A 144,179-nucleotide genomic window follows, 5' to 3' on the forward strand; every position below is an offset into this window, starting at 1 on the left:
CGTGACTATCGCCCTGAAGGGCATAGCCTCCTTGTCTGTTTCAACCAGGGTTGGGCAGAAATACTCAAAAATGTATTTGGAAATACAAATACTGGGATACATTAAAATAGTAGCTAAAATACTGATACAGAAAGATACATCTGTAAAAATGTATCGCGATACGTATCGGAAATACATTTTAAAAAGAGGCAAAAAGTATTTGGAAATACAAATACAGGGATACATTTTAGGTAGGGCAGAAGTACAAATACAGAAATACTGATAGTGCAATACATTTTCCAAATTTTTTGAGACGCCAACTGAGATGAAGCTTGAAGTTTGAAGTGCATGTTTTCGATCCCGAAATTACTTTCCTGTAGGCTTGGCACTTTGCCCTGAAGGTAGTGGTTTCGGACGGCAAGGAGTCTTCAATGGGCTCCAAAAAACGTTCCATGAAGGGCTGACCGCGGTCCCTTCCATGACATCTGCAAGGTCTGGGGAGGGAATCCTGTCAACCTTGATCAAATGATGTCACTGCGGAATGAACTAGTATTCTTTAACTGTAGGTGTGGTCTTGAACATGAAACTTTACCACGCTGCTGTATGAAAGGACAATACGTACTTTCGTTGTATGTTACCTAGTTGAAGAACGTGAATGCAGTGTCATTTGGAATTTTTGAGAATAGTGGACCACCTGAAGCATCTTGGAATACATGTCTTATCTTGTGTTACGGTTGAAAAAACGATACGGTAGCATCCCTGTTCTGAAGGTCCTTACTACCGACCCTCCGCCACCGACGCACGGATTGCAGTCCTCAAGGTTTGCCTAGCATTATCCAAACAGAGACCTCGTGGATTGCGAGCTAATATTGCCGGCACAGGTGCGAGCTGTCCGAGAAACGGCGGTCTCGAGACGAGTCGCGGGAACGTAGTCTGGGATAGCACAGCGAGGTCACTTCTGGCCTCCTTCTGGGTTTCGGATCACCAGAGCAGCGGATCACGTTCACGTCGGCTGATGACGTACCCTTGAGCCGTACAATGTTACGGGCGCAGCCCCAGATGCATTCGAATATGTGTTGAACTTCACAGCGTGAGTCTTCCTGCTATTTCAAGTCAACCACCGCCAGGCTCGTGCTGCAACGGAATGTGACTCAGCTTTGCCGGCTGAAAGTACTCTGTACGCTAAGGCGAGAGAGACGGTTAGCAGCGGGCATTGGATGCCAGCAAACAATGACTCAAGAAATCCCTACCTAAGGACCTGCGGCACAAGATGCTCTGACTCCACTCCTGGCACGCCACCTGGTTCGAGTTTCCGATTACGCAACACTTCTCAGAAGAGAGAAGAGGACACATAAAAAAATAGTTTGTAGAATCAAAAGGAACCTTGATCAGCATAGTAACAATGCCCCAGCATTTCCTTGACTTTGGTGTCCTCAGAAGTAAAAAAAAAAAAAGGCGTTTGCACTTTTTTTTTTTTCGGGGGGGGGGGGGGGGGGGAGTATTTTTCAAGAAATGTAACGAAATACATTTCATCCTGATTGTATCGCGATACAAAGAAACATTCCAAATGTATTTCGATACCGGAATACAGATACTGGTGCAAAAAATGTATCGCGATACAGAAATACAGATGCGAAATGTATTTCTGAAATACTATCGCGATACATTTGTATCGCGATACTGCCCAACCCTGGTTTCAACTGAGTTTTAACTGTTTTAACCACGTATGTGGACTGTAGCGAGGGCGTGGTTTACAAGATTCATTTATTATCTGGGCCAATCGGGACGTTGTATAAATGATAGGCTCAGGGAGCATGCACTGTCAGTTCGACCGTCGCCCTCGGGAAATCTGGATGTGCACTGTGACAGATGTAGGTGTGTCCCGAAGTTTGACAACACCATTATCTTGGCCCGAAACAGAAAGAAAATGGCAAGAGAGATATCCGAAGTTTTTTTTTCATATCTGAGTGCGTTGAAGGAACGTGTGTCAGCGCTCCATCTATAGCCCTGTTTGGCTCTGAGGCGGCATTTTTAAAATATTTCGTAAAGTAGGTAGCGGACAGACGAAGACTGATTGGGTGATGGCGCATTTCTGTAGTACATGTCGCGATTTCACGGTGTATATATATGTGTGTGTTTTCTGAGTATAAACTTCAGTTGCAAGTAGCGCTCTGTGTTCGTTTCTTTTACTCGTCCGTTGTTTGTAGCGCTTTTACCCTCACTAACATGCAGTGGCGTAGCCAGAAAATATTTTCGGGGTGTGTTTCAAGGTGCTGGTGCAATCACACACACAATAAATAAATAAATAAATAAATATATATATATATATATATATATATATATATATATATATATATGATAGCTAACAATAGACGAAACTTACACGCGCAAATTAAAGTGCTGTCTCAAAAAAAAACATAAAGGCGCCTTTATATATATATATATAATAAAGTAAGATTTCGGGGGGTGGTCTGACACCCGAACACCCCCCCTGGCTACGCGCCTGCTAACATGGATCACCAACTAGCCCAAGTGCATACCCTTCTACTGCACCTACATACAGTAGTGAACGAAAAGATATGATATTTCGTTTCTTTTACAGAAGCATTGCTCGACGTCTAGTTGATTGATTCATATTTAAGTAAGCATCAGTTTCTATTCTATAAATACGTTAATGTAGTGTTCCATTACAATATTCATATCTAGATATCACAGTTCGAAGAAAAGTTACCCACTTAAAACTGAAATATCATATCGTTTTGTTCGCTACTGTATATCATGGTTCTCTACATAAAGGGGAGGAAACTCAGTAATGCTCCGCGAAGAGCCAAACTTTTTTTACTGCGGTTCTTAATGTGAAAACGATTATAAGTTGTTGTCGCATGAAAATGCGGCTGCGGAGATTTCAGCGCGCCCCTGCGCATTGCTTCGTTCGCGAAGCGAAAACGCCACCAGGGTCACCGCTTCATGACGGTGCCAGTATACAGAGCAGACCACGATCGCGTGTTCATTTTCATATGAATCGCGACATACTACAGTAAGGCTTGCATACAAACGCGAGCGGGCAGCTTTGGTAGGCGTGCCTGCTGTGCCTCTGTCCGTGCGGCCGCGGCGGTTGCTAAAAGAACGAAGATTTTTTTCCACATGAAGGCAGGAACAGGGTGGAAAAAATCGCCCGACCTCCTATAAAGCCACGCAAGGCGTCTGAACAATTTATGGAACTGTTACAAACATGCTGTCGGACAAAACATGCGAGCACGACGCACCTGTTTAACGGAATTTTTATAAATTTTCTAAATTATTGAAAGCCCAGTAGATTGTGCCGGGAAGTTTTGTATTTATACGAGTATTTTTGTTAGGTTGAGTCATCACCGCACATGGGAAGTGGCAATCAGTGCCACTGCGCCAAAATAAGTCTATCATTTCACCACACAGTACTCAGGGACCGAGTAAAGAATGGATAATTTCCTGCACAAGCCATCTATACAAGCCTTCACAAGCCTCTCTATACTTGGGCGCCATCTATGCCCGTGCGAGCGAAGCGCGCTCAGTGCGCCGAACATAATGTGGTCGCCGCGTCGGACAGAGAGTCATCACCTAAATGTGTTTCTTTCACCGTGGTGTAGGCCAATCAGCATGAATAAATCTTAGGGAATGTTTGTTTCTATGGGGTCGTGTAGAAAACGAATACTATATATTGGTAACCTCTATATCCTTCCTAAGAGTTTGTTGAAGGGCCTCCCAGAAGAAAATGGCATCTGTGCAGCGGATGAACAGTGGCCTATAATTTCTGGTCAGTGACATAGGTGACAGTCAATCGACCACGGAAAAAAAAAAACAGGCTCTTGGAGCTACCATTTTACTGGGAGCGTTGGTGTGTACAATTTAAAGAAAAATGTTTCAGTACTTAAAGATACTCACATTCGCTTTACTCGTTTTGAAACATCGTGTCCTCCACAGTCGCTAAACCGTGTTCTGAAATGGGAAAGAAACTTTCAATTGGGGCTTGTGGTAGTCTTCTACTTGGTACCTCTAAAAGTTATTCTAGCGAGAAGCGGACTTTTAGAAACATAAAGGTATCGACTATCTTTTTCCAAAAGCCCTAGAGATTGCCTGGGGTTCAATTCGTTGTCGAAAGGATCATGAAGGGCACGAAGAAGCAGAAAAGGATAGGATAAATTCCTAAAAAAAACAAAGTCGCGAAACGAGCTGACGGCCGAATAAATGTGCCATTCCTGAATCTCCAGTTTCCAACGGAAGGAATAACTTATCGCGCTTCAATCATTCCCAAGATGAGCCCCAGATAAAGGTCGCAAAAATTTTGTGGAAGGGTTGTACTTCTGAACGGCTACAATGTAATACTTGTAAGGCATACATTAGTTTTGATATTTAAAAAAAACGTTACGCGCTGCTGCTTTTGCGAAGATTGAAAGGGCTCGTGCGCTCCATGCTAATGATTTTCGTTTTATCTCAGTTACAGCATAATTCCAAGATATGTTACTGTATCTTGTTTGACCAAGAGAAACACCAAGATATTCGAGTGAATAACAATTCCAGGACAACCTAGCAAAACGCCCTGGCACAGTTGTCTACTTACTTATACAGAAGCTATTAGATTTTTCGATATTGAACCTTGCTCCAGTTAGTTCGCAATACTTTTCTGTTACATGACGGGCTTTTCCCACACTTTTCTTATTTTACCAGAACAGGGCCACGTCATCGGCGTATGCCAATAACTTTACTCTTGTGAAGCCCGGGATTTTATCATTCCTAATAATGCCAAGGCCTCGAAGCTCAAGGTACAAATAAAAAAAAAAGACGGTAATAGTTGGCAACCCTCTCTAAGTCAAGTTACAAAATTGCAGAGGGGAAGCAAATTGGCTTAGAAGGGCGAAAAGAGGAGTCATACTTTTGGTTATTAGTGGTGCATGCTACCGCCCGATATAAAGACTACAGCCGTTAGCGTCCATCCATCCATGATAAGAATGGCATCAGAAAGGGAGTTGTTTAGAATTAGCCTCGTGCTGCTATATTTGTGACAGAGCCGAATGCCCTTTAGGAGCATGGTCCCTACGTTTGCGTGAGAAAGTAGTTTGGATAAAAATGAATGGATTACTCTCTCGAACGCTTGAGCGTGAGCTCCATTTCTTTTGATTCCGGGTCAACGACGAGGCATTTTCGGCCTTTCACGTTTAGCTCTTCACAGAAGACGATCTTGGCTATCGCGAGGGAAGTCGCACATACGACCATCCAGACATGCGACATTTGGTATTGTCCCATGGCGATGATGTCCTTTCGGTCAAAGACACCACTGAGAGCATCACGAAGACCGGAGCTCGGTAGGGTCTAGCGGCGAGATCTCCATGCGGGAACACTGAACGAAGAACGAGGTTACCTGTAGACAGTGGTGGCCTCAGCACACGGTAACCGAATTTTGCGGTAGTAGACGTAATACCTCGGCCGGAAGCCGATTTGTTTTTTGTTTGTTTTTTGTTTTGTTTTTATGTGTGTGGTGTGTGTTTTTTTTCTTTTTTTTTCTTTTTGGGAAGGGGGGGGGGGGGGGGGGCGGAGGACATGAAAACGTAGCCGTTCGAGACGGCGTCTTCTTCTTTTTCCTCTCGGCCACCAATCCCTCCTTAGCATCTCGTTTTCTTCTTACCCTGCAGGGGTGTGAGGAGGCGCTGCTTCCCGCATACTACGTCATCGCAGAAAGAAGCAAGGAGGAGCAACATTAGGAGTTCAGCTTCCGAGGGAAAGACGCATAGGTTTTATGGGCTCTCCTCTTTCACACGCGAAACAAAACAACAGAAAAGTTTTCCAATACTATTTTGTTTTATCTTTCGCCCCCGAAATGTATGATACAATAATAAAAAAAATTGATGTCGGTGTTGTCAGTGGCCCTTTAAGTGAAGCTTATGATAATTTGCATTTAAAATGTATAAAAAGACGTGAAATTGCTGTACAGGAGGGGCAAACAGAAGTTTGTTATGTTGTGTGTGCCCAAGTACCTGCAGCCGTCCAGAAGCTGCAGAAGCACCCAAGTCCTGCTAATCGGCCATGAAACGATTTTATTGGCTTTTCCGGATACGGTCCATAATTAATCATAAACGGTCACAACCTGCGAAAAACTCATTACTCTTTCTCTCCACACACTAGAAATCGCGGAGGATATTGAAGAAAATGCGTGCAGCATCCGCCCCCTCAACTCACTGCCAGAAAAAGTGGCCACGTTATGTATTTTCCGCCATTGTTCATCACAGCCGCGCGTTTGGGCTGGCAATACACAGGGCACGTGCTGTGCTCAGGACCTCGGATAGAGTTCGGCTATTTTCGTCACCGCGGCGATGAGACACGAGAGCGAAGCCGAACGTCCGTCAGGGCATTGATCGTAACCGAACCCGAAACCAGTGCACTGCTCCTCTATCTTTTTTCCCCTTCTCCTCTATCCTTTTTCTATGAGCCGAACTGGACAATTATCAACCTGGGATTATCTCTGCAACGTGCGTGTAAACGTCTAGGTCTCAACGCAACGCCAGCAACGCTTTGCGTAGGAAGACTGAAATAAATAATCCGCTTCTAACTATAAACGAAATCTTTCGCAAAAACAAAAGAGATGAGGGGGTTGGGGGGGGGGGGGGGGGGGGGGGAGGAGGAGGGAGGGGGGCTGTTGGTTTTGCAGCGTTTCGTGCGAGTATAAAAGCTTGTTCACGCACAAAGCGCAGCGCTAACGCAGCCCAACCGTGCAAGTCCGTCCGCTCATCGCGCCCCTCGTGCGTTCGTTTACCCGTTAAATGCACCCACGTGCTCTTGTTATCCTTTGACCTCCACCGCGGCAGCCAAGATGCCTTGGCAGCCGCGATGCCGCGGCAGCCAAGCGTGCGCTTGGCTGCCACGGCATCGCGCGTTCCTTTTGGGCTTTCTATATCTAAATGAGTATTTTTATAGATATTTGGTACTGCTCTCAAATGTTGCCCTTTGATTGGTGTGTGCCTTCTTGCGTTCCGATGCGCCAAATTCGTATTTTGGAACGCCCTCTCGTTGTAGAGACGAAATGCCCATTTCGCTCAGCATATATCAGTGCAGAATTAGAGCTCTGCTGCGTTTGACCTGGCCTTTTCCATTTTACACACACAGTGCAGCCCCGACTCAGCTCTGAACCACTGCTGACACTAGCGCTGATGCAGCTCTGACTTTTCGCTATATCAGCGCTATGCTGCACGTATGAAACCGCGGCCTTAAAACCGGGGTCACGCTGCTCGTATACATATCATACAAAAGACTCCCTGCAGACACGAGTCACAGCAATATCCGTGGCTCGAACGCCGCGTGCCAAGTTTTCTCCTTGAAGTCATTGCCATGCGGCATTCGAACCACGGATCCTGGGGTGACTCGCATTCGAAATATGTATGCGGACTGTCTCTTGTAGGATGTATATGCTGCGTGACAAACACCGTCTTACGTGCGTCATACTTGTGTAATTATGCTTCTGTAAAGTGCGTAACATACAAACCCAATATCCTCGCCTGACGTTGAGTGCAGTGAACGCAGCGTAGCGCAAAACGTGCGCATTTCATTGGCCGCTAAGCAGGAACTCGATATCTGCGACCAAGTATCCGTGTGCGCTGCACTACGCCGCGTTTGATACGCTCGACGTCGGAGTATACAGAGCCTTTAGTTCATCCGGACTGTTAGGTCGGCTTGTATATGCGTATACATATATATATATTTATATATATATATAGATATGTTGTCTGTTTGTGGGGTGTCCACGCGTGTGTGGTTATTAATAGCCTTTTTTCTACCTCTTAGCCTTTTTCCTGCTATCTCCTTTCTTATTTCCTTGCCCTGCCCTTTATTTTTTCTTTCTTTTATTTTGCAAGCATTTTCGTTCTCCGCGTGACAAACACCGTCTTCCCAACTTTCTCTTAAACACCTCCTTCACCATCTCCAGAATGAAAACAAAAAAAAAAAAACCGTCAAAGACGAGAAGGCACACGTACTGTTCCAGCCCTACTTAGGCGCGCTCACGATGTACTAGGCCGTTTTTCCGACAGAACGTCATTTGCATTTTCGTGAATGTCATTTGCATCAGAAAATAAAGCTGCGCTACAGTAAAGACTAGGGTGTATTACGTTTTGACTTTTGAGTGGCCGGGCTCTAGACGTCGACGATCGTGTCTAAGAGGCGTTCTCGAACGTTTGTAACGTGCTGCTTTTTTAAACTTATCGACGCTTTTAAGGCGTCGTTTCCTGGTCTGGCAAGGAATACGCACCTCCTATACTCGGCGTCAACTTATTTTGTGCTACGTTGACAAGGCGATAGTAGCTTCCACAAATCCACAGTTCTGCACTGCTGCGAAAGCAAGTGACATCCTCTTGTGTATCATTCGCACGCGCTCTTGTGCGAAGGAGACGCCAGCACTGTGGGAGCTTCGCTAGCATTGACTAGAGTCACCACATAAGCAACGCTTGAGTAATGACACTCCAGCCATCTTGGTGCTTAAAATGAGGTGGCAGTTTTCTGAAGCTTTATCTGAAATTCCAGGAAACGCTTTTCCGTTTTCCAGGCATGTTAAAACAGAACTCGACATAGCAAAACGATATCACCTGAGCTTCCTAACACTGTATCTAGAGCTGCGAAAGTCACATTTTTTAATTGTGACGACTGATAGTTCCGTCTGCTCTGCACTAAACGCCAACATGGCGGCGCAAACTAGCAAATCGGGGAACGGAGTGCCTAACCCTAAGCGTATCTCATTTAGTGGCTCTAGTCTTGACAGCATTGCACAGAATAGTTGACGCCAAGTGCAGGTCTAGCTTCTTTTAGAACTGGATATTAGGAATAAGTGGGTTCACAGCTTCATAAGACGTACCACAAAACGATTTGGAACCCATGTATTTGAAACTGCACCTACAATTCTAATTCCAGTGTTCTAGCAGTCACACGGTGATGTCACACGGTGATGAAATTTTTCGTTTCGTAAGTGAATGATGGAAGTGTAACACAAATATTGCGCGAGCCCGTGAAGACACGTCAGAAGTTTACCAAAGCGATACGATTGACTTCCTTCTGCAAGCCCACGAAACGTGAAGCGGGTTCCCCGACGTTTCTGTAACAATGGTGTGACAGAGGCACTTCAGTTCTTGTTTCTGCCGGTTTGTAACAGAACCCTAGGATAAATCAAATACTGCTGATGTAAATAGCGTCAAGGCCATGTTTGAGTCGGTTCTTAGACACTGCATGTGTGCCGAATCCTGGGTTCCATTATGTATCTTCGCAGTTTTTGTCTCACGACGCATAAAAGGCGCAGAAAGAAAACCCGATATCCTTTCCTTCCCTTTCTTTCATTCTTGCTATTATTACCAAGATGTCTAAGCCGAAGGCTCTTCTACAAACATAGTGCAATCGTATATGTGCAAACACAAATAAAGTTGACTAGCTGTCGCCCGAGTGAAGAGTTTTAGTTCTGTACTACAGAAAAACAAGTTTACAACAAAACAAATTAATCGTTTTAATGACCGAACAACAGAAAATAACGTTGTTTTGTCAAATATCGGCTTTATATTTGTCACAGTGTGCGTAATAAACCCCTTTCGAAACCCCATCAAGCAAGATTGGCAATCGCCGTTTCTTCGGAACGAAGTGTGTGTTTGGATCCGAATTTTCGCGCCGAGCACCAACGAAACCCTCATGTCCAATACATGCTCAGAGCACCTGCCCAAACAAAGGCAGACTCGGATAATTGGTACAGCTGCCACAAGTTGGCAAACACATTCGAAAAGGGTGCATTGATAAACGAAGGGCGCGCTCGACAGGAGGCTGATATTGAAACACCGGAGGAATCCTATAGTCAAAACTGCGGTCGGTGCCTCGTCATGCAGATTTAGATCGGAATCTAACATCTAATTAATTACATTTACAAATTACTTTTTTTCATAAAGCAATAGATTACTTCAATCGTTACGTTGTGCATTCACTTCATTTTGCCTTTTCCGGATGCTTCTTTTAGAAATAAATGGACACAGTATCGACGTTTTCGAGGCTTCAGTGGCCCTGTGTGCTAGGTTAATGCACCGCAGCTCGAAAAATGTGGAACCGTGTGGTCGTGCATCACTTCTGCGTGGTGCACGTTGAAGTACCCGGGATAGCAGCGACGCTGAACTGACTGAATGCATCACTTATATGACGGAGACACCAGACGCGTTCACTGGGACTGACAAAACCTCCCGCCGTCTATACAAACAATTCAAATGCCTTACGCTAATCCATGCCCCTCCCCGAACTGAGCACATTATCCCAGGTATGAAAAACAAACGGGCAAAACAAGTCCTCATAAGTAAACCAAGTCTCGATATTCAACTCATGCGCAGAATCCTGGACATCGGGTAGTTCTACAGTGCGACACTTCGTCGTTGCCGGGATTGTTTGTGCAGAGAAAGCAGCCGGGGTCACTCGCGAGGGGCATGTCATTGTCCTTATTCTATTTACAAAAACAGCTGCCAACTTCACTGCACGCCAAATCGGCAATGAGATATAGCATCATTATTATGAGCGGACCGGCATAATTATTAGATAACTAAAACAAATTGATCCGAAGTTTGAATTCTCTGTGCCACGACGACTGTCAAGAATTATTGAAACGACACGTCAGCGGCGGTGTCTCAAGGTCTACGTTTCTACGTAAGCGTCTCAACGCTTACGTAGAAAAACTCCCATATGATTAGCAAAGCAGACACCCATGTGCTTTTTTTGTGTGTGTGGTTCAATTGTATGACTGCAAATCCGACGGTTCTCAAAGAAATATAAAGTAAGTACAGCTGGGCCTAAGAACAAGCAACACAATTTAACTGCACCACCAGCTTGGGCATCGGCTCTGGAAATGACCACGAAGTCCCGAGATCAGAGCCGTATATGGGGAGAGTTTGGTCAGTCTATGATCTCGCCGCCGTAACGCTCTCCTTCCGAGTGAGCTAATCAGCACGCGGCGTAGAGCGAGAGGCATGACCGCATGCGCGTGAACTCCCGGCTGCTCCCACCTGAGTCTGCCTGAGTGGGGAGGGCCGCCATCTTCGATCATTCTCCCGGCGGAATGCGTGGGATCGGCATCTAAATCTCGATTATTGCCTTTTATATCGCTGGCTCTGGCAAGAAAATGACATTCTGTTATTCCTCGGTGGGTTAAAAAGCTAATAAATGAAGATTTTTCGGCGTATGGCCACAAACTTTTATTCAGGCGAAAAAGAAGTCGGCCCGTAGCAGACGACGCGTAGCCTCAGCACTGCTCTTCTCCGACCAGTCTCCGACAGCGTTGCTAAAAAATGGCGGTCGTCTCCTCTGTGCTTCCTTCTTTCTCTCTCGCTCCTTCGGCGCTCTCCTCCCTTTCATTTACTTTTCTCCTCTCCGGCACCTTCGTCGCTACACCCATTGGTCAAACTCTCCCAATATACGGCTCTGCCCGAGATGCTTCGGTGACGCCCTCTTATGTACCCCAGGCACGTAGCCAGAGAGGGGGGGGAGGGGGGAGGGGGGAGAGGAGGTCCCAGCAAAATCTGCCAATCTGCTGGGACATCCTCTCCCCCTCCCCCTCATAGAGCATTTTGTCATGGGCGGGCGCCTCCCCGAACCAAAATTCTGGCTACGTACCTGATGTACCCCCTATGGGGCATCACTACCAGGATTCACCTCACCGTGACATCACAAGTTCTGATCCTTCTACTTATTAGGGACTCTTAGCAAACCGTGACCGCACTACCGTTACATTAGTACCGTTACCGTGGGTACGACTACGCATGCGCGACTCGCCGGCGTCACGTGCCTGAAGCGTGTTACCGTGGTCGCCTTACCGTGATACAGCGCGGCTCTGTGTCCATCATGCCGATGTTCACGTTCCGCCACGGCAAACGTTGACGACACACTGTTTCAGAATGCTGGAAGAGCCATCTAGAAACACTCGTAGCCGCAAATATTGCTGGAGGAGCCATGTTTAGAGGTAAAAGCGTTTTTTTATAACGATCCCGCCACGTCGCAGAACGGCGTTGGTTTTTCCGCTGGTTTTTCTTTTCTTCCCACAATATATAAAAAAAATACCTCTGATGGCATTGCGGCTTCCTTGGCGGCTCTGTGACTTCATTACGTGCTTGTTGTCTTCTGCCGCGCTTTGGTAGCGCGTAGCTGCGTGAGCACTCTTGCGCTTTGAAGACGAGAAAGCTCGCGCTGGGGTGAGTATTCATTGGCGGCCATAGCTTTGTGCGTGAATGCAGAGCGTGTGCTGAGGGCGAGCTTTAGTCCTTTTGCAACGTGCATTCCGCACCATCAAGATTGCCGGCCTTAACAGCCGTGAGCTCGTTCTGAGTTCCTGATTAGTTTCGTCCGCTCATCGGGGATCGCTTGTTACATCTAGCCTCCTCCCCCTACCCTTCCCCCGTCACGATTAAATGACTTTATCAAGAAATCGTGATGTATCCCATTCCTTTAATAAATACGTTTTCTCACTCACTCACTCATGCGCTCTAAACATCAACCTCAATTATGGCCGGCATCGAGTGAATACCCCCTATAACGCACGCGTAACCAGAACAGTTATTAAAAGCCTGTAAACAAGACAAAATGCTTTTTTATTGACTCTGTTTCAATACTTAGAGTAATGGCATAAGACAACACTTGTCTTTATTTTGATAACAAGGATCAAGATACTCGCATTGGGTAGAGTTGGGTTTAACCGCGGTTAGTGGCCGCAAACAACAAGGAGCTTAACTGAGGTCAAGGCTGCCCGTGTAAAGGGCATTGCGCTTGTGCAGAAAGCCAAGATGATTTCATATTTCATTCCATTTCAGTGGCCAGCACTGCATGCACAATACCGGTGCAACTCCACTCAGGGGCAGCTTTTCATGGCATATCAGAAGAAACAAGGAGGACTCGCGCATTCGATTTGATGGGTGCCCAGGGTGCGCGAGATTAAGTATACGCCCATAGCTTTGACTGCGTTGCCAAGAAACGCTGTTTCTAATTATCAGGAACCGATTAATACCGATCTTAAGGTTTATCATTATTCCACTTGATTGCGCACCCATTGTTGTAACTTATTTATTGCCGTCAACTTTTGTTATCAGGGTAAACTCCAGTCGAGCTTCGCTACCACGGTACGAGTCCCCGGTATGCAAAAATCAAATTTTGCAAGATTTTAACTGTACGTGATCACACATGCTCAGTCGGACCCACGGTAACGGTAGTACGGTACCGGTAGTACGGTAACGGAAGTACGGTAACGGTTTGCTACAAGTCTCTAATATCATTTGCAAGCGACAAGTTCGATGGCGTGTGCAAAAAGCACAGTAAAAACTTGGAATCACCGTCAACGTTCACAGTCTGAGATTACCCATAATTCTGAAGACGAAAGCAAAATTAATCTCTTTTAAGTCGTCATAGGTATTACGTATTTCGGGCAAGGACTCAAGCTCAAGCTGGGTAGCGTCCAGATGTCGCCTCGAATCCTGAACCCGTGCACCTGTCCCGTTCCCCAGCCCCGTGCTCTGGAAAGCGCGGGCGCCAGGTCGCGCTATCGGCTGAGCACCAGCCGAGACATATCAGTAAAGACTGTTTGGACAATCGTGGAAAGCCGACTACAGCGAGGCTTTTGGTAGCGCACCTCACCAGTACATGGCTTGCGCGTGACGTCATCGCGCCATGTTGGTGGCCATTCTTGCTGTCTTTTGCGGACAAAACCAAATTGGACGGTGAGGAAAGTATACGCAATAGAAGGTACGCGCTCAGAAGCAAGGTCACCACAATGGCCGCTGATGTGACGTCAGTGAAAGCCATGTGTGCAAGGTTATCCGAGTGCTCTTCAGCGTAAAAGAAAATCCTATAAATAAGCTAACTAACTGAGTGCAATTAAACTTCTTGCAAAGGTCTCTTTAGGTGGTAGCATTTATGGCTGAACTCCATAGAACGAAATATGTGACGAATAACTGGCGAACGCCGCTCGACGGCACGCTCACTTTGCGCGCGATGTAGCAGCCACTGATTCTACGCGCAGAGCAAACACCGCCGGGCAAAATTCGTTGGTTATTCGCAGAATATTCGTCCCATGGGGGTCAGCCTATATCATACTCAAAGATCGTGGGTCTAAGTTTCTGTCAGAAACGCAAGAAAAGAAAAAAAAATATTTTCTTACGCGTGGGAAGAGAACATCAGCGAACCTCTGATTGGTTCTGCTACTTTCTCGATACATAGAAAATTCCAAATGTTTGTTTTCTTGTAATTTTGTTGCCAAAAACCTACACTAAAAAAATATGAGTATGATAAATGAACTACCTAAAGACATCTTTGTCAAAAGTAGCATTGCGCTCCGTTCATTGACTTACTTATACCTCTTTTTCTTTTCTTTTTTTTTTTTTTTTTTGTTACGTTAGAATGGCTTTTGAATACAACTTGTAGAAAGCCCTACTTAACTGTCGGATCTCGTCTATTCAAAGTGTTCAGAGTCTCGTAGACGAGGTATACGACTTATAGTATTTCACATTCCGATTTTCTCTCTCCTAACTCATGTTCCTTTTGTACTCTCTAGTACATCGACGTTGACTTCTTCGTGTTTGTTGATAAACTATTAGTATTATGTCACAAATTATACAGTGTTGCAACTTTACGACTCACACGACCGTACGCTGCCCAAAAGTGTCGTATAGAGGGGGTAAAAATAGAGTTCATACATCATGTGCTAACCTTGCAGCTTTGTATGCGAGACAAGCCCTGGCTGTGCAGTAACCCCAAATGGTAACACAGGCCAATACATTGCAGATATTTGTAGTGACGACGCTACGTGGCACGTGTAATCAAGTAATGAGAGTTTTGACCTTCTTTCTTCAAGATAAAAAAATAAATGTAAACTCGCAGCATTAAACAAAACAAAAAACGGACCAAAGTGAAAACGGTTTGATATACCGGACTCCAATTAAATGCGAACGGCGGAGCGCGTGGCTTTCGATAGGCTAACTGGGGGACAATGGGAACTCAGAAATATACGCAGGAAAGCCCACTGCGCATTTTTATTAGTTCTAAGTGGCACAGCATAAATAGAAAGCCACGTGCTATTTATTAGGGCCCGGTTGTAATACTTCTGTGATCTTGAGAGGCTTTTGTGCCGTTCACTTTATCACGAAGCTTTAATTACCATATATTTTATATTTATAAAGGGAACGAGTAATTCGAGAAATTTGCTATAAATTAAATATTGAATAATCAAATTTTATTGCATATTACTGCCGCGAAAATGTGACTTGTTCTTTATACAAATGGGCCAAAAAGATTTTAACCATAAAAAAATATTCACTTTCAGATGCTCCGACAGTCATTTATCCCGAAAGTGTGGCTAGGTGGTGTATTTGTTTGGTGAAAATATAAAAGTAAAAAAAACTTACCTCAACTGAAATCAACAAATGAAAACCAAGCTTTTTTTATGAATCCGTATGAAGACGTTTTTTTAGATTAAAAGTGAAAAGGCATTTTTGTAGGTTGATCGGTTCATTTTATTGTGCGAAACGGAACGAGAGCAACTTCAAAATTCACTCACTATTTTGTTTTCGTTAAATCACACGTCCTGTGTGTGTGTTAGTGTGTGTGTGTGCGCGCGTGTGTGTGTGAGTGTGTGTGTGCGCGTGCGCGCGTGCGTGCGCGCGCGCGTGTGTGCGCGTGTGCGTGTGCGTGTGTCTGTGTGTGCATATCCTTGTGTCTTTTCGTTATAAAAACAAATGACAACACTTCAATTCAGACTGTGACTACTGTGATGAAGAAATTTACGAGGTTATCTACCATTTCAAAATGGGTTCCACGGTTGATATTTCTTTTATAACCCCGTGGAACCTTTTTTTCCTACTCGTGACTTGGAATCATTCTTTGCGGACACATTTTTTTCTGATACCTTTTTTTTTTTTTCTTTTTTTTTTCAGGGCCGTTTATTCCGGTGCCATTTGTTTTCCGGGCTATTTCTTTTTCCTACACCCTATTAAAGGGACGTAGTTGCATCTCTTCCCTCTATTGAGGGTGACAAGCGTCCATACGTGAAACACAGCTGTGAACTATGTCGGTTTTCCTTTTCTCTAATACACGCTTCACGTATTCCGTCTTGATTAGAAATCAAAAACAACAGGGCGGTTCACAGAACGGCAGTATAGTGGCGTAATAGGGGACCTTGGGCAGGCGACTTTTGATACTCGGGAAAGTTAACACGGGGATTTTAAAGGACGAGGCACAGGGGAAACAACCCCTGGAATAAAGCCGCGATCGCACTGTTAATAATACATCGTACGAATGACAGTGTGGAGACACGTTCTGAGGCGTGTTTCTTCCTTCAGTCCTGTCACATAGAAGCTCTCTGCAGACAAGTTCGAAGCATTTATGAAGCAAACAGGCTTCGAACATGCTCGAGACGTGTCCACAGATACCGTGCCACACGGGAAACTCGAATGCCATTTACAACGAATGACATTTGATCGGACGGCCAATCAGCGCGCGACCTAACCTAACCTAACCTAACCTAACCACGCGCTACAGATTGCGAGCTGATTCGCCGATCACACAAATGCCATTCGTTGTAAATGGCATTCGAGTTGCCCGTTGGGTATAATTATCTCATCATGTCTGCGGAGAACTCCGTGCCTTTCGTATGATGTGTGTATCAGCAGTCCGATCGAGACTATCCGAAGGACAAGTCGTCTGTTTTTTGCACAGGAGTTGCGGTGACATCAGAACGACACCGAGCTTTGATTGGTTTTCATTGAAAGTATAGTGAGTTTTCCTCAATGCTAGATGCCTCGAGTTCTACCCAATATTTTTTTTTTCGAACAGCCAATAAGAGCTCGGCATTCTGACAATATCACAACCCCTGCAAAAGAAGCAGACGAACTTGCGCTCCGTATACATGGACGGTGAAACTGGCAGCGGGGGAAAACGGGTTGCAAAAAAAAAAAAACGGTCTCAAAAAAAAAAAAAATGGACCCGGACAAATATGATTTTGGTTAAAATGGTCCCGGATAAAATGGTACCGGTCCAAATGATCCCGGGACAAGATGGTCCCAAATGTGAACCCGGACGAAATGGTCCCGAGGGATCTTTCGACACTCTGGGCGCTCTTTGATAGTTTTGGTAAACTGCTACTTTGAAGCTTTATTGAAGAGTAGTGTATATATTTTTGGCTATTCGAGCCTTTAGATATCTATTCCGTGAAGCGACTAAAGAAACCCAAAAGTTAATTAAATTTCTATTATCGCTCGTCTCGGCTATGGGGCTCCCATTCGCATAGGTCGGGGCATTGTTCCTTAAAGTCGCTACACAAATACATAGGCGTATAGAGTAAAAGCACAAGGTCGTGACGCACACTCTGCGCTTGGTTGAACTAGCCGGTGATAATATGATAATAATATTAATAATAATAAACGTTATTTATCAAATAAGTACGGTGGGAGCTGAGGAAAAACCTGTTAAAGCAGCTTGACAGGTCCTAGCCTCCTGACAGACACACAGCAGTTGCAAAGATTACATATACAAGAAATTATATAATACTGATAATAACACAACATACGTGCAAAATTTCAAGAGCGGTAGTCAGTGGCGTAGTAACGGGGGGGGGGGGGGGGGGGGGGGGGGGGGGGGTCCGGGGGGCCGTGGGCTTCGGGTACCAGGAGTCTCAGTCACGAGGGGGGGTGCCACTTTCGGCGGAAATCCCCCCCGGCTTGACTGGTTCGTAAGTGGCAAAGAATGTGTAGACGCATGAGGTCACCACTCTTCCATTACGAACGTGTCTGGTGCAGAGTCGCAAAACTGGCTTGGCTCGCGCAAAGTCATCGCGCACCGGCGGAAAAAACAAGCGCGGAAAGTGCGGGAGCACTCGAGAAAGAGCTGTGCCCGGGCACGCCGAGCCAACGCCACCTAGTCTACGCCAAACCCAGCGCAACACGACGCTGGCTTGCGCCGACCACGGCCGGGCTGCGCCGAGACAGCAAGAGAAGGCGCCAGACGAAGAAGAAAGAAATCACAGGAAGGTCTTACACAAAAACTTGGAATGCAAAGCAGTTTCTAGAATTTATTGCCAAATGGAGCTTTTTCGAGACCCTTCCAAACCTGACTGTTATATTTCGCTTGTTCCTCACCATTTGTGTTTCAGTTGCCTCATGCGAAAGGAACTTCTCCAAGCTAAAGCTAATCAAAACGTCTCTGCGCTCCACCATGAGCGATGAAAGGCTCTTAAACCTGTCGATACTGTCCATAAAAGAAGAACGTTAAAAAAACATAAATTTTACAACAGTAATCAATAACTTTGCAGAAGCCAAGTGTCGGAGAAAGAACTTATGAAGTAATTGAATGTTCAGCTTTCGTTACACAAATGCTCAATATAAAAAAAAACTTCATGTGTCCTCATTATGTGTACATAGTTGAATAAACAAAGCACTCTTTGCTGGCTAACCCTGTATTTATTATTTCATTGTCGCTGCGTGACCTCGCGTTGCGGTTATGGCTTTTAGCTTTGCGGTCTCGGGGAGCGGGGGGGGGGGGGGGGGGGGGGGGGGGGGGGGGGGGGGGGACGTGACAAAAGATTTAAGGGCCCCGGGTGCCAGATGGCCTAGCTACGCCACTGGCGGTAGTACAAGTTAAAGAGCAATAATTAAGTAATACAGTGATACATTTACAGAACAGAAAACAAAGTTTTGACTGTTTATTTTAAACAATATAATTCCGAAGTTTACGAGTGCTACATAATCTTAGATCTACGTATACGCAAACTTCACGACCTATAGGGTGCGCACTGGCTCCTATCAAAATGGCTGCCATTTGAATGATCGTCGTAGAACAGTAGCACGAAGGGGTTGTGTGTGTGTTTATACAGTCTAGAACTTGGTCTGCCTCACAGGGGCGACGAGTCTCCTGCAGCTGTAGATGAGAAATTTAGCCAGTGCGGGACAGCCGCTAGCCTGGGGTCTTTAACGTGCATCACGCAGTAGTGATACACGACCGCACGCCGGTACGATGCTCATCCAGATCGAGACGGGCAGGGGTGGGGCTCGAACCCAGGATCCCTGGGTTCTGCAGCGCGAGCTTTCGCTCCACGTGCTCCGAGCTGGTGTGCGCTAGACCACTCGGCCACCGATCTGGGTCTGCGATGCGTAAGTCATTCCAGTTTTGCTGTATACGCGCAGTATTGGAGCCTTACTTCATATTTTCACGACAGGAAGGTGTAGGCAAGCACTTTTATTATGAATTCAATCATCCAGGAGCCAGGGAGCGCAATTCTCACACCGCGGTACCACCATCGCTGAAGTAACCATGGACGGCGTAACCGCGCCCGTGAGAAAGAGCATCGTCGATGTGTAGGCGCCGTCGGTCTCCCACTGGGTGTTAGGATGAAACGCATTCGACGTCGAGATCACGCTATGCGCGCACGTAAGGCAGCACGTAGAAAATAACGTTACTGAACGAAGAATGGACACGCTGGTGGTGCGACCAAGCATTTTGTGCAGCGCGACCGCGGTAATGTGTTTAGTTCCAGCGCTGTTCTGTGTGTGATCGTGTGACGCCCGAGTCCCACTATACAAAGACAAACAGAAACAATCGACGCCGACAAGACTCAGGTACGCCCAATATGCACGCGATGGTACTACCTTTGGCAGACTTGCAGTCTCTCGGTGCTCGTGAATGCAAGCGCAAGTGATCGCAAGCCTGCCAAAGATACCGCGTGCATGATGCACGTATTTGAGGCCTGTCGGTGTGTGTTGTTTCTGTTTGTCTCTGTATAGTCCGTTCAACCTGAGACTGCATCCTGTGTATACAAGCGCGAGAACACGACGTTGAGGCTTTGAAACGTTCTTCCGCAGAAGGAGCACTCGCGCTAGAATGTATACGTCTCAAAGCCAGGAGCGCACGTTCTAAATCCCAGTTCAGCCAGCGCTCGCTCGCCAGCCAGAAAGTGTCAGTGCATGACGCACGAACAAAGCAATGAACGCACCCTCCCACGAGTTTATGTAAAAGTTTATAGGGAGTATTCTCTGGCGGCCATAGCTGTGTGCACGAACGTTGAGCACGTGCTGATGTTGACCTTCCAGAGTTCTTGCGCAATGTGCATTCCGCATCATCAAGATTGGTGGTCTTTGCAGCCTATTGATGTGAGCTCTTTCTGAGCATGCGGTCTAAAAAGCGTCCCCAAATATGACGGCCAGTGAATACCCCCTATAGTGGGACTCGGGCATTATGGTTTATGCGAGACAGCGCGTCGCATTACCACCAGATTTTTAAGTCAACCACAACGAAATATCACCGAAACGTCGCACCAGTCCATTCGCGTCATGTCGCATGATCGTCCACGCTATTTTTTTTTGTCTCTCATGCTGAATATGCCCAATATTATAGGAACATTATTTGATATATACTTGTATATTGGCGGAAAGTGTTATTAAATTGAATATACACAATTGAAAACGGTTAGCCTTTCATAACTTAGGTATTCAATAAAACATTTTCTTTTCTTTATGCTCAATTTGCATAAAATACAAACAATCGACTGACTTCCGGAGAGCAAGTAACTATGCCACAAAATTTACGTGATACCATTTATCCGGGTTTGCGCCTGGAACCATTTCGTCCGGGGACGTTTTGACCGGGACCATTTTGTCCGGCAACATTTCCTTGACACCTTCCTATAAATTTAGTGTCGGAGCATGCAAAATTTATTTCCGACATATATTTCAAGTGCGTTTACTTTCCGAGTATGGAATGGAGCGTGCGGAAGCACGGTTTAGCAGTATCGCGGTACAATTGTACCGGGATAGTATTTCGGAAATATATATCGTATTTGTTTCTGTAGTGCAGTACAATTGTTCGAGCGTATTTTGTATTTTTGTTTCCAAATACATTTCCGGGTGTATTCCTGGTACCGGATCTGAGGGTGATATATCTCGTTACGATTTTTTGAGGGGTCGTTGCACTCCAAACAGCTGAAGCGGAACATTTCTTTTTCTTTTTGCTTGAGTGAGGTGGAGAGTGCTTTGAGGGGGATTCTCAGGCTTTGTTACCGTGCTGACCAAGGTTTGTTCGGGACGTTTCGTCTCTGACCATACCCAACCCTTGTTTCTACTCTGCAAGGTGGTCGGCTATAATTCCAAAAGCTAAAGAAGTTGCCGGCACGAGCTTTAGAAGTTCAAGTTTCGTTGTTCAAGTCCAATCAATGGATGTAAGGACACCGGTTCATTACACCGTGACATCGTCAGAATATTGCTAAAAATCATACCCGGATGGGAGAAAAGTATAGGGACGCCTCGACTTGATTTGGAAAAATTCCTTGCAGGGCCCCTTTAAAGGGGCTTTGCAAGGACTTTTTTACAAGTTATTAATTTGTACCGAACCTGAGCACACTGAACGTAGTAACTTAATGAAACTTTTCTTTTCTCGAATTTCGCTTTATTTTAAAAGTTATAGGCAAACTAAAATTACAAAACAAGCAAAAAAAAAAAAAAAAACACCTTCATGACGTCCTTGGTCGCTTGAGTGGCCGTGATCTAGAGGAGGGGTAATAAGCCCAGCGAGCGCTCACTGCATGCTGCAGCACTCCGTGTCGACGGCTTGAGAGGGCGCCACTAAAGCATGTTCTGGATAGGCTGTATGAAGCGGGCAGCCAGGGCGGCTCGCAGTGCATTTGCTGCGCGATTACACACTAATTCGGCATGACACTTCATTGGCCACAAGCGACAGCAAGCACGGGGTAAACGTCAGTTCAGAACGGGAGCCACTTCGCGCTGCCATACCGCCAAACGGTCAAACCGCAAGCCAAACCTACTCGCCGAAGGCTTTCGGAACGCTCGGAACCGGTCAGATCGTCAAACCCGTATACGACCGCAGCGCTGCCGGGTACCTTTCTACGCCCGCCGCTCGTCGGTGCTTTATTCCACTACGCCTTTCTAGTATGCGCCGCCTTTTACATCGCTTGGTGGCGGGTATGTCGACGGGTCATTTCTTCTTTCCGAACTTTATAAACTGCATTTGTTTCTTTTTTTATCTAAAATATTGAACAAAAAGTACTTTCATAAATAATTGAAACGGTTCGCGCCACTTATATCTTGTATTTCGACTAAAAAGAAGCTTTCAGCGCCTGTGATCAATAGTAAGCCCAGGACCAAAGACTTCACATATCGTGCGCTTTCGGCACCGCGGGTCGCCCCCGTTCATGTTATTGAATTTTCTTCGAAACAAAATCCTGGCTACGCCACTGCGTCATGTGCTGTAGTTTTGGCACCGGGCATTTCGGTACATGCTTGGTTGGTATGGTAAGCTATCAAGTAAGAAATGTTCGTTCCAGGAACTTGTTTATATATAAGGAGATTTTTGGTATTTAAACTTTTTGGTGGGAAGCAGACATCAGATTACGTTCTAATTAAAAAGTTACCGGGAAATATATGCCAATATATTACTATTTTTATAAACGGAAGGGTAGCATGTTTTGGCAATCTTAACATTTGACGAAAAAAAAATTCCTAAGTTTTGTTTTTATAAAGTTGACGAGTCCTTATATTTTGAGCTTTATATTTTCTTCACTAGAATTCTAATCAAAATAAATGTTTCCAACCAAATGAAAAGTTTGGCCCTTTTGGTGTGTGTGTGTGTTTTTTTTAATAAGTTTACAAACAAAAACGTTTTTAATTATTTGCATAATAGACTACCAAAGTAAATTTCTTGCTTCGTTTAGGCGCGGCAAGTCTTTTCAATTTTATGGATACTTTGCAGCGTAAACGCCAATGCAAGAACGTTCTAGGAAGCTTAGCCACAAAGAGTAGATATTCCGAAAGAATCAAATATATAATGAGCAACAACGCTTAATCATAGCTACAAAAGAAATGTGGAAAGTAATATATTAAAATTCGGGGCCTTTACTCCCCAATCCTTATGTAACCCAATCCCACAAACACTTTGATCGCAGTTTTACCGCTGCCTGACGTCCCTCCTGTCACCTTTTGCTTTCACCTCCACGGGAGCGCAGCTCGCGCTGAACCACGAGCAGAACATAGAGAGCCTAGATTGAAGAGAGGGTCCATCTCAAACTTCGGGGAGCGTTTGCAATTTAATGGCGGACACCTCCTGCGGCGATCGTGCGCATGCGCTGCGTTTCGCGTGGTAAGGAGGGAGAGCAGAAGGTAAGCCGGAGATGTTTTCAGATGATCAACGTTTTCGTCACCTCGTCGCAGCTTGTATCGCAAACCCGGCCCATAAACCACGTGACCCCGATAGAGCAGTTGGAGACTCTCTGTAGTACAGGCTCTCTAGCAGATGATGATGATGATCCGCCTTTTTCCTTTGTAGCGGGCGAGCTCAGAACTTCGGGACAACTTTTCTTGGCAATGCAGTGGAAGGTACATGCCCGCGTCCCCTCTCTTATTTTGAGTGTGCGCGGGCTTGCGGGGAGAGGAGGAGAGCCCGCGCACACTCAAAATGGGAGAGGGGACGCGGGCCTGTACCTTCCACTGCATTGCCAAGAAAAGTTGTCGCGGAATATAACGAAATCTAAAAAAAAAAAAAAAGAAAAGCCTAAGATATATTTTTTTTTTTTTCTTACTGCTGCTTGGATGGATGGATGGATGGATCTGGCTAAACCCTGTGAATCGGGCGGTGGCTTGCGCCACCTAGCCAACATTATAAATCTAATTATATGTTTTGAATTCCAAGATTAAATCTCACCCCTGCCTCGATTTTAGCCACCAGTCTGATAACCTCCGCTTGGTTATTTCTTACTGCTGAGATGCACTGCCACCTCTCGGCAGGAATGCAAACCAGTACGAAATCCAGGCGTGCGATTGTACTCGCGGGTGACGTTTTACTGAAAGAGGGCAAGAGAGAAAAGGGGAAAGGGCTACCGGCGCCTAGCCCCTCGCTGGGTCGGTAGAAAGAGTGAAAATCCCGGATGAGAGGCTTCGCCGGTGTTGGGTGTCTGCAGCAGTGTCCGAACTTCGTTCGCGCTTTCTTCACTGTTTTAAACTCGCAAACTTAATAGAACCACGGGCTTGGACGGCGACAATCCCCCGGTCATCGGGACACCATTGCTCGGTCATAGGGTGCACAAATAACGACAGAAAACGTCGAATACTGTCCGAGGACCTATGCAGCTTGCACGGAATCCGGCAAGGCGAGAGCGGCTGTCGCTTTCCACATGACTCCGATCCCCGGCGGCAGTGGGTTTCGTCCGTAAAGCGAAAAAAAAACTTTTCCCCAAAGTCATTCTCTCGACCAGGGATGAGCAGTATTTCAAATACAAGTATTTGAAATACGTACTTTAAATACTTTGTGTATTTTGCATTTGTATTTAATTACAAATTGGGTAATGTATTTGACGTGTGTATTTAAATACTAAATCGTGGGTATTTCAAATACAATTGTAATTAAATACAATTTTGTGGGCGAAAATACATCCCTCAAATTTATTGTCACTGTCCAGAGCAGGAAGAAAACTACGTTCAGCACCGAATGCAGTGTCTCTCAACCAAGCACAAGCGTTTAGTGACTTTGTGATTACGGTGCTAGTCCAGGGCAAGAATAGTGACAAAATCGACGTTCACCGGCAGACTGGCTAAATAAGTGCCTGTGACAACTTGTGATGCTTTCCAGCCCGATTTCCATTCATATATATGGGGGAAGGCGGAAGGATTCATCGGCGTCCAGTCGACGACCAGACTGGTGCGGCTAAGCCTAAAGGAGGGCGTCACTTTAGAACGCATTCCGCACCAGTTGAGGATTGCTGGTGGCAACGTTCTGGTCGTGATTCCGGGACGTGATCCCTTATGTCTACGCTGCAAAGGTACGGGACACATTCGACGAGAGTGTCGCGTACCGCGATGCGACGAATGCCATCGCTTTGGACATGAACGAGACAACTGCGTCCGTACCTACGCTACAGTGACGCAGGAAGTGGTGGCGGATGGAGATGGTGTCCTCAACATGGACGAGGAAGAGGCAGAGGAGGCCGCAAGGGACGTCGAAACTGAGGTTTCCGCCACAGTCGGTGCGAAAGAGGCCCCGGTCGATGAACTGAAAGAAGTGCACCCTCCACAGTTGCAGCCCGAGGGGGACGCCATGAAATTCGACCATGCGCAAGCGTCGAGCAGCAGCCCTGTCATATCGAGCGACGTCCAAATGTCTATATCAAAAGACGTAGAGGCCATCCAAGCTCTGGAATCAAAAGACACGAACCAGGTCAGTTTGAGCGACGACAACTCCGACCTTAGCGACGCCAGTGAAACGTGCATCATGCGGCCAGGGGAAGCATCAGCACGCTCTGAGTTCAAGTGGCACAAGAACACCACACGGAAGGAGCGCTTTAACCCGAAGCCGCGCATCCCGACGGAAGAGCGACGTCGGCCGGCCCTTCCGTAGGTCACTTCTTTTTTGTTTTTCTCTCTGCTCACTACTCATCTCTGGAAAGTGTCCTCGTCGCATGACTTTACCAGCACCCCCTTTTCCACAATATGCGAGCCCTTAAGTTTGCAACCCTCAATTGTGTAAGTCTTCTGGCGAGAAGAAGAAAGCAATGGGTGCTGGATACGATTCTGCGCGAGCGGGTTGATGTCGCTTTCTTGCAAGAGACCAAGATTGCCACAGACGGTCAAGTGGAGGAGTTGACGCGCTTTTTTGATCGTCACTTCGTCATCTTCCTGTCGAGGGCATTTGGACAGAGCGGAGGAACGGCGATAATGATTCGCAAGAAGAAAAACATCGCAATCTGCCCCGATTGGGAGGGAGACAGAAACGGACGGGTGTGCGCTGTAGAAATGCTGCACTGCGGACAGCTTCACAGGCTTGTATCTGCGTATGCACCTAATGACGCGACTGAGCGACGGGACTTTTTCAAAAATCTTCGCCAGTATCTCGACACACCTTGTCGAACGATCCTCGCTGGTGATTTTAATTGTGTGCTGGCCGAGAGGGATTGCTCAAAGCGGCTGAGAGCGGACGTCAGCCGGCTGGAACTGCGAAAACTGCTCCGCGACTTCGACCTGGTGGATGCTAAGGACAACGAGAAAACAGCCGACCCAACGTACACGCATTGGCAAGGAAATTGCCATGCTCGACTGGATCGTATTTACCTCTCGGGAGAATTTTCAGCAATGACGCCTGTGCTAGAAGTCCTACCCTTGGCGTTCTCGGACCACGCTCTGGTCACGGTAACGCTGGGCAGACCCGTGCCGCGAACCCGGAAGTCCTCTTGGTGGAGTAGCTGGAAGCTAAACGAAAGCCTCATCGAAGACGAACAACTGCGCACGCAGATAAAGGAGCTTCTCGAGGGCAAAACGGGACCTGTGCCCATGAACGCGGTAACCTGGGAGGAGCTGAAAGAGGACGTCAAGCTCAAAGCGTTCCGGCACAGCCAGGAAAAAGCGGCGCGCGAAAGGGCGGAAAAGCGCCGCTTGATGAAGACCCTGGAAATCCTCATCGCAGAGGAAAATCGTTCCCCGGGACTCTTCAGTCAAGATATCCGCGATTGCAAAGGCAATATTCTGGAGCTTCTCGAGAAGGAGTACCGCGGTGCCATGGTCCGAAGCAGAACGCTGTTCCTCGAGAGAGATGAAGAGCCGAGCAAAATATTCAAGACGAAGGAACGCCAGCACGCTTCACGCAACAAGATCGGGAAGCTCCAAGTAGGCGACGTCAAGGTTACCCGGCAAGAGGAAATCGAAGACGCGTTTTTGCAGGCCTACACCGACCTGTTCACGAGAGTGGAGGACGACGGCGTTCTCCAGACTACTGGAGTGGCGCTGCCCAAGATATCCCCAAAGGTCCGAAAACAAATGAACCGGAAAATAACGGCATCAGAGGTCGAGGAAGCCATCAAGGAATTAGCTCCGCGCAAATCGCCAGGAGTGGACGGACTCGGTAGCCAGTTCTACAAGACGTTCTCAGCCCAGCTGTGTCCTATCCTACGAGACGTGTACGCCGACGTACTGAAGCGAGGACTGCTGCCACCATCCATGCGACAGGCGGTAACGGTGCTCATCCAGAAGAAAAACTCAAAGGGTACCCCGAAGGTCGACCATTTCCGGCCCATCAGTCTGCTAACAAGCGACTATAAAATCCTAGCCAAGATTCTGGCAAAGCGGCTGGAGTGGGGTCTACGGGACGTCGTCGGAGAGCATCAGGCCTACGGCATCAAGAGACGGACCATCAGCACCAACCTGCACGCGATGCGAATCGTGTGCGAGGCAGCGCAGGTGTTGAAGGTTCCAGTGGCAGTGCTTCAGGTAGATCTGAGCAAAGCCTTCGACCGGGTTCGCCATTCGTTCCTCTTCCGGCTCATGGAGGAGTGTGGGATCGGGGTGCGACTGCTACGATATGTGCAGCTGTGCTACCGTGACATCACGACGCGGCTCCTGGTCAACGGCAACAGGACGGCTCCCATTGCAGTTACCCGATCCGTGCGACAAGGCTGCCCGATGTCGCCAATTCTGTTCGCATTGTACCTGGAACCGTTGTGCAGGGCCATTATCGGTGACGCGAGCATTCGTGGGCTGTCCCTAGCGTCGGGTACGCTTAAAGTGCTCGCCTACGCAGATGACGTCACGGTGTTGTGCTCGTCAAGGATGCAAGTGCGCGCTGTAACCCAACACATCGCAGACTTCTGCAGTGTCTCGGGTGCGGCGATGAACACAGACAAATCTGTCAGAGCCTGGCTTGGAGACTGGGACTTGAAACCGGAGCAGTTCCTCGGTGTCACCTGGACGACGAGCGTTTCGAATTACCTAGGGCTCAGTTTGACCGCAGAGAAACTGAGTGGCCGATGCGGTGGTTTGGACATTAATCGCCTCAGAAGTAAGGTGCTTGACTGGCATGCTAGGGAACTCTCTTTGTTCAATCGCGCATTTATTTGTAACTCTGTTTTTTTCCCGACCGTTTGGTACGCGGCACAAGTGTTGCCGTGCTCCCAAAGTGACGTGGCGAAGGTGCATCGATTTTTCGCAACGTTCATCTGGGACTCGGGTTTTGAACGTATGAGGCGTGACAACCTATTTGTAAGCCAGAAGAAAGGAGGGTTGGGCCTTGTCAACGTAGAACTAAAGCTGAAAGTACAGCGTTTCCTATTTTTCCGCGATCAAGGCAATCCTCTCGTGATTTCTGCGTTTAAGGAGCTGGGAGGAAGCGTTTTGGGGCCGCGGCTCAAGGGGGACACTGGAGACTTCCGAGCACGTGCTCTGAAGTTTTACCAGGAAACAGCAGCGGCGAAGGAATTTTTCCGAGCCCGCTTTTCCGACGAGTACCTGCAGAAAGTTAAAAAGAAATCTCTATACTGGGACACAGTTGATTTGCTCATACCGCCCCCACTCTATCGCAGCTTTCCGGGAAGTGTGGATAAATCGGATGTATATCGTCGCTTACGTAGATACCCTGTCAGAACGGCAGTCAAGAATTTTTTCCTACGCTTCCATTTCGAAGTACTGCCGGTCAAGACGTGGCTGGTTAAAAAAGGTTTCTTTGAACCGTGGTCAACAAATTGTGCGTTGTGTCCGTTTCCCGAAACACTTGAACATGTGTTTTTGTACTGTACGAATGCGGAGCTTTTTTGGGCAGAGCTTCGAGCAGTGCTGCAGATAGATCTTTACGTAGAGTGGAAGAGCGCGAAATTTCTGCTTTTCGGCGACAGTGCACAGAGTAGGGCATGGGAGCTGCTGGCACTCCTCGGTCTATATGCGCTGTGGCGGTCGAGGACGGATCACTTGGAGGTCCGAGAGGGATCCAAGCCCGCCTGGCAACACTTCTGCGACGGCTTTCTGTACGTGAGCAGCCTTCTTGAGGCGACGGAACAACAAGGGCTTGAATGTTGGTCGCTATTTGGAACGCGTATGCATAACCGCGCTCTAAAGGCTCAGTGGTAAACAAGGATTCCCGGGCCGCTGCGCGAGTGGCTGCTTGGGGTGCATGTGACGCTACAGAGAAATGATTGAGCGACATACATTTTGAATTTGTGTGTGAATCGCGGTCCTCGCCTGACAGACAGTGCTCACTGACATGATAAGTGTATGGCAACCAATGTGATCATTTTAAAACTTTGTAAATAAACATACTTCTAATTTAAAAAAAAAAAAAAAAAAAAAAAAAGGGGATCGGTGGTTGAGTGGGCTGAAGCGCACACCCAGCTCGACGCGCGTGGAGCGAAAGCTCGCGCTGCAGAACCCAGGGATCCTGGGTTCGAGCCCCACCCCTGCCCGTTTCGATCTGGATGAGCATCGACCGGCGTGCGGTCGTGTATCACTACTGCGTGGTGCACGTTAAAGACCCCAGGCTAGCGGTTGTACTGCACTGGCTAAATTGCTCATCTACAGTGTAAACCAGTGTCGCCCCTACTGGCAGGCCAACCTTACGCTGTATAAATCACTCAAACGTCCAATTTGACTTTTTTTTTTCCATTCATATTTTTGCCTGGAACATTCTAAATGCGCGGGTAGTCCAGATTTTCGTAACTGGTCCGAGTTGCAACAATAAAAAATTCTCTAGCTAGTGCTGCGCGTCTTGGTTGTCTCGGTTCTTTGTTGGTCTATATAAAATGTTCTCGACAAAAAAAGCTGCTTGAAGCTCTGTACTTTTTTTCACCTATTACGTCCAAGCAGATTACATTTTTTTGTGATTATATTTCTATTACGTTACTAGAATCTCGCACACTAACTCCCGAGTGTGCGGTGAAACATTAAAATGAGATACCCAGAAACCCGTTGCAGGTGCCCTGAAGTCGCTGACGCAAATTTTGAGGAATGTATTTGGAAAAATATTTGGAGGAAAACCAAGTACATTTCGTTGTATTTGTATCTTGTACTTAAATGCTCTTTTGGAAATGTAATTAGGTTTGTAATTAAATACATTTTTGACGAAGTATTTTGTATTTGTATTTCGATACATATTTGCATGTATTTTCCCCAAAGCCATTCTCTCGACTGTGCTCGGGACATTTTGGCAATGCACTGAGGTCCTGTCTGTAGATTCTTTCTGGAATCGCAGTGATGTCTGCCCCCGTGTCTATCTTGAAAGATATTGGAGCTGTCTGGACTGTCAGTACAATCCTCCATCCGCCTTCCTCGGCTGATTCTATGACTCCAAGAAAGGCGGGCTCTTCGGCTTTGACTTCTCTAACTGTCATGAAGCTGCGGCAAACTTGTCCACAATGTCCTTTTCTTTTTTTTTTTTTTTTTTTTTTGCACTTGTCTTAGGTAGCTTGTTTAACGGGACATTTATTTCGTGAATGAGGACTTCGGTAGGGTGACCATATTCCTCAAGGTAGAAAACCGGACATCCCAACCGGGGGGGGGGGGGGGGGGGGGGGGGGGGGTCATTGTTTTAGAGATTAAGATTAGAAGAAACAATTTAATGAAATAACTGTCTTTATTTCAAAACGTCATCATATCGCACTAAACTTTACTCTCTGGGTAAATATCTCCCGCCTGCGTGTACGCCGCTTCTCGACGATAGTATGCGGCTGCACATTAAAAAAACTATCAACCCACCTGGCCCCACCGTACAACCAGCAAGCCAAGCTAACCCAAGCCGCCGGAAAGGGAGTCGCATTCTATTTAGTTGAGCAATGTTTCGTCGACAAGATTAGTTTTTTTTTTTTTTTTCTTCTTCTTCAGTGTTCATTGTAAAAAATAAATGTAAATATTGCCAAATGCACAACAAAAATGTTCGAAAAAAATATAAAGTTAGCACAGTCTCTGGATTGAACCTGGGTCCGCTGCGAATGAAGCAGGCACCTTACCACTAATCTACGCTACCTTTTCCCTTTTTTTTATTGCAAATTGAAGCTTTTGGTAACCATTCGTTTTATACCAGACCCACCAAGTTTAGCGTCGTGCGTATAGCCATTGTAAGATATACTTGTAACGAGTAGGCATAGTTTCGGTTTGGTGCCAATTTCGAAACTATGCAGTCCTGCGAAAACGGGACATGATTCCTTATTGGGATAAAAAGACGGGACGGCAGAAGGGGACTTCAAAAACGGGACTGTCCCGGCCAAAACGGGACGTCTGGTCACCCTAGACTTCGGCCACACAACGGACACGTTTCTTTAGTAGCCTCTTTGGAAGATCTTCTCGCATTCACCTTGCGCGTCGGTGGTGACGCCGCGGACACTCGATTGAGACTGGACTCCGATGACTCTTGCACTCGCGAATCAAACTTGGTCCTCTCGTAAGTTACGTTCCTTCGAACGATGAAATGCTCTTCGAACGCATTTCGTACTGCGTCTTACTGCTGCATTTGTGACTCTGTCAGCTTCAGCGAGAGAAGAATGGCTTCGGCTCTTGTCTCCCATGCTGTAGACCAAGGCGCTGACCTGTTCGGAACCGCATTTTGCTTGGAGTCCACCCACCACTCGAAAGCGCACGAACCTCCGAATCCACTGGGGCCAGTCCCCTGACTTGGAAAAGTTGAACTCTTCCGATGGATGGCATGCGAAGAGTGGAGCCGGTTCACGCGGAAAGAACAAAAACACAGAAAATATACGAGGGACAGCCGCCATGGCGATCTGAACATCAGGTTCTTGAGAACTGCCGTCTTCTGTTGCCATCGGTTCGCAGGCGTCGTCCTGGTACACTTCTTACTGAAGTCCTCTCAGGGCGAACGTCCATAACCAGTCGCTGCAACCATGTTGTGTTAGCATGGGGGCAAGAACGCAACCCTTCCCTCTCAAGCCCAGAAAAAGTGTTCTTTACGTCGTCGTCCTCAAGCAGCCACCCCACTCTCGGCACGCGATAACACGCGTAGCCTGGCTTACTGAACAACAACGATGTCGGGGAACGGAGTGCCGACACTCTAACCGCAGCTTATTTTAGTGGCTCTAAGCGCCACGATACGCTCGCCTTTATTTGCCTATCATCATCGATGGCAGCACGAGCATTGCTACATGCAATGGCGTTCTAAAAGGAGCAGACCGAGGACCCTGGAAGACTGGTGACACGCAGACCGTGAGTGCCACCTCGAACCACTTTTGAATGCCTCACTTTGACATGAATAACGATTTAAACGTGTCACTGCAGGGAAGGGTTGCTTACGATACGTGGCGCCTTTATGAAAGGATGATATCTGAACCGCATATGTCAGTCTGTTTGGATCATGTAGTACGGTAGGGCATTCGAACGAGTCATAACATCACTCGAGATATACATAAGCAGTTCACCACTAATTTCAGCCTCCGCGCGATTAAAAATTTTATCTCCATGTCGCCAAAATCAAGTTTGAGCAGAACACCGTTCTCTCTAGCTCGGGTACGTTGCAAACCTGTTTTCTCTTGTCCGTTATCTTCACCAGATTAAACACTGCAGTACTGCATTGTGTTTTTTTTTTTTTTTTTTTTTTTTTTTTTTTTTTAGCAAGGTTACGGTTGGCATCGGCTTTTTTAGTCGAACTTGATCGTGCGACTGTATAAATATTTCAGGTGAATTAAGTAAATCACGCATATCCTCCCATCCAACCACGACTGCAGGAAAATCACGCACTGAATCAACGACGTAGGTAGGCGAGAAATCAGAGGAACGCGCACAAATTTGCCGCTTATTTCGCGCAAGTCGAAGTAGGTGAGTAGGTTGCGGGCCTTGAAAGCTCCCTCACTCCTGAATGTGGCGCGAACAAAAAAGAGTGACGCGGCTATTACTGTCACTAATAATTTATGAAACTTATATTAAATAAATTAACACGCCATTTACTCACTCAAACTCATATGTTAGCATTGTGGCCAAAACGGAGCGAATTTAGCAGTTTTATGCCTTTGCAGTTTGGCGTATGAACACAAGCAACCGCTGTAATCAGTTCGGCTCATTCAGTGGTCGGTCTGGCGTGTGTCGTCGGTGTCGTGTTCTCTCTTGGCGTTTTTCTGCTGTCACATGGCAGTAGGCGCGGCGTCTTTGTGTTGTCGAGTCAAGAAAGACGCATTCTGTGTTTCAAAATGACGCAAGCATTGTGAAAACAGTGAGGTCTCCCAACTAAAGGAACTGTCACTACCTGGCGCCAGGTTGATTGAACCAAATTAATCACAAACTTAGGTAAGCACGTGCATTCTGTGTGTGTAGCAGGGTAGGTTGCAAAACAGCTTTGTTCCTTTCGACGTTTCTTTTTGGTCTGCGTATTAGCACGACTGACTTTGCGAGAGTTGTGAACCAAATGTTTTTGTGAAGAGATTCCCGAACGCTTTGAGAATAGCGTTCCGTACTAACTGTGTTGTTTTCAAAACACCCAAATCACTTGACGAAGGGCTGGCAAGTATTTAAGCGTTTCGATGCTCCTACGTGAGAATGTGTCAGCTCACTTCCGGTTTTTTAGCGCTCGAAACGTCAGGCACACAATACCTATTTGTTCTGTGCAACAGCGCACACTTTATGTGAGATGTTTTCTCAGACGTTTCTTCTATCTATTCCTCATTGTGACTGGGCTACTCGTAGGTCTAACTTGTCGAATAAGCCAATTCGTCATGGGAAACTCGCCGAAGGGCAATTTTTATTTAGCTTCTGTACCCCATATGAATGCATTATATGATCGATTCGTGTGGACTGCATTCTGTCTGCTTTCTGTACAAAGGGAGCCAAAGAAATATAAGGTCTAAAGACTAAAGGAAACAAGGAACAGCTACAGTGAAATGGCCTTCACCTGGAATGCCCAATTCGACAAACTGCCCTTTGGTAGGTTTCCCCTTTTGATGAGTTGTCCTTTTTATCAGTGGACCTATGATGAGTTGTCCTATCTAACGAGTTGGCCTTTGACCAATTGGCGCTTGACGAGTTGGCCTTTGACCAATTGGCGCTTGACGAGTTGACCGGACCCCTCGCAGGTACGATATAATATTTCATATCATATCATACCTCCGTGAACGCGGCAGGAGAAGTCCTGAAGCCCGATTTTGCTCGCAATTTTCATTTGCGACATCACTCATGTTGCAAAAGAAGCGTGGATGAAAGCTGCAGTGTCCAACATTGAAACTCTAAATTGCAAGCTGAATTGCATCATGAATACCCGGCAAAACGAGTAGATGATTGCCACCGATCACAGCAGTCAGCAGCACCTTGTATATAGTTTACACCGAGCTTGTTTACAAGTCTTGGTAGGCCTACATTTACATCGCATCACAGTTACCATGTCTATGTTGCGTAGAATGTCGGTTGACATGGTCTACTATTGGTTGTTGACATTCGAATGTAAACACAGTGGGAACATAGTAGTCTGAGTGGTCCACACCTCTTGACGGTGCTCCTGTGTTCGTGTTGGAACATTACTAATAAATTGTGCATACAAGCTTCCAAAAATTTACCTGTTGCAGAGGGCATTCCGCGTAGGTGACTGTGCTCCGATGGCATTTATTAGTTCATTCTTGCATATCCACGTTCTCGGACGAATCGGATTGCAAGAAACACACGAGAACTGACTGACACCCTTCCCAGCTCTTTCGGTGCAGCTCCGGTCTACAGAACGCTATGGCACTTGGACGAAGAGGCAGGTTTCTATTGTTTGCTGCCAAAACATCATAGCGATGTCTGGCACGACTAGCATTTTTTGCCCACAGCCCAGACTGAAATTGTGCTCAAAATACCACTGCCACGGCATGACATAAAAAGTTAAGTTGGTATAAATAAATTATCGTCTGCTGCCAGAATCAACATGGTCAACATCAGTCATCGGAAAACTAGATTTTCTTGTTTCCCCAGTTCAAGAGGATGTCCTAGAGCTTTGGGAACATTTTGTAGCTAGGCGACTGTCAAAACCTTGGGGCGCATGGAAATTTGAGAAAAGCACTTTCCAAAGGCCAGGATCAGGCTTGTGGGAACCGCTATTTCTAAATTTCCACCTGTCATGTGGCTCTGGGGCCGTTGGATAGCAGCACCTCTAAAGCTGTTGCTACTTTAGTATAGGGAGTATTCACTGGCAGCAATAGCTGAGCCCCTCTCTGCTGAGTGTGTGCTGCCAGTGAGCTTCCTCTGTGCTTGCACACACCATCGAGGTTGCCGGTGTTGGCAGCCTATAAGTGTGAGCTCGTTCCGTGCACACCCAGTAGTCAGCGCCATACATTGGCAAACCTCACTCATGGGGGCCCTCACTCACCCTCACTTACCCTCATCTTCACAGGTGAGGTGAGGGTGAGTGAGTTTCTGAACCAGGAAATTTCATGAGTGTGAGGATGAGTGAGGGCCGTTAGGGGTTTGAGGGCCATGAGGGCGGTGAGTGGCGTGAGGGCCATGAGTACATGAGGGCCGAGAGGGCGATGAGTGCATGAGTGGTGTGAGGGCCATGAGTGCGTGAGGGCGGTGAGTGCTTGAGGCCCCATTCAGATGGTGCAACTTTCTCAGCAATTTTGGTGTTGATGGCGGGTTGTTCTCTAGCTTTTCCTAGATCGACACAAATTGCTGAGATTGGGTTCGGCTCAAAATAAGCGAGCAACTCGGAGCAATTCGAAGACATTTGAAGCGGCTGCATCCAATCAGGGACGCAATATTTTCACGTGATACCTCCCGCTGGTGATGATGACAACGAAAGACTTGGTTCTGGTTTGAAATTGATCGTTTTTGGAAATAAACTGTTTCAGAAAGGTGCATTAGTATTCTTAACGAGATTCAGATGCATAAAAACACGTTTATAGCGTGTAATTATGTGTCTAAATAGTGCAAGAAAAATAAAATTTCATGATGATGATGGCAAATTGCAGCAATTGGTTGCTGCATGTGAACGCGAGTGGCCCGTGTTGCTGGTGTTGCGACGTCAAGTTTCTGGGCGAAAGTGCCCCATCCGAAGCTGGCCTGAGAGGCATGAGGGCCATGCGTGTGAGGGGCGTAAGGGGTGTGAGGGCCATGAGTGCGTGAGGGCAATGAGTGTGTGGGGCAGTGAGGGGCGCGAGGCCATGAGGGAGTGAGTGGCGTGAGGGTGGTGAATGGCATGAGGACCATGAGTGCGTGAGGGCCGTAAGGTTCAGTAAGGGTGAGTGAAGGGCTGAAGGTGAGCGAAACTGTGAGGATGAGGGGCTGAAGGTGAGTAGCTGTGAGGGTGAGTGTAGCTGTGAAGGTGAGGGTGAGTGAGGGGGATCTAAAATGCTGACCTCTGGTCAGCGCACTCAAATATGGCGTTCAGTGGATACGGACGAAAAGGCCAATTGAGATTGCACATTTGCATAGATGTATCTTTTTGGGAGAGACAACTGAACATTTTTTGGATTGACTAAGCTGTCACGGTTTCCACGCGGGCTGCTGTTTCCCAGTCTTCTTTGGTTGAGATCTGAGGATGGTCAGCTCTTTCTGTTCTCACTCCAGACTTTTAACATGAATTGCTTGTTTGGCAAGGGTAACTTGTGAAAACTTAAAGGGGCCCTGCAATCATATTTAAGCGTCTACCTTTTTTGCGGTTTCCACGTCTTTTGGGGTTCGGGCAAGCCAGCGGGCACGGAGAGAGTAACTAAATATCAGTGCGTTATATTTTAACCGGACGACGCAGAAACCTCCTCCACTGACGAGGGCGACCTGCGGTACCGAAAGCACGCAAATTGTGACGTCTTTGGTCCTGGGCTTACTACTGGTCAGAGACGCTAAAAGCCTCTTTTTAGTCGAAATACAAAATATAAGTGGTGCGAACCGTTTCAGTTATTCATAAAAGTAGTTTTTGTTCAGTATTTTAGATCAGAAAAGAAACAAATGCAGTTTATAAAGTACGTAAACAAGAAATGACCCGTCGACACACCCGCCACCAAGCCGTGGAAAAGGTTGCGCATACTAGAAAGGAATAGTGGGATCAGGCGCCGACACGGAGAGGACCCGGATGTACGCGGCGGCGCTGCGGTCGTATGGACAGAAGGATCCGACCGGCTCCGAGCGTTCCGAAGGCCTTCGGCGATAAGCTTTGTCTTGCGGTTTGGACGTCTCGCGGTATGGCAGCGCGAAGAGGCTCCCATTCTGAACTGATCTTTACCCCGTGTTTGCTGTCGTTTGTGGCCAATGAAGTGGCATGCCGAATTACTGTTTAATCGCACAGCAAATGCAATGAGAACCGCTCTGGCCGCCCGTTGCATACGGCCTATCCAGAACATGCTTTAGTAGCGCCGTCGACACGGAGTGCGGCAGCTCTGAGTGCTCGCGATGAGCCCACTAAGCCTCCTCTAGTTCGCGGCCACTCAAGCAACCAAGGACGTCATGAGGGAGGTTATTTTTTGCGCTTTTTTGTAATTTTAATTTGCCTATAACTTTTAAAATAAAGCGAATTTCGAGAAAAGAAACGTTTCATTAAGTTACTACGTTCAGTGCGCTCAGGTTCGTTGCAAATTACAAACCAGTAAAAAATCCTTGCAGGGCCCCTTTAAGACCCAAAAGCAAAATACAGAAGTGTTACGACATATAGAATATGGTGTCACCACCGCAGCAGAACTCCCTCATCAATGGCGCCTCGACCTGGATGAGCATTTTGCCAGTATATGGTCGTTTAGTGCTACTGCAGAATGAAGACCCCAGGCTAGTAGTTGTACTGCACTGGCTAAATTTCTAACCTGTAGCGTAAGCCAGTGTCGCCATACTTCAAAGGCACTGGTTTAAAGGCACCTTACTTAAACTAAACGAAAACATTTTTTTTTTTTTAAAGGGGCACTGACACCCCAAAGGTCGTATTTATTTTTATTGTCTAAAACGATGCAAGTTGCAGCCATAGACACGCAAAAAAAAACGCATCGCGAAAAAAAAATTTCCCGCGCGCACGCGCGCCTTTTTATTTTTGGCGTTTGATTTTCCCGCCTCTCGCCTCCTCGCTTCTTTTGATCGGTGACGTCAAAAATCAGGAAATTTAGAAGCTTTGTAGGCGGCATCTTTATAAAATTTAATGACGGCAATCCTAAAACATGTTTTTTAACGCAATTGCAAACGCACTACGGCCCTTCTTTTTGAAATACCAAAAATCGGGAGTTCGTTGTGGTGCCGTCTCCTGGATTTGTATCCTCCAACGGAAAACAGGCGACACCGCTCAAAACCGGTCCGCCGCAACGCCGGCGCTAGCCGGCGCTCGCTCCTTTCCTCCTCGCTTTGGGTCGCCATGGCAACAGCAGGGAGTGGTGACAGGAAAGGAGACTCTCAGGTCTCCGCAATTTTTGACGTCAAGGCACCGGCGCCGATCGCGCGGGAACTTCGAATTCGGCATTTGGAAATTGTTTTTTTACTTCACGAATACTGAATTCCCAAATTTCAAATTTTGAGGGTAATGTCCCGGCATCGTTTTCGACCGTTTCGGATAATAAAAAAATATGATTTTGATGTGTCAGTGCCCCTTTAAGGTGACGTTTTTTTTTTTTTTGTTGGCTGGCATAAGCAATTATGTGACGGTAGCGACAGCCAATTTCACTCTCTTGTAAACTTGCGGTATGAGTCTCGGTACAAAAACGATGGTGCCAAGATTTACTGACTGAAAAACATTCTGTGTTTTACTGTTTTGTCAAGTGTGACCATCATACTTTGTTTCAGGATGGCGAACCTCCGGGCTTTTGACAAAGGCCAAGAGGAATTGCAAGACCGGCTCAAGAAGCTTCACGAGGAAAAACATCTCATTGTGAACCTGTTGGAACGTCTCCTCAGCCGGGTAAGTCTCAATGCAGGGGACTTAACCCTTTGCGGTCAGGTAGCCTGACCAACTTGACGATGGTTGCGGTCAGATATTATTTTGCTTGCATTAGCTAGGAGAAAGAAAAAATACTGCAGCGTACAGAGGTAACAAGAAATATTTATTTTCACAGTGCTTCTGCATTCCCGTGCTCTGTTTCTCTCCTGCCTCCTTGCATCTTTCGATCGCTGCACACTGCGCAGTCTTTGCTGGTACGTTCTTGGAGCTTGTATATGAAGTGCTGCCTTCCATTTAATCTCTCCTCAGTGTCGGATTGTGATGCCCGCCCTCTTTTCTTGGGTCGCATTCAAAAGTTCCCGACCAACTGTTCGATCAGCTTACGGCGGTACTGGAGGTGCCTTTGCCCCTTCAGTCCCTGAACAGCCTGTTGCATCTGCATTAGCAAAAGGCTATTGACGATGGCAAGGATCCAGAAGAAAAGCTTTCTCCACCACTTGAGGGACTTGTGGCAGAACGCGTAACTCGCGCAGTAGTGGTCGGCCCGATCAACAGCTTCCATGTTCTCTGTATAGTCACAAATGACTACTGGCTTGTCCAGTGTCACAGCATGGCCGTGTTCTTGCCACAGGCTTCGTCGAGGGATTCTGTGCTGAGCTCAGCACGGCAACTTGGCGCTTATCTTGCCAAGCCAGGGCCAAGTATGAGTCTCCCTTCCAATATGTTGCCACGTTACCCTTTTTCCTCTTCTTTAGCTGCTGGGGCATCTGCTTACTGTTGGTCATGACAGTGCCAGTGAGCAAAGTGTCCTGAGAGAGCAACTCCTCAGCATGTTGTGGGGACTTATAAAACTTGTCCATATAGAGGTGTTACTTGCTTGCGTGTGAAGCGCATTGCACTTTTTGTTGATCGAGGAGGTGCAGGACGATCCGACACGTGAAGGAGAGGTCTGGCTGGCAGAGGCTCTCTGGTTGTTGTGCTACCGTAGAAGGGCTCAAATGCTGACATGTAGCCTGTTCCATAGTCGGCGAGTACATAGACACGGAGGTCCCACTTCGTTGGTTTCTGCAGGTTGTAGCATTTGAATGAGACCCTGCTCTTGAAGCCAACTGTACTCTCATCGACACAGATTTTCGGGCCGGGCTTGGAATGCTCAGGCACTTTGTGTCGATGCAGTTTACAATGTTTCTCACCTTGCTACCACCTGCCGGCTTATGTGAGGGACCTTGCGGAGGTGGAGATACGTGCAGCATCCAAAATATCTAGAGAAATCTTGTGCGAGTGAACACGGCTGAAAAAAATGGCATCTTCTTCAAAATTTCTTGGCTGAAGTAATCCTTGATGTCTAGCTTGGGATTGAGGGCCATATTCATGAGAAGACCGAAGAAAGCCTTCAATTCTTCTACAAAAACGTCTTCCAAACTTTTCCATATTGAACTTTCCATATCCATAGCGAGTGAATTCATGGATGAAATTTTCTCGTGGGCATGCCGGTTTGTTTCTTGCACGATTTCTCCAATGAGTTCATCCGTAAAAAATAACTGGAAAAAGTTCGGAGCCGAGATTTGACAATCCAGCCTGTGGTGTAGGGTTGCTAACGGTGAACGCCACACCAGGGAAGTCTGGGAGATCGTCTGTGTAGGCGGTCCTTGAGGACAACGCCAGCGCACGTGGTGGAAAGGGTCCAGTGTTCTTGTCTTGTACACTCACTTCTTTGTCACTACTGTGACTGCAGTCAGCAGTGGATGTCTCATCGTCGTTTGATGTATGCACATAATTGTCCTCTTGCTGAAGTCATCACTCTCCACGAAATCACACGAGGAGTTCCCATAAAAGGAGTGTAGCGCAAACGCTGCCATACTTTTTTCCAGCCAGCGAAATATGAAGCGTCCTGTGCCTCCGTTGCTTACGAGCGCTTCTGCCCTCTATAGAAAAAAAAACAAAAAAACTCAAACTATAGAAACAATGAAGTGTTAAAGAAACATGCTGAGAGATGGCGCCACCTATCCAGCCAAAAGGAACGGAGGAATAAGTTTAAACGAGAGCGGGAGTCACGTGTCGGGCGACATCCGACAACTGACCGGAAACGCGTTTCTCCAATGCCGGGCCACGCCTGACCCATGACCGCAAAGGGTTAAAAGGGCAACTCCGCTCAGTTCCGAAGATTTTGGGATAATGAGTGCTTTCGCATTAAAAAGTTCTAGTAAAAGACACTACGTCGTTTGCTTCGCAAAAAATGGGATATATATTTTTAAATCTAATTTTAAACACGAGCAGAAATCGAAACCTATACTTCGGCTTCATCCGGCAACTTCGGCCTCGGGCCGCCAAGTATATGGCCATCATGTGGTACGATATGTCACGTGATCCTCTCTGCAACGACGGGCGGGAGTGGGGCGGGCGTTTGCCAGGCGCAAGTGTCGTCTGCACCACACTCTTTGCCACATTTTGGTGTCTACGACATTCAATGACGTCTGCACAATTGCGGCATAAGTCTTCGCACATGTTGTCTTTAGTGTAGACGAAACTCCGAGAGGCGATAATCACGAACGGTGAGACTACAATGCTGACATCATCCGCTACGGTCGCCCGGAGAAGTAAAAACAAACAAAAGAGGGCAATGGAGATGACGTTTAGCTCAATGTTGGCTATGCCCATACCATAGCCTTGATTGCACTGTTGGTTGCGCCTGAAGTCGCTCGCTCGAGCCAGCCGATTTCGGCAACTTGGCGAGTTGCAAAGTTTGCCGGACCGTTAAGAAACATTTAGACAGAACTGCGTAGTAATATTTGACGTGTGGTCTTCCTAGGCGATACTGAAAAGGACTGCATTGTTTTTTCAAAACCAAAAATGAAGTGGAGTTGCCCTTTAAGTATTTTTTCTCAAGATTCCTCTAGCTACAATGCTGCTATTTTTTTGCATTAGGAAATGCAGAAAGTGCAGAATATATTGCTTTGTGCTGCAATTATGGTACCTCACTGCACCATATGTGTTGGTGACCATTTTAGGATAGTTTTGTGCCCACTTTTACTCTTTGTGATGTGCTGTGAAACTGTCTCAAAAAGTTCTACCATGGCAGCTTCCGCGGATCGCTCGTACACCTCAGTCGAGCACTTTGTTGCTGTTTAAAAAATGCATTTGATATATTTTCAGTATCAGTGAGGTATTCTATAATCACTCTTGCTTCTTATTACTGCAGTTTGTTTGCATACAATTTGTTGTTCAACTTTTGCGAACTATGTTGTATGCCATTGTTCTTTCTGCAAACTCAAACCCGGGGGTTCCAAAGTGTTGAAAATCTTCAAACTTTTAAACTTATTATCTTGAGCGATTGTATAACTTCTCAACTTCTAAACTTGTATTGCAACAATCTATGATGGTTGTACTTTTTATTCAGTTTACTGGAGATTTTATGAATCTTGAGCTTGCAAAATCCAGAAGTTTGACAAGCTTTGAACCACACCTAGGATAATCAGTTCAAGGGTGAATCAAATGCTACCATATTTAGCCTCCAAACCATGCTTCAACCAGAATGTACTGCACTCGTTTTGAACACTTAGCACCTGCTGAAAATTACCAATGTCCATGCTCACGTTGGAGTAACATGAATTTGTGACCATCAAAAATCGAAGTATGATCGGTGTCATAGAAGGCGGATTCCAAGCTCCAATAACAGGTCAAGCCTCCAAGCCAGCTTGCAGGCTGGCAATAGCAATGGCTTTAGCAGCTTGCCTTTGTCCTTGAATTGGAGTGTACAGCACTGTATGCTTGAATTTTGGTGTACATAGCTCACATGTTGGCTTTGAAATGAATTAATATGTTGTATATAAATTTGAAACTTATTTGAAGGTGGAATTGAGATTCAAAGACTTTGAACTTGGTGAGCTTGAACTTGAGAAAACTTCTGAATCTGTCTTTCAATTTGTTTCGCTTGAACCTCAAAGAAATTTGAAACCGTCAATTTCAGAAATCTCTAAAGCTTAAAACTTTGCGAATCCATGGTGTTTGAAAGTTTCATATCCATGATGTTTGAAAGTTTCATACATCTCGAATTTGGACCTTCTGCGAGGTTAGAAATTTGAAAGCCTTTTATAATTCGAATCTCAAGATCTCGACGTCTCTAATTGATTCTAAATAATTAAAACTGGGATGAAGAGTTCTGTGTCTATTTTTCTTTCTCGTCTTAGGGTTTTGGTTGTTTCCCAACCTGCTTGGCTGCGTTATTTTACTTATTGTTTATACAATCTTGGGGGGAAAAAATGGGTGGACTTACCCTTTAAATTAAAGCCAATTTGAATTGTTTCCATGCTCATTGCAGATGGACGAGATGGTGGGCCATGTGGCAGGCATATCGAACATCAACCAGTTTCTCTGTCAGTTCATGAATGCAACGAGCACAATGGAGCAAATGTTCCTCAAGCTTTTCAAGATTCATGTGCTCCTCACTGAAGAAACCTACGTGGACACCGAGCACAGAGTGAACCACATGGCCATCACTTATGCAATCCACCAGAATGACTGCAGCGGTAGCTCGGAACTCTCAGTGCTCCCAGCGAAGGAAGTATATCACTGCTTGTCACTAGGAGTGAGTATGAACTTTCTTATTTCAGCCACAATTATTTATATTTGCACTGCTGCCTAATGTACCATTAGTCATTGTGTTATTTTTTACTTAGATTTGAAGTTGAGCTCTTTCAAATTCTTATCTTCCCTCAACAAAGTTCAAAGATCATTTCCGCCAGCTGCTTTCGTTATGCCGCCGCTGCTGGCATGCATTGTGGGAACTATAGTCTTTCTGCACACGTGGCAACCTTGCTGCAGTTCTCTGCGAGCAGGGCATGAGATGGCTCGAGCTGTCTTGTGCACTGGCGTCTGCCTCCTGTGCATTACATTTATGGCGGCATCGGGCATGCTGGAACACTCATTGAGATCAGTCTATTGACACATTGCTGGATGATACAGACATGAAACATTGGAAACCAGATATCTACAGAAGTAGCTGGTCACCTGTGTTGATTTTTTAATTTTTACCTTAGTCACCAGTTCGGTATTTAGCTCCAGATTTAGTTGTTACTTAAATTTTTCCTGACCATGAGAAAAGTAGCAGTTTTCAAAGTGCAAACACTTTTATTTTCCAGACTAACTTGTGTATGGAGCAAAATGACACATTAAAATGTGGCCAATTAATTATTCTTTCAAAAGAAACAGGTTGTGAAAAAAAAATGTTTTCAAATTTTATTTCTTAAAAATACAATGTATGTGCTGAAGGCATATAAACACCAAAACCTTTACAGCTATGTCAAATTAAATGACAATTAAGAATAATTCCAAATATAAGAAATGTGCCCCTCACCCATGGCTATTACTTCTGAAGGTTAGTGTAGTACTCTGACGTCTATTTTTGGTTCATTGGAGAGTTAACCTCCATAACGTGTGCTTTTCAACAAAGGAATGCTTACATTTGTAAAACGAAGATAGTACACCTTCCATCCTCTGCAGAATGCTTTCCTTGTGTTCGACCTTGGTTTTGTCGTAGTCTTGATCGCAGTTCCCTCATATTTAGAATATTGGTGCACCTTGTTGGTAACATGAAACATGCACACCGGCTCGGGGCAGCCTTGGAAACATAGTGCCGCTTAGCGACAACCATCTGTTAAGCAATGCCTATAACATCATTCAAAGAGTCCCCAGAGCTCTTGAGGTCTAAAAAATATGCCACAATACAGTTGAATGATGTAAATAATGTGATTTTTGTCACGGAGACTGATCAGGGTGTCTAGCAACCAGGAAAACCGGAAATTGTTAGGGTAATTTTAATTGCCGGGAAAAATCAGGGAATTGTCAGGTAAATTGTCAAAAAGCGAGACCAGCCAGGGAAAATGAGCCGGAAACGCCATCGTGTGCCCTGAGCAAAGAGCACTTGGGGGCAGAAAAATAAGCAATAAATTCTGCTTAGAGAGAAGCGCGGGCTCTGCTCACTCGATGTAGTGTGCTCCCCGATGGAAAGGGAACAGCCAAAAAATCCAGTCCAAGCCTTGGATTGGATTGTGGTCGTGACACTAGGCTAGATCCAATTAGAGCTACTAGATTTAGTAACAAATGGGAAAGCCGCAGACCACAATCCAAGCCTTAAGCCGAAAGTATCTGAAACTGTGAATTTGGCAGCCATTCTACCATTCAGTTATTGACGTGTGCGGTGGAGCGTCGTGTTTCCGAAAGTAGCCTTTTCACTGACGATGTCGGCGGCAAGAAAGTGCTAATTTAATCGGGACTAGATGAACCCAAATAATGGAATATGCAAGTTGGATTAAGCCCGTGCAATATGGTCCTCTCAATGTCCAATGCCTTGCGTTGTAATGGTCTTATATATTTAACCGCCTCTACAGTGGTCAGGCAATTTCACCTGAAATTATCAGGAAAAACCTGGAAAAGTCAGGGAATTTTAAAATAATAATTTACTCGACACCCTGCTGATGCAAGCAGTTAGCCATGTTAGACAAGTGCAACCACCGTTCCCAGGACTGTTTTTGACAGCCCACCAGCTTGTGATAAAGCTCAAAACCTACATTAAAACAAAAACTGCAGTTCTTTGGCTATCCACGAGATTGTGGAACATAGCTCTCCGCACTAAATTTAATTTCTTGATGGCGCTTGGAAACCATAGATCATTGGTGATCGATGGCCTATGGGCATGTTCAGGAAAGAGTTAACATGTTTTCTCTGCTACGCGACTGCTGCAGCCCTCCATTAGGTCTCCGGGACAACTGCCTCCATCGGCCGAGGCTGCGTCACCTACAGCACAGCCCCTGGACACGGGAAAAACCTCCTCGTGTTCGGCCCCTTCTAACGTTCCTGCCGCCCAGACTGATCGCGCCCACAACAGTCCCACCACCGTACCATCGACCCCAATCCAGCAAGTCGCAACTATCTCGCCACCAACTGCCCCGTCTCACACTAGTCCCAACGATGCAAACCTTTCGAAGATTGTCACCAAGTCCTCTTCGGCCTCGTCTCTCTCTGCCACTGCCCCCAAAGACACGACTCCGCACATTCCCAAGGGAGCTGCTGTCTCAAGAAGTCCGGGCTCTATGGCCCCAGCCGCACTGTACCAAGCTTCATCTTCGTCGGTTGCTGCCCCCAGGAAGCTCAACGGCGCCGTCCCTTGCTCGCCGTTTGCTGCCAAGAAGAGTGCTCTTCCAAACTTTGAGTGTGGCGATAGTAGCGTCGATGACTGTGACAGTGATGCGGCTTCGGGGGACATCACCGTCCGCAAGGCAAATGTGCCACCGGCCGTCCCCTCCCCACCGCAGAGCACTCCGAGGTTTCCCCAAACCACACCGAAATACGTGGCGACCAGGTCGTCGAGCGCAGACGCCTCGATTAAGCTCTCGCAAGACGGCAATGCAGTGTCGTACGTTAAGGCAACACCCGAGATTGTTGGGGAAGCGAAGTGTTTGGACATTCCACCGCTGTCGATCAAGGCAATGGGGGTCATGCAAAAGGTGGCACTTTCCTTCTACAAGTCGCCGTCAGAGTTCTGGCTACAGTTGGAATCGTCCAAGGGCACGCTGGAGTCCTTGCTGGAAGCCTTGCAGTGAGTCTCTGTGACTTAGCATGAACGTGGCTTACAAGATATTCTTTTTGTTGTTGACGACGTGTAGCTTGCATACGAAGATTGTGAGTTGCAGGTGTCTTCTGTAACGCATATTTCTTGGTGCATAATTCGTGCTGGAAAGAGCTCTCGAGTACTTCCATTTATCAGGACGTAGTTTGTCTAGGTCACGGGAGACTTGCGAAGCATGGCCAACCTACCGTAAAATACCGGGCAAGCACCCACTCAAAATTTTGAGATAATCATGAAAAAATGGGGGATGGGCGCTTGTCCGGTCATCAATTCTACGTATCAATGTACTGTGCATATTTTCTCAGATTTTACAAATTTGGGTATGGGCGCTTAATGTGGTATGGGCGGATGCATGGTATTCTATGGTAGTTTTAGTTAGATGAGGCAACTAGACACAGGGCAGTCTGTATGCCTCCTGAAACCAGTGTCTTCCACACCACGGTAAAGCCTTCCCTGGGCATTTGTTGACCCATATCCACTTTCATTGAACTGGTGCTTTGGACAGGTGGGATGACCGACAGCCATGTTATACTAGTTCAGAGGTCTGCCCAGTGCACAAGCTCAGGTGCAGTTCACATTGTCTGTGTTTATAAAATTTCAATGAATGGAATTGACCAAAATGTTCTTTTCAATAGAGACCTTTTTTAGCAGTCAGGCTAGAGGAGTTGATAACCTTTTTTTTTTCACATGGTGCAGAGGAGGTTACTTTTCCATCACGGTTGTTCAGATGAGTTTTTCTTTGGAATTAATATTGAGTGGTCTCATTCTGTGTGTGCCTTGACATGCAGTGCAAGAGAAGAGAAAAGAAGCTTTCAACACTTAATAAAATTTCACTCTTGGCTTTAGTCTAAGTTTGGAGCATAGAATATGACCTGCATCTTATCAAATACAAAATTTATTTGGCAGTTAATGTCATGATGCAGGTCATACTTTATGCTGTTAATGCATATCTTCTATTGCATTAACAGTAAGAAAAAGCATTTATCTTTGTTGTGTGACAGGCAATGGATTATGAGACTGCATATAGAGAATGCTGTGAAGGACATGGCCACTTTGGCAAAGTATCTGTTTATGAGCATGTTGCAATTGACCTTTCTTGGTTATGTGTGCAGCAACCACTACAGCGGCCAAGCTTCGGTCTCAAGCTTTGAGGCCAAGATTGGGATGTATTGTGTGGCATTCTATGCAGAAGATGGGCATTGGTATCGTGCAAGGGTACTGCAAGTCATGTCAGGTGAGTTCAAATTCTCTTTTGCATATGTGAAGAGCCACACCAGTCCAAGTTCAGCTACGAATAAACTGGAAATTGTAACATTGTTTCTGAAGCTCATTCTTTTATTTGTATTGAGTTTACGAAGAGGAATATAGGCTTCATTGCATGCAAATGTTGCAGTTTAGTTAGTGGACTCCACTACATTCTGGCCTACTGGAAGCACCTTAGTTCAGACTCTCTCTTTTATTGGGGGATTGCTTTTGTTTGTGCTTTCTGTTTTGTGTGTTTATTAGAGTTTGTTGGCTTGAGGCCCTTGGGGCCACTGTCTGATTGTCACAAGAATTCCAGAATCGTTAACAGTTTCTGAATGGTCTGCTCGGTGCAAAGAGGCAATGGCAGGCTCTATAGAGTCCTAAGGGCTCTTAAAAATATGAAAGTTTTACATGCTATGCATTTAAAACAAAATAATCAGCTTTTTTCTTTCCTACCAAATGCGGTGAAGGGAAAACTTTGTTGTTCTGTGTTCTGGCTATGGTACAGGGGTGGAACGGCTGCGCCATTTTGCGCCAGACGTATGTGTCTGCGCCATCCTGTGCCATGTTGCAGAAACTGCCCCACAGCCAATACCTCACGCCGTTATGCGCCAAATCGCAAAACGTGTGCCAAGGAATTTTTTATTTTGTCTTGGTTCCGGTTTTAGTGACTCGATTGGCAACAATGAGCGCGTTTAGCCTGTTCGGCCTTGCAATCCTTTGTTCTGTTTATTCTCCCTGTGTATCCCGAGTCGGAAGCGCGCAAAAAGCTCGGATTCTAAGTGCTACACCACCTGCGACTGAATTGTTATTCTTCAACCATAAGCGGTTAAGCAAGTCGGCTGAGGTGAGCTCGAGTCGTTAAGCGTCAGATTGCCTCAGGCTCTGCGGCCCGGGATCCGGGATCCGGACGTCAGCCAGGTCAGCCAGTTGAAAACAGATGAGCAACATATTCCTTTTAGTACTTCATCGTTAGAACTTGGAACCACATTCTCGCACGATAAATCGTGATTTGATAGAACTGAAACGCAATCCTACCCGAAACCTTGCCGGCCAGCAGCTCTTACGCGAGTGGTAGATCTACTCGGCGTACATTAATGTTGCTCCTGCTTATTGCTTCAAATATAATAACTTCGTTAATCGTAGTCTGCTGCTTTGATATCAAGTTGCACAATAGGATGAACTCGGAATTTGTTGCCCTGTTCCTTTGTGCAACTGCACGTTCGTTGCTTACGCACGTCACATGGTTTGCACACATAATTACTATGTCGAGCACGTGTGGGTTGTGCGATAAGCAGTGCTGGTTTGCATTTTGAGCAGCTGAAAGCTGCTCAGGAAATATCAAGGGCGCTATCTTCAGAAACGGTGTCGTCCCAATCCGGCCGAAGCCTCAATTCGGCTAGCAGTTTCAATTTGGCTGCACGTTCCAGTTCGGCTACATCCTCAATTTGGCTAGAAGCTTCAATTCAGCTAAAAGTTTCAATTTGGCTGGACACTTCAGTTCGGCTAGAAGTTTCAATTCGGCTGAACTGGAACGTGCAGCCGAATTGAAACTTCTAGCCCAATCGAGACTTCAGCCAAATTGGGACGTAACCTTCAGAAACATAGGGTACTTGCTTTTCGATTCTCATTAAGGCTCACAAAGTTCCAAGTTTTCGCATCTGTTACACCCATCCCATCTACCTAGGTCCCTAACCACTCATGTTAATCTGTGCTGCTAAGCACGATTGAAATTGCTGCCATGCTTGTCTAAGACACAAGCTGAAGTGCAATGAAAACAGATCTGAGCTGCTCCTAGCCTGTTCCAGAGCGTAGTTTTAGGTGCTCCCAACCTGCTCCAAAACGGCTGTTTCAGCTGCTCCCGTGGCTGCTCCCAAGTACATTTCATGAGTTCCACCCCTGATGGTATTTTCTGGTACACAGGCAAATTCGGGGCTTTAATAAGGAATCGTGGAGATGAGTTGTGTCATCTGCTGAATGTTACACCCATTTTCACCGTTTCCTGAAATTGCTGCCTAGATGTTGCAATCAAACCATGACTGTTTCAAAAACTGTGTTTAATTAGCATGGGTTGCTCATCTCCCCATTTTAGATCATGCCAAGGTGATCTACATTGATTTCGGGAATAGCGACAGGGTGGAACTGCAGAACCTCCGCCCTCTTGACGAGTGCTTCGCTTCTCTTCCTGCCCAGGCCATTTGCTGCTGCATCAAGGGGGTGAGTTGGCCACATTTGCCTACGAGCAGTAACTCTATGATCTACATTGTGCCTTTGTTTCGGGCTATCCTTTCTATCCTGCACAACCCAGAGACGAGGCAAGCATCTCGGATAGATAAGACAAATCGGTCTTTTCATGTGCCCTTCTTTCATGTTTTCTGGACTTGGATTTCTTGATCTACTCGTGGTGGCAATTATTTGGGTTCATTCTGTTTTGTAAATGCCTTCGAGATGCTCCTATAGGAAGTGTGGTGTTTGGCGGAGTGAGGTTCGGGTCGGGTCACCCTGGGTACAACGCCGCGGGGAACTCTGGGATAGGGCACCCGGGCGGCCAGTGGTCTGTTTCATTGGGCCGCTTGAGCTGGACGCTACGGAGCAAGTCGCTCCCCATGTTGGTTGCGGAATAAAGACACGTTCCGTACCAAAGTCTCTCTTTTGTCGGCGGACACACAACATAAAGTGGCGACGAGGACTTTCGACCGACCACCCATGCGAGCAGAACTCGAGCAGCAACTGGTGGACGCCGTGTAGGCCTGAGAAGACAGCAACTGCAGCGGGTACGGAGGAGCAAGCGACGCAGCGGAATGGTGCAGAGCCATGGCCAAGTTCGGGCAAGTCGAACATTTCGACGCTTCGTTGTGCTCATGGTCGTCATACGAAGAAAGACTAGCGTCGTTTTTGAGAGCGAACCATGTGCCGGAAACCGACCAGGTTGACGCCTTTTTAAGCCTAATTGGGCCTACGACGTACAACTTACTCAAGTCGCTAACAGCTCCTCAGCTACCAGTAACGAAGTCCTTCGACGAGCTAACGCAGCTACTACGAGACCATCTAGAACCCAAGCCGTCTGTTATTGCAGAGCGAGCCAGATTTCATCGCCGAATTCAAGAGGAGGGCGAGACTATTGCGCAGTTCGTCGCCGCGCTAAGGACGCTCGCACGAACGTGCGACTTTGGCACGTTTTTGGATGAGTCATTGCGTGACCGGTTCGTTTGCGGAATGCGCCGCGTGGATATTCAGCGAGCACTTTTCGCCGAAGATAAGACGTTGACCTTCCAGAAAGCGGTTGACCGGGCCGTGGCTTTGGAGACAGCGATAAAAAGCACATCCGAGGTGCACGGGTCTGGTGGCAACAGCGACCAAGTGGAAAGCGCCAGTGTCCACAAGTTGAAAGGTGACAAGGAAGATACTAAGAAGCGAGGGGTGGCTTGTTACCGTTGCGGGTCAAGCAAGCATCTCGTACGCACGTGCATACACAGCGAGGCGACCTGTTACAAATGCCAGAAAGTGGGGCATATTCAGCGAGCATGCCGCTCATTTCAGGAGAGGAAGCTGCAAGGAAGGAAGAAGTCGCTGAAAACTTTAACGGTGACTAAGGACGCCCATGTCAACCGCATTACAGCTCCAAAAGACCAGCCATTGACGGTAGAAGTGCTGGTTGAGAATTCGCCGGTGACAATGGAAATCGATACCGGAGCGGCGGTATCAGTCATCTCAAAGCAGCAGTACCGTGAGAGGTTTGCGGCATTGAACTTGAAGCCGACGGCGCTGCGGTTGAAGACGTACACCGGGGAAACTGTCAAGCCCTGTGGAGTTCTGGAAGTTAAAGTTTCGCATCAAGAGGAAACAAGAGTCCTGCCATTGTATGTCCTGAACCAGTCAGGGCCACCACTTCTTGGCCGGGAGTGGCTACAGAGGCTGCGGTTGAACTGGAAGCAAGTGACGGGCTTCAACAATCTTCAGAGGAGCACACAAGGGGCAAGTCCAATGCCAGTGGACAAGTTGCAAGTATTACTAGACAGGTATCAGGCCATCTTCAAGGACGAACTGGGGAAGATCTCTGGAGAGGAGGCGAGGCTGTTCCTTAAAGAAGGAAGTCATCACAAGTTTTTGAAGGCCAGGAGTGTACCCTTTGCATTGGTTCCAGCTGTAGAAAAGGAACTGTCAAACCTAGAAGCCCTTGGTGTCATCACACCGACAACCAGTAGCGAGTTTGCGACACCATTAGTGCCTGTTCCCAAGAAGGATGGCACCATACGATTGTGCTGTGATTTCAAGATGACATTGAATCCGATGTTGGATGTTGAGCGTTATCCCTTGCCGAGAGTAGATGAGCTCTTCTCAGTGTTGGCGGGAGGTCAGAGTTTTTCAAAAATTGACCTCAACAGAGCATATCAGCAGGTTGTCATGAGTGAGGAGTCCCGACGATTACTGACCATCACGACACACAAAGGCCTATACCTCATGAATCGCCTGCCTTTTGGAATAGCGTCGGCCCCGGCAATTTTCCAGAGGGTAATGGATAACATGCTGAAAGGAATCCCAGGGGTGGCATGTTATTTGGATGACGTGCTAATTACCGGAAAATCGCAGGAGGAGCATCTAAGAAGTCTGGAGGAGGTGTTCAAGCGTTTTGCGGAACGAGGCGTTCGCATCAAGCGAGAAAAGTGTGCCTTCTTCCAGGATCAGTTGCAGTACCTGGGACATGTGATAAGTCCTGAAGGAATAAGGACGTCGGAGGAGAAGGTGGCTGCTATCGTAAAGGCACCAGCACCAGCAGACGTGTCGCAGCTGAGATCGCTTCTGGGAGCCGTGAACTACTACGGCAAGTTTGTTCCTCAACTGGCAACCATAGTGGCTCCACTCTACAAGCTACTGCATCAAGATGTGAAGTGGCACTGGGACCGTACATGTCAAGAGGCCTTCCAACGAGTCAAAAAGTTGCTGATGTCCTCAGAAGTGCTTGTACACTACGACCCAACAGCACCCTTACAACTGGCGTGTGACGCATCATCTTACGGTGTCGGAGCTGTGTTGTCTCACATATTGGAAGATGGAACTGCGCGGCCAGTCGCATACGCGTCACGGACACTGACGTCTGCAGAAAAGGGGTACAGCCAGTTGGAAAAGGAAGCGCTGGCGTTGCTGTTTGGAGTGAAGAAGTTTCACTTTTACCTTTATGGACGCACGTTTAAGCTTGTGACGGACCATAAGCCCTTGCAGACTATTTTTGGACCAAAGACTGGGATCCCGGCAATGGCGGCTGCACGTCTGCAAAGGTGGGCAGTGACCCTGTCTGCTTACAGGTATTCTTTGGTGTTCAAGCGGTCGACTGAGAATGTTGAAGCGGACTGTTTCTCCAGACTTCCAGTGGAAGGGCGGCAAGAGAGTGACGAAAAAGTGGAGTCTTTTTGTTCCTTAAGATTACTGTCCTTGCCGGTGGACAGTCGGGACATCGCAAGAGAAACCGCACGAGACCCGTTGCTGAGGCGGGTGTACGACTACGTTTTGAAGGGGTGGCCTCCTTACGTGGGAGACCAAGTGCTGAAACCTTGGTTTCAACGTAACACGGAGCTGTCGGCACAACAGGGCTGCCTTATGTTAGGACTGCGAGTGGTAGTGCCGGAAAAGCTACGGAGCGTGCTGCTGGACGAAATCCATGAAGGGCATCCAGGAGTAGTGCGAGCCAAGGAGAGTAGCTAGGAGTTATTTTTGGCGGCCCTCAGTGGACCAGGATGTGGAAAACCATGTGAAGGCGTGTGAGCAGTGTCAGCAACAGCGTAATCTGCCTACGCAAGCGCCTTTGCATCCTTGGTCGTGGCCCACCAAACCATGGCAGCAGGTACATGTAGACTACGCTGGACCATTTCGAGGAGCTATGTTTTTGGTAATTGTGGATGCCCACTCAAAATGGCCAGAGGTGTTTATTATGCAAGCGACAACCTCGGCAAAGACTATTGAAAAGCTACAGGAGGTGTTTGCGCGTTTTGGAATGCCCGAGACGTTGGTTTCTGACAACGATACACAGTTTACGTCAAACGAGTTCAAGGACTTTCTAAAACGGATCGGAACACGTCATGTGTTAACAGCACCGTATCACCCCAGTAGCAACGGCCTGGCGGAGAGATTTGTGCAAACCTTAAAATCGGCGCTGCGCAAGGGAGTTGCCTCGGAGCCACTGCAGCAGACCTTAGGAAAGTTTTTGCAAACCTACCGAAACATTCCACATGCAACAACGGGGGAGGCGCTAGCAGTTTTGTTTTTGGGAAGACGCCTTCGCACTAGACTGGATGTTCTCAAGCCATCTGTAGAAAACAGAGTGGCCAGGCATCAGTTCCGCCAGATGTTGCAAAGAAGCTGCCATACCCGAGAGTTTAAAATAAAGGACCGGGTACGTGTGTGGAACCCCCATCGGGGAGACAAGTGGCTAAAGGCAACTATACTGTCAAGGAGCGGTCCTGTCTCGTACAAGCTGCGTGTGTACCGGGACCATGACACAGTCATCTGGCGACGCCATCAGGATCACATTCGGCAGGAGGGGGACCAGGAAGTTGGAACGCCGGCGTCGCGGGAGGAAGATGGAGCTAGCTTCATACCGCAAGCTTTAAGTACAGCAAGCCAAGCGCAGCCTCCCCCTGCCAGCCCACCTACAAGTGCCTCAACGGACCCGGGGTCGACCAGTATTTCAAGGCCTCGAACGCCGACTCAGCGCTATCCAACAAGAGTGCGCTGCCCTCCTGATCGTTATTCACCGGGGGACTGACCTAAGGGGGACTTTCTCAATCAAGTGCGGAAGAATGTGGTGTTTGGCGGAGTGAGGTTCGGGTCGGGTCACCCTGGGTACAACGCCACGGGGAACTCTGGGATGGGGCACCCGGGCGGCCAGTGGTCTGTTTCATTGGGCCGCTTGAGCTGGACGCTACGGAGCAAGTTGCTCCCCATGTTGGTTGCGGAATAAAGACACGTTTCGTACCAAAGTCTCTCTTTTGTCGGCGGACACACAACAGGAAGTATTCACTGGAGGCCATAGCCATGTGCGCAACTGCTAAGCACATGCTGACGTCGCGAGGTTCCAAAGTTCTCTTGCAACATGCATTCCACACCATTGAAATTACCAGTCTTAGCAGCCTACTAATGTGAGCTTGTTTTGAGCATGTACTCTGAACAGCATACTCAAATATGGCATCCAGTGAGTACTGGTGTGGTATCTAGTTTTTACCAAAGTTGGTCTACTGCATTGTTCTTTTCACATTCACCAAATGAGAAATGTTGGAGGCTTATGAAGGACAATTTATTTTAAAATTTTTGGTATTTGTTTTTGTGGTCTTGTCACAGTGGAATAACGTTTTAAAGTAAGGCCTGTCATGCAGTGTGGATGACTACTAGGATTTAAATGGGAATGCCTCCTTAGCAGATGGAACAAGTGGTACACTGCTGGCAATGACTGCCATGAATGTGAGATTCATAACATTTGCAGTAAAGGAATATCCTTTGTGCTTAAAGGGGTTCTGCAACCATATTTAAGCGTCTACCTTTTTTGCGGTTTTCATGTCTCTTGGGGTTCGGGCAATCCAGCGGGCACGGAGAGAGTAACTCAGTGATGTGATTGCTGCGCCAATTGTGCCAAACTGTGCCAAGGGACTAACCCTGCCAAGGGACTAACCCTGTAATCTGCGCCAAGCCTGCGCCAAAGGACCAATTTCGGTTGCCTTTAAAAACCGAAACTAAACTAAGAACGTCATTGAGCATGCGTGAGCAAGGTGGTGGAAACGGCCGCCCGACATAAATCAAATCAAATCAAATCAGTTTATTTTTCACCTTGTACAAAGAAGATGAAGGAGCTGTGGATAAAAGCTACAGCATTGCAGTACCCTGCATCCATCCAGTCTTGCATAGTTTTTGCCGCCGTCTCGCGTTTCGCGCCTCGTCGTCTCGAGAATCTCGTCTCGCGTCTTTTTTAAACTTTTTCATTGATAGACGCGGGCGTGTGCGGACGCTCCGACGCTAGTGTGCCGGGTGCCAGACATGCCGTCATGCTGTGAAACAAAACCACATTTTTGCGCGACGAGAGTTGCTTTCTGAGCTGAAACGCTGGTCACACGACATCGGGTGTTGTCGTCCCCACGTCGCTGCAGATATGGTGCTTTCTAAACTTGCTCATCGACATTCCTCTCCTTGTATAAATCATACTCTACTACAAAAATCCCTCTTTAAAGGGATATTACAACGAAATTTCGGCGCTTATCTCTTGGTGTATTCGTGTGCAAGGGAACACTATCATATCGGACACATCAATCTCTTGTTGAAAAAGGCACGAAAAGGAATTTTAAAACGAATTAAACGATTAGCAAAGAGCACCTGGTGGTTGTCGCTAACGCCTGGTCTGTAATGCCAGTCTAGGAACTTCGACAGGTGGTGACGATAACTGTCTTGCCTCCGGCCACCACGAGAGAAAAGGAGAAGGAGAGTTGCCCTCCCCCGGAGAATATCCTTTGTGTCTCCCAGAAGTCGCTATTGTCCCTCTACAAGATTATAGAAAATTAACCCGTCACCCAAAATTCGTAGGAGATCTTCTCGACATAAGCCTCGCCGAAGCTTTGCTCGTTCCGAGACGAACTAAGTCACGATTGCATTGGGTGTAACATGCTCTCCGCTGGCTGTTCTCCGAGCACTTGCCAAAGTGGGCCGTTTGTAACGAAAAATACAGCCATCTGGCTCAAAATACAAACGTGCAATTATCAGTGATGCATGTTGTAGATCATATTTAACCTATTTCTGAACACGACGGGTATTTTTTCAAATTCCGTTGAAGTGTCCCTTTAATTCAAAGACTGCTTGTCGAAATAATGATTACCTAGGTTACTCTTTTACGATAAGGAAAGAGGGACATTTAAGACAAACAGACAAGACAGGCTTTCGACTTTCAACAAAACGTTTACTGGCTCGGCTTCGCCTCCTGAAGCTCGACGGGGGGCGTCGGGGAGTTAGAGAGGGAGGATGGTGGGTGAGAGAAGCGCGAGCCAGCTCGCAGCTAAGCGTGCGAGCCGGCAGGGGGGTCTGCTGTGTGTCAATCGACACGTCGCCGTTACACGCAGCCCCGAATGCGGGCGGTGCCCTCTTGGGGAAAGAAGGGAGGAGGGGGACAGGGCGCGGATAAAAGGAGGAGGAGAAGATGTGCCAGCGATGCTCTCTTGTGGAAGGAAGGGAAGAGGGGGGGGGGGTGGGAGGCGCCGAGAAGAGAAGGAGACGAAGATAGGCGAATTTAGACTTTTTAGGTTTTTGGAGGAAGCGAATCTCTCGGTCGGAAAGAGAAAGGGATGGGCTCGACAGGTTTGAAACGGAAGATTTGATATGTAGGGACTCAAGGATTTCCCTGCCGAATCGAGATTTGTGGCCGCCGAGAATTTTGGTTTTCGAGAACTGGGGGGTGCACGAGGGGTAGTCTTTTTTGGCGTGAACCACGACTGGATGGAAGGAGTCCGGAGAGGGAGACGAGATCTCCTTGGCGTGCTCCCGGAGACTGTCATTCACGCACCGCCCCGTCTGGCTGATGTACTCGGCCCCGCACACAAGAGGAATACTATACACCTTTTCCCTTGTGCAGGGCCGGAAGCACTGCGCGTGTTTTTTTGTGCATGTAGGTGGGGGTTCTGGGTTGGTAACTCGCTTGCACATGCCTCCCAATTTAAATCTGCATGTGAAAAGAACTCTGGTGCCGAATCGACGTGCAAGCGCGCGGAGTCGGTGTGCCGTGTTGTGGGTGTCGGGATGCACGCAGGGCGGGCAGACCGGGTCCCGGAGGGGGCCTCCCTTGGTCGGCTTCTCGACTGTAGGATGAGTTTCTTGCTGATGTTATCTAAAAGGTCCACCGGGTAGCCCGCCTTCCGGAGCCTGGTTGCCTGCAATGACAGGCTCCCTCTGACCTTATGATCACAGGACTTTTTGCAAGAGGAGGAAAGGAGAGACTGAACAATTCTGGACTTAACGGTTTTTGAATGATGGCTAGAGAAGGGGAGGACAGGTTTCTGGGAACGCTGTTGAAAAGACCAGCATAGACCGTGAGACGTGTGGGTCAGTCGAAGATCGAGGAATTGAAGACCCTCCTGAGTAGGGTCTTCCCTTTTGAAGGTGAGGCCACTGGCGTGAGTTTTGAATGCCTGAAGAATGGAAACATCTGAGTTGGAGACAGAATGAAGAACCAGATAGTCGTCAACGTACCGAAAGATCCTACATTCATTACCCGAGCGTGCAAGATGCACGCTCCGTACACCCACAACACTCGTACACCCACAACACGGCACACCGACTCCGCGCGCTTGCACGTCGATTCGGCACCAGAGTTCTTTTCACATGCAGATTTAAATTGGGAGGCATGTGCAAGCGAGTTACCAACCCAGAACCCCCACCTACATGCACAAAAAAACACGCGCAGTGCTTCCGGCCCTGCACAAGGGAAAAGGTGTATAGTATTCCTCTTGTGTGCGGAGCCGAGTACATCAGCCAGACGGGGCGGTGCGTGAATGACAGTCTCCGGGAGCACGCCAAGGAGATCTCGTCTCCCTCTCCGGACTCCTTCCATCCAGTCGTGGTTCACGCCAAAAAAGACTGCCCCTCGTGCACCCCCGAGTTCTCGAAAACCAAAATTCTCGGCGGCCACAAATCTCGATTCGGCAGGGAAATCCTTGAGTCCCTACATATCAAATCTTCCGTTTCAAACCTGTCGAGCCCATCCCTTTCTCTTTCCGACCGAGAGATTCGCTTCCTGCGGGGTGAGAGGGTTCCTCCAAAAACCTAAACAGTCTAAATTCGCCTATCCTCGTCTCCTTCTCTTCTCAGCGCCTCCCCCCCCCCCTCTTCCCTTCGAGAGCATCGCCGGCACATCTTCTCCTCCTCCTTTTATCCGCGCCCTGTCCCCCTCCTCCCTTCTTTCCCCAAGAGGGCACCGCCCGCACTCGGGGCTGCGTGTAACGGCGACGTGTCGATTGACACACAGCAGACCCCCCTTCCGGCTCGCACGCTTAGCTGCGAGCTGGCTCGCGCTTCTCTCACCCACCATCCTCCCTCTCTAACTCCCCGACGCCCCTCGTCGAGCTTCAGGAGGCGAAGTCGAGCCAGTAAACGTTTTGTTGAAAGTCGAAAGCCTGTCTTGTCTGTTTGTCTTAAATGTCCCTCTTTCCTTATCGTAAATTTATAACCAACATGCTCAACCTTCTACATTAGGTTACTCTCGGTGGGCTTTCTTTCGAGAGGGACCCCCGGTACGTAAAAAATTTGCTGCAAAAGAAAGTTGGTGAAGAGAAGTGAGGTAAAGCAAAGGAAGCATTGTCTGCACGCTGATCCCGCACATCGTTCGTTGCACAAAGCGTTCCAAGAAATGTTTGACCCTGGCTTGCGATGTCTTGCATCGATGCGCTCAGGTTCTTTTCTCCTGTGTGTTTAGCTTGTACCTCACCTGCCGGCCTGGCAAGCACTCGTTGCTGGATGTTCCTTTGTCGTATGCTGGACAGTTACATTTTGCATACTATTTTGGGAACCAGTTGGCGACGGAGCGGAGTGGCATTGTTCCAATTTCGATTGAACAGCCGTTGTCTTCGCTTGCGTGACGAAGCACATACCACGGCAAGCCTGCTGATGTTGCCCTCAAGTAACATGACTGCACGACAGAGGCACCAGCCGGGACTCTTGCAATTCATTATCTTACGTTTGCTTACTTTTGACGAAAATCTGGCACGTCGAGAACCAGTAAAACGTTGGCAAGCGTTCTTTTCGGAATTGCTCGGCAATGCCTACGACACTGTACACTTGCGGGATGTCTCAGCAGTAAAAACACAAAAAGCGAGTTCCGTCACAACACAGCACAAAGTGCCCTTCGTTTGTCCTGCACTTAAAACAAAAAACATTTTTTTCTATGATTTTTTGCTTTAAAAGCCACTTTTGCTCATCCGAAACACTGCTTTGGCTGCTGCAGAAGCCACATTTGCTGCTCCAAAGCACTGTTCCGGCTACTCCAAACGCCCCTTTTGCTGCTCCAAAACACTGTTTTGACTGCTCCAAGAGGTGCTCCAAAATGGCTTAGGACAATCACATCACTGGTAACTAAATATCAGTGCATCATATTTTAACCGAACGACGTGGAAACCTCCTCCACCAACGGGGGCGACCCGCATACCGAAAGCACGCGAAATGTGACGTCTTTGGTCCTGGGCTTACTACTGGTCAGAGCCGCTCAAAGCTCCTTTTTAGTCGAAATACAAAATATAAGTGGCGCAAACCGTTTCCATTACTGTAAACGACTTAATTTTCGCGGCCTCAAATTTTCGGGAATCGGGCCAAAGCTGGAAATTTGAAATTGTTCGCGGGTTCTAATTTTCGCGAATCTAGTGTAGCTTCCGTAGCGTTCACACATTGCCCGAATTGTTCGCGGGACATATTTTTCGCGAATTGTAGGCGATTCGCAAAAATTAGGACCTTGCAAAAATTTAGTCGTTTACAGTATTTATAAAAGTAGTTTTTGTTCAGTGTTTTAGATAAGAAAAGAAACAAATGCAGTTTATAACGTACGGAGACAATGACCCGTCGACATACCCGCCACCAAGCGGTGGAAAAGGTGGCGCATAATAGAAAGGAGTAGTGGGATCAGGCACTGGTATGGAAAGGTCCCAGATGTACGCGGCGGTGCTACGGTCATATCGACTGGTGGATCCGACCGGCTCCGAGCGTTCCGAAGGCCTTCGGCGAGCTGCTTTGTCTTGTGGTTTGACCGTTTCGCGGTATGGCAGGGGGAAGTGGCATCCATTCTGAACTGATCTGTACCCCGTGTTTGAGGTCGTTTGTGGCCAATGAAGTGTCATGCCGAATTAGTAATTAATCGCGCAGCAAATGCAATGAGAGCCGCTCTGGCTGCCTGCTGCATACAGCTTATCACAGAACATGCTTTAGTGGCGCCCTCTCGCGTCGTCGACACGGAGTGTGGCAGCCGTGAGCGCTCGTTGAGCTCACTACCCCTCCTCTAGTTCACGGCCACTCAAGCAACCAAGGATGTCATGAGAAAGGTTATTTTTTGCTTGTTTTTGTATTTTTAATTTGCCTGTAACTTTTAAAATAAAGCGAAATTCGAAAAAAAAAAAAAAAAAAGTTCCATTAAGTTACTACGTTCACTGCGCTCAGGTTTGGTGCAAATTAAAAACAAGTAAAAACGTCCTTGCAGGGGGATTCACTCACTCGTCACTCAATGGGCAAATATCGCTACTCAAACCTGTGTTTCAGGAATGCACCTGAGTATTGATTATTTTGCGGGCTTATTATAAAGATGTAATGAAGGTCATACGACCCTTGAATTTTTCCACGAGAATGCCGGAGATTTTGAATAAAATCTAGAAATATGACTGTTTTCAGCACTTTTTGAGGCAATTTTGAAATTAAAATCACTTAGGTGACGAAAGTGACAAAAGGAATGGTAGTATGTACTAGAGGTGTCTCCTATCCTAATTTTAAGACCCCTACGGGGAATTTAAATGTCTTGGTATTTGTGTAAATAAATTTGACAGGGCCGTTTTTGCTAGATTTATTTTCAATGGGTTCAACAAGATAGCAACACCAGTAGCAAATGCCCCAAGCCAGAGCATGTGTTGTTGCTGCTGTTTTCATGAGCTTGCACGTACGGCGACTCGCGGCACGGGTTCTTTGCTTGACACTGCCGATATCAGTTTTGTTATATTGCCGGAAAATGGTCTGTGTGAGATTTTTGTCTGCTGCACCACACATGAAATAGGACCATTGAGAGGCGACACATGTATGATGTAGTGATGCCATGGCAATGTGCTGTGCTTCGCTGCCGCGCGGCAAGCTCCCACTTTCAATCTTATGGTGACCGCCACCAATGCCACGACCTATGCAGGCAATCTAGCGGTAAGAACATGCCACGTAGCTTTACGCTCCGTGAGTCCTTGGGTCACGCCGAAGAGTCGCACGCCCTGAGTAAAGCCCCTTATGTGTTTGTATGTCTTGCAAGCGTTATCATATCATCAAATGCGCCAGTGCACGAGCCCGTGCCTCGTGCGACACTTGGGAGCAAATGGCAGGTCAGCACTAAAATTAGAAAAACTGTCTAAGTCTCCCGTTCGAACGCCTGTCTCCACGCAGCGAGGTGGCAGCTCCGTGGATGAAATTGCGGGGGGCGCTGCGTGCAATTGGTGTGCTGTTGTAGCTGCTACCTTCCTCACTGACTACCCCCCTCAGTTTCAACAAGCTTAGTAAGAAAAGCATTGTTGACTTCTCTGCCTTTTTAGCATGGACAGATTTACCTTTGTTAGGCTGTGCAATGCATGCAGTGGCGATAACACCAAGCATGCTCAAGTTCTTCATCCTCCTCCTTCTCCGTCTTTACACCAAAGCAATGAACAACGAGAGGCAAGCAAGGCGAGAGCGGCTAGGGCTTCTGAAGGCCAGGAGGTGTGAATAATTCATCTGCGAAGTGCTCATTTGCTTGTGTCGGTCAAATTTTCTCCAGATTTTTTTTTGTGACTTGGTAACTGCGAAGTTCTAATATGCCGATTGCTCGCAGCACCGCCACGCACTTTCATTCCAGAGCAGTCACCGAGAAGTGCAGTGGGTGGACGACTAGCCAGTCTTTCTAGGGCAATACTAAAATGGGCGGCTATGGAGCGGCAACTAAGAGGAAACTGGTGCAGTTCTCGCTCGTGGTCTCATGGTATGCCTCTCTCACGTGTTCGCCAGTACTATCGAGACCGGTTATACCAAAGTCAACAGGAATCGGAAATCACTCGGCTATATCCCCTTCTTCGTTATATCTCTTCTTCATAAAAGAAACACGCCAAGAAAAAAAAAGATAACATGGGCTGTCACTGGCACTTGTTTATCGTGCCTGCAGAACGCGATCGAGGCTTCCCTGCACGTGTACTCTGCTAGATTGGAATCGTTTCTCACCAACTGCCAGAAGTTCCGATCGAGAAAAGATCCTGCGAGCTACGCACGGACGATTTTGACAGCTGCGACGGCCGGTGCAAAGGACACCGGTGGTGGACGACATTCTTCGCGTTCATGCACACTTGGTCTAGGATGGCACGCTTTCGTTTCAAGGAGATCGCCTTCGTCTTGCCCGTGGAGGTGCCGGGACTCTCCATAGTTGAGTTGCGATGATTTGCCAAATCGGTGCTTGAGTGAAGTTAGACTTAAGCGCAAGAGCGACCACACCGACCAGCAACGCGACACGGAACACAAAGCAAACAAAGAAGAACACACGGCACTGAGTTCGCACTTAAGTTTGTGTTCCGTCGGTATAGGAAGCCTAGATTAAAGAGAGAGAGAGAGAGAGCAACTGCTCGATGGGGGTCACGGGGTGTGTGGGCCGCGTTTTCAAAATAAGTCAAAGGACTTACTAAAATGTATTCAAGCATCATCTTATCAAAACTGTTTACCCAATCACTTGAACAACAGATACTACCTAGAGACTGGAAAGTGGGGAGGGTGATTCCTCTCCACAAAGGCGGTGATAAACATAATCCTTTGAATTTCCGTCCGATCTCCTTAACAAGCATCCCATGCAAAATACTTGAGCACGTAATATATTCCAATCTTATTAACTTTCTGGACTCGAACTCTTTTTTTCACCCAGCACAGCATGGTTTTCGAAAATTCTATTCATGTGAAACACAACTCCTAACTTTTACCCATGACCTTCACGTCGTTCTCGACCGGGGTTCCAGGACAGATTGCATATTCCTTGACTTCTCCAAAGCCTTCGATAAAGTACCCCATGTACTCCTTCTCCATAAACTTCGTAACTTAAACATAGATAACAACATACTCAATTGGATAGAATCGTTCTTAACAAATCGTTTTCAATTTGTTTGCGCCAACGGAACTAACTCATCATTATCAAGTGTTAACTCTGGTGTTCCTCAAGGTTCTGTGCTCGGTCCACTACTATTTCTTATTTATATTAACGATCTTCCTACGCGTGTTTCCTCTTCCATCAGCTTGTACGCTGACGACTGTGTCATTTATAAAGAAATTATTAACGATTCTGACATTTCTGTTCTTCAAACTGATATAAACAACGTCACACAATGGTGCTCAGAATGGCATATGGAACTCAACACATCTAAATGTAGATCTATGAGAGTGTCCAGGCATAATAACACTTGTCCATCCTACAACATCATTAACTCCCCCCTACTTTCTGTTACTTCCTATAAATATCTTGGTGTGCATCTAACCAATGACCTTTCCTGGAATTTACATGTCGAATATGTCACTAATAGCGCTAATCGCTTACTAGGTTACCTCAAAAGAAACCTTTCGCTTACTCCTGTTTCATTAAAGCTTCTAATCTATAAGACTTTAGTCCGTACTAAACTGGAATATGCAGCCTCTATCTGGGACCCCGGTATCACCCTTTCATCCGCTGTTGAGTCCATACAAAATCGTTCCGCTCGTTTCATCCTCTCGAACTATCATCGCACATCCAGCGTCACATCTATGAAAGCATCCCTGTCCTTGCCTAACCTCTCTCTTCGCAGGAAAATATCCCGGCTTTGTCTTTTTCAGAAGATTTTTCACTCTAATCCAACACTTCGTCAAACATTATTCTTAGAACCATCTTACATTTCGCTACGAACTAATCACCATCTAAAAGTGGGCGTCCCCCAGTGTAACACCTCATCTTTCAATGCCTCCTTTCTCCCTCAGACCTCAATAGATTGGAATCGCCTTCCTGCACCCATAGTCTCGATAACTGATGCTACTGATTTTAAAATTGCCATTACTAAGTTTTTTGATGTTCAATAACTTTTGTTTTATGTCTTGCCTTATGTATCGTTATACCCATATGTTTCCGTTTAAAAAAAAAAACCCACTCCTCTCTGTAATGCCTTCGGGCCCTGAGAGAACAATAAATGAAAATGAAAAAAAAAATGAATGAAAACTCAAAAGCGTTTACCTTCTGCAAACGTCTCCGCCTCTCCGCCCAGTTTCCTCGCTACACTTTCCATGCGACAACCAAATGCAGGCACACTTGCCCAGGAGGTGTCTGCCATTAAATTGCAAATGCTCTCAATGGTTCGAGCTGCTCCCTCTCTTAAATCTAGGCTCTCTCCAACTTCTCCGCAGGCAATGCGGAAAACTCACTTCCCAGATAAAGAGCGGGGAGCAGACGACAACGCAGAGGCTGCAGTCGGCGACCTTTGCAGTATTGTCTACAGCCTGTTCTTGGTGGCTGCTCTGCCGTAACAGCAAAGTACAGCGGTCTGAGACTTAATGAACTTTCAAAATTTTTTTTTGGCCACATCTGGTTTCAAGCAAACGGCACGTGCCGCACGCCATTTGCTTGAAACCACTTTCTGTGGCTTTGAAGCCAGTGCATTGTCCGATATAATGAGAGGCTATGGTCGAAGCTTTTGACATCTGTGTACTCGCGCAGCTTTACCGCGGCTCAAATTTGCACATGTGCACTCTTCGCTTTTCTGAAATGACATGGGATGTGACCATAGCACATCAAATCAAGATTCTAATATTTGATTGGTAGCAGATGGTTAGAAGGGGACAATGTGGGAAGACAGGCTGCGTGCAATTGATCCCTGCTCAATTCGATGCGCTACGATCGCATTCATGTAAATGCTGCCATAGAAAGCAAGATAAATTGGAGCCTTGGGTCACTCTAATTGGATAGCTTGCTGCCATTTCTCGCTGCTTCTGTTTTGAGAGCGAAAGGGAGGCCCACTATGTTGAGGCATTGCGCATTGTCACGGCATCACTTCATCAAACATGCATCGTCTCAGACCGTTGTACAGACAAGCCTGTGAACAACTTTGTCTTCTTCAACGGTACATTATCACACTCGCATGGCGCCCACTCACTAATTTGGCCCGAGCCCAGCATGGAGCGTCTTCAACACGTTGGCTGGACACGACTTCCAGCGGAACGTTGATGCTGCGCTCGATCTCATTGTGATGACATCAAGACTCTATTGCACAGGCTTTGATTGTTTTAGGTTGGTTTATTCAAGCCCATTCTTTAGACTGCAAGAGAATCTTGCAGTTCTCTGGCAAAACCAATCTTTCCCGCCGTCTGGCGTCAAGGTATACGGCGCGTGCCAAGCTCCATTCACTTGGCGCAAATGTGGCACAACTTTCCTTGTCTAAGACACCAATGCTACAGGCACCTGTGCAGTCGCACAGCTTTGAGCGTTGCTCAAGGCTTTACATGCACATTCTTCACTTCTTCAGAAATGCCCCACTCCTCTGTATGCTCGCTCATGTTGCATGCGAACAATAAATGCGAAATAAAAATAAGAATTACAAAAAAGCCAAATAGGAACCATTGTGAGCGCTTTGATAAAATGCTAAATGTGGTGGACTATGCTTTTTTTTACGCTTTATGAACATTGGTGAGCGGATGCTGAAAGATGCTTGATCATTGTTTCTATGTGTACAAAATCACAGTCCAGGCTGCTACGATTTTTAGCTGTTAAAAAAGGTGAGAAAAGCCCCCGCCTCATGCACAAACACTGAGAATTGCACCAGTCAGAAGCTTTTTGATTACAAGATGCTGGGCTGTGAAGATTGCACTGCTCAGCATTCGACCTTCACAGTTTAGCACGCACATGTTTGTCGATTCCGAAAGCGAGCAAAGCATGCGCCGTATATACAAACGCTGAAAATGACACCACGGTCAAAAGCCATTTTTATTTACGACAGTGACTCGTGCATAATCTGACGCTAGTCATCACAGGCTCACATCTAAAGGCTGAACACAGTGGAGGAAAGATTGACAGCAAAATTCACGCTGCAAAAATCTATTGCAACACGCGGCTGCGTATTCATCGGAAACCAAATTCTATGCGACAAACAAGCGATGAACGCCACCAAAGCCAATACATGGTGTCAAGGGGTCAGTTGTGTTAGCAACTTCATCTGCATTCAAATGACGCACTTGCAAACCCTAAAAACTCTAGCGCAAACCAACGCGCAACAATATCAGGAAATATGGTGTTCACAGAGTATGTTTGAATGGTTCGAACGTGGTGCCAACTTCGGAGCCAGTCGGAGATCGGAGCCATTCTTTTTTTTACTACAATGCTCATTCTCCGCTCCAGCCGTTGGCTCCTGCCGGTTGTGGCGGATGCTGGGGGAAGAAAATCTAGCTCTCCTAGATCGGTGGCCCGAGCTCACCCCGAGCGCTTGACCTGCATGCGCAGCTGCGAGCTTGCAACTCGTATGTTCCAGAAAAATTCTGTGCCATCTATGAGGAAAAGGCTACAAATAAATCATGGCTGAATCCCCCTTAATTAGGGGAACTTACATTGAACACGTTGCCTAGAGGCTTAGCAGTCTTTGCGCGGAGACTGGGGCCTGGTTTCATCCGTGTAATTAACACTTTTGTGTTGGTTGTTATTCATAACTAGCACTTGGTTGTTACCTGGACATAAACTTGGAGTGACTTTGTTAGTCAATTTCGCTTTGATACTTCTTTATTTAACAACCAGAGGAGTTGGTGCTTTTACCGCCATGTTAATTGTGGTTGACAGACGAAAAGAGCATAGGAGGCCCGACCATTACTTGGTGGTTGAAGCGTAGAAGCAACATACCTTTGCTTACAAGATTTTATTATGCACAAGACAATGAACTCTGCTATGGTTCTTTTGATGCTATAAATTTATAAATATGTCTGCAGAGAGCTGTGTTCATGCATGAATATAAACAAAAAGCAAAAGAACTCTTATATGCTTCGAAGATAATATTGAAGGTAATAAGAATAAGAATAATAATCTCTATTTTGAGAAGCTCTACTTATAATGCGGGCTTGTGGTTTAAGGTGACAGGCACTGGTTGCTACGTTCTAGTCCTCTTGTCTATGTCTGTACAGGGTAATGTTTCAAGATCTCTTGAAAATATCAGAATCGCTGAAACTACAAATGTTGTTACAAATACCTGAAAATTAAAACAAGTCAAACAGCCATTGATATTTCTGTTTTTCGGTGCATGTTTTTTAACCTGCGTTCATGACTTCATGCCTAGATTTCCATGTGCTGTGAATATTTCATTTACTTGTGTAAGTTGGCGAGCGAGCCTGCGACGACAGCTTCCTGTTGTAGCCACTGGGTACCATCGATTTTGCAACGTTTTGAAAAGTACTTTGCAAAGCGCTACAACATTATTTGTCATTTGTGCATGCGTTGTTCCAAGAAGAGCATTGTTGAGCTTAACTGTGTAATGCTCTCGTTGGCATTGGTTCTCTCAGCTTCACCGGCTTCCTGACCAGAGCACGAGGTCCATGGTAGCCATGCGTGCCTTCCGGGACAAGATATCTTCGTGCAACAAGTTGCAGGCCATCTTCCACCAGAGAGACGAGATTTTGGACCGGTACATTGTGGAGGTTGTAACCATCACCAACAACCAGGGAATGATCAACCTTTCTCAGCAGTTTCTCAGCACGTGTGAATCCGAAGAGCTAAGGCCTGGAGCAGCCCCTGTAAGTCTAGATGGATAAAAATCACGGATACATGAAAGGATAAAACAATGAGGACGGGGATGTAAACAGGACTCCTTTCATTTTGTGCATCTCTCAAAGGAGTCTTGTTTCCCTCCCCATTTTCAATGTTTTATCCTTTCATGTATTAATATCTATTCACCAACATGCCCGTTTTCAATTATTACAATAGTGTAGTTAGTTAAATAGTGTAGTTGGTAAGCTTAGAGAGTGACAGGAATATTGACTTTCTTTGGTGTTGGCCATCTTTATTACGTGCAAATTAATTTTATTTAGGAGTAGTTTCTCTTTGTCCACACTGACAGTGTGATAGGAGAAGCTAAACAGCACCCAACTAAAAAATCTGAGCATTTAGAAGTTTGGCCTTAAACATTTCAAGGATTTTATTCAATACATTAAACACCAACTATTTATGAGTACATTTGTTGGCCGCTGAAACACAACAGAAAGTGTAATACAGTGCAGCTACTTCACTTTTTCAGGGTTTCTTTTGGCCAATGTTCTTAGTAAGTCTAGTGCTATGTAGCATTCTAGCAGCACCCCCTACTTGGGTTCAAATAAACCCCCACCAAGATGCAATCTAGATTCCTGGGCTGAAACATGGTTCAACATGACTGTCCTTTTACATCTCCCGATTTATCACAACTGACAACTGACCAACATCAAAACATAATATCTAAAAGGTTGTTTTGTTTTCTTTTCTTTTGCAGTTAGACCATTGAAAAAAAAAATGGTCTTTTTGTTTTTGAAGAATTTAGGAGAACGGGAATCACCATTTTGAATAAACTCGGAAAAGTAAAACCTCAGCTTGAGTGAAGCCGGCTTGAGTGTTTAACAAATTGTTTGTTTGTTTTGTCTACCTACTGAAATTTTTATAATCTTACTGACAGGAAGGGGCACAGGCTTTGACTCTTTGTGCTGCGTGTGTGTGTTCCACAACACTGGCAGCCATTTACACTCTGCAAGAAAAAGAAAAATAGGCCATCACGCTCGAGCTGTGCCACTCCTTGCTTGTTGTAATGGATGTAGAGTAAGCAAAAAGCTTTTATGCCAGGTTCAGGCTCAGTTTAGATGTGGGATGGTATACCGCAGCGATAGCTGTTATGCACTCTTCTCCCCACTGGAAATTATGTCCGTTGTAGTAGTTAGGCGTAGGGCATTCGGCATCAGTATTGCCAAATGCTTGAAAAAGAATGCCACCCGCCCTCGGGATTCTATCCTGGGTCTGCTGCTTGTGAAGCGGGTGTGTTACCACAGAACTATGCCACAGCTTTGGCAATATGTTTTATATACAGCACTTGAGGAGCATCCAGGTGTGTCTGGGTCTCGTGTAGTGCCCACTAAATGACCACAGTTGGTGTGTTACCACAAAACTATGCCACAGCTTTGGCAATATGTTTTATATACAGCACTTGAGGAGCATCCAGGTGTGTCTGGGTCTCGTGTAGTGCCCACTAAATGACCACAGTTGCTGTGACATTGTGATTGAAAATTTATTGTTATTCCTAATGCATTCCAAATTTAAACAAAGTTAATTGTTAAAATTAATACATTTGGTTAGGTGGCACAAGCCACTGCCCGATTAAAAGGGTCCAACCGTTTTTATCCGTCCAATACCACCTAAAAGACAAGGCCTACCCTACACATTGCGTCATCATTAGTGGATCCTTAAAGGGGCCCTCCAACAGTATTTAAGCGTCAACTTTTTTTTTTGCGGTTTCTACACGGCTAGTGGTCCCGGAAACCCAGTGGACAACGAAAGAGTTTGAAAATATTAGCGCATCATATTTTAATTTGACAACTCGGAACACCTCCTCCGACGGTGGCGCCGCGAGGTGCCGAATGCGCGCGCAAAACGGCGCTCCCTTTCACTATACGTCACATTCTCTCGATTTTGTGACATGCCGTGACATGTCGCAGTTTTTGCTGAGGATTAACATAGGACTACTTATTTTTAAAGCTGTAGCTTCTTCAGAACCAGACTCCTCGTCTTGTTCTTCATCTATTGGTGCCGGGACATTTTCCAACTATTCAGGTGATAGGCATGTTCTCCGAAGGTTGGGGAATTCCATGTCCATCTATTGTTTCTTCAACATAAGGCCTGATAGACACCTGTTTCTTGTCCGACACCGAAAAACACCGAAGGGGGGGGGGGGGGGGGATTTGAAAACCCAGAATTCAAAGGAATATGAACCTCGAAAACACGGAGCCCTAATCATAACGTACCAAGGGATAGCGCAGAGGTCGTACGATGTCGCAACTCCAGACAAAAGTCAATTGATATCACAAAGGGCGCAATAAACCTCCTCCCTCACGATTACTTCAGTTATCACCTATAACCAGTCATAACTTTGAACTTCAGACTTTATTATAACTGCATCGTGTGTGCACTACGCATATTACATGCGCGATAATTTAGGTGCTCCCTGGGTTTGTCCGAATGATCGTAGCAAGTTTTATAGTTATTTGTTACGATTGCTGTCTGTTGCTGCACTGCATGAAAATATCCAAAGGATCGAAACATTGACAAAATACGAGATAGTGCCTGCATAACCAAGGAAGTAAAGCGGGGTACTTTTTGTGCCTGTGGCACATTGCATTTTCTTTCAAATTCCTGGTTTCGAAAATGCTCTTTACAAAGTTTTTGCAATTCTAGAGGCTCATTCACGCAGTGGTGTTTGACCGCTTTACATCAAGACTTGACCACTGGTTACCGGGACATCCGTGCTTCGTATAAAGCATGGCGACCCGAGCATGGAGTTGCTTGGCACGCGGCATACGAAGCTGGATGTCCCTGGAAAGTATTCGCATATCGGTATAACGCTGTCGTGCGCTACTCCGAGGACGGTGCCTTAAACATCGGTAGGACATAGAAAGAGCATTCTCCTCTTTTGTCCTTCTGCAGACCCCCCCTGTCAACGCAAAGCCAGCCATGGCTGACGCGGTGGCAACACTGGTCCCCCCGCCACCACCGACCCCAGTCTGCGTGCCCCCACCGATCCTCCCCGAAGAGGACACGTTTAACGTGATGCTGTCGGTGGTGTTCAACCCTTCCGACTTCTACGGCCAGCTCCTCACGAAGAGCGCGGCTGAGCACAACGTCACGGAGGAGCTGCAAGTGCAGCTGAACCGCTGCGGCACCCAGAGCACAGCCCCACCAGAAGACTGGGTGACTGAGGGCTCTTACTGGATCTGCCTCTACACCGGAGACAAGAACTGGTACCGAGTTCGAGTGGTGGAGGTGCTTCAGGAGCAGCAGCCGGTGAGTGCCGCCTTTGCTCGGACCGCTGCTCAAAGTCTTCCGTGACTCGAGGGTTGTCTCTAAATAATTGGCAGTCCCGTGTGGATCCACGGTAGAGTTTTGGCGATTGCCGCGACACCTTGTTGGACCCTGATGCATTTGTGCGTATCTTGCACTGTACGTGGAGGAACCGTCGTTGCCAATGTCTGCTCATGTCTGCTCAGAGAGTGACACACTCACATTATGCCCTTTGTTTAGATGTAAGTTCATAAAAGGAGGCATGTCGCTATGTTTTGTCGCATTTTTGGTAAGAAAAGGAGCTCCATGTATGTGGAATTTTGGGTTTTCAAGGGTGCTTAAAGTGCATATATTGAGTTTGCACTGTAAAGGAGACCTCAATAACTGCTTTGCCACCCCTTTCAGGTGCAGCACAGTTCAACGCGTAAAGTGGTCAATAGCTTGTCTTTCATTGTTTGCTTTCACGGCTACGCATCTGTAAAATTTTGCTCGTAGGCGAAGAATGCAAGCATTGTACACTTTGTGCTTAATTTACATATCATGAAAGTGGTGTGAAGAGGCAAGAAGTTTTAGTCGAAGCTCAGAATCCAACAGACTTCACCATGGTCATTTTCATTGTGGAGAGCAATCTTCATTGTGGTTGGAAAGAGAATATGGGAAGGGGATATGATTTTGAATACAATATGTATGTGCACAAGAGGCGTACCACACTCGTTTGCAATTAATCTTTTTGCTACAGATACCTGTGACTTATAGCTGTGTACCTATGTCCAGCTTCTCCACAGCCTCCCCCTGTAGCCAAATGCCCTTGTACCGCCTGTATGGCATCCTTTTCATGGCCTGCGGAAACCACTGCTTTCAGCTTAGCAGTTACTGCGAAATAGCATCATGTGAGGGTTTTTTCCTGGCACCCAACAGTTAATGACCACTGGGGGCCCGGTCAGGCCATGGTTCCAGCAGGTTATGAAGAGGCTGCCACACAAGTAGTGCAAAGGCATTTGTCTACGAGTGAGGTCTGTCGAGAAGGAGGACATATGTACAAACCTCTAAATGACCATTATGTGCGGCTAAAAAATTAATCATAAATCAGTATGGTGCGCCCCTCGTATATGATTAAATATGGTTGCTCTCATGTTATGTCTAGCTTTTGATTTTTCTAGAAATATTGGTACTTTCAAGTCGGTACTAATTATTTTGCAGGTATATAAATCTGTGCTCACATTAAAATTGTGGATACTTTAGAATTATTTAAATGTAGCGAGCTTTCGAAGAAATAAAAAAAAACATTACAGTTTGAAAGACAGTTACGTGGAAGACGATATACCCAAATGCTTGTAAAGAACCAATAAAAAGGTGTGTTATAGATTATTTATTTGAATTGCTTCGCAATTACCCGAATGCACTTTCACTGGAGCCTGCAAATTCCAGCCCAAAATACCAAACTTTCTGGTACTGCTGCACCTATAGACGGCAAATATTGTCTTCAACATGCGTGAATTATTGTACCAATTGAAATTGTGTGCGTGCAAGTTATGAGGTCAAGCCTGGTGCACTTCCATGTCTCGAAATTGAGCTACGCGCGATTCTATAAAAAGAGGGAATTGTGCTTTGCTCCCTCTTCTTGTTTGTGTCGTATCAGGTTTTTTTTCCGTATTGAAGTGTTTTGGTTTCATGGGCTTTGATTGCGACCTTGTGCAGCGTCGCTTCAAGGTCTTCTACGTCGACTATGGCAACCGAGGCATGGCGCAGTGTTCGGAGCTGCGTCCCCTTCCAGCCGACCTGGCCAAGCTGCCGGCATGCGCGATCCGCATGGCCCTCTCCTTTGTGGGCCCCAAGGGACCCCGGTGGGATGCCCCAGCTAAACAGGTGTTCGTGAGTCAGGCGGGCTTCACCCAGCCCCTGGAGGCCGAGAGGAAGCGGCAGCTGCAGGAAGGGTGAGGATCTTTTCCCCAGCCCATCTCGTGGGTACAAAACTGAGACACCTATTGCAGCTTTGTGCTTGAGGCAATTTTAAAAATCGTCCCGGAACGAAGGTAGAAAGAAATTGCCCGGCTAAAGCCGGATTATCGTGTCATCTCCGACTGGTCAGTTTACCGCATCCTAAGAAGTGGTCTCTTGATTTCTGTCTGGTGAGGTTGGAAAAGTGTTACATTGTTGTTGGCTGCAATCCTGGTGGCATCAGTGCAGCGGCTGGTGATGTGGCAGACGCCTGTTCTGCTGTGGGTCACTCTCCAGCCGGACAGTCTGCAGAAGCCTCGGCGGCGAGGCGCCGCGACGACGGCGACGCTCGCATTCGCTCATACTTATTGCCAAGACCCTAGTTCCAACTGCCGGGATCGCAACGTCGAACAACGTGACGTGCCGGTTGTTGTGACTTCGTTTGTTGCTGCTTCGGGACTGCTTTAGATGTATGGGCGGTATACGTACAAGGAGGTTATGTGGGCAGGAGGTGGCATCCGTATTGCTGGGTAACTTACATCTAAAAAGTAGTTGAAGCACAAAGTAAATGAGAGGTTATGTACTTCAAGTAAAGTATTAAGTATACCGGCTCCAATGTACTTGAAGTAAAGTGCTATAAATACGACGCAGTTTCAAAGTAAAGTATGGGTACTTTTTGATGAAATCTTCTATGATGCTCTTTCATTCGCTTATGCAATGTTCTTTTTTCTAATTTGTTTTTAACTGGTGTTGCTTTAGGGGTAACAGATCAGTTATTTTCGGAAACGGCGGCGAATATTGGATAAAGTCAAGTGGCCCTCCAACTTCTGAATTCGGTGCCGCTTGCACTGGCCAACACCCAAGGAAGTTAAAACATACTAGAAGAGAGCGTGATGTTGGCCCCGTAGCTTCCGCAAGCAATCCTCTTGTGGAGGACCGTCATCTCCAAATACTTTTAACCTTTGTTTTGGGTGAGAGTACAATATCCCTTCCAGTATTTTTTCAGAGTTGATAAAGAATCATTTTGTGATACAAATTTAACAATACCAGGTTTGGGGAATCTACTTTGAGGTCAAGAGTTGTACTTCCCTGAGAAAGTACCAGAAAAATTCTTAAAGTAAAGTATAAGTACATACTCGGAGAGTGTACTTCAAGTAAAGTACTAGTTTCCTGAATTACTTAGTCGTACAACTAAGTAAAATCTTCATAAAGTACTCCCCAACACTGGTATTCTCCATATATAGAGCCAGGCACGTAGCCGGGGGGGGGGGGGGGGGGGGGGGGGAAGGGAAGGGAAGGGAAGGGAAGGGAAGGGAAGGGAAGGGAAGGGAGGAGGAGGAGGAGGAGGAGGAGGAGGAGGAGGAGGAGGAGGGAGGGAGGGAGGGAGGGAGGGAGGGGGGAGGGGGGGGAGGAGGAGGAGGGAGGGGGAGGGGTAGGGGGAGGAGGGAGGGAGGGGTAGGGGGAGATGATGGTTTTGGGGATCTAGGATAGATGGCGCCACTAAAACTCCCTATAATAAAAGTTTTGTCGATGATACAAGGATTTTGACGCATTTATATTTATGTTAAAACGACATGTTTTATTGAAAAGTTACTTTTTATCGAGCAGGTATTCACACAACTTGCTACCTTTCTTCAAGACCCCCCATTGACATCATGCCACGTGTCTCTCATGGCCGCCGCTTGCGGCTGCAGGTCGGGGAATATTCCAATGTTTTCCTCGCAATTACGCGGTGGAATCGCAACATTTCGAAGAAAGCAGGCGTGTTTTCTGTCCTTTGTGACAAGATGAACAATGTCAAAAGTAGATGATGCCAATTCTTTCAACGTTAAAATCGTTGCACAGCCCCTTTAAAGACTCTCGCTTCGTCCTGGACCAGCTGTACCGGATCAGCTGACGACGACGGGATTGAACCTGTTGAACCTCAACCCCACAACCAATTTGCGCTCCGTGTTAGTGTTGGTTTCTACTTCCAAGCCTCGCACCACGCACCACTTCAGTTCTTTGTCGCATCGCCGTGCTGCACCAAACAGAACGAGATCGCCGAAGTCATCGCAGCGCTGTCGTGAACATTGGCTTGTGGTTGCGCACTCGTGGACCCTGTGACTCCCTTCGCTTTCAAAGCAGACACGACGATTACGAATTATACTTTCCAACTTTCGGGAATGTCTCAGGGGCACTTTTCCGGTCACGTCTTCGCTACATGTGCTCGCAAAGTGCGGAGCATCTAGCATCCCGCCAAACCAAAACAATACCGGCATCATGTTGAATGTGCTTTGTTGCTACATTTTCTCCGACCAAACAAAAACAACAAAAGGGCTTTAGGTTCCAGCGTACATCGGCAGCACCTTCCCCCCGTTCTCCAGTTTCCCCCCTCTCTCCTGATTCGCGGCGTATCTTTGATATGGTTTTTCGACAAGACACACAGGAAGTCGAGACGCTGCGTACGTCGTTCAACTCCGCAGCCAAGTCAATCCAAGAGCAAATCCAAGAGCGAAGGGCAGAGCGTACTTCTGCTCCGCACTGGTCAAAAGAGCGGGAGTTTCAAATGTGGAGAGGTTCTGACTCAGACTAAATTATGTCCCGTTGCGTAAATATTGCTAAAAAAAGTTTTTCTTTTTCGTGGAAGGTTTGTTTTGTGACATGCTTGTCCCAATTAGGCTGTTTAAAAAAAAACACTTTTTCTTTGCAGTTACCTTTTAATGGGTGCCACCATGTAAATATGGGGCAAACAACTGCATTGCCATGGCATTGCTGTGGCAGCGTGTTTGTTTGCCCCATGATTATATGGCAGTGTCCACTGAATCGGTTTCAAACAGATGAGATTCAGAGCCCAATACTTACCTGGAGGAAGTTGGCGTGGGGGGGACGCTCTACACAGCGTCCTGGAAGCGTCTTCTAGAGTGAATCGTCATAGCACAGCTTTGGAAAGCGAGCATATTAGGTGCCAAACGCACGGATACTGAGGATGGCACTAGGTTGAGAATGCTTTGGAAGCTCCACTTCCAGCACGTTTTCGTTTCTTTCGTCGTGCTGTATTTGTGCGGGCTCATCAGAACTTCTTTGAGTGCGCCGATCATGTCTAAATCTAGCCTTGACAGCAGGCATACAAAGCGGACCACATGCATGGAGCAGACGTAACATGAGCCTAACGTGGCAGACCGAGCCGACCGAGCGGTGAGCAGACAATGAGAGCAGCATCAGTGCACAATCCAGTCTGGGATTGTGTTCTTTTCCCGGCGACACCGAGCATGACATCATGCCGGGCCCTGGGGTATTTAAACGTCCTTGGCGGGATGGTACACTAAATACTCTATTTGAAGACATGTTCCAGGCACAGCAAGCCTGATTCACAAAGTGCCATTTTGCTTGCCTTTCCGCAGCTGCGACGTTGAGCACCGCTGCTTGCAGCACAAGCGACATAGCAACTGCAAAATCGCATGTTATATCGTATCACTGGAATCTGGTATAAGACATTCCGTCAAATGCAGTGAAACTCCAATGGTACTTGATGGGGTTTCCAATGAGGAGCACTTCGAGATGCCTCCATGCCCATTAGATTATCCTGCTAATGTGCAGTTTCTACCTTGCTATGCAGCCCCCATTCCCAGTTATTGGAGGTGAGGGGAATAGGGGCGTGTTAGTGCACCGCCTAATTTGCTACGTTGTGCAGCGCAGTGCCATTGGTCGTACGCACTATGACATTAAACCGGCAGCTGTGCATTGTTGTTGACGCTCTCTTCCTTGACCTTGCTACGGCAGGACCCGACCAACACGAGCAAGCAAGATCTGGGCAGGGTTCCCGTATGAGGCTATCGCTTTGAAAGCAGACAGCATCAAAGTATGGCCGAGAACTGAAATTGTTTGGTTGTTGGTCGTTGTTTGGGTCGTTGGAGCAAACACTTTATTCTGTCTAAACATTGCTCTCTCTCTCTCTCCGGCGGCGTCTTTTTGGTACGTCGAGCATGGTCCCCATACTCGGCATGTCACCGGTTCTGTTCATGTATCTCCTCTTCAGTCTGTTCCTTTCTCTTGCGAGGCATCACGAATACTGTGGCACATCCAGTGAGCACCTCATCTCTTGACCCAAACATGCACACAATAAGAGGACGGCACGTGTACCTCACTCTCCCCACCAGAATTTTTGAGGGCGTTGGCTGACGTAAAGAAATGCTACTTTAAAACATGCACAGTTACCAAAGTTTTTTTTATAGATATTAATGTGCACTGATACTTTCTTTTCTAACTTTATATTAGTTTTGGAAATGCTCTTATCGTTTTCAAGGACCACTCAATACTCCCCTTCCGGGCAGCAGTCGGACGGAGTGCAGGGATGGTGCCAGGCTTTTCATAGTGAGGGGGCAGTGGGGTGGCGCGCGGCATTTTTGGGGAGGCATGGGCCTTCGATCCGACTAAAAGAACAAATATTCAGGGACGATGACTTGGCGCTTCGGGAGTTTTTAATAGAAATCAGCTGAGTTTATTTCATTATTTTACAACCTATCTACAACTTTGGTTGATGTAGGATTTTACGTGCAAAATATTCAGGCATGTTTACATTCCACAATACTAAATAAGTCGTGACTCATCATCTGCTTTTTAGGCAGTCCCCTGCAGCGCGGAAAACCGGAGCACATCAGCGATCATGTAGATGTAGTGACGATTCTCCCTTCTCTGCTGAATACGCCTGGCAGACGTACACGGCGACTGATTTAGCCGCGCCACTGTTCTTCATCTGCTTGAAGGAAGCCGGTGATGTTTGGGACAGCTTGCGTGCCGCACTGTTGAAGTGGCGTCGTAGTCCGCCTTCTTTTTGAAGAACTTTCTTCTAGTTTTGACGGCCCTCTGTCAAAATACAGCACTTCCACTGTCCCCCCCCCCAAATGCGCAAACACTTTCAGCTTTCCTCCAACCTCCTGGGATAGTCACCTCAAAGGGACTCCGTGCCCCAGGGTCACTAATGATGGGAGCATGGAAGTTCTGGAACCCTATCCCGAGCACACACAGTCGCCGTCACCAAAGTTGCTTCAAGGACCCCATAGAGACTTGAAATAAGCAGGACGACCTAGACACATCAAAGCCACCCCTTGGGAACTCACCAGTCGGCCCAAGCGTCTCAGGACTTTGGGAGATTTCCTCGGTCAGAACATGAACAGTGCCCTTGAGTTCCTTTATCTGGCAGGTACGAAGCGACCGCGCAGTGCAGATGGGATTCCAAGTTTCTCCGAGTAATCACTTGACACTTGGGTGAAGCTACTTTCAGGAAGTCTTTTATGGTTGGCGACAGAGGAATTGAGTGGTAGATGACGCTCTTTAGCTTCGGCAAGCCATACCGATATTCATGCATCGTTCTTCACGGGGTACGTAAAGAAAATAAAGCGGACGGCACGAAAGAGTTGAAAACGTCCGGTTGGCTATCCTTCAAGCCAATGCCTTTTCCATGGGACGAGGAAATTAGGAAAATGACGAGCCATGTAGCGTATGTGGGTCTGTGCACGAAAATTAGGGTGAGGGTGGGCTGTAAAGGCTGGCATATTTTTGGGGTGGCAGGACAAATTTTAGGGGAGGCGCCCACCACCCCTCGCCTCCCTTTGGCGCCGTCCCTGACGGAGTGGTGTGCAGCACTTCGGTCACACTTGACAAAAGTGTCATATGTAGAGTATGTATGATTGTCACGTAATTTGTGCCACCACGGCTCATGTGATGTGACATTACAATGAATGTACCGTGACATCATGGTGTCAGGTAATGCGATGCCATTGGGAAACATTGACGTCACCTGATGGGGTTGCTATTATGTAACCGTGTAACAATGTCGTGTGACCACCATGCTTTATATTTGGCGTATGACACCTCTCCAAATTTAGCATTTAAAGGGGCACTGACACCCCAAAGGTCGTATTTATTTTTATTGTCTAAAACGATGCAAGTTACAGTCATAAACACGCAAAAAAAAAAACGCATCGCGAAAAAAAATTTTCGCGCGCGCGCGCGCCTTTTTATTTTTGGCGTTTGCTTTTTCCGCCTCTCGCCTCCTCGCTTCTTTTGATCGGTGACGTCAAGAATCATGAAATTTAGAAGCTTTGTAGGCGACATCTCTATAACATTTAATTACGGCAATCCTAAAACATGTTTTTTAACGCAATTGCGAACGCACTACGGCCCTTCTTTTTGAAATACCAAAAATCGGGAGTTCGTTGTGGTGCCGTCTCCTGGATTTGTATCCTCTAACGGAAAACAGGCGACACCGCTCAAAACCGGTCCGCCGCAACGCCTGCGCTCGCTCCTTTCCTCCTCGCTTTGGGTCGCCATGGCAACAGCAGGGAGTGGTGAAAAAAAGTGGACTCTTAGGACTTCGCAATTTTTGACGTCAAGGCACCGGCGCCTATCGCGCGGGAACTTCGAATTCGGCATTTGGAAATTGTTTTTTTACTTCACAAATACTGAATTCCCAAATTTCAAATTTTGAGGGTAATGTCCCGGCATCGTTTTCAATCGTTTCGTATAATAAAAAAAAATATGATTTTGATGTGTCAGTGCCCCTTTAAGTAATGCATATTCATAAAGCAGTTCCGTAACATACTTCTGCAACAGTCTTTTTTACACCCAAAAGGCCAAGGCCAGCCCTGTGACTAGGCTGTAGACCTTCCGGTTCTAACCAAAGAATGGCAATAAACATCTGCCAGTGTCAAGAAGACAAAATCAGTTAAAACCAAAAAAACTGTGATTTCTGGAAATTTTTAAAGCGAGGACTCTTTTTGTTAAAACCCTCCAACCTAAGGTTTGAACAAAAATAGTTTTTAATGAAAGAGGTAAGTTCATTTGTTTCCATTTTCACTCCAAGTTACCACCACCTAGCCACACCTATAGTAAATTACAGCGCGATATGTTGAGAGAGTGTGTTCGAAGCTTTAATGCACATGCTGCGTATCAGGAAGTCTGAAAAAATACCATCCACAAATTTAACACAAATTTTACTCTATTGGTCTAGTAAGATTGGCTCAAGTCTATTAAGATTGTTTCAAGACAAGCTCTGTTGAGGATTATTTGGAGTGACTCATAGACCCTAATTTCTTTTCAGTGTCGAAACTGTCCTGGAGGTAATACTGTGGAACAAAGCAAACCCTGAAGTTGCCATCAATCTCAATATTCTATTGGTGGAACAAGGTGTTGCAGTCTTCAAGAATGAAGAAAGTGACCTGTGAAGTTGGAATGTCAGCTTCTGCCTTCTTTTTTTTTTATGTTCGAGCATTACATAGTTTTGTTTAAGCCATTAAATTGTTTTGCAGGTTGAATATGCATGTGTCTTAGATTCTACAGGACTTGTATGCATGCACTAAAAATTAATTTCTAAGATGATCACTCATAATAAGCTTAGGTCACTGGAAGTTTGACACATTACTATTCTTCGAGGCAACCTTCTGCGGCACTGTAGCCAAAGCTATGGGTGCCAGAGTCCCTCTTGAAGAATGCCAAAATTATGTGATCTATCTCAACGTTGCAGAGGAGGTCAGCTGGTACAAAGAGCGATGCGATCGCTGTGCCAAACTGCACTACGTTTTACCAAAATGTGATGAATTTGCACCAACATTGTGCCAAGACTTCATTTAGCTTTAATAGTACTGAAAATAAGCTCAGGCCTATTTACCCAGCCGGATCCTTACGACATGCTTGTACAGGTTTTCAGAACTTCGATAATTGCCTCTAACAACTGTTCTATTCGATTTTGCATCAAACGGTGACTGTAAGATTGTTATGGATTCTTTTGTAGGTTTATTTTTTATACTTTGCTTTTCGTCTGAATTAAGAATTGCAGTTTTATGACGACCTCTAGTACTTGGAGGGAACATAAATTTAGGTGCTCAAAATCATTGCATTCTACCGTTATTTTGAGTGGGATTCCATGCCTGAAATAACCATTTACGGCCCTGGTGCTTCTACACTCAACTAAACAACTGGTGCTGTGTTTTAGGGAATTGCTCCTGCTGTTCAATCAATGACGTGATTGGTCAAAGTCAAAATGACTGACCAATCACATCACTTCAAAGATCATCAAATGGAATTCAGCAGGTTTCCTTTTAAATGGCTCTGAAGGGGAGCCTCAAAATCTTTGCAATGTGCAAAAAGTTTTGGATCTGAAAATTGTGCCACCACTGGAAGGTGTAAATAATATCTAGCTAGCATTGACCGGCTTATGCCTCTGTCTATCTCTCCAAGGATGGAGACCAGTTTTATGAAGGATGCTTTTATCATCAAGACGCTAGTCTTAGGGAAGTTACTTTTAAAATGGAATTTGTTAGTTACAATTACTTTCAGGAAGAGCACTCCAGTTACTGTTGTTACAATGAAGTTGCATATTGCAGTTCTTCCCAAAGAGTAATATGCCATTGCTTTTTTTAATTTTTGGAGCTAGCGTCAAACATCTGGGAAAATGTAGAATGCCACACCACAAGTTGGTTTAATGGAGTAAAATCTATCTACCACACAATGTAACCAAGTGGTGGCTACTTTTTGACGTCTTCATCAGTCAACCTCTCTTGATTCCAAATGCGTCCCAGCCTTTGTTGAACACTCTTTCAGCCGACCCACTTGTTCTTGAGGAGCTAGTGCTAAGCACCCTTGAACAAGTGATGAGGACCAGTAACTTGTCTCCAAGGCCGAGGCATTGGCAGTGATCATGGTAGAGATATTCCGTTTCACACAAGTGCAAAAATAGCAGAAGCTACAAAAGGGACAGAACGAGCGGGTTGGTATGGATAATTAAAACTTGAGGAAGAAAACGAGAAGGGACGGACAAACACAAACTTCCAACTGGCAACATTTGTTGTCATGTAGAGTATGTATGTACGTGTATGTCGACACAAACCTACCTCGACAGCTACCGCCATCTATGAGCGACGGCGGCAAGCACACAACCAGTATGGTCTCTGCCGTCGTTCGTAGATGGCGGCAACCTTTCCAGTTATAATAGAAGAATGGATAGTTGGGCGCATTGGTGGGAATGGACCTTTTTCTAGAGTTCCTGTATAGCTACCTACGGTAGCAGAGTTGCGCATTCAGCCTCGGCGAGTGGACGTAGCGCCGGCTTTCCCGCACGAGCTGGATGCTTTGCTCCTCACGTGACTAAATTTGGCGAATAGCGGCGCTGCGCGCACCGCCGCGCATGGAAAACAGGAGAGGAGGAAAAGGAGGCGGAAAGCAGGGAAACATACGCCGGGGCGCGAGAAACGTCGGCGGAGCGACCGTAAAGGTGGCTTTCTTGCACGCCACCGGATGCTTTGCTCCTCACGTGATGGATCTCGGCGAATAGCGGCGTGGCGGCGCGGGGAAAACAAATGCGCAACTCTGGCTCCCGTACTTTTTTCGAGTAAGGAGCGCCGTCTGGGGAGTTGTAAACGAACTATAATAGAAGAGCAGCCCTGCATGCCTCCGCCCGTCAGAACACATTGGCATCGTGCCGTTGTATCGGTTTTCAGTGCTTCTTATACCCCACACTACCATACTAAAAAACAAAGCGTCAAAATATACTAAATACGCGAGAAGATAGGTGCTGACAATGTTGCTGTCGCCTTTTTGGCAGGGCATCGCGTCCCGGTGTCTTGCGAAAATGGCGACTGCGGGAGTGTACGCATGCGCAGAAGCTTACTGGAAAAAGGCGCGAAAAACAGACAACGACGAAGAAGCACACAGTGTATCGAGTACAACTCCGCTGGTCTGCCTTCACGAAAATAAAAAGCCTGAACGTTTTTGTTTTTTTTTTAATAAAGCATATTGATTTTTTTTAATAAAGCATGCTGATTTTTGTTATTCCATTAATGTTCATATGTCAAATGACAAAAGCTTTGTATTCTATCTAAATTAACTGCAGTTTACTTACAACCTCTAGAACTGGGAGAAAACATCAATTAAGGTGCTCAGTTATTCTAGCGTCATTTAAAGGAGCTGTGCAACAATTTCAGTGTTTTGCTTAAATAATTTGGGAGTTGGTGTCTCGACCTTTTAAAAAAAAAAGAAAAAAAAACACTTGTTTGCATGTTCTAGTTTTTATTTTAAAAGTGGACAAAGATTGAGGTTTTCGGCACCTCTCAACTCCACCATCTTCCGAGTCACATGCGCTGTGACGTGAAATGAGGACGCGCGGGGTTCCGGTGAAGCTCTCTCTCTAGAGGCATCAGTGAGCAGCGAGAACTCAGCCGCTCGCGACCACGTGCTTGCTCAGCGTGATCAACATGGCGAAAGGAGGAAAGTGCCCAACGTGCTCGTCCGGGTCCAGCCATCCCTGTCCGGCTCTGCCCCCGTCCCCCTCCGGCTTCTGGCGGCTGGTCGCGGTAGCAGATAGAGCTGACGGCTTTGTCGACCTCGGATAGATGGCGCCACTAAAACTCCGTGCAATAAAAGTTTTGGCGATTATACCAGGTTTTTCACGCATTTATATTTATGTTGGAACGACATGATTTATAGAAAAATTACCTTTTATCGAGCAGGTATTTGCACAACTTGCTATCTTTTTACAAGTCCCCCTTTGACGTCACGCCGCGTGGTTCTCATGGCCGCCGCTCGCGGCTTCAGGTCTGGATATATACTATTTTTTGGATCGTTATTACGTGGCGGAATCGCAACATTTCGGAGGAAGAAGATGTGTTTTCTTTCCTTTGTGACAAGATAAACAATGTCAAGAGTAAAAGATGCAAATTCTTTCAACGTTAAAATCGTTGCACAGCTTCTTTAAGTACACCATACTATTTGGTTTCTTTGATTTCATGCCTAAAATAACTTTGCACAGCAGATTCTACTGCCTTTTAATCAGCACCTTGTTTGTTACTGTGCCTTGTACTTCTTACGTGCAATTACATCGCTAGCTAGGGAATCAAACCTGCCATGTTGCTGATGCCATCGAAAGGATGCCATCGAAAGCATGAAAGCAAACTAGACGTAAGCACGTGCATTTTAGAATAATATTTGCACTAATATGGGGGGAAAATGTGCTTATGTTCCGCAATGGACTTTTTGCTACTACAAGAGGGTGCTCCAAAATCACTCGGACCAATCACATCACTGCTCGTGGTATTTGAACGTAGCCCCCTCGGTTATCCTTGGTGTCTCTTTGGGTTAATTAGAGTTGTGTGTTGGACGTGTCCTTTCTCTAGCCCACAGTTGTGTGCAGTGCAATTCTTCAGGGTTTCAATTCTTAGGTTACCTTATGGGTATAGACCCCAAGATACTGTTGGGTACTTTTTATTCCAGTAGTTATAAATTAGCAGGAGTCAGTGAAACAGCCAGATCACATTTATTGCAGAGCAGATATATGCACAACATGCAATAGAGTTGACATGGCATTAACAATTATACAAGTGCTGAGTGGAAACGAACAACTAAGAGCTTCACAATCGGCATGAAAAGTATTAGCCTCCAACATTGGCAGAGCGAACAAGCTTCAGTTTCGAAATACCCATCCCTTGAGCTGGTCGTACTTTTCCAATAGCATGCTTGCACAGGGCTTGGTGGATCTGAAGAAAAAATGCCGTAACCCATTACTCCTCGGTTCTAACACACACATACTGATGGAGCGCCGGTTTGAATGTACGCTTGCAAGTACGGCCTTAGGGCGCGGAGGGGGGGGGGGGGGGGGGGAGGGGGGCAGTTTGCTCACTTGGGGTCTGCTTAGGCCCCTTGGCAGTGCCCTGAGGCCGTACTTGCAAACGTGTGTAGGATGATTTCAGATAAGATCTAACCAAGGGTAGTTGGTTGACATCCTTAATTCGCTTTATAGTTTATATTCTGTTGCCTAATCCACACTATAAAACGACTCCATAAGTAATTTCGCACAGAAAAAAAATCTCGGCACAAAAAGTCTGAGATTTGAAGAAATGAGCACCCGAACTAAAGTCCCTTGGTAACATTCACGCTCCAAGTTTCTTACGAATACCGACAAACGCTGTGCGAACGCGCGAGAGATGCGTCACGAGTGAGTTCTCTAGCGTTTTAGCGCATTTGACGCTGCTTGCAAGGCAAGTACACCGCCGGAGTGGAAGATTTCGGTGAAGCGAAAGTTCGGCTTACAGGGGTTAGGACACGAAAATTAAAGGGGTAGTTCTTGAAAAGGAACGCCTAAGACTACTATATACGCAAAGTTCAGCGATTCTTACAGCTAGTAATTATAAATTTACGAGTGTTATCACTATCGTCTAGTGACCAGGCAACACTGATTATTCCGCTCGCAGATCTCGAGCGCTCCAAAAGCGCTCATTTGGAGCGCGCATATTCCGCTCGCAGATCTGGCTCGAGTTGGTCATCTTCCGCTCGTAGATCTCTGGCAGCGCCCGCTCCACGGAGAGCCCCAAACCCCGCCGAACTTGCTCTGCGGGATTTCACAGATCTCTCCGGAAGTTGGCAGAGCGGCCCACGTGATTTCCGTCTAAATCGGCAGTGCGCATGCGCGGCGAGGTTGGAGAGGTCGGCGGGCCGGTCGGGCCGTGGAGTTGGATCTGTGCGGGTGCGTCGGTTGTTTATGCGGGATTGTGACGGCTCGAACGCTTCTACCTTGCGTAGATTAGGGATACAACGCCGAGACTGGAGCGTGCTAAATCTTAAGCGCTGACATCTGTGATCGTGAGAGGAAGGACGACAGAAAAGCCGGAGGCAGACGCAAGGTTAGGCCTGTTCATTCTGCAGCCAATGATTGTTTACATTTTTACACTGCATTCCGCCGGCGTTTTCCCGTGAAATAAAGCAAGAAGTGATTAAGCAACGACCGCAAGGGATGGTTTGTTACCTTTCTGTTCATTAAAGGCGTACACAAAATCTGAACTCCTCTGCTGGCAATCGCTGTCCGTGCCCCGCCGCTTCGAGGCGGCCGAAAGGTATAGTGACGGTGCCGAACGCGGACGTATTCGTAATTTGTGACATGGGCGCCGTGGTACGTATAATTTCGCCCGGCCTGTGTCGCGTGTTATTTCTGCAGCTAAGCAGTGACAGTCGTCACTGGTCGTCGGAAAGATCAGTCGGCTGAGGCGTTGGTGGGCTTGTCAAGTTCGAGCAGCGGCCATTTTGAACGGCGGAGGGGGAAGCGGTGGGGAGGGGTGTGGGGGAGGTCGCTCCAAAAATGCAAGTTTATCTTCCCCTCGTCGATTCGGAGCGGGTCCCACGGAGCGGAATTTCGCCTCCCTCGCGGATTTTGGAAAGCGCTCCGGATCTACGAGTGGAATTCACCATTAGTCACACCATGATGCCCATTAACCACGTGATCATAATAGTTCGTTGAACGCTCTTGTTCTAGTCGCCCCCGTCAACATTTCCTAAACGAGTTTACTATAGTCCGTTGCAACTCAAGAAGGTAGGGTGAGGGAAAGGGAGGCCGGGGACGGAGAAGCAGGCGGAACGCTGGAGAAGAGGGGGAAACCCCCTCTCTTTAGCGTTCCGTCTGCTTCCTCCTGCCAGACCTTCCCTTCCCTCGCTCTACTTTCTTGAGTTGCAACGGAGTCTAGTTGCGTGCAGTACAGACGAAGGAAACGCCAGCCGAGGGGAGAAAGGGGCAAGCACAATGAAGGCTGGGGAGGAGGAGAGAAACTCCCTCTTCTCTCTAACGTTCATAATACTCTCCCTTTTCCCGCCTCTCCTATTGCCCTCCTCTTCCGCCCGCCTTCGTAGTGCTCGTTCTTTCTATCTTTGCCTTGAGTTTTCTTCGCCTGCAATGACACGGAGTATGCAAGTGCTCAAGTTTCCTGCGTCACTAGAGAAAGCCGCCTTTCTCTAGTGACGCAGGCGCCAGCGTTCGGCTAGGAGTTGTGTTCTCACAGATTGGACACGAGTTCCAGCAGAACGCTGACGCCTGTCGTCTCCAACCCGCGGCTTACGGTGGCCTTTTCTAGTGACACACGAAAGAACTTGGGCCTTTATATTTACAAGGCGTTTCCCCCACGCTCGCCCGGGTAAGATCGCACACACTGGGCCTTCCACCTTGCATGCGCGTGCGAGACCGTCGCGGACGACGGTGAGTTCGTCCGTGACGATCTTGTCGCTGGAGCTCGGCGCGAGCGGGTCGAGGTCAAAATGGCCAGCTTCCAACACCCTTTGACAATAATCACGCATCGCTGCTGAGATCCGTATCGAAAACTGACTAAGCGAGCGTATACCTCGATGTCCCCATCTCGAAACCCCGTGCTCGAAACGTGCAAGCTGAAGTGAAGCGCGAGACGCCGAGAGAGCAAAGTCCAAGAATTCGTGCAAGGGCATGCCGCGCGTTGGCCGAATGACATCACCGGCCCAACGAACATGACGGCATTTTCGAATGGGGTGATTTCGAGGGTTCCGCGTATAAATCGATTTACACCAAAACTATCGCACCATTAAAAAAAAAAAAAAAATTGTAGAGCCTACCTACTTTATGTCAATATGGAGGACCAGCGAAGCTGTTATCTTTACGACAACTTTACTACAACTATACATCTATACTATTTACATATGATTGCATTGAAGACACACGCCCTCGTTATTTAATTGTCTTTATTTAATTCTTAGTGGCTAAAGTGATCATTGCATTATGGTCACTATGGTAAACCGCGATAAAGAGCCCAAGTCTATCAGCATCAAATAAGCGAAAGAAAATGTTAGATCGGCGTGTTCTGCCCTAAGCATCGTCCCAGCGCACTCTTAGCTGAGATAAGTCGGTGACCGTAGATGTTAACAAGGGATCAGGACCTCTATCTAATAATGTCAAGGAAGGATGACTCACGCGGGTTGCCCCCTCTTTTTATATATACTTGCCATGACTAATCGGAACGAAGGAGCGCCGTTTGAACGGGAGTTTATTTTTGTTAGCATCCATGGACGACAAGTTTTCTTGGCATTTCGGGTAAAGGAGGAGAGCCCGCGCACAGCTTTATTTAGCACTCAAAATGGGAGAGGGAACGCGTGCTTGTACCTTCCACCGCATTGCCAAGAAAAGTTGTCGCGGAGTATAGCACATAACAACTTCGCTCTAAAAAAGATGTAGCAGACATATATAGATACATACAATGAATTCTAGCGGTATAATTCTCATTTCATTTTTGGCGTGTCCTAACCCCTTTAACGTGTGCTAAAAAAAAGTAGAATATGAAAGGAAAAAAAAACATTCGAATCTTATTAGGCTTTTGGTTACTTACGTTCTGCCTGCACTGGCTTCACCTTGAAGGGGTTTTCTCTGTACAAGTTCCTTGGGAACGCTGAACACTGCCTTCGTATCTGCCCTAAGGTTCCTGAAGAAGAAGAAAAAAAATGCAATGCACAAATAGTTTTTGTTCAGCATCAGAAGTATGAACTGCAGCAACATGGCACACGTGGTATTATTTTACTTACGGCAACGGAACACTTTCAGTCGGTGTATAACTACGCAGGTTGAAAATTTTGCAGTCTTTACGAGATTAAATATATATGCTATCTTTGAGAGATGGTCTTTTATAATAGTGTCAATTACTTTAATAAGCACATAACGAAAGATTGATGCGTAATACATACGCAGATCGAAAGTAATCCAGGTCTGCCCGATAGATGGCACCCGTGTTCTCTCGTCGTTAGCGGTAGCAACGCCATCCAACACACTCAAACGCAAATCCGTGAACCAGTCTTTACGAGGGGTTCTTGAACACCTTTACTATAACTTAAGGATAACCATTTTTTTCACATTAATTGAAATGTGTGTTGGACACGTCTACACCATTTTTTGTCACTTAAAGTCAAGGCTGCTCGTGTTTAGTCACATTTTTTATTCTCCGGTTGCCTTTTGGTCATTCAACTCCTTTTTTAAATTTTGCAACATGCAACTTCGAAATGTTTTAGAGCCAGGCATTTGCAAATTTTATTCGCGCACACGCCAGTACGACGCGGGCAACATTAACGTATCTCGACAACCACACAGACGTGTTCGCCGATCACTGCACTCCAAATGAAGCTTGGAGAATAGGGGTTCAATGCGATCTCACCAGGAGAGAAACTTTCCTTTCCACATTCTTTATTTACTCATTTACCCTTAAAGGCCCTATCAAGGGCCTTTAAGGGTAAACGGCCTTTAAGAAACAAAAAAACCGTGGAGTGCATGCTGGTATCGCTCTCTTGTGCAGGTATACTCGCCCTGACGTCTAAGTCACCTTGGCCACGAATTTTGTGTCTAAGGAAGTACGTTGGATCTAATGGTCTTATCGTGCTAAAACACAGGTCATTGCAGAAGCATCTAGCTAATCCATCAAACTGAGTATATACATTTTTTTTCGGTCTCTTTCTTATGTACATGTATTCTAGATGTCTCCAACCGCGGCAACACCTATTCAGTGGTGACTCTTTCAATCGATATATCAGATGGTGTGGGAATTCAGTATTAGTTCCGCGAATATGTTACAAAGTGAGGATTTATTAACGACATAAATATTGGTGGATACTGCTGTAGAAAAGCAACACATTCAGAGTACCGAGAAAGTGACGCGTTCCATTGGAATCTCAGTAATTAGTAGCGTACTTATAGTTACTTTATAAGCGAGTAACAAGCAACGGTATTTAGCTGCTTTTTAAATTTTTTTTTTCAGTGACGTGTACATGTTGGTTAAGACCTGTCTTCGCCGAGGTCATTGGATTTTCGAGGAGCGAAATGTATGCCTAAACTAAAATATTGGGTCGAACTCCGGAAACAAACACGTCGCGTGTTTGCTTCCCTTCTCGTTTTTTTACCAAAATCGGAATCTAATTCCCGTGAAAATCCATGACCTTTGCGCCGACAGCTCTTGCGTAGTCGGAATGGCTGGACGCGCGGAAGCCTCGGGGTTTTCCCCTTGGAACTGGGAGTGGTGGCTAAGCCATCTGTTGTCCTGGAAACCCGTCGAGAGAGCAGAGACAGTCGCCTCTGCTGTCTTGGCGAATCCGGTATCCCGGCGCGCCGGCAGCAGCCCTTCCTGGTGCCAACACCACCTAGACAGAAGGCCTCCACACGCGTCATCATAGTCAGATCGATCGAGGCGAGAGATTGGGCACGAGTGCTGCGTCAGTGTTCGGCTGCGGCTCGTGGCCAATCAGCGCGTCGAAGGTCGGGCTCGGGTCCAATAGCCGACCGAGTGCGATCCGACTGTGATGACGTTTCATAGAAGAAGAGGAAACAATGCGCAGGCCTTCTGTCTAGGTGGTGTTGTGCAGGCGCGCTTTATGCAAATGGGCGGTGTAGAATGTCTTCTCGTCGTAAAATATTTGCTGTGAACATCCATTGCTTTGACTGCACGTGTCGAACAGCAACGGTGGGGGCTACGCGCTCACCGGACTAATACACCGCCTCCCTCTCATCACCTGACCCCGACCTCAACAAGCGGGTATGGGTCAGAGCGCAGTCTAACGAGCACTTAGCTTCCACCGCACTACCAGTTTAGGGGTGAACGGAATAAAGACAAGACACACTCGCTGGGAGTGGGAAGCGCATCACGAGGCCTTGTCCGTCTCGCCGGTTCACAGCCGAGAAATCTGCACCCCTGAAAAGTGTTTTCTGAGACTGTCCCACGTATCACTCACCTCCCTCGGTTGGTCTTCAAAACGTCGAGCGCCGCACATACTTCGTCCCAAGCGTACAGCACGTCCTTTTTCTCAGTCAGACGGCTGCAAACGGCGAACCGGAGCACGAAGACTCCGCGCAACTTTGTTGGGGTCAAGTGCACTTTTCTTCGTTCGTTCAGGATCTGCAGCAAATCTTCGTTGTCGGCGTTGGAGCCCTGCGACAAGAAAAAGTATCAGTCACCGGTAACTGGGCAGTTTCCAATAAGAAAAGAACCCAGTTACGTTTAGTTCCTGGATCGCCGATTCATGTGTATTACTACAAAGCTACTGAGGATCAAACAAACAAACTTGAAAAATATGTCGCGTTGTTTTAAGGGGAAATCCTCTGTCAGTCTTCGTTTCGATGAATTTTTTTATTATTATTATTTACTAAAGAAAACCTGCAGCGCCGAAACTTCGGCATTATAACAAGTACAGCCCATGGACGCTCAATAAAGAACTAAAAAACAACACTTGAATATACAAAATCAACTGCCAAAAAAGAGAATACAAAAATAAGAACATTAAAAATAAAGACCATTTCCTGATGTAAATGGTTTCACGTCATCATTAATAAAAAAAAGACTCGAGTAACAGTTCCACTGACCGATTGTGTGTGAAAAAAAATGAAAACTTCTTATATGCTGCTCTACAGAAAATTTCCCTTATCTTTCTTGAATGATGCACACGATTTGAAATATAATTAGGTAATTCAATGTATTTGCTTTTAGCAATACCTGTCAAATCGTTAAAAATTGCGAGCAGGAAACTCAATCGAAAATCTTTGCGTCTTAACAATAAAGTTTCCCTACCAAGTACATTTTTAATCTCTAACGCTATTGTTTCTACTATAATTTCCTGTCGCAAATCTCGCCGCACGATTTTGAAATTTCTCCAACTTATCTGCAAGGTACTTCTGGTGCGGATCCCACAAAACACATGCGCCGCAAAATGGCAGTTTGAGCCTCATGCCTCCGCTTTTCACGCCATTGTGCACAGGACTTTTGAGGTGCAAAACAGCAATGCCATAACCTTAAAAAATATTTAAAAAAACGCTGCGTTTTTTTTTCTTTTTTTTTTTTTTGTTAGAGAAAAGGAACAAGCAGATGCACTTGGCTCGGCTCCTCGTTCGAGATGTATGTTCACATGTGGTCCAGTGCGCCCATCTTCCTCTGAGAGGTCTGGGTGGCTTGGAAAGCTCTTTCTGCTGTCCCACGTGGTGCAGTAGGGAAAAGATAATCGACGATCGAGTAACGCAGACCACTGGCCACATACCGGCGGCTGTTCTTCCATTTTCGCTCGGCCACATACTGCGGATTCTTTAAAGCCGTCTTTGCTGCAGTACCAACTGTTTCAACTGTATAAATGTCTGTACAGCAGCGAAGTATAAATTAAACAACCTTAAATGTTTGAACAGTCTGATTGGGACACGCGTGTCAAAAGTGTAATTTTATGCGAAAAAAAGAAATAGAACAATATTGACGGCACGAGACGCGATTTAGTCGCTAGTTTTCTCTCGGCGTTTCGGGTGCGTGTAGGACTAAAGCCCCTCTTATCCTGGGAAAAGTGGCGACATTCATTGTTGTGGAAATGCTCGAGGCACGTGCCGCGCGCCACTTCTGGGAAGAACATGGCGTCTGAAATCTAGCTCAGTGCTGCTTTGCTTTGTGCCGCCATGATCTTCCCAAGAGCTGCACGTTGCACGTGCCTCGTGCATCGACGCACCTTGCGCTACTTTTGAAACATGAAGGGGCTTTAGTGGAGGAGAGGTGGATCGGCTTCGCCTTCACGTTGAGTGGGAAAGACCGAATGACCATCTCGTTGAGCGAATGACCATTCCGTGACGTCGTGGACTTTGCGCGCAGAAATTCGAATAAATCTCTCGCAGTCCATATTGCTCTAAACATTTTTTTCGCGTAAAATTTTTTTCTTGACATGCGTGTCCCATGCTAAATGCTTAAAAAAGTTTTTTTTTTTTGTGTTTTATTTTCAGGGGCTCTTTAACCTACGTGCGCAGCAACAGTCAGTGCGAAAACACTGCCTTTGGGCCGAGTTTCAGACTTTGCCATTGAAGTTTCACTTTATCACAGCTGGGGTTTCCGGCGTCGAGTTTTCGCAAGTCAGTGTAATTCATATTTATGTTAAACAAAATTCGGCAATTATCGTCATTTTTTTTTTTTTTAAATTTCGAATGGGCGCTATTGAAAAGGGTGAAATTTCCACGAAGGAGCAAATAAGCGCAATGGCAGCATAGGACACGATAAACATGCTGATTCTTTGTTCATTTGGGGCAAAAAATTGCACAGTTGACTTATCGTCGTCACGCCGCGCTGTCAAAGAGCAAAATCTTTTTGAAACTATTTTGTTCGAGTGGCAAGTAGAGTTATGTACAAAAAACAATATTTCTTTTTAAATTTCCTTTAATTTGCGATGACTTACCTTAAATCGGAAGCAGACGAGGGCAAGTGTAACTGGAACAACCACTTCGAACCTTTTATCCTTCTTCACCAAGGCCTCGAACTCCTTGGCAAGCTCAATATGCTAAAGACAAAATGATCACACAATTAGAGATACGACATCTACGTACACTGCGCGAAACTGCGGGCACAAAAGGTCGCTGTTCTTTTTCTTTTTTTTTTTCCCGTAAAATCGAAAGAACTTTAAAAGCTACTAGCAGTATAGTGTATATCGCTCATTTGGGGCACTGATCCAAGCGGTAAGATGTAATGCCCGTCAATTCCCTTTTAAATTAAAATGCGAAAAAGCGCCAATGTCGTGTTCGCGCAGTCTACACCTGAGTACAAAAGGAAATGACCCAGAAATGCCGAACAGCTCACCTCACGTATATACCGTTGCAACCCGGAGAGTCCGTAACAGCGAAACACGAACCATAGCTTGAGAGACCGGAATCTCCTTCCAAGTGGAATGGCCCAATGCTGGATGATAACGCACCATTATAATGCATCTAATATCAAACACAAACAATTTAATGAGCAATCACAAAAACAAAAAAAAAAAACACGTTACCCTGTAATCTGGAACTTTGCCACCCTGGTTTTCGTGCTTCAAATAAAGTGGGTTCACTTTGAAGGCCTCTTCGATGTCACTTCTGTCTCTGAACCTTTAATTTGAGACACCGAGTGTTACTGTTCGGTAAATAAAAGAGATGTCTATTGAACCGCACAGAACAGTTCCTCCGTGGAATGCGTCGTAAATTCCAAGTAGGGTGCAACTAGGTTAATGGATGTATGATTACTGTTCTAGCATGCATACTTAACTGATTGAGTGCTGACTTTAAAAAATGCCATTTTCATTTAAACTAGGGTCAAGTTTATAATTCCCCACGCGCTGAAACTTTCAAAACACGCGCCCACCTCCTGATTTAAGGGGGGACACTACCTGGGCATGTCTACTTCTGAACCGCTCACTTAATCGGCTTGAAATATGCAGGTGGTGTTTGCAGCCATATAGAAGAAGGGCATGCAAAGTTTCAGCCCTGTGAACCACTTTTATGAGGTTCTATACCCTCCCAAACGAAGTAAAGCATAGCTTTGCATAGAATCTGCTAAATGAATCTATCGTTAAGAAATGGTGTTGATCGCCACGTATTTTTCTGGTGTAATTATACTGAAATACTTGTTGCCGGTTGCTACGAAAAGAAATTAAAAAAAAAAATATGCATTTTTCAGGTAAAAAGAAATTTATGAAATTATTATTATTATTATTTTTCACATTTGTCAAGTTTTGCAAATTACAATTTTTCATAATAAAGAAACATGAAAATGCAAAATCTAAGTTCATAGTAACCGGCTCGATAAAATTTCGGCATATAATCCGCAAATATTAAGTCTCTCGGTAGTTTCATATTGGAACAATAGATTTATAAGGTGGGATTTGCTGCCAAAAAGTGAAGCCGAGATAAATGCACTTGAAGATTCAAGATGACGTTTTAAAAATTTATTTTTGCATCTTAAATGTCAGAAATTCTTTCCAGCAGCATAGGTGATGTCTTCCTCAAACTTTTTCCGATATACTGACATTGCTTTCAGCTATTTTCACTTTTGGATGACGAGTGCTACGCAGTGCCGCATGTTTCACCAACATATAAAGAATAATTATTCTTGACATTGCTTGTCAGTGCACATTGACAAGACTTTGAGTGTTCCTTGTTATCCATACATGGCAAAACTCTGCAATTCTAAATATGTTTTCTTTTTTTTTTTTAAAAAAAAGGTGCAATTCAAGGTAGTGTCCCCCCTTAATGAAGCTCAACTCACAGCATCAAGAAACCTTTTCGAAGCCCACGCAATCCACAGCACAGTTTCTGTACAATCTGATCCAAGTCACTTAGTTCTTTCAACGATCCTCGTTTCGAAAAACAATAGCAACTTCCGACTACGAGGCAAAATACGGGGTTTGTCACGAGCAAACGACATGACGACACACCTTTAACTTCGACTCCCTAAATAAGTGATTCAAAATTATTCCAGCTTTCTAAATTCGCGAACAATTTTGAAAATTATTCTTAACACTTACCACATGGCCGAGAGGTCGACGCCAACCAAGAGCCATTTGTGAGGGTTGAGGCTGAACGAGGACACGTGCTGGAAGAAGGAAAAAAAAAAAAAAAAAAAGGTAAGAAACCTCAGTTTTTTCTTGACCGACGTCGCGAGGAGCTGCAATTTCGAGTTTGGAATCTGACCTCCACTCCCTTCATGTAGTGTCTGAATTCGGGGCAGATGAAAGCCGATCCGGCATACGCAGCGTCCACATGAAGCCAGAGTCCCTCTGCGGTGCCTGACGTGAGTCACAGAACACGGCCCTCAGATTGTGCGTGTGGAGTTGCTGACAAAATGAGAACGGCAGGGGGGTCCTTCAATCGTCCCGCCTCCAGCACAAGCTGCCTGCCTTCGATAACACGTCGGGGTTTCGTAAGCTTCGCGCGTGCACGCGCAGTCAAAGCACGACGGAAGGCAGCGAGCACGTGCTGGACGCCCCGCCGTTCGCATCCTGCAGGCTGCCAGTAGCCACAAAAGATTTCGCCCAGAATGACGTTGGTATACACACAGCTGCCTGGCACGCGAATGACAGCGTTATCGTAACATGATCAAGGCAAGGGTGAAAACGTAGGGCGAGCTGGATTAACTCCACTCGAAACAAAGTTGCGCCCTATAGACTGGACAGTGACTGTACCTAAGATATATATATATATATATATATATATATATATATATATATATATATATATATATATATATATATATATATATATATATATATATATATATATATATATATATTACTCTGTACCCTACTATCGGGTATACCCGTGTACCAAGATCTGAAAATTCGGGCTTTAATCTGGAAAGTCCTTAAAAGTTATGCTCAAACCTGCTCCCGTTTCTTGCTTTCTCCCAACGGCTAACAAGCGTTGTTAGCATGTTGCTGCAAGCTTTCAATAAAAAGACGACCACAAGTTAGGATAACTACTGCTATTCTGCGTCCAAAAAAAGCCATAATAGACCCTTTTCAGTAGTCCGTCCAGCAACATTGGCGATCGGTATTTCTTGGACTGGGAAAGAAAGAAGGAAAGCTGCAGAGAACACTTATGGCTGAAAGGAGTAACATGTCTGAACACTCTTCTGGGGTTTGCTTATCTAAAAACAGGAAATGACTCAAGGGAGGAAAATACAGAACACTTTACATGTAAATCGAGGGCCATCAGAGAAATTGGCCTTAACCAGGAAATAATTATCATAGGAGACGTGAATGCCCACTTAGAAAAGTGACGGATTTACAGATACAACCGGAGCGTTGCTAAAAGATTTGTGATGCCCTGGGCCTAGTGTTAGTTAATGCACAAGTAAAATGCGACGGGAAAATAACGTGGGAACCAAACAGCTCACATTCAACAATAGAATACTGCCTCATGTCCCACAAACTGTATGACGGGCTATGTAGTATGAAAATAAATAAGGAAGATACAAAAAGCTTAGGGAGTGACAACAAAAGAATTAAGATTAAAGCGGGCGCATCCGAACCAGAACAACAAGCTCAGGAACGAGCGGGTAAGCCGAAACTAAGTGAAGCTCAAATACAAAAACTATCTAAAAGTATTGAGAACATATTATCGAAACAACCAGAAAGAGAGTGGGCGTATGAGGATTTAATAGGAATCTTTAAAAGAAAATGAGAGAAGTATCAAATTAAACGAAAAGAAAAGCAAAAACGAAGACACAAACTAAAAAAAACTGGTAGGATAAGGAGGTCATAGCAGCCATATTGCGGCGCCAAGGGGTGCCTGGGAGCATAGGTGGGCAAAGAAAAGGGGAGCCTTGCCAGCTGCAGTAACATCAAAGTGGGAGAACTTGCAAGAGTGGAAAAGGGAGACATTAGCTTTAATACAGTCCGAAATTGGGAGTGCTGGAGTGCAGTGGATGATCGAAATAAATAAACAAAATAATCTGGCAAAAAAAAAAAAGTTTTGGCAGCACATTAAAGTGCAGAGGAGAAAGCCAGAGGGTTTCTATCTAAGACGTACTGACCACACAGGATGGGTAAAGAGTAAAGGGGGAAAAAGCACGTGAATATATCAGGCAGCCAATGGAAGAGGCTTCTCCCAGCTTGAGCAGAGGCAGACAGTGGATAGCACTGACAGCAGCAGTGTTTAGGAGGAGTAGACTTGTGTAACAATGGAGACCACACAAGAGAATGGGATAAGGTAGAGTCGCTCTCTATTTAGCGAGACTAGGATAAGGCATAAAGTAAGGTTTCAGCAGGTACAGCGACAGGCCCAGAAGACATACCCATGGAACTCATTTGGTCACTAGGAAAAACAAGCAAATTAAAGTTACGGTTTTCGCCCTGCTTTCCCTGAAGGGGTAACAGATTTGGCTGGGGCTCTGGGTTTTGCTAGCGACGGTGGAAGGACGGAAGAGAAAAAGATTGCAGTCACAAAGAGGCGATTAGAAGATTGCAACCAAAATTATCTAGGGAAAATTGAATGATACAGAAGTACCTAGCACAGCTGGGGACAGCGCGGGCCAGAGGAAAATTGGGACTCCCTCCCGCGTGGCTCCGGCCAAAAGTCTCAACCCTGTTCTTCAGTGAGTCCGGTGCTGGGGTAATGCCGACAAGGTTTGACCAGAGGAAAATTGGCGCCTCCCTCGCCGGGGAAAAAGGGCGAACATTGGTGTTTTTTAGTGTTTTTTTTTTCTTTTGTCCGATCCCCCAAAGGTCATCTATGGTGATATTCCACACTGCCTGGTGATAGTTAGGGGGAGAAAATTGGCTCAGAAGGGCGGGATGAATCATATGTTTGTCTTTTTAGACTTGGGCTAGGTGGCGCAAGGCGCCGCCCGTTACAAAGGGTATAGCCATTAACATCCACCCATCCAGTGGGGGGCACGAAGCGTGTGATTGGATCCGAGTTCTCGACGAAGGCTGGCGCGCAGCCTTCGTGTCCAATACTTGCTCAGCGTACGTGCCCAAGCATTGACGGACAGGCAATGGCGTGCACTTTTGAAAAGGGCCTATTCAGCTTCGCGTAAATTTGTATACGTATATTTTTGTTTTAAATAACACAATAAATCTATGTTATTCAATTCATTACAGTTAATAAAAATTAACAAATCGCAAAGGCTATACTCCGTTCACCCCCAAACTGAGGCTGCGGTGGGGGCTATGTACCTGCCGGACCAAACACGTACCCACCTCCCTCTTATCACCTGACCCGGCTCTCCGCGTGTGGGTATGGCCGCGCGAGCGTGATGACATGGCGAAACAGATGCGTATGACTAGTCCACCGAGGACGTAGCTTCCACCACAGTATCAGCTTAGGGATGAACGGAGTATACACGGGCACAGAAGGTTCTGAAGTCCATTGTCCCTTCGTCCTTCTGCGTTTCATAATCGCACACTATTCTGTCTTCATCTATTTTGTAGTTGTTTATACCTGGCCTTTGTAATTATGAAGCACGTTTTCGCTATTGCCAGGACTGTTGTTTGCTAAATAATAATTTTTGTGGAACTTACACACTGCTCCCACCTCGGCGAGGTTGTCATAGGCGCAAGAGTTTGTAGTCCCTAGAGTGGCAACCACCTGAAGAAAAAAGTATATTTACGAAATTTAAGTATCCTTGACTATGTTGTTCCTATATGCATTGCAGCGTCCATCAAACCAAAACGCTTTCTTAAAGTTCAGACCTTTCAAATTCTGTAGCCAATAAAAATATCAAGTAAGCTATAGCAAACATTCGAGGGTGTATTTCGCATGTCCGCGGTTAATGACTGCCTGGAAGTACATCTTGTTTCATCGGTAAATGCCACGGGAGTCAATCGAGCGCGGAGAGCATGTCCTGTGACTTTATGCAAGGCGCGTCGCAACGTGTGACTTGCCCTCAGCTCGTCATTGGCTCCGATGGCTTATACGTCCGCTGAGGTCCATCGAACTAGCTCTCGACGTTAAGTCGAGCCCTCATGCCACAAGCGAAAAGAAGGCAACCCGACTGGGCGATTGTTGGTGGTGCCACGTTGTAGTCCCCTTTTGGCTGCCCGTGTAGAAACGCTAAATATTAGGGACTTTTAGCAAACCGTTACCGTGCTTAAAGGGATGCTGAACCGAAATTGGGATTTCGCAAAATAAGGCCGCAGATGCGTTGACCTAGACCTCGCTCGTACGTCGACATCTCAAACGGATGGCCGTATTTTTCGGAAAAGGGCGCGATGAAGAAAGGACTTTGACGTCACGATCCTCTTGGAACAGTTGAGAATGGAGGGAAGCGTCCTCGCTCCTCTCCTCCTCGCTTCGGTTCACCCGCTCGACGGAACGAAGCGAGGAAGAGAGGGAATGAGTCGTGACGTCACATGTCTCGTCGGCATCGTCGGCCATGTTCCATCGCGCATTTCTTTTCCAAAAATACGGTCATCCGTTAGAGGTATATCGCTGTATGAGTGGTGTTTTTGTGTTCTGCAGCGCCCAACCTATCGCACCAGCCTGTTTTCTGAGCTCGAAATTTTGTTTCAGTATCACTTTAAACGTGCGCCCAGGCGATACCGTGACCGCGAGGCGCGCGCTTAAAAGCATGCTTCAAAGGTTCCGGTAGTGCGGTACGCGGAACGCGGTAACGGTTTGCTAAAAGAGCGTTCATCATCCAAGCGAAGAATACCGAGTCTGTACGCACGTACGGTTTCCGATATTTATCAGAAGTGAGCTACTGGAGCATACGTAGGAGAGAGATTATTCGAATGGTTTCGGAACACAAACCTCAACCTGTCACTGCTTGAAGTTGTAAATTTATCGAGTCCTACTAAAAAATCTGAAAAAGCTGGTAAATAATCGTCATAAAAAAAAAAAAGTGAATAGCAACAAGAGCGAAACGAGATAATGGACAGGACAAAGGTTTGATTCATTGATGCGAGGAAGAAAAAGGGACGCTTACCGCCATCGGGATGAACCCCAGCTTCCTGTCCTCCTGAATGACTTTGAGCAGGGTGGCGCCACGAACACTCAGCTCGTCGTCTGTGCTCACCACGTGCAGACGCACAGACGCGAGGAGAGCAGCACGCTCCACCGACGAATGCGCCTTGCGGGATCCGAAACATACAAAAAGATCGTATTGTCTCCCTAATTAGGGCCGAGGAGACTTCAGTGTCCCGGTCTAAGTATACGTGCTATGGTTGAATTAGTCCAAATAAGGTATAGGGTAATGGGAGAAGGAAAAGCAATTGTTCCCCGAGAATGCCTTTAATTGCGAAGAGCAAGAGTTGAAATTTTGCTATGGCTTAAAGCCCGTCTGCAGTTTCTCTTTCTCATTTCGGACTTTTTTTTATTTTTACGTGCTTGTGCGTTCAGTTCTAACGTGTAGCCTTCGATACTGCAGTTGCACACATGCTGTTGGGAAAGTTAAGATTTTGTCAAAGTTGCACGAATATTCATGGAACGCATTTGTTTCGGACGAACAGAGAAAAGCGACTGTGACATTTTGCGTGAACGGAACTGTTACAGGTATTTGTGACCTTTTCTATAGAAAATAATATGGTCCAATGTTCCCGTTTTATTTCCGCGCATAAACATTTTTAGTAAATTGGCTAAGCCTTTTTTTTTTTTCCCCGAACGCGCACAAACAAATTCTAAGCAGCAAATGGCAACTTTTTTCTAGTCTTTCTGGGAGATTGATTTCAAATCTGGCCATGTTCGGTGTGCCGAGTACAACTTATGTTTATGTTTATTTTACATAGAAATCTGCAATGTGCATTATATCTATGTAAATATAATTATATCATTAGCTTACGTGCGAATGTGACGCGAAGTTTCAGGTGAAATTTGTAAGTTATATTTTACAAGTAAACAGAACGCTTTCCTTGTGAATTATTCACAGAGGAAAGAGGAACGGGATTTCATTCCTGATTGTGAGCAAGCAACCTAAATAGTACCCGCCTAGCCCACACAACCCATCCTTAGCACACATCATTCAATTAGCGTCCAAACTTATGTGTGTGCTTAGGTGTATGCTTATACAGCCTGAAGTTAGTCTCACAACGGGCGACTTGTCTCTCAGCTGCAGATGAACAATTTAGCCACAACCGCTAGCCTGGGGTCTTTAACGTGCACCACGCAGTCGTTAATTCACGACCGCGTGCCGGTACGATGCTCATCCAGATTGAAGCGGGCAGGGGTGAAAATTGAGCCCAGGATCCCTGGGTTCTGCAGCGCGAGCTTTCGCTCCACGTGCTCCGAGCTGGGGTGCGCTAGCCCGCTCGGCCACCGGTCCCCCTCGAAACTTATGAACGAGTGCGGCATAGATTTTGGTCCACATTGGATGACCTGGCTTAGTAGGAATATCCGGCATGCTGAGCCTGTGCCGCATTGCTGTTATGCAGATAATTATTCAAACCTTCTCAAAACTCCCAAGACGGACTCATTGACCGAAAAATTGATGTCATGCGTGTATACCTGGCAGGATGTATAGACGACCAATTTGTCCCAGACTTGGCATGGAGTGAGCGAAGGGTTTTGCTGGAGCACTTGGGTCGTCATCTTCGTTTTTGCTGCCAAGACTGCCGTCAAAGTGCATTCGCTGGCAGTGCTCTGAAATGAGGTAGCAGCGATAAATATTTTGATGCACTCTGATAGAAAAACCGGTGTTAGTTGTGCATTACGTGTATGTAGACAAACGTAAACGTACGATACTATAAGGCAATGCTTTTATTATGTCATCTTTTATGAATCTCACTCCTCGCGTTGTCACTTTTTCCCCAGATGTACTGAGACGGTGGCGTACAAACAAGAAAGTTAACTGCACCGCCACCTAAAGTCTCTCGTCTAAACTTCTTGGCTCATTTTCGAAGCTACACTGTCGACAGCTTGTGGCACTAGATATATTCAATTTCCCAATCATATACCTATCGTACAAAACAGTTCTTTGGGTTCTGAACCTTTCTTGAGTTAAGGTAAAGCCCCTGAAACCAAGGGTCGCGTTCAGTGTGCTCTTTGCACTCTGAACGCGGTAAACATGTGCACCACATGTTTATCAAATTTGAGAATTCCTGATTACCTGGGGACGAGAGTTACTTTAAACCCTGTCACAACTGTTCTGAACCGAGTTAAAAAAAAGTTGCAGAGGAAACCTACGACGTTTTATGTTCTCCTTCTTGACGTTTGTGTTTTCCTTTCTTATTCTTCCGAGATAGTTGGTTATAACTTATAGCTGACCATAGAAAAACGGTTCTAATTTAATGTTTTATTCAAAGACCAATCATGAGACATCTCAGACATGACTAAGTTTTTTCCGAGAACTTCAAAATTCGATTATGTGGTTCAGAGGTGAACAGAAAATAAAATTAATCAGGCACAGCATTTTGCCTGTCTATTGTTTGCGATTGATCTTACCACGATAATAAATTCTATCAATCCTCCGTAGTTTCGGAAATGAGGAGGTTGTTGGTATACATAGTGTGCTTAATAAAGCAAATATATATGTACATACATATATATTTTTTTTATTTGTGCGCTTAGGCCTGGTGTAATAAGGGTCGAATAGACAAATCGTGGACCGATATGAAAATAAGCCTAGGAAATTGGTCGTCTTGGGCGATTGGGGAAAGAGAGGAACTATCATCACTATAGCTTAGCTCCATGCTTATTTGCTTTGACGTGAAAAAAAAAGAAAGCTCAAATAATAAGGAATATCTTTTTGTTGGTATCCTTTTAGGTGATGTTTTCCAACGACGTATTCGCCAGGCACATGCACCAAGAGTTGGAAAGGGTGTTGGGGGTATCTTGGGAATCGGATTCTATAATTTACTTAAAGAGTTCGATTCATCGAGTCCAAGAGAGCAAACAAAACGGTCATAGTATTTTTTTTTTTTTTTTTTTGGTTTTGCCGCACGTTGTGAGTCCTCGTTGTCTCTAGCACGTACCAATAAATTTGAACTCTACGCACTACGACGATATCCGCTTGTACCGAGCTTACAGACAAAAATATACGAGTCGTACCTGAATGACGCCTCCGCCGTGGATACCTGGTGTTGAGAACAGGAAATGGTCTGGAAGCTCGATGGCTTTTCCAAGCCAGTCCATCACCACCATCTCCAGCTCGGTACTGACTGGACTCGCAATCTGGGAACGCATTAAAGAAGCGGTGTCGGTAGATTGTTTCCGTCGCCCCTAGTACGTAATATTTAAAGTATATGGCCGCCGTCGAATTTCAAGGAATACTGTGAATTGCTGATATTTCCCAGGCAACACGCCTGAGAAATGCCTAATCCCAAGGGCCTAACATGGGCCTAATTAAGATTTTGCTCTAAGGTTATTGTAAAGGCCGAAGTACTTTTTTTTTTTTGCCCTAACTAGTCGGAGAAAGGACGAGTCCGACTTTTCTTTTGTTTGCCAGAAAATTGTCAAAGTAGCAGGCATGTGCCAAGGATGCCACCCGACTATGGAAATAGGAAACCTCCGGAAGCGACATGACGCCACAACAAGTGTGGAGGGACACACCCCCAACGATGACCAAGACCACAGCTGTTTTGGTCATCCTTGGGGGCGTGTCCTCCACACTTCTTCTGGCTTCACCTCTGGTGGCGCCATGTCACCTCCAGAAGTTTCCCACCTCCCTGCACCCGACAATCGAGCAACCATTAGTGAAGTCTAATCCTAGCGTTTTACTCGGAAATTGAGGCCCAAAGGTGCCCAGATGACAACTGAACAACCGGACAAATTCATGCCGGATGTTCTTACGTATATTGTAGGGGTTTGCGAATATCGTTTTCGAATGGAATAACGCAGTGTCATCGCTAGTTTCAATACTGTAAAGAGAGCCGGTATATGTAGTGGCTCTCCCTTCTACTTTGATGGTTACGGAAGATGCGGCGCTATTCGAATCAAATCGATGCTGGTAATTTTTAATAGGAATGTGCGTAATAGCTGCTCGAATCGAACAGCGCTGCGTCATTCTCAGCTTTCACAGGGCAAGCGAATGTCGTCGCAGCACACTTGCAGTGTTGAAGCTAGGAATGACACATCGCTATTCAATTCGAACCTCACAAACCCGTAAATTGTGATCTGCGCAGTGTTGCGGACAACGAAAACCCCCAAACTTAAAAGGGAACAGCGAGGCTATTCCGTATGTTCGCTAACCAGTGAACAAAATAAACTTAACGCTTCAGAACAAAAACAAACATTAGCTCTCTTTATACACGAAAGGCTGTGCGGAAACAAAATGCACAGATAATCAAATTGTTCTTCAGCATCAACTACTTACCTAGAGACTAGACTAGATAAGGAGTACTAGTTGTTATCGTTGGCTAATCCCAAAATAATCAGGTCAGTCGTGACAGAAGATGGAAGGGCAGGCCCACTACTAAGGAACCATGTAACCCCAAGATAGCAAAAAAAAATTGGCACTGCGGGATTATTAGGATGACGTTACAGTCGGGTATGATCGTTAGGGCGTTAATGGTCATGGTCAGTCACCTACCTTTTCATGACTCATTCACAAATGGATTGAGCTGGCGATAGTAAGAATATCACTCAAAAGTCTAGTTGGGGAAAAGATTTATTTAGGTCTTTTGTTACCCCATTCGACAATCACGTTTTATGGGTTGTGCTGCGGTGATAAAATTTGCTTACCCAAGAAAAACCCACGATGGAAAGCGTTGAGCTGAGCATATCTGCAAGTAAAGATGGTGGACTGTTTCCAGTCGGGAAGTACGCATGGAATTGTGGGGATTGCCAGTGGGTCATCTATAAAAGGGAGAGAAGTAAACAAAAGAGAAATGGTTACAGGGTATGAGACTTAGCATCACTTTTGCTCAATTGTTCACCGCTTTCTGACGGTTTACTTTATACGTTAAGTGAATATTCAGAATGGTTTGGTTTCTGCATATGTATAAAGCGAGATAACTAAGAACAAAACATGATATTACGATACTCTGCTTCTATATTATCGTGGTTGCCTCTTCAATAATTTTATCGACAGGTCACTGTAGCATTTTCCGAATTGGTAATGTTTCGTCTTTGAAGGTGATACTCAGGTCCAGGGAGAGTTCTACACTAAAGTCTACCATCCAGTGCCACGATTTTTAACGTAAGCACACTGTGTTATTAAGGATCTTCAGGTTCGTTTTAAAAAAGCCATGAAAGCCTACACTAATGTGGTTGGTATGCAAATGAGTTATAAAGCCAGGGGGACATCAGTTATAAGGCCAGGGGGATCGTCAGAATACATCCAGAAATTAACCAAAATTTTTTCATCATCCTTTTAGCTCCTGAAAATAACCATATGCTTCCAATTAGAAACTTACTGAGCGTCACCGAAAGCGACTAATAACCCTGTCAGACGGGCATTTTAAACATCTTTAGAACAAGTTCCTTTATAAAATCGGCAAACCAGCAACTGGCTTTAGAGCACGTGCGCACTCAACATTGCCGTGCTGACTGGCCAATTCTATAAAAAAAAAAAAAAGCTTAGTCAAAAGGACCTTTAGAGCGCCGTCTGACAGGGGGTATTAATCGGTAAGTTTCAGCAAGACAAAGCGCGTGAGAAGCGCGGTGGTGCACTAGAGTTACCACTCGTGCAACAGGCTCAAGACTGACGGCGCGAAAACGCGGACGCTAATCGCGCGGGGGTGTTATCATCAGCATTTTCTCATCGCTAGCCTTGCACCCGTTGCACAAATTGCAAAAAAAAAAAAATAAAAAAAAAATTGTGGGGTGTGTATGTTTATACAGCCTAGAACTTGGTCTGCCTCAATGGGCGACTTGTCTCTCCGCTGTAGATGAGAAATTTAGCCAGTGCGGCACAACCGCTAGCCTGGGGTCTTTAACGTGCAGTATGAACCAACTGTACCCTACAGCGCCACCATAAACTTAGTTCCTGTATTTTTTTTTTATTTCTATTTTTTTTGCGCGCTGTTTACCTTTTTGACTCCGTCCTAGTTGGAAGGGAAACGTATCCCGTACGACTTAATGGGTAGTTTTTGTAGATCGTTCTCGCCGCCCCGCATCGGCTCTCCGCAACCTGCTACGATAACCGGAAATCCACAGTCAAAGTCATCGGCGCGCAGTCGCAGTAGCGGCTCCGTTGCGGAGGGAGAAACGCGGTCTACGAAACCTCCCTAAGTTACTGACACCGACTATAACTTTTTCAAAATCAGGAAGGCAGAATCATATCACCCTTTCACTAAGCACCTTCACCGTTGAATGAACAGCGAAACCGGTGAGTCGACTGTCTTTGAGTCACATCTAAAGAAGAAGCCATTCATCATCCTTGTTCAGTATGTTTAACTTTGAGGCGCTGAGGCTGTTGCAGTGTAAACAGGAATATCGGAGTTTTGGTACAGCCGCCAGAATTTTCAACAATTCGCGGCGTGAAAGAGCAGGGCAGCGAGACTACGCGCGCTCGGCAGAAGGCACACGCCTAGCCTCGCTGACTTGCTGTTTCACTCCGCGATAAGTCGCAAATCTGCAGGCCGGTCGGCGTTCGCGCGATATTGTTAAAAAATCTGGAGGCTGTGGTATGTATGTAAATATACGGTAAATATAATGAGGCATTTGAAAAGTACTATGTCAGACTAATTTCATTACTTTTGGAAAATAATTGTAATGTAATGTCATTACTTTTAGTATGCGGTAATTTGTAATGTAATTTGATTGCATTTTCACTGTTTTTAGAAAATTAGTAATGCAAGTTAATTACTTTTTGAAAGTAATTTTTTCATCCCCACCCCTGCCCTCTGAGCTCATGGTATGCACCGCACCTGTGTGCGGTCGTGTATCACTGTTGCGTGATGCACGTTGAAGAGCCCAGGCTAGCGGTTGTACTGCACTGGCTAAATTTTTCATCTACAGCTGAGACACCAGACGCCCATTGGGGTTGTCTAACTTCCCGCCGTTTAAGCATACGCTCGATTCATTTTAGGATGAACTCAGCCACTGAATTGTGACGCTGGTTGAAATAACGCGCTGAAACGCTTACCCCTGGCAGGATGATCTGCTCAATATCCTTGAAGACGTCCTCCCACTTATCGGGTTCTTGAGGCGCTTCCTGTGGCAGCAGGCTCGGCAGGTATCCAGGCGAGACGTCGGGTAGGACCGGGCGGTCTCTGAGGCCGTTCCAGTACGAGATGGCGAAGTTGATCATCTGGTTCCCTGCTTGCCGAAACTGCTCGTCGTCCATGGTGCTCTAAGGACGCACTCGTCCTCGCCGAGAAATCTTGATTAGCCCGTCGCAGTTCACTCTCGAAGATGGCAGTTCTGAAGAACCTGCGGGTTTCCCCAGCTTTGTTATAAAACTACCATAGGCGGTACACCTGCTTCCGCAAGTGTTCACGATCAAGGGCAGTTACGGTCTGGCGGGATTGTTAATTTTTTTTTCGCTGAAGCTTAACTGACGAAGATGCGCGCTTAGTTCGTTACGGTGCACATCCCGAAGTAATGCGGAGCGCAAATTCGTTTGCTTCTTGCACAGGGGTTGCGATGATGTCAAAACACCGAGCTCTTATTGGCTGACTGAAAGAAAAAAAAAAATGTTGGTAGAACTAGACTTTATAGGCCCTTTTCAATGGCAAACGCCACCACGTGGTGGCGTTTGCCATTCTCCAAGTGAACGCCTAGGAAGGAGGGAGCGCGAGATCTGTTAAAATTTTTCGAATATTTTTCTAAACCAATTTTCCACCTCCGAGACGTTAAATTGTACAGCCGAAGGGCCTTGTTAAATATTCAACTTTGCTGTCGGTGTATAGCATTTATGCTTTCTAGCACCGACAGGTCTGCAAAGACGGAGGGACCGGAAGTCGCTTGGAACGCAGGCGGCAGTTTAGGCTTGTAAACAATAAAAAGTCTAAATACGGTGTCTCGACACGTGGGTGTGTAAAGGTGCCCTACAAATGTATACTGCGCAGGCAGCGCTTACGTGTTTCCATTAACGGCTGGTGACGTCTGGGCGTTTTAGATAACCGGATAATATTTTGTGTTGCTGGCGCACCAATATGCGCTAAAGTGCAAGTTTGCAGCTCATGCGTTCTTCTTTCTTTGCTGTTCAGGGAACTATCTTACACGTGCGAAGCCCCTGACCGCTCTTATCGCGACCGTTAATTACATCGACGCGCCTGCATGCTGAGTGTGTGGCGTCTCGCGCGCCGTAAACATTGGTCCGTTTCATGTTTCGAAAACACGATTGCGATTCCAAAGCGTGATTCCAGTGGCTGGACTTCCCGCAGTCTTCCCGCTAAAAACGAGACTTTAGAATTGCCTAAAAAATTTAATATACAAGCTACTTCATATACTAATAAAACTAATGGATTCGAATCATCCGCTGTTCCGTGGGCGGAAAATAAATCGTTGTATAGTAGCGCTTACATGTGTTAGCGCCGTCCTCGAAGACGACGAAGAGTACCCCAAGAGCGCTCCACGATCCGCGTGACTTAGAGTTCTTTTCTCGGTAGCCATACCTGCCTGACGTATATTAAATGTCCTTTCCTAACCTTCTCTCGGCCGCCCCCGTCTTCAATGTCGAGACCGTAACATCTCAGAAGTGGGATAGCCAGCGACCACGGCCCACTTCGGATCGAATCCTGCGGCTACGACTTGACACAGCGGCGCCAAACGAAACCTCGACATGGCTGAACCGAACGAGGAAGGTCAGCGGCGCAGCGAACGGAACCGGACCCGACAGACTGCGGCAGCGGGCCCTCCCCGAGTTCCAGTCACCGTACACTACTGGAGCAGGGAGCACAGGCCTTGGCGGTAGCGATGGCGCGACCACGAGCCAAGGTAGTGTGGCAGCTGGAAATCCTGAACTCTCTGACACCGCTAATCAAGGACAAGGAACATCGGTGACGAGCCCATCCATCGTCCCTCCGGCAATTCAAACTGAATTGAATGTACCGACAGGCGACCTTCCTGGACTTAATTCTCTTGTACAGGAGGCCGTACAAGCCGCCGTGCGAGGAGCGATCACGGGCTTGGCTGACCTGCTACGTTCCACAGCTCAGCCCACGAATGACGCAAGACCACCGACAGACTCTGGTAAGCTGGTACCAGTGTTCAACCCCGTGACGAATCCAGCGCAGACCATCGAACATTGGATAAGAAAAGTCGACAAACTCTCTGTGATATACTCATGGAACGAGCGACAGACGTCGTGTTTTGCGCTGACGAAACTGGAAGGAATCGCTAAAACATGGTACGACGGCCTCGTCAGTGTCCAGCGCTCGTGGCTTGAATGGAAGGCGGAGCTGAAGAAAGCTTTTCCACCCGTCATATGCTTACAGCGCCGGCACCAAGAGATGGAAGCGAGACGGAAATTGGCAAACGAAACTGTCGAGCAGTACTTTCATGAAAAAGTCAGCCTAGCTCGACTCTGTCAACTTCCTGAAGATCAGATCGTGGATTATGTCATAACCGGCATCAATGACGAATCTCTCGTTCGAAGTCTCAGCGTTGTCAAATTCCCGACACCGGAGGCTCTGCTGGAATGTCTAAAATGTTTGGACGACCGACTCGCCGTCATTGAGGAAGCGTCCCACCGGTCAGATGTGGCGACCGTTTCAGCGACTGTCAAGACAGTTCCATCGAAACACCGATCCACCCAAAGAGTTGTTAAACGAAAACCGGCCTTCAACTCTAGCGGTGAGCCGCGCTGTTTTAACTGCGACGAATACGGACATATATCTGCAAACTGCAGTAAACCACAGAAGCGAGAACGCTGCAGCAAATGTCAACGGATAGGACATAAAACAGCGGACTGCAGAGCAAGCGCCAAAGGTAGTACGAACGTCAAAAGTCATCACATTGAAGATAAACAGGAAGTGAATGCACGAAACGAGAAGTACTTTCAAACTGCTCTGGTAGACGGGAAGCCCATTCGAGCTTACGTTGACCTTGGCAGTCAGTGCGTTACGTTGCGCAAGATAGATGCCTACGATTTGGGAATCAGCTATAACGAGCCGTCCCGGGGATGCAAGATTGCGAGGCTACGGTTCCGGTCAAGTTCTGCCGTGTGGAATGACGGAAGCAAGCGTCACAGTGGACCAAGCTACAGCCCGCGTTCCAATCTACATTGTTCCAAGTGAAGCGCAAGCGATTCCGCTTCTCGTTGGACAGCCATTTACTGAGCAACCACATGTCACGATCGTGCGAAGAAGGAACACACTTCGCATTTTTGAAGAGAACGGCAGCTTTGCTGATGAAGATGACCTGCTTCGATTCGTTCAAGTTCCTGATCTTCCGCCACGTTCTGTCACGCTCTGGGCCAAGGAGTCTGTCGTGATTCCACCAGACTACGTGTGAATTGTTCGTCTGACGACCAAGGAATCCGCCGCAGGACACGTCTTCGTTGACGCACAATTTCGAACGCAAGAGGGCAGGGAACACTGTCTGCCCGCTTGCGTAATCGACGTCTCGGAAGGCGGCAACACTGTTTTGCCTATTTTGAATGTATCGAAGTCCGACCTCCATGTTTCGAAAGGAGAAGTTGCAGCCAGAGGATCCTGGTGTTCAGGAACAATTGAGACTGCGTGCCAGCGAAAGACGACGGATATGTTGCAACCGATTAAGGCGGAGGATATACGAAAGGGGCCTCAGGTGACTGCTGAAGAATTTGACAGGCTGCTAGAGCTCATTAACGAGTACCGTGACTGCTTTGCCGTCAACGTCTTCGAGCTTGGCTCTACGAGTGCGACAGAGATGAACATCGAGACTGTTCCTGGGGCAAAACCAGTATCTTTTCGTTCATACCGGCTGTCCTACGACCAACGCACTCGAGTAAACAAGGCCGTAGAAGAACTGAAAGAAGCAGGTGTTGTCCGCGACTCATCATCCGAGTATGCGAGCCCACTACTTGTCGTAAAAAAGAAAACCGGAGAGGAACGACTTTGTGTTGACTACAGAGCGCTGAATGCGATTACTAAGAAGGATAAGTATCCTCTACCTCTTATCGAAGATCAGCTGGACCGACTCCAGGGAAACTACTGCTTTACGACGCTTGATCTGGCATCGGGCTACTACCAAGTTCCAATGGCTGAGGAGTCCCGAGCTAAGACTGCTTTCGTGACGCCTGACGGACATTACGAGTTCTTAAAAATGCCGTTCGGTCTCACCAACGCTCCAGCGGTCTTTCAACGTATGATGAATGCCGTATTGGGACCGTTGCGATATGGTGTCGCCCTAGCGTACATGGACGACGTTCTTATCCCTTCCACCGACTTTAATGAGGGTCTTGCTCATCTCGAGCAGGTCTTCCAGGTTCTACGAGCTGCGAACCTTACGCTTCGTATAAGCAAATGCACCTTCATGACAGAGAAAGTCACGTATCTGGGCTTCGAGATCGGAGCGACTGGACTCAGACCCAGCGACTACAAAGTGAAGGCTCTAATTGACTTCCCAACACCGTCCCGAGTGCACGAAGTCCGACAGTTTGTTGGACTGGTCAGTTACTTCAGACGGTTTGTCAAGAATTTGGCAACTCTCGCACAGCCATTAACGAAGCTTCTAAAGAAAGACGCACCTTGGGAGTGGACCACAGAGCAGGACACCGCGTTCAGTGTCCTAAAGCTGCGCTTGCAGGAACGCCCTGTGTTGGCCCTGTACAACCATGAAGCTCCGACGGAAGTTCACACAGACGCAAGCAAAAAGGGGTTGGGGGCATGCTACTTCAACTACAGAGTGATGGCCACTTCCACCCCGTGATTTACGTAAGTCGTCAAACGTCAGAGGCTGAGGGACGTTATCATTCATACGAGCTGGAAGCACTCGCCGTGGTGTGGACGTTGGAACGACTCAGGACTTATCTTCTTGGCATCGATTTCAACGTTGTCACGGACTGCAGCGCCCTACGGGGAACGATGAGCAAACGTGAACTCATACCCCGAGTGGCACGCTGATGGTTGCGGTTGCAAGAATTCACCTTCACAGTTATTCACAGAGATTCAGCGTCTATGCAGCATGTTGATGCGTTGAGTAGGTCTCCGACTGGACCAGCGGAAAAGATGGAGGCGTGCGAAGGACTCCATATCTACGCTACAGCGATGGAAGAAACGGATGACTGGTTGGTTGCCGCGCAACTACTGGACGCCGATGTGAAACACATCAGAGAGGTTCTGGAGAAACTTGCGTCCTCGGCCGAGGAGCGCCGCATCCACTCCGAGTATAAACTCCAGAGGAATGTTGTCTTCCGAAACATTGATGGAGACTCATCAAGGCTGCTGTGGCTTGTTCCGAAACCACTGCGTTGGCAGGTTGTGCGACGTTCCCATGATGACCTGGGGCATGTGGGGACGGAAAAGACGATCAAACGGATTCAGGAGAAATACTGGTTCGCAGGAATGAAGCGCTATGTACGGAGATACGTCGCCTCATGCGCAGAGTGCCTCTATAATAAGACGCCAACAGGAAAGAAACCTGGCATGCTTCATTCCATCGACAAGGTCGGTGTTCCGTTCCACACACTCCATCTGGACCACTTGGGACCGTTTCCAAGATCCAGACACGGGAATACGTACCTGATTGTAGCTGTGGACGGGTTCACAAAGTTTGTGATACTCACACCTGTTAAGAACACAGGAGGTCAAGCGACTACGCGATGCCTGCGACACATCGTTGGACTTTTTGGACCGCCGACGCGAGTAATCACGGACCGAGGAGTGGCGTACACTAGCACGACATTCAAGAAGTACTGTGAAAACTCTGGCATCATTCACATTTTGACTTCAACAGCGACACCGCGTGCGAATGGTCAAGTCGAGCGTTTCAACAGGACGATCACTCCAGCGATTGCCACTTTGACAAAGGACAAAGGTGAGAAGATCTGGGATGAGGTTGCTGACCTTGTTCAGTGGAGCCTGAACAACACGTACCACAAAGCAATAGACAGCACACCGTTCAGATTGTTGTTCAACTTCGAGTCAAGAAGCTTGAATGGCGATCACCTCGATGACGCTTTGCGCGACCTGTCTACTAAAACTAGCGAGGAGATGTCAAATAGAAGGAAGGCAGCTATCCAAGCCATCCGACTTGATCAAGAGAGGCAGAAGCGTCGCTACAACCAGAAGCGGCCACATGCTCCAACGTTTGAACCGGGAGATATCGTTGTGGTTCAGCGAGAACCGACGTCGATAGGAGAATCGCGAAAGTTGCAGGAGAAATACAAAGGTCCGTACGTAGTCACGAAGCGACTTCCAAACGACACCTATCGCATCGGGGACATACCTGGCCACCAGCGGACTCAACGTTATTACACTTCAACAGCTCCCGTCGATAAGCTGAAACGACTCAACACATTCGATGTGGACAGTGAAGAAAGTTCTGAAGAAACATCAAGTGAGGGCACTTGATTGCTAGGATGGCCGAATGTTAGCGCCGTCCTCGAAGACGACGAAGAGTACCCCAAGAGCGCTCCACGATCCGCGTGACTTAGAGTTCTTTTCTCGGTAGCCATACCTGCCTGACGTATATTAAACGTCCTTTCCTAACCTTCTCTCGGCCGCCCCCGTCTTCAATGTCGAGACCGTAACACATGTGTATAACCTGCATTTTTTTTTTCTTTGGTGGGTGGATATCGAGTAGTACTTCTTAACATTTTTGCAGCACAAGCATTGTTCAAGAAGCACGCAAAACTAGGTAGATCATTTTCAAGCTTCGCACGAGACACGTTTACGACTTTGTCCAAGCAGAACCCACCGAAAGATTTAAATCCCCTAATACGCCCTAATATTAAGATTGATTTATTCAGCGCATAACCTGCTTTCATATGAAACATGCTCTCATGATTGTACTTGCTTCCTTCACGCTCCACCTTTTCTGCGAACGTCAGCCCGAGGCTGACACTGCTTCAGTGCACCCCGACGCAACAGATGAATCGGCTTGTCCCGCTTACTGCACGGTGCAATAGGGCATATATCTGTTTAAAGTATACGGATAGAGATTGAGGGAGAGGAGGACAGAGCGCGGGGACGTCGTAACGATTGGAACTATGAGCGGGTAGACGCAAAGCTAGCTGTTTCTCTACTCGATCGCTGTTCGAACGCGTGTGAAGAGTAAGTGCTCGTTCACACATTTGCGTTTGACCGCGTTAAGACTGCTTGCGTCGAGCTGTTGCTATGGCGACCCTTACGACGAGCCAATGGGGAGGCACTGTGTTGCACGACGCAAAGCGGTCGACGCAAGTCACGCTACTGCGTGAACGAGCCTTAAAGGGCAACTCCGCTTAATTTCAAAAATTTTGAGATAGTGGCCGATTTTGCTTTTTGAAGCACTCAAAAACAATCCCCAATCTTTTGTTTCGCGAAAAATAAAATATTTTTCGTTTAATTTTAGTCTATCCATGATCACAAACTGAAACCGAAACGGTGGCAAAGCCGGACAACATTGTATATTCGGCATCACTAAGCATGTACACCCACGTGATATAAAAGGGGAAGAAGGAGCTCTCCTCTTATCAGGATCCTCCTTTGTGCCTCCTGGATTAGCACAGGCGTCGCTATTCTCCTCCCAGAAGATTATAGAAGATTAACCTGTCACTCAAAATTCTTACAAAAGCAGCTTCACTCTCCTCCTTTTACTTGGTGTTCAAAAGTATGCGATGTAACACAAGCCGCGCTCAACGAGGCTATCGGCTTATCAGTAGTACCAATAGTCGAGCGCCGGGCCGGCCGAGCGCGTCACTCACGTCTTTCACGGCGCTGGCGCCACCCGTGCTCTCACCAAAAAAGAAAACAAAATTGAAAAAAAAAAAGAAGAAGAAGCTGTACATGTTTGATGACGTCGCGGACGTGCCGGGAGAAGGAATTTGGAGGAAGCGGAAATGCAGCCGGGCAGTGTTGTCTGGCCCGCACGTCTCATCCAAAACCAGCGGATTCGTGCTTGTCAAACTTTGACAGCGATTTTAATGAACTTCTAGGCGGAATTCCGTCGTAATATTTGCCATGGGGGTTTTGTAGATGATAACAAAGAGAACTGTATAGTTTTGCACTACTGGAAAAGAAGCGGAGTTGCCCTTTAAGGCAGCTAATTACGTTTTTCAACTGAACAAACTGCCCTTCATTTAGTTATTGATGCTAATAGTTTGGTCGCAGAGGCTATAGGCTTGTATTTTGTCACGAGCAACACATACAAACGCGCATTTAAAGGTCAATCAGATTCCAGATTTACTTTTAAGCCTTTCGCGGTAATTTTGAGAGCTTACATCTTCAACGTGAGAACTTTTATTCGTCAAGCGGTTTGAATACGCGAATCGCCACGCATATGACTCGAAATGTGTCTACTTTCATATTCCTCAGACTCGTGTTGCTTCAATATAACTCAAAAGTTTCTTCTTTCTTATTTTTTTAATACCGACGTTGGATTTGCCGCAAAACCAAAGAACGGCCATTTTCAGTCTATTTCGCAGACTAAATTTGAAACATCGAACTTTTTTTACGTCTTCACTGCCTTTGAGCTACACTGAGTTTGATCTAGTGAGCTTTGCTTTGCGGTGAAGCCGCCAGCACTTGCTGCCTGCACACATACCATATACAGGGTGTCACAAAAGAAAATTTACACGGTCTTTTTTACCGCAAAAATAAACTAGGCATCGCCGAACGCTCATTCTCCGCCCAAAGGTAGAGCTAGAGGTCACAACCAGATGCCAAAGTTTCAGCCCGATCCGATAACTCAATCAAAAGTTATAAATGATTTTCTGAAAATTTCAATGGGAAAATGGTGGCCGACGGAGTTTTCGAACACATGGGGCTCTGTGGCACCAGAAACCGAAAACGAGCAAAAATGGGCTCCATTTTCCCATTGAAATTTTCAGCAAATCAGTTATAGCTTTTGATTAAGTAATCGGATCGGGCTGAAACTTTGGCATCTGGTTGTGACCTCTAGCTCTACCTTTGGGCGGAGAATGAGCGTTCGGCGATGCCTAGTTTATTTTTGCGGTAAAAAAGACCGTGTAAATTTTCATTTGTGACACCCTGTACATCCGATGGTTTATGCCATACAGGGTTGTAGACTGGCTACTCTAAAACACGAAAGAAATGGCCACACAAATCTGAACAAGATCAATTCGCTTAAAAAAGGCGGCGTATAGTGTACAGCTAAACACAGCGACCGTTCTTAACCAAAATGTTAGCAATGTGACTAGAATTTCCGGGGCGTGACTACAATCCCGTTTTACACAGCACCCATAAAATGTACCCGCATGACAAAAAAAAATATATATATATATATAAAGGCGTTACAATTTGCTTCTGGGTACATTATAAACGTATTCACCTCGATAACCAGAGGAAGAAAAACGTACCCTCGTGGAGGGTTACGAATTTTAGCCTTTCTGTGCTGAATGAAGATACGTGCGTTTAACATCGGTTATTCGTTATTTTATTAAAACGTGTTCCTTACAAAAGAATAAAGCATCGTTGTTGTTGTTGTCGTTTCTCTCTAGCGATTGTGTCTTGTTGGAAGGATTTCGCGCCGCGTATTAACTATGCGAGAAACTTTTGTTTTAATGAGGCGGCAACGAGTATTGTCGTTATAGGTCAGGCTACCCTTTAATCCGCTGGAAGGGAAGCACACTGTAAGAAATCTGCAGCACGTCAACTTTCTCGCAAAGCTGTTGGGAGTTCCAATTGTCGCAATCCACGGAGGCTTTTTTGGCGAATGATGGCGCTGAAAATATGTTTAGACCTCAAAAGGAAAGTGTCTGCGTTGTGACGCTGAGCATGGTGAAGCGACATGCTCGCGGCGCCGTAGCGCATGCTCTTCTTTTTTATTTAATTAGGGGCCCGCAAATTCTGCTTCGAATCGAATAGCGCAGCTTCACGGTTAGCTTCACCCCTGCAAGAAAAAGCCGGTATTCGTGGATTTCTCTAGCGCTGCGAAAGTTGTGAATGCCAGAGCGCTATTCGTTTCTAACAACTATTCGCACACACTATAGTCACTCCGTAGAATCCTAGCTATTGGCTCTCCCAATCGCTTCGCGGAAGGCAGAAACCCGTGTCAGACGGGCTAATTTAGTGCAGTTCAACCGAGATCACTTTAGCTCACCGAATATCACTTCAAGAAGTTGGACGTTACGGGGGAAAAATCAGTGCCACTCGGAGATGATGGCAGTGAGCATAGTACTACTAGACGCGGCAAAGTGTTAAAGTAAATGCCTCAGTGTCTCGGCAATATTTTGTCTTTTTAATGAAGACACGCTACGAGACAACGCAACGTTAATTAACAATATTTACGTCTTTTGAATGATTCGGATCGATCATCACAAGCCAAGCTAAAGAAGAGGCAGATCCAACCTTGGTGTTCCGCGCTTCGTCCCACTGAGGTATGCGAGGCCCTGACACTGCCTTATTAGATCATGACTATCGTGTTATCTCGCACAGCTGCATGCTGAAGCTGAAGCAGCCTTCTCTGCTAACCAAGATACCATTTCAATAACTGACTTTGTCGTCGCCTTTTGTCGATTCACCGCGGTGATTATTTTGGAAGATCAGCTTACACTGTAAGGCTAAGTCCACCCAACTATTTTTGTTTTTCAAGGGCTCTCCTCTCTCTTTTCACACAAATTATTTTGAGAAAACGATTTACGTCACGTTTTTGGTGTCTATGCCCTTATGTTTTACTCTCGAAACACACTGCTGTCGAGGGTACGCGCTCGATCAAGTGAAGTGACTTTGTCAAACTTACTTGAAGAGGAGTATGTTTCTTCAGAGGTGACACTAAGGGCTAAATTTACTCGGTAGTGAACTAAAGTACTCCGTCTGACAAGGGTATTAGCATTTTCCTAGAGTGTACTTCCCGCAAGGTCCAACTTACTTTGGATTGCGCTGCTCTCACAGACAGAACGGTCGTCAACAAGTCCGCAGGGGAGACGCCTCGGACGCGGGCAACAGGTTCCTCTCAATCTGAGCGCCCGCCGCTTCATCCGATCGAGTTTGCGACGCAGGAAACCGTTTCCTCCCCCCCATCCCACTTCTCCCCTCCTCCCGAGGCAGACGTGGAGAGTCGCGTTATCGTTTCGCTACATTTTTACTGGCCGCCTTCCATTGGTCCCTTGTGCAGCTACGTCACCAGCGGGTGACGTCCACTTTTTGTCTCTTGTCTTCTTCCGCGGACACCTCTACCTCCTCCAGCTCCTCTCGGATAGTCTCTCCTCTATAACCTGCTTCACCTTACGATGGACCGCAGTGGATTCTACGCTCAATTAAGACCAATGATATGCCGTGTGAGGGTCACGTGACCTTTGGGAGGGGCGTAGTGACGCTCCGGTCGCGTAGACACGTGATGCTTTCACAGTTTTGGATCGGCTGGGACGGCACGTAGCGCTTGTCGCGGTCCATTCTAAGGAGAAACGGAGTGTAGCTCCTTTCAGATGTAGCCTTTTTAGGGTGAGATGAAAGAGCGAAAAACGGAGCGATGACACGAGAAAGGAGTTATTTTGTGTGTAGAGGTACTTTTCTTTTTATCTCTTCTTATTTCGAAACCTTGGGCCTTCTCTCTTTAGATTCTGTCATAAAGGGACTTTTGTGGGCTCGGTTATGCATGCAGCGGGCCTTGTCTTTCCTTCCGCTTATCTTTGGGTTCTTTGAAATAATAAAGATAACGTCGTTATAATACGCTTTCTTCTACCTTTAGTTACTGCGAACAAAAAAAAAAAGATGGCTGAGGAATGGAAGAAAGCGCAAGATTAATTTAGATTGTAATTGCTAAATATTCCTACTTGGGTGTGTCGAGATGTTTCTGCAGTTTTCGGAGAAATAATATAATTGACATTCCCGAAAATTTTATGCTATTAAAAAGACACACAAAAAAACGCTCTCTTTTATACATATATAACCCCGAGACAAGGAAAGAAAAACGCCTTGTCTCTTGTCTCGGGTTTTCAAAAGTATGCACGTTTCTTCAGCCAGCCTGCGCCATTACCCTTATTTCAGCCGCTCTTTAGTACGTGCCAAATAATTTTAACGTTTGAGAGACAGGATAACAGGCGGGCTAGTTGGTGTGGGTTCATCTTGAGACAGCGCGAATGTTACACGGAAGAAGGGAAGAATTGGACGATGCAAGCGCTGACTAACGACTGAGGGTTTAGTCTGGAGAAACCGCGAAAAAAAAAAACGTTCGAAAACACATGGCTCTTTAATCACGATGGAATGGCGCCTGCGCATCACCGAATCGGGTGCTATCGGTTATACAATTTCATGGGCGATCTTCCTCGATCTAAAAATTCGAGCTCACTGTCCAACAGTGCCCAGGAAGCCCGACTCACGCCAGGATGGGCCTTCCTTTTTTTTATTACGTGATCCTCTACAATCTCGCGAGCTTTTTTTGTCTCAACACGATGGCACTTTCAAGTAAAGGTGTACATGCGCAATCACGACAAAGAACACTCCTCCACCACCAGGCGATCCCCATCTGGCCTCTTGGCTGTACACTGAGATAGGTGTGAGTGCCAACCCGCGAGTTCAGTAGTACCAAGATCGTGGAAACATTCTAACCAAAATTAGAACGCGAGATACATGAAGCATTCATGATAAGGGCCCATGGCACGAATGTGTATATTGGTGCTCTTTTTAGTCGCCCTATCTGAGAAGTAGCATGCTTTTACCGTTCAAGCTACGCTCACTCAACAGTGACGGCAGGCATTCCAGGTGGTCAATGAAAGTCCATCATCTTAGCGCAGGTGCGGTTATATTTTTCCTTCAGTAAAGTTCAGTTGAAAGTTTCGCCTCGTCCTGTGTACTTCTTTCTATGTCCCTGTGGGTTTTTGGCGTATTTACCACCACTTTTCGGGCGCCTTCACCAAACTCTCTAGTGTCCTGTCAACCTTTGCAAGGAAGGTGTCGCTCAAAACAGGTGCTATCCTGGACCCTGTGCACAACCCGGATTTTGTACAAGCACCTTATCGTGCTATCCGATAAAGGTAGACATCAAATAAAACGACAACATTTCGAGAAATCTTTCGACAGAAACTCCGCATTGAGACCTAAAGACAATTTCATCGTTGAGATCCTAACCTTACCTAACCTAACTTAAACTAACCTAACATTTTAACACGTTTTTCACGAAAATAACAAAGAATACATGTTTTCATGCTGTGTAGAATGTAGTGTTTTTTCAATGAAACGAGTACCCGATCTAAGAAAGTGTTACGTTTTGTTGTTGCATTTTTCGCGTTTTTATCTTCGTGCTATCGAGGGAAAACGCTCAATATTTAGGCCTTTGTTTATTTCTTTTCTTAATTCTTGCTCAAGCACACCCTGCCGTTCTTCTTGTTAGAGTACATGTCTTGTATGAATGTGTCCAAGCAATGAATGCAGGGCATTTTCACTCACGGGTATTAGAACAAAGGAACCGCAACTTTGCAGGCAAAAGTCACTAATCAAACTTTTTTTTTTTTTTTTCGCTCGGGAGGCATAGTTGGTTTGCATATATTCCCTTTATGTTAAGAAACCTTAGTAGTGGCGTTCTTCTTATCCAACATCAACAAACGAATCGATATCCCAACTCAATTTATACAATTGACCGTCACTTTAATTCGTGCACTTGTGACACATAAAACGCCAAGTTTCAAAGGCAATTTCATTCTAAAGATGACGAGTCTAAACTTTTGTGAACGACCATATTGTGTTGAATCAAACGCAATTTCTTACTATAGAAGAATCGGAGGCTTACCTGAATAGCCATTTAATTTATTTTTATCTATCGAGCATCATCCTGTATATGTGCATTTTTAATACAAACACATGAAAATAAACGTAGTCATGTTGCGATATATATTTGATTTCGCCGCATGTCTTCATCGGCTTATTTCATGCTAATTTATTGTAGGGCGTCCTATGGATGTCCGCACTGGATGCTTCAAACAGTCGCGAAAAAAAGCCTGTACTCAGAGTTAAGAAGGTACCCACTCATCTACCTCTCTTGTACGCCGCGGCGGAATCTCTGGGTCCCGCCGCAATTACAGCAATTCAGATTTTTCAACTTCCATAAAAAGATAATTTCAGATTTTAATTTTGATTTTTGAAATGAGGTTACTTCCTACACTGTTGTCCAGCAGTGTAGTACATAACCTGCCCCGTTTGGAATATTTTTCATCGCTCTACAAAGTTTCAGATGTCCTGCTATATAGGCTCATTGCGTATTACAGCGAAGTCCTTTACAAGACCTGTCTGTGAAGTTATATATAGGGCACTTTATCATGACCGACACGGCTATGGAGTCTTTTCAATAGCTTTTGTAGTCCATGTACAAATTAGGACACAACGATCTCCATCGTGGACATGACCAGGCGTCTGACCAGTCAGAGGCTTGATTAAAACTACCTTAATACGCTGATGGTAACTGAGCCGTATGTCTTGGTCGTCTGACGGAGTTTGTAATTTTCTCTAGCATTTCTTTCTAAAGATAGAACGACGTCACTTGTACACTTCCAGTCGCCCTTACGTAAAAAGAAACGCAATCGTCTTTAGGTTTTGCATTCATTAGTGAAAATGCAATTTACTTGAAGGCAAACCAATATATACAATGTATACACCATGTATCTTTATATTTTACTTTTGGGAAAATTGACGCACCGGTTTGTATAATGTTTGCACCATTTCTTTGTCTCGAAACCGTGTGCTGTTTGTGTATACCCAAGGTCGAACTTATCGCAATATTTTACTGTTCTTTTTGTTGTTGTGGCGACGTCTACGCAGTTCAGGTTGCATCTCCAGTTAGCTATATTAAACCAAATTACTGCGAGAGAACTGTAGGGTTATCCATCCTGTTCGGGCACGTCAACGGCAACGTCCGTTTAGTGTTCGTTCATCTGCCCTTGAAACTTTTTGGTCTCATCCACAAATTAAACTCTTCAACATCCTTTAAATTAATTGCCTCCTTTCTCTCAAACACCCTTACAGAATCCGACAAAAAGTATGTACGTTTTGTTGAGGAAACTCGAGCGGCACGACTGGCGGCAGCTTTCTTGGGAAGCTGGAATCCTGCGCTACCTCCAACAAGCAAGACCTAATAGCTCTCCGTCCTCACCCTGGCAACGTCTGTGGTAATCACCTCGGAGTTACAACGCGGGTAGATTGCGACATCTGCCATGAGCTCTTGGCGTTTGCTGATTGCTAGATATTGCGCGAAGTGTCGCTGATTACGCGCACCGCTTATACCAGCCTTATCTTCGCCCTGTGTTTCTGTTCATCTTTATGACGTAGAAGGCAACGAGCTATGCACAAAACTTTAAAGCGCAGATAAGAACCCATAACGACATGTAGACTGCAACATCTGCGTCTCACAGCTCATGAGACGAACGATAATTAATTTTACATCTGAATCATAAGACCTCGGACCATGACCTTCCTCTTATACCTTTGGCCAAGAACTATGAAGCTCGAACTATGTTTAAATGTATAAATACCGCTATTGTTCCGACTTCCAAGCCTGGAACAGTTAACGTATATAAGCACTACAACAGGGGCGAAGCCAGGAAAGCGAGAGGGAAGGGGGTGCGTTTGGGGGGGTCAGAACACCCCCCGAAGTGTTTTCGCCATTCCTCCTTATTTCTTTCGCATAAATGCAAGAATATAAAACCACGTGTTTCAGAAAGAGACATGTTTCGTGCAGCAAAAAGACTACAGTGAAAGGGAGGAGAGGGGCTTAAAGCCGTTACCGTTCACAATGTCACAGCCTCCCCCACCTCTTCTTCCAAAAACCTGTTCTTTAATGAAAATAACAAACAAACACTGGACTCTCCCTTTGTTGTTGGGGTTTGGATGGACGGATGGACTATAACGGCTGTACTGTTTATAACAGACGGTAGCTTGCGCCACCTAGCCTAAAACAATAACAGCAACTTCATTTTCCCCTTTCACGCCAATGCGTTTCTCTAACCATCACCAGCCATATGATCGCCAGGCAGACCTTTGAGGGATGCTTTTTGAGCGCGGCATGGAACTTGTAATCCGCAAGTGATGATAAGTGCCTTCATGGCACTCATTGGCCACGAACGCGAATCCAAATATTTGTTGACGGATTCATTGTTGACGAGCGCCAACGTCCAAGTGACGCAGTTTTTGTGCCCAGTGCGTGAGCTGGATTCGGCTGACGTGCTTGGGCACCACGGATACATCAAAGTGAAAAGGCGGAGAGCGTTCGAATGTAAGGGTGTAAGGAATATAGTCCGCTATACTTTACCAATTCCTTACCGAAAAGCTTTTTTTTTTTATTTTTTTGCTTTTTACTCTTGTGCACTAGTTTTCTTCTGACCCACTAAACGATACGCGATGAGTAAACTCCTAATCTAGAATCATTTATCCCAGTTCAAAAAAAATTTTCATGGTCCCTTTAACTCTCTTTCTTCCTGGTTTTCCTGGTTTCGCATGTAAGAAGATATATTGAGTACCGATAAATCTAGAGAACTCTGTAGTGTGTGGTCCTCCCGCGAAAAAATGGCCATAAGTCACAGTAATCGCGCGCACTTTCTGGCCGTCTCCGTTGTCCCGGCGCTGCACCCTCGACACCAGGGCACCAGCTAGGGGACGGAGACGGAGCATCGCGATCACGTCCCCAACCCGTCCCCCACATTCCCCATTTTCCCTCTCCTTCCCCTTTGCCTTTTGAATCGATGGTTGCCGATGGGGAGCGGCAGCCAGCCAAGCAGCCAGTGTCCCTTTCCAAGAAACAAAAAAAGGGGCAGCAACAGGAACTTTCGGGCTGGCCCCTTTCTGGCTCTTTCATCCTTCGCTGCGTCCTTCCTTCCCCTATTCCCTGGTGGCCATGGTAACCGGATGGTGGTGCGACGGGGAAGCCACCTTTCTGCTACGATGGCGCGCCTCGATGTGGGGCTCTCGAGTAGGCTTCCCGATATACACATGTGGGGCAGCTGGTTGAAAACGAGCACGACTGTTGCATGGGACGGCCGTGGGGATTTTTTTATTATTATTCATATTTAACTGCTACAATATATAGTAGTTGTGGCGCGAAACCACGTTGTAGAGAGACGTGTGCTTCATGAAGGAAGTTCGACTGAAGTTGTCATCTCGGTTTGAGTTCTGTAACAGTCGGAATGTCACTCAAAAACATGTTGTGTATTGTTGAGTAAAAGTTTAATTTCCTCGAGGGATTATGATGCATCGTTACCCCCCCCCCCCCCCTTCCCCCCCACGAAAAAAAAAAGAGAATATATATATATATATATATATTCCACACTGGACGCGCAATTGTACCTCAACGACAGTCGGTAAGAGCCAGCGCGTACACTCAGCCAGCCTTCAAGCATTAGCTACTATTGAATTGTTTGAACCAAGGTGTCGTTTTAAATTATTCACAGTTATATTTCGGTACTGTTCAACTCTCAAGTATCTAAGCATACCCTGTATGTTATCGATACATATGAATGCACTGAAATTCAAGGAAAAATACTAAGTTTGGGTACATTTGCGTGGTTCAAACGATGTAAATATAAAGTTTACGAAATTTCAAGCTACCTTGATTTTAATTACGAATTATTCGAAGGCACGTTTAAAAATTTACTTAAAATTCGCAAGTAATTGCCACTCTTTTTTTAACAAAACTTTACCGAAAGCCATGTTCTGACTTGCTTCTGGGTTAGCCTGAATGTAGGGGGCTGCATTGATTCCGTCGAAGGAAATAACAACCAGTGTGCATGTCTTCCCTGTCCTTAGTTCATTTTAGATAACAGTGGCGCTGTTTATAAACGCACTATTTTGTTTTTTTGCAAGTATTAGTTTGCAATATTTACAAAATAGAAATTATAGGCTTCGTTTCTTCTAACGCCTGAAGATCCTCCCTAGCGAATTGAGCAGTTGGAACAAAGCAAAAAACAAAAAGAAACGTAATATTTTGCAAATTCATTAATCTTGGTTAGATTATTATAAAGTCCGGATGCGTATTTTGAGTTTTAAAATATTAAAGACATTATAGATATGATAGTCCCATATTCTTGCAATATAAACTGCTACACGGTTACTTCTTTCTTTGACATTCTGGTCTTAGTATGAAGCATTGTATCCCAAGAGTTGTTACAAATATATATATATACCACTAAGCTCACTCTATCAAAACAACCTGTTTTTTCCTTTATATATTTTGTAATAAAAGTTTTGAATGCCTGCGGAAGTGGTTAAAGGATGCATCTTCACAAGAATCTCAACTGAGAATAGTTTACGGGGCAGATTTCGCAGCAGTGGCAAAATAATCTACGACACAATGAAAGTCATGGTGTCAGAGCAAGCATACGGTCACATGCTATGCTCCCACATTTAAGACCTTACATGTCTCCACCTGTGGTTTCTATTTCATATTTTCTGTGAAGCTCTAAAAAAACAAGACATTTGCGGGTGGTTTTGTGATTTAGGAACATTCATTCCTCTATAGTATATTCACGTACTTGAGACAAATCAAGTGCCCATCCCGTTACATACTGGCACTGTTGCACGAATCGAGATGAATCTGCCCAACCAGTACGTACTGTCGGATCCATCTTGCGTTTAAGTTCTTTATGATAATTACTTTTTAAAGAAAAAAAGGTATTCTTTATTCTTTTGTACCAACTTTGAATAATCAAGTTACTGTAAAACCCTTTATTTTCGCGGCCCCTATTTTTCGCGAATCGGTCACATATGACATAATCGCGACCACTAAATTTCGCGAATTCCAGACGCCTGCATTGAAAATCTTAAGGACGGAAATTTTCGCGCGCCCTTAAATTTCGCGAATTCTTCAATTCGCGAAATTCGCGAAAATTGAGGGCTCGCGAACATTAAGGGTTTTACAGTACTTCTCCCAGAAACTATGTTAACTTTGCCAGAAAAACAGGGGCCAACAAAATCAAACCTCTTATAATATATATATATATATATATATATATATATATATATATATTTTTTTTTTTTTTTTTAGTTTACGCGCGCGCGATTTACGGAGAACGCTGCGGCAAACTATCGCGAAAAAGCGCTCCTCGAACTTTTTTTTCTTTTTGGTTTAGGCGTGACTTCAACCCCTTCTCGACGACATCTTTACCCGAGCTCGTTAATTTCGCAAATCTCTCCAGCGACACGAAAAAAGAAAAAAAAGGAAAAAAGAAAGCTCGAATCTGAAGAATTATTTGCAACATAGGAAAGTACAGACAGCTAACCGCAGGTATCCTTTATACTTTCACTTACGTTTTCTATTCTCTAGTTATTGCGCTTATTGTTCCATTCAATTCCATTCCGTTCCATCAATCTTGCTTAGACTGTATCTAATACCAACAGCGAAATTGTATAATTCATCATATTTATTAGGAAAGGCTTTTGATTTAGGCGATTTTGGCACAGGGCAGATCGTGATATGGCCCGACGGTTCAAAACAGGTGTCTCGAAAGCTGCAAATATCGTCGGGTGCTCGCGAGCTGCTGTCGTTGGTACCGATAAAAAGTTGAACGATGTTAAGCGTGTTAGTAGACACCAAGGCGTTGCACTCCTACACGCCTCATCACAGAATGGAGACGTCTAAGGGTTTCCACGCTTGGTGAAGCAAAAATAAGCGGCTACATGTGGCTCAATCGGCACCCTGATACAACGTAGGTAAATGTATAAGTGTTTCTGAGCACACAGCTAATCGGACTTTTTTCTATATGAGACTTGCAATGGTAGTCTGCAAAACAATTGCAGACGATTCTTGCAAATGTTTTGCACATCCAAGGTGAATAAACTCGGTATTAGGTAGGTGGTCATAATGTTTTCACTGGTCAATGTATATCGAAAGGCTCTATTCCTTTGAAGCCAAAGCCATCGAAAGTAAAAAGAAATGCGAGCTGCTCGTTAGCTCACGGAGATAAGATGCAGTAGTGACCCCGGAACTTTGCAGGGTTAAGCCTCTGTGCTAGGAAGCAGATGTTTGCGACTCCAGCGAACTATATATATGGGCGAGCTGGACAGGCAAAATGGCGGACGAAAGGAGGTCGTTTTCGTCGTTCAGCACGCGGACCACCATAAATTTCTTGCACTGCAGCGTAGAATCGGTGTTACATATGAAAGCAAAGCTATTTTTAGATGGTAGAAACCTTATTTTGCTGGAGACGCCAATATCCAAACTACTTTTTTTCTGCATACCATTCGCGTTTTCTACATGTACCAACAGATAGTCTATCACTGCCAAAAACCCACGATGCCAGACTTTACGTTTCTTTTGCAACACCATACAAAAAAAAAGTTTGATGAGATGTTTTAAAATCAAAAGTTTGCACATTGTTTCCGACGGCCTCCGGTAATAATCATACTTCTATACCTCAAAGACTTAAATCTTTACCCCATTTTTTTTCGCTAGCAATTAGTTTCTTGCACATTCCGTAATGATGTCTGCTACGTTCACATTTTCTTCCAGTTTACAAAATGGCTGCAAACCCCACTTTGAACACTTCGTAGTGCGCGTGCTGTCGCGCCTGACTGATTAAATTTCGGTGTCTTAAGTGCACCCTTTGCTCCCCATTGTTCATACTTTAAAAGCAGCGCTACTGAAAATAGAGCGTATATCACTCTGCCCTGCGACTTTCAAACATACACGCCAAGGTGTATTAATCGGACTCGCAAGAATAAGGTAGGAATTTTAATTGATTCCAATGAGATTAAAAGCGCCGCGCCACTGAAGCTTTTGAGACCATACGTTAGTGCAGGGAGAATATATATTTAACTGGGGGATTTTCTGAACCAAAGCCGCGCCTCTTTATGTCCCCTCCCGCCTTCATCCCTGCTCCCCAAGGGACCAACGGGAGGTTTGACACCTCTCCCGATTTCGTCTTTTTAACTAAACAAACTCACTGCTTGGAAGAGGAGGACGCTAACAGGACTTACTGTGCTTTCAGCTCGATATCGGTTTCCCCAAGAATACGGCCTTCTTGATCCCGGCCCTTTAATTACATTCAGTGATGAGGCAGACGACTGTAACATTCGGCATCGAAAAATAAGGAGTTCAGTAGCGATCCGGGTAGACCATTTCACCGCAGTTCAAATTCACTCATAATTTTGACGCAAGGCACTTTTGGTTACTTTCAAACAGGCATTTTGAGGAAATCAAGCAAGCAGCAATGATCTTTCACGTTTTGAAGCAGCCGACTGTCCCAAGGACACCCCAGACATTTTCGAGAGAAGTAACCCTGTGCTCTCTGCCTTTTGTAAGCTCAAGGTTTTGCCATCTTTAGCTTTCATTTGCATATGCGACTACTTTGAGCCCACACCTGATATTATAACAAGATGTAAAAGACCAACGTATTGTCAGTTTTCAATAAAACGAGAGTAAGCACACTGTTCTTGCCCTGTCGCGCAATTCACTAGGCTGGCAGGGAAAACAACATATCTTCATACGGAAGTTCTTGATTCCTGGATATTTTTATAGCAGCTTTATTAGCATTATAAGAGAATACTTGTATTTTAAAGGCATTTTCTAACAGCTAGAATCCCGAACTCATAGCTTTATCACTGGCAGTTTCTCCTGCTAAGCGAGAGTTCGAGCAGCCGAGGTGCCTCCTTGAGCAAAGAGCTCGCGCTTGTAGCCTGTATACTCCGTTAGCCCTTAAAGGAAAGCTGAAACGGTTTTGAATTTGATTAAAAACACTTCATTTGTTTTAATCCGACTTCGAGCATCACGAATATCACAAAAAGTAGGCTATTTCATGCCCCCATCACCTAGAAAGACGCCTTAGAAGCTGCATTGAAACCATGCCCCTCCAAGGCAGCGGGAGAGGGCATTAAAGGAGAAAGGAAAACATGACGTCACGAAAGGTTCCTCACGTGTGCTCCTCGACTCGCAGTGCCAGTGTCGAGCATCATCGATATTGAGCTAGTTGCCAAGTCATGCTTGTGAAAGATGCCAGCTAAACTTGGGAAGATACAGGAATAGAGAGAGAGAAAAGAGGACAAACACACTTCTGGGCTGGCAACCATTTACTGAAGATCTTTTACTTCCACACCTTCCACACCCATTAGTTTCATGTCTCGGAACGAATGGGTCTGGAAGAAGAGGAGGTTTTTCTTCAGTAAATGGTTGCTAGCCCAGCAGTTCGGAGCACCTTTCTACAAAACAGGCACCTCAGCGCATCCAAGGAGCTTACGCGAAGCGGAGACGAAACGAGGTAAGGATTTCCAGTTGATAGTTGAGTGGCAGATGCAGCTAGAGTCGCGCCTGCTCATTTTATGACATCACGGCTCGACCAACCAATGACGTTAGGCGGCAGCGAGCTGCTGCATATTTTTTAGATTTTTTTCACGCTTAGTAGGAGGATCGGTGGTGGTGATTTCGTTTTCGAACGCGGCAGCAAGCGCACGTGGAATGGAACGCTTTGCTGCGAGTGCGATGACGGCGGCTTCGAGCCGCGGTGATGTCTACGCGGCGATGTTTCGAATGGGCAAAAGCGGACATCCCTGTCTCACGGACGAGAGCACTGGGATGGGTTCACTTAGGCGTCCGTTAACGATCAGTTGCGTAGTACACGTACATCCGCTACTACTATTGCGGCACCTATTTCATTTATCTCAATTGGCTGTTCAAGCCAAGCGGTCGTTTCTTCTTCTAACCTTGGCATCAATTTTAAAAAGGCGTTATTAAACTTCGTCAGATTGAGGGCTTCGTCTCGCTGAAATAGCTGACTGTAAAATTTAACGAATGCATGCTCAATCACTTCTTCTTTGGTACTGATCGAGCACCGATACTGTATTTCACAGATTATTTTTTTACTTGCGTATTGCTTTTCTCTGCTGAGCGCTCTTTTGGTAGGTTGTTCACCAAGAAAACATTTCTCCGCACGTGATCTAATTACAGCACCTCTATATCTCTCAGTCTTAATTGCTGATAAACTATTTTTGGTCATCCTAATCTCATTGATAAATTTACCAGGACATTCACATTCTAATTTGAAAAGCCTCCTCAAATCTGCATGCAGCAGTTTCTTCTCAACATCGCCGAAGTATTTTAAGGTATTTGATCGTTCTAATGCTGCTAACTTTATTTTTGCTTTATCACCTTTTGTGACTCAAATGAGCAAGTAAAATAGCTATTTGTCGTATTCTCCAGCAGTGTTTCTAATTTCTTAGTAAAGATTTCGTCCTCTAAAAGCTTAACGTTTAATTTCCATAGATCCCAACTGAAGTGATTCTTTATTGCCTCCTTAGCTTTACTCAGAGTAAAAGTTATCAGTGCATGGTCACTGAAAATGATTGGCAGAACCTTATAATTGTCACCACTACTCAAAAGTTCTACTGCCACATAGGCTTTGTCAAGTCGAGCATTGCTAGATGAGCAAAAGTGCGTATAAGGCATCGTTTCAATTTTTTTTCTGGTAAATGGCAACATCATGAAGGTAATGTTCATCGATCATATCTTTTGACATCTGTGCTGTAGCATCCCTTCAAATATAGTTATTTGAAATTGCATTCGCAGTTTAAGTTTACTGTGATCCAGTTTTTCAAAATTCAATATGAAAATAAATGTTCGCGCAAAAGATTGTTCGACGATCAATTGGATTCATCCGCTGTAAATCCGTTAGCATTTACATCGGATGCCTTTCCTCTTCGCTTTCCCCTACACGCTTCAGTCGCCTTGCCTCTGCGGCAGCAGCCAAACGACGCTTGAGACACATGCGCGAAAAAGCCATGCGATCCGACGCGCGAACCGCCGGAACGACGTCCGAGGGCGAGGGTTTTCGTCGCACCGGAGCGTCGGACGGGGCCTCCGTCCGGCGCCCGCATGCGTCCAACTTGCAGCTCAGCACTCTATTCGGTCCGATTTTCGGTCCGATTTTCGGAAGGCCGCAGTGGCCGCAGCCAATGAGCACGGATGGCGAAGGTCATGTTGTCAAGTGACTTTCGGACCGATCGGGCGAGGAGGCGCAATGTGGTTCGGGGAAGCGGATGTGGCGGTGCGCGGTGCGTCACGCGCGGCGAGTCGATGTTGTGAAGGAAACGGACGCCATCGAGTTTTCCCGCGCGCACATAACGAGCTGCTGATTTCGAGCGCCGAAGCAAGCCTGCCTTCTGGGACCGATCGAGCCCGTCGAAAGCCGAATATACCCCGTTTCACCTTAGGATGTACAGCAGCGGACGCTACGAGCCATTCCAATGTCATGTGAGCTTCGGGAGAGACGCAGTTATGTGCGCGGTACGTAGTCACGTGATTTTTACGCAGTGCTCGTTTCGCTGGGATGGCTAACACTGACACCCCCCAAAAAAATGTTTTTATTTTTTGCCAGGCGCTTCATTATGGTGTCGGAGGACTACCCAATTAATATTTTGCAACAGAGTAGCGTATTTTTTTTAATAAAGTCAAAAGGCGCAACTGCTTGAAACCGAAACTGAAACCCGATGGCGGTCGGAGAAGTGGAGAGAAGAGAGTGAGTGGCGGAAGTCACGTGGCTACACCCGACCGTGCGTTTTTTGTTTTGGTTTTTTTTCTCCTCTCCGGTAGCAGACGACACGAACAACACGACATGCGGCGTGCGATGCGGCGTGCGGGAACTGCTCCCCGTGCGATTCTTTTGCAGTTATGTTTGTTCCGCTCGTTGTTTTGTACTCCAAGATGAGTTGTTTTGTACATTGAGGAGTTGGAGATGAGTAGTGAAAGCCCGTGGTGAATTTCCATGATCGGCTTCGAAAAGAATACACCCAAGATGTTGCGTGAAGAGCTGGCTCACATGTCCTGCATCCGAAAAAAAGTGGCATTGTGCGACAGAGTTTTCGAAAGATCAACGGGATCGGGACCAATGGCTGGCTGCAATTCCTGTAGAACATATACGGGCGCCTCGGAAAGCGGACGCTATCCTGCTCCTTGCATTTTGTGGAAAGTGATTACATTGAGTTCGCAGGTGTCAAAACGGAAATCCCATACCATTTAATTCAGCGAAGTATCGTCCACAACATTTGTTTGTTTCTTCAGTGATGATTGTAAAAAAAAAAAAAAAAGAAAAAGATATGTAAACATCAGAAAATGTTTGAAAAAAATAAAATAAAATAAAGTTTCACGTGGGATCGAACCCAGTTCCACTGCGTGTGAACCGGACGTCTTTCCCACTGAGCTACTGGGGCATCGCTCTTCTGGTGGATCTCTTTCCTTAGTAACAATTCAGCCGGTAAACTATAAGTTGGAAAGTTTGCTGTCGATTTTTCTTTAGCAAAAGCACTCCCGGGTCGAAGTCGGGAAGCACCACGCTTTGGGGACATTCGCACCTAGTAAAGAAATCGTACGCGTGCATATTCAACTCGAAGTAGACCCGTCGTGCTTGACGTTTGCGCGAGCGATGTCTTCAGCCACGAGAAGGGAGCGACGGCTCGGCGACGTCTTCGTGCAAATCGGCTTGGTGGCCGGGCGTGTCGTACGGGATGAATACCAATTCTTTTGATCAGTCCCAAATTTCTCTTTTAACGGTGGACAGAATTCGCCGGTACCGCGAACGACAGTTCTGAAATAGAGGTCCCACGCCCGTCGACCGCTACCATCGCCGTCCCCGCGAGTCCCACGATACGAGAAAGGGAGTGTCTGCTCCGACGGCCGTCGCTCGAGCCATGTCCACACGGGGCAGGCTCCTTCGACACCGGAAGTAGTAAAACGTCACTTCCGGTGTCGAAGTAGCTTGCCCTGTCTGGGCACGGCTCCTTCGACACCGGTAGTTGAGGGTGACATCACTTCTGGTGTCGCAGCCTCGTGTGACTGTCACCGCTGTCACTGCCCTTCCCGAGTCTGCGACTGGTCAAGTTCTGGGTTGGTTTCACGCAAGCTTTTTGCACTCATTTGAAGCGTTCCACTTGTCATTTGCCCGATTACTTCTTTGTTTGTTTAACCATATTCATTAGTATTTACTGCCATTGTCTGTATTTTGCGCTTCGAACGCGTTAATTTGGATTTTTTATCGGGTTGTAAACGAGCGTGGTCGCACTCCCAACGTGCCTCGTGTTTTGGTAGCCGGTGATCCTTACTCGAACCCCGATTTTGACGTTGCCATCGTGCACCTCGGCACTAACACACTAACACCACCAGCGTTAGTGCTAGCGTGTGCATCAACAAATCTGGTCATTGGAACGACAGCGTAGTCACGCTGCCGAGATGCAGGTTATGAATGACTACTACCGGCAGGTAAACTCCCTGCAGCGCGAGTTTTGTCGCAAGGAGGGGTTCGAGTTTCTGGGCGGCTTGGCCAACGAGTAGCAGCAGTGGATCGCTCGCGACTGCTCGGAACGGACGACAGCCAAGTGACAGCAGCCCCAGCTCGTGACCACAACCAAAAAAAAAGAAAGCCCTTTTTATTTCTACGCGCCGCTCCTTATATAAGCGCTCTATAAATGATGGTGTCCTCTGGCGAGCAATAAGATAAACACCATCACCTTAGTTGTGCCCACTACATCTCCCCTTAAAAGATCTATAAGTCAGTCGCCTTGGCGGTCCAATCACACGACCGCAACCTGTGCGTGTCAGCCGAAGCCCTTCTTGCCGAGGCTTTGGCAATGATGCTGGTTGACCCTCACCAGGCGTAGACTGCTGTAAACTTGGTCCTTGATTTTGTTCACTGGCTGGCAGTTCCTCTGTTGACTGGCCTTTTGAGAAGGGGATTAGATGCCTACGGTTTCACTGCAGAGTTCCCCTGGGCGTTTCCACCACATATGACTGTGGTCACTGAGCAGGGCTGAGGATACTGCCTCGGCAATCCCAACTTCAAGGGGGTCGGAGGACTTGAAGTATGCCGGCAATTGTGGTTCTTTGCCTGTTGTGAAGTGTTTGCGGCATCTCTTGCCTTGAAGTTCTGATGGCTTGGCAGTGATGGCTGAAGTCGTTCTGGTAGACCAGGAAGTTGAGTTAGTTTTCTTCACATTAACAACTTGGCAGGAGAAACACCATTGACACCGGGTGTGTCTCTTTACGATAGGAGAGCCAGGTATTTATCGGTGCTCTTTGCAAACAAGTTCTTCACGATACGCACCATGCGTTCTACTTCGCCGTTATTCTAGGGGTATCACTGGCTCCTAGTCTCATGGCGAAATCTGTGTGCCTGAGCAAAGTCTGCAAACTTGTGAGATGCGAACTGCGGTTCAATATCTGTCCGCACGATGTTCGGGATTCCATAGCAAGCCATGCAACTCTTGACAGCCGAGATGGCTGCTTGTGCAGATGTAGATTTGAGAGAGATGACCTCAGGAAACCTTGAGTAGTAGTCTACAATCAGAACATAGTCACATCCTTTTAGCTGGAACATTCGGAATGGACGATGGCGAAGAGACAGCAGCCCGTGATACCCCCAGAGTAACGGTGCAGTCGAGTGCATGGTGCATACCGTGAAAGACTTCTTTGCAAAGAACTGATCCATACCTGACTGTCCTCGTTGCAATCCAAGTCGGCCATTTCGCCGGGCTGGTGAAAGTGAATGGTGCGGATGAAGTTCCGACGCAAACGACTTGGATACGGAGGTCACCTTCCGCCATAGTGACGGTGTTAGCCAGCTTCTGACACCATGTTCGGAACGGACGACGACCAAGTAACAGCATCCCAGCTCGTGACCACAACCAAAACGAAAAAAAAGCCCTTTTATTTCCATGCGCCCCACCGGTTCTTATATAAGCACTTTATAAATGATAGCGTCCTCTGGCGAGCAACAAGAAAAACACCATCACCCTAGTAGTGCCCACTATTGCGACGGCATCCACCCAAGCCAGATGGGCAACGAGGTATGGCGTCTGTGCCGACGAGCAGAAATATAGAGACATCGATCTCAAAGATGGCTACAGTAGTAGCCGCACAAGTACGCGTCTGTGCATATTCAGTTGCAATGTACTTAAGAAAAAATGTTGACTGAGGTGTTTACAATGTGAAAGAGGCTTATTGCAGAAAAGGCACCGTGGTAATGTGATCTTTCGGTTGCTCAACAAAAAATCCCCCTGGTGGTCTAAATATTCCTGTGCCCTCCGTTGTGCTTAGCATGTAAATCTAAAAAAAAAAAATTTGTTTCAAAAATTTTACTTTTGAGGGTGTATGAAAATTACAATCACCCTTATACTCGGTGTTCACAAGAACTTGAAGTATTTGTTTTTAGTACTTTGCAAGGAAACTACAACTCCCTACTGCAAGTACATTCTCCAAACCTGGTCTTACTAAATTTGCGAGGTATATTCTTACCTGGCGAGGTAACAACAGAGTTTTAGAGAACCATCTTTCAACTCTGATTTTGATATCATTGGTTCCGCTGGTATTCACTGCGCATGGAATGTGTGCACCTGCATGTCATATTGTTACTGGAGCTGGAAAATGGTTCCTTTGAACTCTCTTAACCATACTTCGTCTCGGATGTTTCATACAGCTCTGGGAAACACACAGGGACAAATGCATTGATCCGAGCACTGGTTTGTTTCGTGAGGGCTCAGGAAAATCTAAGCTCTTTCAAAACCCATGTGCCGATGTCCTTGGCTTTCCAAATAGTACCTACAACTTCTGAGGTAGAGTATAATTTTGCACCAACCTAACAACAAAGTGATAGACTGTAATTATGCAAAAGTGTTGATTTCTTTCGAAACCTCTTCTGGCCATTCCTCTCAGAGGACTGGCAGTTATAAGTGGCTTATAACTTTATGTTAATACATGCTTTGCACGCAATGTCATTCCTACTTGTTCTGGCCAAGAAGTACAAGTTTGAAGGTGTGAAATTTATGCTGCAGAAGGTACGAGCACAGGAGCATGGTTCAGAGTAATGACTGCTGATGTAACGAAAATGCAAGCCGCTCATCGGGGAGAGAAAAAAAGTACTGGGTGGCCTCTTGGCCATGTCTGATATTTGCCGCTAGTACCGCAAATAATTCCCATATTACACACTTGAGTACCTGACCTATGCATACCATGATTTGAAAAACACTCAGAGTGGGAATGAAGAGGACCATCAGTTTACTTTATTTTAAAAAAAAGACTGCATTTATTGTACTTTACTTCAACTGCATCACGCCCTGTATACTTACTACTCAACTTGATGTACATGATTACTCTAACTTTACTTCAAGTAGTTTTTAGATATGCTTTACTTTATGAAACACTGCTTAAAATTTTAAATGGACACTAACTCAGACAATTAAGTTGGGCTGACAGTCAGGTTTGGTGCTGTAGTATAGAGGTTAATAGTTGGGCACTCTCAGCTATCTGGGCAGGTTCTTGCCAAGTTCATGAACCAGCAGGCGCAGAACATCGTGCAGAAGATGGCCGGGGCCAGAATTCAGCGGGAGTACTAGGGGACAACAATGAAGGCTTCTTCAAGCGCTGGCTGGACCATCAAAAGTTCCACCAGCCATGCTCTGTGAGGTTGAGTTTCCTCCACTTTGCTCTCCCGCTGCTTCCGCACCACCTCTGCCACTTGCTTCTGCTGCTTCCTCCCCTGAGAGTACCTGTGCACCTTGTGAAGCAGCTGCTGATGAGGTGCAGAGATGTCAGAGCAGGGCAGAGATGTCAAAATCTGCAGGCTCTCCTGAAACAGGTGCTTGCATGGCCTCTGAGCTCGTTTTGGACAGAAGCCAACCAGTTGTCACATATGGAAAGGCTGAGCGGAGGCACAGACGGGGCAAGCCTTCTGATGTGCCAGTGGAGTAGAGCCATGGTGCTGGGTTAGGCTGGTTGGTAGTGTTTGAGTCCACAGCAAGGATAGTCGGGTAGGGCAAACCTGGGAGAGCATGCCTCTTGCTAGTGCAGAGGAGTGCCTGAAAGCCACATCTTCAAGGAGCACAGCTTCTTTGAGTGGAAAAGCTATACTCCGTTCCACCTTCGGTCTCAGCGCAGCGGACGCCACAAGCCATTCCAGCCGATCCAGCACCAGGAGAAAATCGCGTGACCTGCCTGTTGGGCAGAGCGACACCCGTAGATCAAGGTCACATGCCACCCTCTCAACGCTGGATTGGCTGGGATGGCTCCTATAGCGTCCACTGCGCTCGGACTGAAGGTGAAACGGAGTATAGTGTAGGGGAGTGCCCGAAAACCACTTCCTTTGGAAGCACAGATTTTGGAGGGAACGGTGAGTGTGAAGCTAGTGCAGAGGAGTGCCCAAAAGCCACTTCCTTGGGAGGCACAGCTTCTGTAAAGGCCTGCGAGCAAGCAGCCCTTGTCACTGCCGATGCTTCGGGTAGAAAAGCTAGTGCAGAATGCCTAAAACCACTTTCTTGGAAGTTGCAGCTTGTGCAGAGAATGGTGAGCATGAAGCTAGTGTAGAGGAGTGCCCAAAAGCCTCTTCCTCGGGGAGCACAGCTCCTGTAAAGGCATGGGAGCAAGCAGCCCGTGCCACTGGCAATGCTTCAGGTGGGAAAGCTAGTGCAGAGAAGTGCTTAAAAGTCGCTTCTCGGGGAGCACAGCTGTAGAGGCTGGTAAGTGGGTGGCCTTTGAAGTGACTGAAACCAAGGTAGCGTGCCCTTTCCAAAGCACGGTGGGAGGAGGGAAGCAGCGTGGGTGAAGTACAAGAGCACGAAGCGACAGTCTCGCAGGCTGTGTAAGGCACTTAACCATACTGCCACTATTGCATCTCCCCACAATTGCTTGGGATGGAGTAGACCTTGCATAGGGTGCCTCTGTTCTTTGTATGTGTCCGATAATCCATTGTCTGGCTTGGGGGAGGACAGCCCAGCATGTGCGACAAAGAGCAGGGCCACTGGAGGCAAGCATCCCGTCACAGCCCTGCTGCAGAACCATTTTCCTGCAGGCCTAGTTTAGCAACTATCCAACCTATCTAGCAGCATTTGAAGACTGGACCAAAAAAGGGTTGCATGTATTTTCAAAAAAAAAAAAAAAAAAGGTCAAAGACATGTTCACGAGTTCAATCTGATGAATTTAAGTACTCCATGGTTGAGCAACCGGAAAGAATAAACACAAATTCTGGACGCAAACAGATGATACAACTCTTTCCGGTTGCTTAAGTATTTACCAACACGCTCGTTTTTTAATGTTAATCATGGTTGAGTTCATCTAGTCAAACCAACAGCTAACTCCTTGGCCCAATGCGGTGAACGAGGGCTAAATGAAAAATTGATTGATATTAAGGCGTTTCTTAGCAGCCTTGCAACCTTCCCTAGCAACCAGGTGCAGCTCTTGCCATAGTCTGTTGCACCCTGTGCAGCTTGAGAGGATGTATCTCAGCAGCAGCTAATAGACAACAATCGGTGGGGCAACCTTTTCCGAAAAACTGTGCATTAGTTTGATCAAACGCAGGAGGCAGACCACGAAATGTGACAGTTATAAGCATGCACTTTCTGGAATGCTCCACAACAAGGCACTTCGCCTTAGTATGATATAGGGCAGAGTTAATTCCTCTCTACAGAAGTTATTTACTTACTGAAAAAGAACTGGCATGTGTAAGATCCAAAAGTTCTCTGTCTGATAGTGTTATGAATATTGTGCGTAAATGTTTTACGTAACACATAAAACATTTCCACATTGGGGTGGTTTTCAAGCTGTTCTGTTAGCTGAGGGACTAAAATTCAAACAGGTGAGAGATGCTTTCATTCAGCTATTGCATACAAGAGTTCCAGACCATTGGCAGTGATGTGATACTTGTGCCAAAGTACTACTACATCTTGCTACATTTGACCAAAATCTGAGGAACTCGAGCCAACATTGCGCCAAAACTTAATTTTAACAACTTGCAATTTGGCCGGAACGATAGGATTGTGTGAGTTTGCAGATCTTTAGAATATTACGTCGTATAACATACTAACTCTGTCTGATTTCGCATCAAACACAGACATTACTCGTGTAAGCGAGTGCCATTGTGTTTTGCCTTTTTTTCTTGTATTTTGCCGGGCGCATCCCTGAAGTCGCCTACGAAGGTCAGAGGGCACGAATGTTGTGTTCTTAAAGGCTTGTGTTAACACTGACTCCTTGGCATCAGGGGTCTCAAACGTGGATTCCAGCGCCATGAAGATACAACTGGCTGGCGTCAGACCAGATGCGGCATGTGCCAGCCAGGAGAGACCAAGCACCGCGAGAGAACTATACAGCAGTCTACCTGTGGGACTCTGAGCAAGAGCATTGTGCGATGGTGGTATGCAACCACCATAGTTCCCAAATTTGTAAATTTGGAAACTATGGCCTAAATTTGTACTTTCGACTACTATATTAAACCCAGTGTTTTTTTTAATTGCCAAAAGCTTAGTTGTCAAGACCTCATTTATTTTCTAGAATATATCTTATTTGAGACTATTTCTAACACTCGGAAGTTCCGCAATAATTTTCGTGTTCTGTTCTGGCGGGTTAGTTTCGCTGAGTGCGCTTCTCACCGCTCACTGGTGTACTGCAGTGAAGCGACAACCGCGGTGTCGCTTGTGTCTTGCTTCGCTGCAGCGCACCTGTGTGCTAAGGGGAAAGCATACCTCCAAAGCTATACTGGACGATTTTCGAATAAAATTTGGCTTGTATGTATGATAGACTGACTGCAGTATCGTGGAGGTATCTTTTTCCAATTCTAGATTTAGCAAGGATACTTCAGTATTGCAAATATATTTATGTGGACTCTTCTTTAAGTTAATGTATTACGCCAACTTTTTTGTTTAGTGGTCACTCTTATCTAGTGTGAGTGAATTAGCAGCTAAATTACCAGAAGTAGAGAATGCAAGCCTGAGAAGAACCTTAACGAGTTCGGCGAAGTTGTTTATAAGAAGGCATATTTATCATTTACAGGCCAATTTTAGGGGCGAAGCTCCTTAGGGTCTAGCCATGTCCGGCATCCATGCTCACATCGATTGCCATCCCATCTGTCTTCTTAAAAAAAAGAAAAAATGTTTGTGCAGTCAACAGGATTCAAACCTGTGCGGGGAGACCCCAATGGATTTCTAGTCCATCGCCTTAACCACTCGGCCACGACTGCGGGATGAGTAGGGGCTCTGAGGTGTGGTAGTAACTCAAGAGCTGGGGATGACATGGATGAAACGTTGCATGTAGCCGCTCAACGTCTATACAGGAGAGGGTGCTGCGGTCAAATGCGTATATAATCGCGTTAAACTTTGCATGCATTGGCTCAACGTTTATAGACGAGAGGGCGGCTGTCAAATGCTCAAATGCGTATATAACCACGTTCCATACCACACATTCCATACCAACGCAACCCAGAGCTCAGCACTACCTATGAGCAATAAAAAAAAATCAGCACCATCAGCACTACCTATGAACAAGATCAGTATCATCAGCACCACCGAGAGTTTCGCCCCAATCAACATATGAACAAGATCAGTATCATCAGCACCACCGAGAGCTTCGCCCCAATCAACATCATTCAACATGTGGAGATACGGTCATTTTTTTTTTTGTTATGGAGTTCTAGGTATAAAATATAACTTATGTTTCATAATCAAATGACGAGTGATTTTTTTTCTGTATTAAGAACTGCAGTTTTATTACAACCTCTAGAACTTGAAGGAAACAAATTTAGGCACTCAAAATTATTGTATTCTAGCATTATTTCACTGGGATTCCATATCTAAATTTACAATTCACCACAATTCATGCTGTCCTTCATCTGTCATCTTCTTGTCACCGTGTCTGGTGCGTCTGCGTGCAAGTAAACTGCTAGTTTTGTGCTTGAGGAGATCAATCCTGCTGTGCAATCGATGATAACGAAAGGTTGCACATAAGTGAGAAGGCAAAGTAGACTCTGCCTAGTTGGACAGGTCAACACATGAATCTTAATGTAATATTTGCAGTGCTATGAATGAAAATGGAATGTGCGCTTGTGCTCCAAAAGTTCTTTTGGCTGCTCCAAGAGCTGCTCCAAAACGACTGAGCGATCACGTCACTGCATTGGCTCTCAGTATCAAACATTGGGTCACCTCCAAACTCTGTTTTTGCGTATGGTTATATTGACAATGTTCCTCCTGATTTTGTCAAGCAACTGTGCAGCATTCTGAAGTTACAATTGGCCACTATAAATGTTTTTATAAAACCTGCACAAAGTCGAGGCCAAGTCAAAGTCAAATTTGGGGGTTTTACATGCCAAACCAACGACGGGCATCTGGCACACCCCAGCGGAGGACTGAGGATTAATTTGGACCACCTGGGGATCTTTTGACGTGCAACCGAAAGCTCGGTTACACGGCGCCTCCTCCGCAATAAGCCTCCGTCGGATTGTGGGCATTTCGGCCGGGATTTGAACCCGCCACATGGGGATCCGTAGGCCAGCGGTCTCGCCTCAGAGCCACCGAGATGGCTCACAAAGTCAAGGCGGCACTCTGGAGTGTGGCTTATTCACAATAGCTAACATGCAATACATAGCATCCGGCAAAGATCTTACCTCTGTAAGCTTCTGACAACAGTCAATGAGGACCCATTTACTAAACTGCATTCTAAAGGGAATGACAAAAGACTTTCCCATAATAAATTTTATTGTTTCTCAAGTGCGACCAAAAGACTTCGCTTACGCTGTTCATTGCTTGTGCAGGCAGCCTCTGCTTTGTGCCGGTGCTGTTGGCATTAATCAATGTTTAGGTTGTCCATCCCTCTTTCACGAGGAGTGTCCAGGCAGAAAACCTAATTGTGGCATACAGTTTGCATGCAGTCGAGGGTGTATTGTCACTGGAATGCAGAAGGATAGGCAGAGGTTATCCTAAATGACTGTTTCAAGACCTTGAACTTTATTTACCATACCCGCCAAGTTCGGAAAAACCAAATCCGGGAGAATTTTCTAAGCGGGGGGGGGGGGGAGGGGAGGGGAGGGGAGGGGAGGGGGGGGGTAAATGTTTTTTAAAAAGAGATATTGATAATTAATGTAAATGAAGACAACTTCATTATATTTATATTGCACTGCTCATGCTAGCGAAAAACTGCTGCGCCTCGCTATCGTAGCAGCCGTTTGTTACGACGGCAAAAACCACTTATTTAAGTGCGAGGAGGGAAGGGGGGGGGATTTGAGTTTTTTGGGAGATTTTTCTGGCAATCGTACTAATTGGTCAAAATTCGGGAGTCTCCCGGGTAATACGGGTAACTTGGCAGGTATGATTTACCCTTGTTATGTTTATTCTTGTTATTCTTTACCTTTGTTATGTCTCCACCTGCATATTTCTTACTTTTCATCATTAGAGTTTGATATGACAAAAACTGACTGATATATTTGAAAAGGCATGTGACCCTGTAATAAGTTGCAAATTATTATTACAATTGTGTTCAGACACTCATCGTGGCCAACAATTTCAATAACAATTGTTGTAAAAAAAAAAAAAAACTTGCTCTCGAGATTAATAGATGGATAATAACAGCTGTACCCTTTATAATGGGTGGCAGCTTCCACCACCTAGCCTAAAACATTAACAAAAACCAGAAACATCATCCACTGCCTCCTTCCCCCGGCGAGGGAGTCGCCAATTTTCCTCTGGTCAAACCTTGTCAGCATCAGCAGATTCCTCACGAAACCGCAGTAAATGTTGGGGCTTAAGTTTAATGAAATAATTTGCAACTGGTTATCAGGTCACACCTTATCATCTGCAACAGAGTGCTCTCTCCATTTCAAATACCATCTTTTTTCCCTTATATTTAGCATAAAAAAGTACTATGTACAGCTGCTGATTCCTATGGGGGACAAGACAAAAACAGCTTAGTAATTTGAATTTTTATGCTTTGGTGCATGGTGCTTTTAATCTTTTTCTTTTCTTTAATTTAGGTCTTTTGGAGGAGCCCGACTGCTAGAGAGCGTGCTCTAAGGTGTTGGATAGAGAAACGGCTTCTGTCAGGAAGTTGTGAAAACAACTTCCAACTACAAGATAAGCATTCATGCCCACGGACCAACAAGCTTCTTTTTTTTTTTGTTGTTGTTAATGTTCCTTTTTCTTTTTAGTTTGCATTTAGTTCATTTCTTTTTTTGTGCTTGTGTTAGGTCTTATTTTGTTGAAATAAACTTTTTGCATCCATTTCATTCATGCTATTCTTGTTGCAAAAACACCGGCAGCAACATTCGTTCAAGATAATGCTGCAGAACAGGTTACATTGAAGCAAAGCAAATGTGTCAAAGGGACTGACAATTGAAACAGTTAGCATATTAAACTTCATACTTCTTGGAAGGCTCGCTGATGTGACTGCTGCACCAAAGGCCTCAACCTGCTATATGCTGCTAAAATTAACCAAAATACTACTATGATGAATTTGTGCCAACGCTGCACGAAAAGCTAGACTTTTGCTCGCTATTTGAGATTTACTCGGAGCTTGGTACCTTGCTGGATCATTATGGTAGAGGATGGTGCTCGTTCTCAAAAATACAGGCTATTGATTGGACTAACACACTATTTGATTTTACCTTTGTATCGAACAGGGACAGTAGACTTAATTTCCCTAATAGTCCTCATTATTTTAAGTTTGTTGAGGTGGCCACACTAGCTTTGGTGAGTGCACTTCTCGATAGGCTTTGGTGCACTGTGGAGAAGACACTCGTACTGTAAACAGCAGTTTTGTCAGGTTTGCTTCCCTGCAACACACTTTCGTACTAGGGGAAGACTTACCTAATGAGCAGGGTATTAAGAAATTAAACATCTGGGATATGGTACATGTTGATCTGACAATAAAACCTTGCAGAAAAATTGCAAAAATTAACTGCAGCTATTATGTAGGTGTGCATGTGACAGCAAAACGGCGAAAAAGTATTCCGGAATGCAGATACTTTTAGAAATACATTTGTTCCCGAATGGTGCTACGTGAGGAGGGTATAATTCGTGGTGAATACGAATGGTAATTTATGCTTGTGCTCCTCTTTTTGTGCCATTTTAAGCACTACCCCTTTGCTCAAACTCTTTATTTATCATTATGCCGCTAGAAAAACATGACACCCCCCTTGAACCACATAGTTATAGAACGGTAAAGACTGTGTATCATGCCTGACAAAACGCGTCTGCCCAAAATGAACATTGTTTTGCCATGAGGGCGCAGAACCAGTGCAGCCGCCGCGTTGGGACTGGCGCTGTGATCGGCTTTTGGAGCAGAAGCACAGGGTGTCGTCTGCATCTGTTAGCTCTTGTTTCACCGCACCACGTTGTATGCTACATGTAATTATTCGCAGTTTGATGAGACCATTCGCATTTCCTTAGTTTTAA

The 144,179-nt window shown here is 46.1% G+C and overlaps 2 protein-coding genes across 4 annotated transcripts; one reads left to right on the top strand and one right to left on the bottom strand.

Annotated features, from left to right (window-relative positions):
• Positions 1-18,766: 18,766 nt before the first annotated feature.
• Positions 18,767-80,410, top strand: LOC8029494 (tudor domain-containing 6). Of its 3 annotated transcripts, none has more exons than XM_040218420.3 (10): positions 18,767-19,133; positions 38,451-38,565; positions 42,863-43,129; positions 45,285-46,138; positions 47,281-47,402; positions 49,506-49,630; positions 67,670-67,900; positions 70,824-71,180; positions 72,876-73,111; positions 80,197-80,410. In XM_040218420.3, exons 2-10 carry the CDS (start codon positions 38,452-38,454, stop codon positions 80,318-80,320), a joined length of 2,430 nt encoding a protein of 809 aa, XP_040074354.2. In that variant the 5' UTR covers positions 18,767-19,133; position 38,451; the 3' UTR covers positions 80,321-80,410. The 3 variants fall into 3 exon arrangements, with proteins under 3 accessions (XP_040074354.2, XP_040074355.2, XP_029836182.3); XM_040218421.3 differs by lacking the exon at positions 18,767-19,133 and adding an exon at positions 31,666-31,946; XM_029980322.4 differs by lacking the exon at positions 18,767-19,133 and adding an exon at positions 32,777-33,020.
• A 3,972-nt stretch (positions 80,411-84,382) lies between these two features.
• LOC8029496 (aromatic-L-amino-acid decarboxylase) lies at positions 84,383-107,421 on the bottom strand. Its single transcript, XM_029980328.4, has 14 exons — positions 107,135-107,421; positions 104,788-104,901; positions 103,156-103,278; positions 101,614-101,748; positions 100,100-100,243; positions 98,694-98,760; positions 95,362-95,456; positions 95,196-95,263; positions 93,687-93,780; positions 93,497-93,595; positions 93,099-93,200; positions 90,639-90,835; positions 88,259-88,351; positions 84,383-84,622 (listed from the first exon to the last, which is right to left on the bottom strand). Exons 1-14 carry the CDS (start codon positions 107,333-107,335, stop codon positions 84,550-84,552), a joined length of 1,605 nt encoding a protein of 534 aa, XP_029836188.2. The 5' UTR covers positions 107,336-107,421; the 3' UTR covers positions 84,383-84,549.
• Positions 107,422-144,179: the final 36,758 nt, after the last annotated feature.

This window comes from Ixodes scapularis, unplaced genomic scaffold, assembly GCF_016920785.2.
Source record: "Ixodes scapularis isolate PalLabHiFi unplaced genomic scaffold, ASM1692078v2 PGA_scaffold3__209_contigs__length_174095766, whole genome shotgun sequence".
In the NCBI taxonomy this organism is placed as follows: domain Eukaryota; kingdom Metazoa; phylum Arthropoda; class Arachnida; order Ixodida; family Ixodidae; genus Ixodes; species Ixodes scapularis.

Coding starts and splice junctions, on each gene's coding strand:
- LOC8029494 (XM_040218420.3), top strand. CDS start 38,452: ATGGCGAACCTCCGGGCTTTTGACAAAGGCCAAGAGGAATTGCAAGAC. Junction 38,566..42,862: donor TGGAACGTCTCCTCAGCCGG/GTAAGTCTCAAT, acceptor TGCTCATTGCAG/ATGGACGAGATGGTGGGCCA. Junction 67,901..70,823: donor TAAGGCCTGGAGCAGCCCCT/GTAAGTCTAGAT, acceptor GTCCTTCTGCAG/ACCCCCCCTGTCAACGCAAA.
- LOC8029496 (XM_029980328.4), bottom strand. CDS start 107,335: ATGGACGACGAGCAGTTTCGGCAAGCAGGGAACCAGATGATCAACTTC. Junction 98,761..100,099: donor TGGGGTTCATCCCGATGGCG/GTAAGCGTCCCT, acceptor TTTTTTCTTCAG/GTGGTTGCCACTCTAGGGAC. Junction 93,781..95,195: donor GTCGACCTCTCGGCCATGTG/GTAAGTGTTAAG, acceptor CTCAAATTAAAG/GTTCAGAGACAGAAGTGACA.